The 144,179-nt window shown below is 34.6% G+C and overlaps 1 protein-coding gene across 1 annotated transcript; it reads left to right on the top strand.

Moving 5' to 3' along the window:
- The first annotated feature begins 82,383 nt into the window (after positions 1-82,383).
- On the top strand, positions 82,384-142,189 carry LOC149559686 (pentatricopeptide repeat-containing protein At2g03380, mitochondrial-like). Its single transcript, XM_089827461.1, has 11 exons — positions 82,384-84,840; positions 84,966-85,084; positions 87,484-87,552; positions 87,724-87,862; positions 87,976-88,002; positions 88,530-88,631; positions 88,732-88,817; positions 91,454-91,552; positions 95,171-95,468; positions 123,712-123,825; positions 142,064-142,189. Exons 1-11 carry the CDS (start codon positions 82,384-82,386, stop codon positions 142,187-142,189), a joined length of 3,636 nt encoding a protein of 1,211 aa, XP_089683587.1.
- The last annotated feature ends 1,990 nt before the right edge of the window (positions 142,190-144,179 follow it).

The raw sequence follows: 144,179 nt of genomic DNA, 5'->3' as shown, positions 1-144,179 counted from the left end.
ATATTGCCTTGTCATTTGGGAGTGACTTAATTCTTTGATGAGTCTAGATTCTCCTTTTGGACATTTTCTTTGGCGCATCTCCATATTCTTTTCTCTCTTGAGAAAGTAAGCTAGCTTGGATATGCCACTAGCTTAGTTAGTGTTGGATAAGTATGCTAATGGTTGGTGGAATTGTGAGTTCACTAAAATGTCTTGGGCTGATTTACTGCAGAGGTTGAGAGAGACTCTCTCTCCATCCTAATACTCTGTAGTTTCTTTCTCCCTAAGCTTGTTTCTTCAAGAGGATTATTTCAATCAAGTTTTCTCATTTACCTTTGAGTTTAGGCTTGAGATTGAGTTTAGTGGTAAGTTGGGTGCATTATTCCTATCATGGTGTTGGAATGACATTGTATCGTTGGACACATTTACCATCTTATGAGTTGGTATGCACATATTACATGATTTTGTTCATTAGTGAAATTCCTAGTAACTTTGTGGAAAGGTGATATCTTGTTTGGTTGGGTTGTGTAACTTGAGTTCCCAATGATAGTTGAGCTTTTATACCTTAGAGAGAGACTAAGTGCTCCTATGCTTGGTGGTGAGTATCATTTTTGGAGTGCATAATTTTGTTAGTAAATCATCATTCTCTATTTTCTAAGGGTGAGTTTACATGGATTCAAGGACAGTCATGTGTGACATGATGGTATTCTTGGGAATTTGGGATGGTTATTCCCCATGATTCCAACTTTGGTTGGAAGTGTGTAGTGTTATGACCTTGTTTTGTGGTCATGTGGTGGGTGCATGTCATAGTTGGGCACCTGTGGACAAGTTAGAGTGACTTTTTCATTAACTTGTATTGTTGAATTTATGGCTAGATGGGTTTTCGTAGCACATAGGAGGTTCCTTGTTGGAGGACCTTATGTTTGTGTTACACCTATTCTCTTGTAGTTGACCTATTTGGGGGTTGATGTGATGGTTTGAGAATGTTGGAGTGATCTGGATGGACTTGTGAAGAAGTTAGTGAGTCATTCCTACTACTCGGTTTTTTTTTTTTTCTCTTGGTGTGTTTTGGTTTCTATTCTTGGATTGCAAGCTTCCAAGAGTAAGCCTATTCTTTGGGGGGGATGATGTAGTACCTCTCCCATTTGATTTTTGTAAGTCATCTTGATGGATGCAACCTTGTTGATTTTTTGTTGAGATGGGATCATGATTGTGACCATGAGTGGTCTACACTATTGAGGTGATTGGATTTATGTTCTATATCAATTGCTTTGTTTATGCTTTGACTGATTTATGAGATTATGATGTGATTTATGGTTCACTGAGGTTTGTGCCAATGGTTACCAAGATCAATGTGGTATCATGATGTGGTTCTATGATTACCCTAAGAGGTGTGCAAAGATTGCATTGTGTGCTATTACTAGCTTCATTGGACTAGATTCCTATAGCAATCATTAGTCATGTTTATGATTGTGTTTTCTTATGTGTTTTAAGTTCCTCCTTGTTTTTGTTTAAACTACCATTATTAATGGTTAAATAATTAGGAATGGATTGTCCATGTTGGATTTATTTGTTATGTGTTGTGGATATTTACCTTGTTATGTCTTGATCCGAGAGATACTTATTGCTCATCTTGTGTTTTACATTTGAGATGACCTGAGGATCAAATGTAATACTTTGATTTTAGTATCATAAATGTTTGACTACTATGCTACTCAGTTGATCATATCACATGATGATGCCATTTTGAGATGACAATGTGTTTTATGATGATATCTAGTTATTCAGTATTTGGACATATCTCTGATTATGTTAGGTGATGGATTTAATGCTATGGTTATTTACTTCATTCTTGCATTGTTATGGTTTATGCAAATGTGAGAAATGTAAATAGATTATTTCAATATAAATAAATAAATGGTTAAATTAGGTGATTTAATGCATTTATTTCTTTGACTATGTTATTATATGCAATTGCACTTGATTATGTTGCTTAGTGTGTAGGATTTATATCCTTGGCAGTGCCACATGGAGTTAGTGATTCAACTATTCATATTTTACCAATGTCATCCCTATATGGTCAATGTATCCTTATTTTAATTATTTAATTAATCTTTTCATTGATTATTAAATCTAAACTCATTTCAACTATGTGATTAGACTAGTGAGTGTGTCTATGCATTTAAAAGTTTGCATCATCACGAAAGTTGTTAAGGAAATTTTTGTGTTTTTAGGTTTCTAGGCTTTTAATTTATTTATTTTAAGTTCTAACAACTTTTCCATAGATGAATTCCTATTTCTTATAATAGCCTATTTTCATTTGGATCAATTCGGGGTTTAACTAGGTTGGTTGGTTAATTGCCCTAATCGATTATTCAGTCAAAAAGTGAATAAGTATTTAAAAAGGAAATTAATTCCTCACTTCTCAGTTTTGAATTAGAAAGTTTGATAGTAAAACCCAAAATCTTCTTCATGAGGATTTACTGTTTTGTTTGTTGTGGGAGCTATAGGTGTGGGATCATCATGAAGTTGAGCTCATTGGATCCAACTCAGGGAGACCTTGTATTGCTGTGATTTTTTACCACTTCTGTGAACTTTTTATTTTCTAGTTCAGTTTTGTATTTTGCCCTTTTGGTTGTGAGGTACAACTCTCATGTTTTATTATTTTTGCGCCATTTTTTCTTTTTTTTTGGGTAGCTATTTTTCTAAAGGTTGAGAACTAGTGTTCCCCTCCATTTCTGTTTATTAGTTCTATCTGGTTGGTCGAGTATGAGCATTTCCATGTTTTTCAAGATGAGGGTTTGGGGTTTTGCACTGTTATGGTGGCCATTTTTGCATACAGTGTCCAAACTTAATTATTTTTGAATTTTAGGGTTTTTGTACCCAAAGGACAAATGGGTTTTAATTTTGAAGTTTTCCAAAATTTGGGGTTTTTTTACCTCATTTTGTGTGTCACCCTGTTTTCTCGAGTTTTCTTGGCATGAGTTGGGTCATGGACCTAGATTATCTATTTGGATATTAGTCAAACCTTTGTTGCACTTTTTTGTTTGCATTGGGATGTATGTCACATCTGTACTCCCAATGTTGTGTTCGGTTGAGTGATTTTATACTTGGTTTATTGTTTCTTTTAGACCTTTGTTATTGTTTCATGGACACTAGGATTCATGTAGAAAACATGCTCCTAGATTGAGGCCGGTTGAGTGAGTTCATGATGTTTGGTCTTGTTGCATCATTTGGATTTCATGTAGAATCCATACTCTTGGATTGAGGCTAGTTGAGCGATTTTATGATGTATGGTTTTATTAGCTTTGGGATTCCTGTACAATCCATCCTCTTGAGTTGTTTTTTAGTTGAGTGATATTTTGCATTGTGTTCTCATCCAGTCCTTATGTTATGATCTTCATGATGGTGGTATGCCACACACAAGTATGTGCATATAAATTTGTCAGAGGACTTGTGGGTCTCAATCTTCTATGGTACTTCTAGAAGTTATGATCATTGGGGTTGGGTTGGGAATATGCATGCTCATACACACTTTTCATAGGATGAGTATGGCTAGGGTAGGGTAGCATTTGAAGGGGGATTTTATCTTGTAGCTCAGTGATCATGGCACTAGAGGTTGTCAGAGGAAGCTTTATATAAGTGATAACTAAATAAAATGTGTGAGTGTTCATAAAACTTAAGATAATAAAATGTATGTGTGAGATCCTTTCCATTGAGGGATGTTGTATCCGCATGATCCAAGCTTGGGCTTGTTGATGCCAAGTGACTGTCTAGGATGTTAACCCCTACTTAGTAACCTATTGAGTGTTTGACTAGGACTTGTACTCCTTGCACTATCTTAGGTCCTTGGTTACAACCATCATACTATCTGGCATGAGTGTTAGCCATGGATGTTTTTGTGTGTTTTTGGTTGGATCATTATCTCCATCAGTACGATGGGTGTGGACCTATGGGTGCCCCATAGTTGAGAGGAGTAGCTACCTTCACCACTGCTAGGGGTTGGTGTACAAAGATGGTCTTTTATCCTAGTGTGACCATTGCTAGATGCTTTCACTTGGTACTTTGGGTTCTAGAGTATGTTTTATTGCGATTTATGCTTTCATTGGAATGCTTGTATATCATGTTTAGATGATATTAGTTACTATCAGATTCCCTTATTATGATGATTACCATGTGATAAGTGATGTTATCTACTTGTAGGATTATCTTATGCTTTACTACTAGCATGTTAGATTTCACTATGCTTATATCGTAGCATGTTTTAGTAGTGATGTCCCTATGATGATAGTACCAACAATTTGATCAGTGGCTTGGGATGTCACACACGGAGGATGGCTAGGATGCATGATGGTCTTATGATGCTATTGATGGTTGGGAGAAACCATGTACTTAGTTAGTTGTTTTGTTCATTGCAATGTTATTTTTGTACATTGTGATGTTACTTCTGTTCACCGTGATGTTTCTTTTAGTACGTTCATTACTGCTATGGTTTAGATGGATAGATGATCCTCTTTCTTGTTTTTTTAGCACTCAAGTGATCTTTCCTTAATTTATGTGGATCTGGTACTCCCCAATGTGGAGCAAATTTATTTCCTATCTTTTTACCTTTATGTTTTCTGGTTTGTTGATTTGTATCCTTGCACAAAATTGTGCTTTCTTGTGCGAGAATGCAATTATTTGTGTGGTGTGTTGGGTTTCTTCGCATAGCTTGGTGAATCCTCATGCAAAATCCACACCAATTTGGGTGTTTTGGTTGTTGAACCAAGCATGTCCTCATGCAAGATGTTGTTTCCTCACATGGCTTAGTGTACTTTCTCGTGCGAAGAGGTGCTTCCTCACATGAGATTGTTAGTTGTTATTCTCTCACACAAAAAATAAGGGGCCTTTTCGCTATTCTTTGGGGAATGTAACTTGGACTTTTGAGTATCCTTTTAGGATTCCTTGTGGTTTCATGCTTTGATAGTTCAAATATTTTGTGTTCTGATGTCATCTTTGGTTTTTGTTCTTGAGTTTGTGTGTGTCAGTTTGGTAGTGGCGTTTGAAGATTCATTGGTTGTCGAGTTTTTTGGTGAAGTCTTTGTTACGATCTTTGTGATCCTTGTATGATGCTTTCATGTGCATTCATACTTGTAAAAAAAAATATCTTGGCTTTTGAATCCTTCTTCCAAGGATCTCTAGGTAGGGCATTACATATATTCATTTCACCATCAATGTTATAAAAGGTATAATGTTCAAACTATCACTCTTTGCAAATCCTATGGCTACAGAAGGGAATCTACCCAAAACATATCATGGATAAGGAAACATTTACCAGCATGTAACATTCCTTCATTATACCATAGAATTCTATAGATTCAAGAAAATATAGAATATTTGTATTATTCATACTTCTACTTCATGTCTTAACATATACATAATATATTCAGAAAAACATAAGTTCATTTTCTTAAAACTATAGAGTCATGACTCTTTCTGCAAGATAATTGTCCAAAAACAAGATAAAAGGATCTCAAAATAATGGCCTTTTGGAGGCCCATCAAATGTGATCAGAAAAATATTGAGAACCCTATTGCCTATCTATTCTATTAGAGTCTCTACTATAAAAGAATTGAGGTGTACCCCTGGTAGCAATCTAACCCTTGAAGAACTGGTTGGTAGACTCACTACTTTTGAACTTTCAAATTTTGATAATTTCAAATTTGAGAATGTTGAATCTACTTTTAAATCTAAGCTAACACTAAAAAAGCCTAAAGATAAGAAAAAGAAAAAATTCAAACTTGTTGCTAGTGAAAGTGATACAGATGATGAAGAGCTAAAATAACTGGAAGCATTGCTGGCTAGGAAATTCCACATAGGAAAAGAAAATACAAAGGTAAGTTACCCATCATATGCTTTAATTTTCATGAGGTTGTTCATATTGTAGCAAGATGTCCTAACAAGTCAAACAGAAAGAATTAAGACAAATTTGGAGGTAGACAAGATGATATTAACAAAGGCTACAAGGACAAAGGAAAGAAGGCTTGTTACATTGTTGAAGAAGAATCCAATGATGAATCTAAAGATCATGATGATGAAGTTGTCTATGTTTCTGTGAAGGATGATTTTGATGTAGATGAGGCAACTACATTAATATCTTATGTGAAGAAATAAATGATAGATGTATCATTGATAATGGATGTTCACATCACATGACTGGAGACAAAAGTAAGTTCCTAACCATTGAGTATTGCAATGAAAATAGTGTTAGATTTGGTAATGATGCACCCTATCTCATTAAAGGAAAGGGATCAATAATATTGGTAGATATGATCATGTGTAACAATGCTTACTATGTGGAAGGACTTAATTATAATATGTTGAGTGTGTTACAATTGAATAGTTAAGGTTGTAAAGTTGAATTTGATAATTGAAAGGCTAAGATCTATGACATTGATGGAAAACTAATTGGAAGTAGAGATTAGACTAAAGGTAATCTATTTTATCTTGATATGAATAATGCTACTTGTCTTGTTGTACAATTTAATGATGTATGGTAATGATACAAAAGGTTATGTCATGTGAATTTTTACAATTTGGCCAGTATTAGTAAGATGACAAGAGTAAGAGGTTTGCCAAAACTAAAGAAACTTGATAATGTGATTTGCAAACAATATTAGTTAGGCAAGATGACATAGTCTAGTTTTAAAAGTAAGACTCATACTTCAAATAAAATTCAAGAATTAGTTCATGTTAACTTATGTGTACTGATTGATTTGCAAAGCTATAAAGGTGGAAAGTGTTAGAGTAATAAGATATTACCTTATTAATTAAATAACTTTGATTTAATTAATAAGTCACTTATTATCTTTACTTTACTTAAGCTAAACTTTAGGAATATAATAATTAATTATTTTGTTAATTATTATTGATGAGGCTAAAATTTGCCTTTATTTTGTGATGTTTAAGATACTTTATTGATACTCTATTTGTCTTTGTTAAAACACTTATGGACCCATGTTTACCAAACCTTTGATGAACCTATGGGGTAGAAACTATGTCATCTTTTTCTCATATTATATCTCGTATGCAGTATTTCATATAGTTATCAAAATGTGTGTTCTTATGTTTGAATTTAATTTGATAAATGTTTATTTACAAACATTATTTGTGTCATAACTAACCTATTAATGAAGACTGAAAGATGATTGTGTTGGAATTATGATATATTTGTCATTAGTGCAAATACTTACTCAATTTTGAATGCTCATTTAGCTCATCACTTAGTCTACAGTGTATATCGAGCATTCAGTGGTTACCTTATAAGTTCAGCAGGTAAATAGTTCTCACCAAGCATTTCAAAGGATACCTCGTGAATGAGAATTTCAGCAATGTTCACCGAGCAAAGCAAGGTAAATGAACTCAGTGTTCACCAAGAAAAGCAAGGTAAATGAACAACTCAGTGTTCACCGAGCAAAGCAAGGTAAACAAAGAAGTTAGTTTCTACCGAGTGGCACTATATCTATCGAGTCACCAATAGTTACTGAGTTCCAAGCAGTGTTGTGTGGCTAGTATGAACCAAGCCTCTACTTCTATCGAGTGCATGACAATGCCAAGTAATGTAGTGGATACCGAGTATCAGAAGGTCACTGAGACAGCTTGAGGAACCCAAGTTTTCTACTATATGGCTGACTTAGTAATATTTTGTTCACTTATGTTTTGGTCGACCTTGCAGTTGTAAATAATGAAATGGTATATATGTAATAAATGATATCATTTGTAGTATGATATATATGATGGGTGTGAAAAAGATTTAAAAAAAAGGAAGAGATTGATGTTCACATGAAAAGAAGGAATTGCAAATCAGCAGCAAAATAAGAGGGATTCAGCAAGGTCAACATAGGAGCAAAAAAGTTATATCTATCACATCAGGTGATCAATGCAAAAAGGATCTTATCAGCAAACAGTTGTAAGTAGATCCACTGCTTCATCCTAACAGGTGAATCAATTTATAAATCCTTTAATAGGGTAGACTTAATAGTCTTTCTTTAAATCTTCTAACAGAGTGCATACTTTACTGTATGTTTGTAAATCCTCTAACAATGTGGGTCTAGCAATCCTACTTGCTCCTAACAGGCCAGATCACTAGAAGTGATCATTGTAAGCCTTAATAGGCCAACTTTATACTGCAGTATTGAAGTTTTGTGGGCATCATCCCCACCCCAGTTTTACTTTCTATTTGGAAGGTTTTTGGGTCACCAAATCTTGGTGTACATGTGCAATGAATGTTTGTTCTTTCAGTTATGCAGTAGATTAGATAATGAATGGTGAATGGCTAAAAATGCTAAATTGTTTGAAAGTTTTATAAGTTACTGATTCACCCCTCCCCTCTTAGTAACCTATCTTATCCTAAATATTTCCAACAATTGGTATCAGAGCTTTGTGGTTCTTAGGATAAAGTTTGACAGCTTGAGAAAAGATCAAGGACAATGGAGATATTGAGACTTGACAAATCTATTGAAAATGAAAAGCTAGATCTGGAAATGGCCATGGCTCAACTCAAAGAAGTAAAGTAGCATCTTTCTCAATCTCTAAAAAGAAGGAAGGAACTTACAAGAAAAATGAATGATCATTAGTATGTTGAAGAAAATATTGAAGACCTTTTACCATCAAGCAGTTCAAATGAAGCTAATGAACCAATCAAGGAACTCCTAGCAAAGAATGGTTCTCTGCAGGAAGAAGTAAGGAAGCTTAAAAGAGAACAAGAAATCCAATCAATCAGGCTATGTGAAGCTTTGGAATAGAGAAACAAAGAAAATGAAGACTTAGAGGTAAGAAATAATCAATTCTTTCAGCATGAAAATCTTGTAAGTCAACTATCTAATGCAAATGAAGAAATTTTGAATCTAAGATCTGAGAATGAAAGTTTGAGAAATGATTTAATCACTGAAAGACAAATCAATGCAAGCTTACAAAGTGATCTGAGATATGAGAGACAAATCAATGAAAGTTTGGAAAATGACTTGATCGCTGAAAGGCAAGTCAATGAAAGAATGATGAAATCTCAAACAAACATGAACCAATTGAATCAACAAAATGAGCAGAATCTTCATAGACAAAAGGGTAAAATTGGTCTTGGATACAAGCAAGAAGGAGAATCCTCCAAACAAGGTGCCCAAGGGAATCAAAAACCCACTTGCAATCACTATGGCAAGGTAGGTCATACATCAATCAAATGTTGGAGTAATGGAAAAGGAAAATTCAATGGAAAATGCTTCAACTACAATCAACATGGTCACAAAGCTAATAAATGCAAAGAGAAACCAAAATTTGAAGGCAAATGTCACAAATGCAAGAAACAAGGTCACAAGACATCTGAATGTAAATAAAAAACATTCAATCTAGCAGAACAAATTATCAAAGCAATATTTGTTTGGGACTACAATACTTGGTGTAGGTGTCACTATTGTGGAGAATATGGACACAATGGATTAAACTGCGCAAGATATCACCTAAGAAAGAAGGATACAACTGTAAGATGTTACACATGTACTGAACTTGGTCATATAGCCAAGAACTACATGAATACTAGAAGAATTGAAGATGAAAAGAAAGATAAAGTTGATAACATTTGAAAGAAGATGAGACAATAATGGATTCCTAAATCTATTGAGCAAGACAGTTCAAATGATGGTCATATCACTCAAGAAATGGGTGACTCCACCATTTCCAATTAGATTTAAGAAGAATCAAGAACTGCATCCTCTAGCCATGTCTTAAGCAATTTTAGGGTAAAAGAGTACAAATGGTTGAAATTAGTATTTCAGATACAAGGACCAAAGAAAAGTTATCATTCACCATGTTGCATCTACTGAGCAAGGTTGGTTAAAGACCTTACTGAGCTAGGTCAAGAGTATCAAAGATTTTTGGACACTGAGTTGCAAGGTTTTATCGATTAAATCAATGACAGACTAGTAAGCACTATGTCATCTCATCTACCTTCGTACCGAGCACTAATGATAGTATTTCCATCAAAAGGGTAGAATTCAATTTCATTTTTCACTGCGACTTAAGAATACTAAGAGCTAAAAGATCTCCGGTGAATCCAGAGCAAATTCCAGGCAATTTCAAGCAATTTTCAAGGGGAGAATTTTTTCAAGATTTTCTTATACTTACCGAGCAGCTATGGCATCTACAAGCACCAGTAGCACCAAGGCAAAAAGAGGTTCAGAAATATTGATAAAGGGCACAGAATAGAAAGCACCCAACTTCAAGATTTTTTTGGCCGTTGCAAAATCACTCGACCCAACTAGAGCTCAATCACAAATACCTCCTAAGGTACTTCTTATCAATGATATTCATACTCATTTCAAATGCTCTATTCAAGAAATTGAAAACCTAGAGATGGATAGTGCCCTAGGTGAAATGAGTGTAGATGGCTCTCTAAAACCTGAGTTCAAGCATCTTGAAACCAAAGGCTTGACTCATATCTTGCATATGCCTAAACACTTCCAAACCAAATGGATTAGGTATATCTTGAGTCAGGTGCATAATAGAAAATTATGGTTAGAGTAGCCAGTGCTAATCACAAAGAATATGATTCATAAAGTCATGGGTCTCCCTATGCTCAATAAAGCAAAAGCCACCAAAACCCTAGGTCATGAGGAGCTACAGAAGCAAACCCTAACCGAGTGGGATGGTAGAGGTTTGAAGGTAAACACTGTATCTGATGTCAAACTAAGATTTGGCATTCATATAATTGCATATAAATTATACAGCTCCAGTAGATTGAATAGTGTACCTTGTGAAGCTATGGATTTGGCCCTCAAGATTGTAAAGAAAAACCTTGAATTTGATCTGTCTGAGGTATTGCTGAAACAATTGAATAAAAATATGGATAGTATAAGGACTTCCAAGAATAACTCTTGTAAATTTGGTTCTCTATTGATTTGTTTATTTTTCTACATTCAAAAATTTTTCCCATCTAAAGGAACTATCATATGGAGAAAAGACATTCCAATTTTGTATCAGATAAATGAGTTCGTAGCAGAGATGGGTGAAAATTTTGATAGCATTATGGACAATTATTTTGAAGACTTCAAGGAGAGGATGAATAACAGGCTCAGGATTCCTCCTAAGCTTGTTGAGGATTACAGAGATGATGTATGTTTCATGGTTGACTGTGACAAGGTGTACATCTAGGCAATCAGACCTCGAGTTGCATGGGTAAAACCTCTTCCCTATGAGGTAAATATTGATGAAGCCAGAGACATCATAGAAGCACTAGTAAATGAGCTAGTAGACCCAAGGCAACCTATTTTTGGAACCTATGATAAAGCAAAGGCCAGAATTAAGATTGAAATCAAGCTACCACAGGCCATAAGCAAAGGCAAGAGGAAGATTACAAAATTGAAAACTGCATCTGGTCCTCTTATGCTAACAAAAGGTAAAGGTGAGGATGAAGGAGATGATGAAGAATAAGGAGGAGGAGAAGAAACTAAAGAAGAACCTTCGAAGAAGAAAGGTAAGGTAATAATTACCAAACCTAAGAAGAAGCCTACTGCAGTATTCACAAGAAGAACCAGAAAAGGTAAGCAGGAACCTATACTAGTCAGGCCTGTACCCCACATTCGAGCAAAGGCTTAAACAATTGGAAGAAGGAGCAGGCATCACAAATTTCAAGGCATTGAAATTTGAAACTAGAACAGATGCTGAGAAAATGTAGATAGAGGAACTGGTACTTAGCAAGATGGGAAAATGGAAATACTCCCCGGACCAGCTTGCCTCCCAAATCTCAAAAGAACTATTGGAGAGATTGCAACCAAGATGGGAAGTAGCCACCCAAATGGTAAAAGACATCTATGAGCAATCCCTAAAGAATCTTCAACCAAGTCTCACTAGAGAAGAAGTAAAAACTATGAAGGTAAGATGATGATAAGATTTCACACATGTTTAATTTTGATCAAAGACATTGAGCATGTTGTAAATGATGCTACAAACATGTGGAAAAACATCTATCATCTGCATAATCCCAGTGAAGATCCAGTGGAAATAAAGGATGATGACAGTAGTGACAGTGATGATATTGATGGCACTCCATCCATCACAGTCTCACCAGGAGAGTTGCATACATTAATGGAAGAAGATAAGGAGGAAGAAGAAATGAAGGAAGAAGTTGAAGAGGAAGATAAGGAGGAAGATGATCCAGTAAAAATTGCAGTAGTAGTGATTGTATCCCTTCCTCACTCTCCACCAAAAACTATTTCATCCACTAAGGAGATAACTTCTACAAGTGAGATTGTGAGCACAATTGCCACATCAATTGCTCAATCTTCACCGACCTCGTCCCAGCTCCAAGTATCTGAGATAGATGTGCCAAGCACTTCATCTACTGAGCTGACTATTACTTCTTCAACCACCAAACCAGTCTCCTCAGCTCCATCATCACCAATCAGTGTAACAATAAGTTCTACAATTTTTATTCTAGCTTGTTCTACAATTTTGTTAGCATTATCTGCATCTACTTCAAATCTAGTTAGTTCAAATACTACATTACTGAGTGTATCATCATTTTTGGGAAGTATTCTAGTTTTTGATCCGGTAAATACTCCTATTGGCACTCAATCCTCAAGTCCTATCCTAGTCTTCACTACTAGTCCTTCCATCTCCACTATTGTGTCTATTTCTAAGGTCAAACCAGTCATCACATAAGTCAAAAAAAAGCAACCATTAAGACTTCTGATCACTGGAAAGGAAATTCTTGAAGATATTGACTTAGACACAGAGATAGTGATTCCAAAAATTGACTATGAAAATGCTACCATTGAACAAATGAGGTATACTAGTCAACTAATAGAGATGAAGGCTACGTAGAAGTAGTTAAGGTCTGAAAGGGATAAGGAGTACAGAATAATTGAGGATTCCAAGAATATAATTATAGAAGCTATAGGTGTTGAAATAGATTCTACTCAACACATTTTGATTCAATTAGAAGAGGCTGTAAATAAATTCAATGAGGACACCTCTGGTCAAGAAAAATTGATTGAAAAGGCTAAAAGAAAAATTGATAATAAGCTGCTTGAGCACATTGAAATAAAATAGGTAGAATTGTCCACAATTTTGGTCAATCTTGAAAATTCTTTTAATAATGTAACTTCACTTTTTGCCAAACTTTGTGATGTTACCGAGTATACCAAGGAGATCAAAGAAAAATTAAGTAAAATTGATGAGGATATGAAGGTCAATGCCCAAATGCTGCAACTTGACCCCAATTCAAGTTCATCCCATCATCTTTGAATCATATTTTTGTCAGAAAAGTAGGCAAAATTGTTGAGAGAGGAAGCAAGGATCAGATCTACCTTGATTGACATTCAGAATATGATCCTTCCTATCATGGACACAATGAAAAAACACATTGTATACTCTAAAACATTGATCCATGACAACAATTTTTTAGTTGCAGTTCATGTGATTGAACTTTTAGCTAAAGTTCAGATAGCACTCTCCACCAAAAAAATTTTGGAAGAAAATTGGGATAAGACTTTGGCTCTTATTCTCGAGGTACATTCTGAGTTTATCTTTCATTTTGGTGTTTCTGTGTAAATACATATTGTTTATTTTGGCATTATTGTCAAAAAGAGAGAGATAGAGTACCAAAGAAGAGATAGAGAAAAGAGATAAGAGGTAAAGATAAACATATTTGTAAATACTCTGTGCATATTGTATGGGGGAGATATACGTAAATCAATACGTCAAATTTTGCACATAAGTTTTGGCTCATAAGTGTTTTTGTCACTAATGCCAAAGGGGGAGATTGTTGGAATTATGATATATTTGTCATTAGTGCAAACACTTATTCAATTCTGAATCCTCATCTAGCTCATCACTTAGTCTATAGTGTATATCGAGCATTCAGTGGTTACCTTATAAGTTCAGTAGGTAAACAATTCTCATCGAGAATTTCATAGGATACCTAGTGAATGAGAAGTTCAACAATGTTCACTGAGCAAAGAAAGGTAAATGAAGAACTCAATGTTCATGAGAAAAGAAAGGTAAATGAAGAACTCAGTGTTCACTAAGCAAAGCAAGGTAAATGAAGAACTCAATGTTCACCGAGAAAAGCAAGGTAAATGAAGAACTCAGTGTTCATCAAGCAAAGCAAGGTAAATGAAGAACTCAATGTTCATCGAGCAAAGCAAGGTAAACAAAGAAGTTATTTTCTACTGAGTGGCACTATATCTACCAAGTCACCAATGTTTACGAAGTTCCAAGCAGTGTTATATGGCTATTATGAACTGAGCCTCTACTTCTACCAGGTACATGATGATGTTGAGTAATGTAGTGGATGTCGAGTATCAGAAGGTCACTGAGTTAGCTTGATGAACCTGAGTTTTCTACTATTTGGCCAACTCAATAAGGTTTTGTTCACTTATGTTTTGGCCAACCTTGTAGTTGTAAATAATGAAATGGTATATATGTAATATATGATATCATTTGTAGTATGATATATATGAGGGGTGTGAAAAAGATTAAAGAAAAGGAAGAGATTGATGTTCGCATGAAAAGAAGGAATTGCAAATCAGCAGCAAAATAAAAGGGATTTAGCAAGGTCAACATAGGAGCAAAAAATTTATATCTATCACATTAGGTGATCAATGCAAAAAGGATCTTATCAGCAAATAGTTGTAAGCAAATCCACTGCTTCATCCTAACAAGTGAATCAATTTATAAATCCTTTAACAGGGTAGACTTAATAGTCTTTCTATAAATCTCCTAATAGAGTGCATACTTTACTGTATGTTTGTAAATCCTCTAACAAGGTGAATCTAGCAATCCTACTTGCTCCTAACAGGGCAGGTCACCAGAAGTGATCATTGTAAGCCTTAACAGGCCAACTTTATACTACAGTATTGAATTTTTGTGGGAATCATCCCCACCCCAGTTTTACTTTCTATTTGGAAGGTTTCTGGGTTACCAAATCTCTGTGTACACATGTGCAATGAATGTTTATTCTTTCAGTTATGCAATAGATTAGATGAATGAATGGTGAATGGTTAAAAATGTTGAATTGTTTGAAAGTTTTATAAGTTACTAATTCACCCCTCCCCTCTTAGTAACCTGTCTTATCCTGAATATTTCCAACAGATTGGAGGGATTCAAAAGTTAGGTGTCAACAAAATTCAAGGAGAAGCAAGTGCTAAGGAGCAACCATGATGGAGAAAGTTGTAATGGTTCCAGAAAACATGATAGTGAGTAAGGAGGAGCTATGAAGATTCATTGTCTTCTTTGCATTTACTCTGTGGTGAGCTAATGTTAAGACTTTATTATTCCCATCTTAAGTTGTTATTTCTTCTTCTCACCTTTAGTTGTTCTTCCTATTTTCTCTTCTATAGATTTAAAGCTAGGACATTTACTTTTCTATTATGGAATAAAGTGTTGATCTCTTATATATGTAGGAATCAACCCCAGTGTGTTAAGTTTTTTTTAGCAAGTAAGAAGAAAAGTTTTGAGAGTAGACTATTAACTTTTACAGTTGTGTTTTATAGTTATGTGTTAAGTAATGAATATCTAAATGGAATCAAATAGTTTTCTTTGGCTTCTATCTTGTGTTAATAGTTTAGAGAAGCATTAGTAGTATCTTAAGTAGAAGTAGTAAGTTCCTTCTTGTAGCATTGCACTCTGTGAATGTTCCTGCAGCATATGTGAGAGCAATTTTAGTGGATGAGCCAAGTTGGAATATTTTTTATCTTTTCCATTGTATTTATAGTATTCATAAAGTTAAGTGTTTTATCTTCTTGTAGTAGTAGTGTAAGTTATTTTCCTTTCATTTTTACTTTCCTGTAGCATAAGCTTAGTGACTTATTAAGAGACCTAGTGCACATACTATGTCGACCATTTCAAGTATATGTCCCTGGGTTGATAAGATTAAATGCACCTCATGGTGGGGAAAATAGTCCTTAGTTTGAATATATTATTCCTAAGCAAGGCCTAGTGCATGACTATGATACACCTATTGTGAGGCAGTTCAATTATCATGCAACCTAGGTTTTACCTGTTAGGGTTTTGATTTGATTTTATATGGATTAATCTCTTTGTAAGTTTATGCATTCACTTTTGATAATAGCGATTTCCTATTTTTTTGCTCATCAAGATTGTCTCATTTCTTGATCTTGGAATTCTAGCATCCATAGCTTTTGCTTCTATCTTTATGTGATAGGTGTTTGCATACAAGTGATTCTTTGGAGTTCTGGGGTTGATCTTACATAAACTTCAACACCAGATCTTGATGCCCCTATTCTATTTTTGAGAGATTTGGCATCAATTTTCATATATGTGGCTTTTAGAGGATTTTTGTATTGAATCTAGGGGGTCACTGATTTTTGGTGTACTTTGAGCCCAAATGGACATCACTATTGAGCTTTGAGAGCCCAAAATCCCCTATTTTCATATAAAATTTGTCAAATTTGGACACAATTGGAATCTGAGGCAAAAACATTTGCTCCATTACTAGGCATGTTTCCTGAGGCCACAATTTTCTTGAGTTTTTTAACATGTTTCTTGATGTGACAATTTTCATATTTTTGGTACGTAAATCATGATTTTTTGCTTTGAAATTTTGAGATTTTTTTGCACCCAGATATAGAATTTTGGTTGTGAAAATTGAGATTTATTGACACGTAAATTGAGATTTCTTTGGGCACACAAATTGAGATAGTTTTGGTACTAGTGGACAAGCTTTTCCAAGCATTCTAGCATGGATCCTAAGGCAACAATTTTTTTTCTTTACCAACACTTTCTTTTGGACCTACATGTGGTTGTTTTCCCATAACTTGCTCATGCGAACTTCATTTATGGCAAATAAGATATCGTCGAAAAGATGATCTTGAGTCCATCATGATGGTTTAGTTTATTTGGAACTTTAAATTTGTTTGGTTGTTGGTTTATGTAGTCAAATTCAGAGGTTCTATTTTGCACTCTGGGATACATATCTTGAGACATTCTATTTTCTAGATTCTACTCCAAACACATCCCATTAATTTTTTTGTTCTTTTGCATTCTAATGGATATCTTGGTTGTTTTAGCTCTAGGGATTAATTATGTTTCTTTAGATGATTTTTTATGGGTTGTACTATATTTTTTATTAGCATTATGTCTCTTTTGATCTTTTTTGTCATCCTTTTGTAGTATTTTTGAAAATGCACTGAGATAAAATGTCACTTTATTGCATTTTAGGATCATGCACATCTTTGTGTTTTGTTGTACTTGCACTACATTATAAAGTTCCTTGGGGTGTTTCATGTTGGCCATATTTTTCATCTTTCTTTTTTAAGTGAGTGTTCCTTGCATGACATTAACCTCATGATGTGCCCATGACACATGCCATTATAGGTGGGTATACTTCTTTTGTGCTCTTGATGTTCTCGATTCTTGTTTTTACAGAAAATATTGCATTTAGTTTTAGTGTTTATGTCATACATGTCAACATTATAGTGGGGTTATGTTGGTTCTACTACTTTCTTGGTTTGATAGAATGAGTTATGTATTTAGTATTTGATCCTATGTACTAGGTGATTGTAGTGGTTGGATAACTATCCTTTTCAGTGAGATGGATCATTTACAATATAGACATTCTTTCATTCCTTTTTTTGGCAGCCATGGGGATACCTTCCATCTCTGATTGATCAACTCTTTAGACTTATTCTTCTCTACCTAGTCATGTTCTATATAGTGGAGGTTCTTCAAATTAACAATTTTGTAGTGTTTGCAGCTTTATTCTTTAGTGGTGTTCTTCATGATCATCTTTTGTTCCTATATTTAGGAACATTCTTTTGATCTCTTTTTGAAATAGGGTTTTTCCATGAAGTTTTCTCTATTTCTCCTCTTTATAGAGATTTGGTTGTACTTAGGTATCTCATTATACCTTATTCTCAAGACCCAAATTTTCTTTCAACAGTAGTTTCTAAGTTTTAGCTACTCCCTAAGTTTATCTTAAGGGGGGATGTTAGAGTAATAAGATATTGTCTTATTAATTAAATCATTTTGATTTAATTATTAAGTCACTTATTATCTACAGTTTACTTTAGCTAAAATTTAGGCATATAATAATTAATTATTTTATTAATTATTATCATGCAACCTAGGTTTTATATATTAGGGTTTTGATTTCTTTTTATAAGGATTGATCTCTTTGTAATTTTATTCATTCACATTTGATAATAGAAAATTCTCTTTTTTCTCATCAAGGATGTCTCATCTATGGATCTAGAAATTCCAACCTCCATAGCTTTTTCTTCTATCTTTTTTTAATAGGTGTTTGCATGTAGGTGACTCTTGGGAGCTATGGAATTGATCTTTCATCAATTTCAACAACAAGTAAATTATCCTATTTGTTGATGATTACTCAAGAATGATGGTATTAATGTTCTTAAAAGAAAAATATGATACTTTTCAAATCTTTAAGTGGTATTTGGCAAGAGTTGAAAAGGAAACTAGAAAAGGTTTGAAATGTCTGAGATCTAACAGAGGTGAAGATTTTACATCAAATGAGTTTGAAAACTTCTATAATGATAGAGGAATCAATAGAAAAACTTTTACACCTAGGACCCCTCCACAAAATGGGACTATTGAAAGGAGAAATAGATCTATAATGGATTATGCTGGAACATTGATGATGAAAAAGAATGTTGCCTTAAAATACTAGAGAGAAGCTATTAGTACAACTCTCTATACTTTAAACCAAGTACAAGTAAAGAAAGGTACAAATTCCACACCTTTTGAATTATGGTATGGATACTCATCCAATGTCAAATATTTTAAGGTATTTGGAAGCAAGTGTTACATTCTTAAGGACAATAGAAATGGTAAACTTAATGCTAAAAGTGAAGAGGGTATATTCCTAGGCTATTCCACAAGAAGTAAAGCTTATAAGTGTTTAAATACTAACACTAACAAAGTTGTGGAAAGTGCAAATGTAAAGTTTGATGAATATATAGAAGTAAAGAAGATGAACCAAAGAAGAAACCTAAATATGTAATACTATGAAAATATGTCTGTTCATGATGATAACTCTACAAACCAAGTTGTTAATCAACAAGAATCAAAGATTGTTGATTCACATACAATGGATGTCAAGTTGCATTTAGGAGCAGAGTTGCAGTTAGAAGATGAGGTACATTTTGATAATGAGATAATTTTACATGAAATGAATGTTGAGTTACCTGATAGAGAAGTGCATAGTGAATCTAAAATTGAAAGACCCATTTTGGAAAGAAGAGTTGAACCAAGGTTGTCAAAGTATGTCAGAAGACATCACCCTGCTGAACAAATTATTAGAGATAAAGAAGATAGACCAATGACAAGGAATAGGTTGAGAAATGGCACATGTTTGTTAAGCATGCATAAGCCTAAGTCAATGAAGGATGCATTATAAAATGAATACTAGAGTAAAGCTATAAAAGAAGAGATTGATCAAATTAGAAAGAACAAAACATGGACTCTAGTACCCAGACCAGAGAACAAGAATGTAATTGGAACCAAGTGGATGTACAAAAACAAACTGGATGAGAATGGTGATGTCACAAGGAATAAGGCTAGATTAGTTTGTAAGGGATATGCACAAGAAGGAATTTACATGGAGAGACATTTGACCCAGTTGGAAGATTGGGAGTAAGAACTCCAAACTAGATGAGAATGGTGAAGTCACAAGGAATAAGGAAAGATTAGTTTGCAAGGGATATGCATAGGAAGGAATTTACATGGAGAGACATTTGCCCCAATTGGAAGATTGGAAGGAGTAAGAACTTTGCATGGTTACTCTAAATAGAAAGGATTTAAAATTTATCAAATGGATGTTAAGTCAACATTTCTAAATGGTATATTGGAACATGATATTTACAGAGAACAATTTGAAGGATTTTTTTTATCCAAACAACAAAAACATGGTATGTAGATTATACAAAGTTTTATATGGTTTAAAGCAAGCTCCTAGAGCATGGTATGAAAGCCTTCACAATTATCATGTGAAGATTGGTTTTGAGAAGACTGATGAGGATAACAATCTATACTTGAAGGCAAAAGGAGGTTAAGGAATTTTAGTAGCTGAAATATTTGTTGATGATATCTTATTTGGAGGACAAAATGCATTGTGTAAGACATTTGCAAATGAAATGAAGAAAGAGTTTGAAATGTCTATCTTTGGAGAGATAAAGTTCTTTGTTAGATCACACATATATTAGATGAAATATGGTATTTACATCACTTAGTCCAAGCATGTGAAGGAAATCTTGAAAAAAATTGGTATGGAGGATTGAAAACTTGTTAGTACTCCTATGCTGATAAGACAAAAACTATCCAAAATTGATGATTCTATTGAAGTAAATCAAAGATTGTATAGGTCTATGATTGGAAAATTTTAATGTGTAGCTCATAGAAGACCTAAAATTACATTAGTTGTTGGGACTGTTGCAAGGTTTTCTGCAAATCCTATGGAGAATCATTTAATGGTTTTTAAAATGATCATGAGATAATTGAAAGGAATAGAAGACTATGGTCTATGCTACAAGAAAAATGACAAGTTTAAATTGAGAGCCTATACAAATGTTGATTGGATTGGAAACATTGATAACATAAAGAGTCAAGTGGTGGAGCATTTTTCTTAGGAAAAAGATTGGTCACTTCGACCAGCAAGAAAAAAATTTGTATATCACAATCTACTACTAAAGTTGAATATGTGATTGTCATAGTGAATTGCACAAATGTGGTATGGATCAAATAGTTACTCAAAGGAATGAAGGAGGAAGTTAATGAACCCATGGTACTCTATTGGGACAATACAAGTTCTATAAACATATCAAAGAACCCTGTGATGCATACAAAGACAAAGCATATTGCAATCAAGTATTATTACTTGAGAGAATTGGCTCAAGACAAAGAAGTGAGAATGGAATATGTGAATACAAAAGAATAGATAGCAAATATATTCACAAAGGCTTTATCTAAGGATGTAGATGAATATCTTAGAGGTAAATTAGGAGTGATACCCCTATCCAAAGCTAATTAAGAAGAAAGAGTAGTACCCTACATCAACTAAGTTGGGTGACATATTTTACAATTTGATTTCATGGATCTTACTTTATGACCCATCTAAAGTAAGGAAGGAGCTGAAAATAGAAGATTTACAATCATATGCAAGGTGATAGAGGGAGAACCTTGTTGGTGTAAATAAGTATTCACTTATTACACTTTACTTAAGTTTACTTAGGTCAATGCATTATTTTATTATTTATTAGGTTGACATTTAGGAGTTTGTGTACTCTTATGAGTTGTCATGTTGACAACACTGCAATAAGAAACTCTAATTCAGCACATGGTGTCTACAACACTAGAGTTTTCTTAATTAAATGAGTTGTCATGTTGACAACATAGTTATTCATACTCCTAATTTAGCAATTGGTGTCTATAACATAATTTTACATGCTACACCTTTATAGGCTTATCCTCTCATTATCTCACTTACTCCTATGCTTAATTGAGGATAATCCACTTCTAGTGGACATGTGCCTTGTTGTAAAACTTATTAGTGTGCTGACTCCTAGACATTCTAGAAGCATTCTACAGGTCTTTATATTCAGGCACTCTTACTGAACATTGAATGAGAATAAATCAATTTTGGATATTGATATTCTAATCATAACTTGTTGGTCTACTATTGTGTGTGTGCTTGTGCTTGAGTTCCTTGATCTTGGGTGAATTTTTCCCTAAGGCAAATTCTTACATGGTATCAAAGCTTAGGGAGATTCTCTTCACATAGCCATTTGAGACCATTCTTTCTTTAGCACCTTAACCAAGATCTAGAGTATCACAGTCATTGGGATCATCTAGAGCCCAAATAGACCTTTCCATTACATCCAGAGTATCGATTCGATGAAAATTGACTATAAATTTTCCTATGTTGGGCAATAGTCAAAATTGAGGAAATTTTTTTTGCAAATTAGCACCCAAAGGCCTGATTTGTGAATTTGGTATGATCATTTCAGATCTTTGAATTTAATTTTCAGATATGCAAATTTTATTATTTTAGTCTCTACAATTTCTCTATATTATTTTTTAGATCTACATTATTTTTAAGAAAAAAATTGTGCCATTAGGCTAGTAGGAGAGATTTTTTGCAAGTGAAGATTGGAGCTTGCTAGTGCCAATTAGATATTGGCATCATATTTACATAGTCAAAAAAACCCCAAATTAACTTTTGTTTCACCAAAATCGTATATTTGAGGTGAAACTTGGAGTCATTTGATTTTTGGACGTGCAACGGCAGTGATTTAGGAAAAATAATTACAAAGGTGATTTTCAAACAGTGATATCTCCATCATACAGACTCATTTTTTTGAGCAATTTTTTAAATTTTTGGGTAGAATTTCATAATCTACACATTGGTACAGGATGTTTGAGCTCTTAGTTCCTAAATTTTCCTGCAAGTTGCAAATCCCAATTTTTGCAACCTCAAATGCTTAGTATGAGCTCATCTGGACATATAAACAAGTTCCATTTTTTTTTAAAGTTTGTTATTTTTGTTTACTTTCTAGATCTAGAATTAGATTATAGGATTGTGTGGATAGAAATATCACTTTCAGAATTAAGACCTTTACTGAATTGTATTGCTTTGATTGCTTTTCAAAATTGTTGTATATCTGAGCTACAGTGTTTAGTGAAAGATTTGAGTCTCAAAAGGTAGTTGTAAATAGAAAAATTAGAAGTCCACCTTGTACATTTTAACAAGTGGCCTATTGTACATGCACTATCTATAAAGCACCAAATCATACATTAAGGGGGGGGAGGAGGGTGAGGGGGGTAGCAGTGGGGTTTGATTGATTTTTTTTTGCATTTTGGGGAGTACATTGATTAGTACATCATGGATGAGGAAGATTTAATTATCTTGACAACACAAAACTATAAGCAGTAGAGTCAATTGGTTCTCACTTATCTTAGTCAGCATAATGCATTGCCATATGCAAAAGGACTTTCATATAATGGTTTCATCATTTTTTGTGCCCTCTTTCTACATATGGATATGGAGGTTATGGATTCACTTGATGACATGAAGTCAACTGATTTATATGATATTTGGATCTATCTTTGGGAGATGTATAGAGATCCACACATTCCTTCATTCCCAAAAGATCTTTTACCTCTAGTTGTAGTTGCATCCTCTCGAGATAAGATCACACCTCCTGATGTTCATGTTGGTACTATTGATCTAGTTCCAACCATAGATGCTTCTAAATTTAGTGCAATAGGAACCTCTATGTCTTCCTACTTTAGCTTCATGGAATGACTTCATTCCAAATATTCCAAGTATATTTGTGGAGTGTCACCTTGAAGATGTGGGAGACATCATCGATGATATTTGTCTTCTCTTTGTTGAGGTGAATGCTTCATGCATTTCCATAGTGATAGGTTCATGTACTTCAGCATAGTAGGATACACCTTATCTTCCTGCTCCAACATCAGTGGATGACTTCTTGATAGATATTTCAAGTTTTTTTGTGGAGTCATACGTAATAGATTTGGGAGACATCATTGATGATATATATCTTCTCTTTTCTAAAGAAGATCCTTCTCTAGTTGTTGTGAGGGCTCACTCTAACCCTCCTATCCATTCTCTACATGATTAGTGTTCATAGGTTGATATTATTGTGGATCCTTATATATTGCAGTTGCAAGAGGTCTCTTTATCATTTTAGGAGGCACTTGGTTCTTTGGGACACTTTCTACATTTATCCGTGCTAGATCTATACTCATTATTTTCCATAGTATTGGAAGGGGTGACTATCAGCATCAACATAGGCAAAATTGAGCAGGTTTTAGAGGCACCATTCATCTTCAAGATTCTTTCTACACATAGGGAAAGCATCTCACCTATACCTTTGGCATTGTTTCTTCCAAAGGGGAGGAACATTATTCAGCAATCATGGATCAGCATCTACATTGGAGTAGCTCTCACTGATCAGCACTCTACATTTAGGGGGGGGACTACCTTATCTCCTTCTTCTTCTATTTTATGGTGGGGATATTTTCCTCTTATGGGGTTTTGTCCTTCTCATAATTCTCTTTTGTATATACTTGATGTATGTCATAATGGGGGGGTCTTGATTACTCCATCCATCCATGCATCTTTTCTTTTCATCTATCTTTTTGGGGGAGGATTTTTGCCACAAGCCTTTCCCTCTTTCTCTACTTTATGATAGATTGCATTTTATTTTGTACATGGGTACCTAACGTGGCCTAGTAGCTAGGACCCATCTTGCATTTGTCATCCTAGCTTTCATAAGCTTAAGTGCATTCTCCTAAGTTTCACTTAAGGGGGAGTGTTGGTATAAATAAGTATTCACTTATTACACTTTACTTAAGTTTACTTAGGTCAATCCATTATTTTATTATTTATTAGATTGACACTTAGGAGTTTGCATACTCTTATGAGTTGTCATGTTGACAACACTAGAGTTTTCTTAATTAACTGAGTTGTCATATTGACAACACAGTTATTTGCACTCCTAATTTAGCACATGGTGTCTACAACATAATTTTATTTGCTACACCTTTGTAGGCTTATCCTCTCATTATCGCACTTACTCCTATTCTTAATAGAGGATAATCCACTTCTAGTGGACATGTGCCTTGTTGTAAGACTTATTAGTATGCTGACTCCTAACATTCTAGAGGCATTCCAAAGGCCTTTATATTTAGGCACTCCTAGTGTGTATGTACATGACTAAACATTTAATGAAAATAAATGAATTTTGGATATTGTTATTTTGATCATACCTTGTTGGTTTACTGTTGTTCTTGTACTTGAGTTCCTTAATCTTGGGTGAATTTTTTCCTAAGGAAAATTTTTACAAACCTAAATCGATTATATCTACATATATAGATTAGAAGTCTTTGGCATTGTTGTCAAAGAAGAAGAATATACAAGTAATAGGGAGATATAAGAGAAAATGGAGATATTAGAGAGATTGGATCAAAGAAGGAGAAAGATTTTTAAAGAGGGACAAGATCATATGACAGAGAAATCTTAGATCAGAATATATAGAGGAAGGCACAAATATTGATAGAGGGAGATATTTTAATAAAAGGTAGGAACTTTCTTTCTGGTATTGTTGTTGGTATTGGTTTTCCATCAATGCCAAAGAGGGAGATTGTTCAAAGGAGATTATTGAGGTGAAGAAGATTGATCAAACCTATCATGGAACAATCATTATTTTGTCACTGATGTTAGACCTACTACTTGTTGGTGATATAATTTCTTACTTTGGTATAAACATTATCATTTGTTTGATTGATGAGAAGGATTTGAAAAGAAAGGATAACAAGAGGACCTAGGGAAAGTTTGAGTTATATGATGTATAAAAGGAGCACTAAGACCAAGCAAGACATTGATGATATAGTGTATTTTTTATCTACTTAAGGCTATAATGAAAGGATACTTGCACAAAGACTAGAAGAAAGCTACATAAAGAAATGTGTCAACCAAGCTTGACTGAGAAAATAGTGTAAGCCAAGAAAAGTTAGTGTAGGTTGAGCATAAAATAGTGGAAGCCAAGCACTAAGTTCAATATATGCTGAGCAAGAGAAATCTAGTTGAGACTAAGTGAATAAAGTCACTATGTGTCGAGCAGTAGTAGAGACTTAGTGGATGTTGAGAAACCTAGTATTGTTCGAGCATCATATAATAGTGTTTGCCAAAAAAATAGAGTGTTATTACCAAGTGCTAGTAAAATGAGTTAGATTGAATATTTAATGAATATAAGCTAACAAATTTGAATTCTTGAGTTGTGTGAAGTGTGTGGAAGATAAATATGATGAGTTGGTGGTACAGAATTCAAGATAAACTATTTTGAAGAAAATTCAAAGAGGGTTATAAAGGAAGTTTCTAGAAATGGATAAAATGTTAAAGTGGGTAGATTCATTAAATCCTACCTAACCCTAGTATGGAAGATTGTGGTTAAGTGACCAAAGACCTAAATTCTCTATTTATAGAGATAGAAGGCTAGAAGAAATAGTTTTCATGTGTGAAAACCTAAGGAAAACAAGAATTCTAGGGTGTTGCTTCATATGGTGGTTGAATAGAAGAGTTTTCAATTGGCATACATAGAAAAAAGGCTTAAGGTGATGAAGTCTTGAAGGGTGAACAAGTTGTCAGAGATGAAGATGATAAATGCCAAGTAGACTGGAGAACTGAATGTGAGATCTGCAATCTACAAGTGATTTATTGTTATCAAATCAATTCCTACTATTACTCTATAGTAATTGTATCAGTCTAGATAAAACCTTTGGATTAAAGTTGGCCTAACAATCATTCATAAATCCTTTAATAGGGTGACATTCTAATTGAATGTTTTAAAGTCCTCTAACAAGGCTCACTCCTAACAGGGTGATTAAAACCCTTTAACCAAGTCACATTTAATAGTGTGCATTGTAACCTTTAATAGAGTTGGCTCTATTAGAAACAATAGCCCACCAAGATAACTAAGAGGAAGGGGGGTAAATTAGTTATCCAACAATTAAAACATTTATCTTCATTAAAAAAAAAAAACTATTCAACCAAAGTAAAAAAAAACCATAATAAAGTTCACATAGACAATTACACTAGATATGTTGACTAGGGAAACCCTTGATTAGAGGGAAAACCCTGGTGGGAATGATGACCACAAGATGATGTACTAATATAAATATTCCTTATTAGAGGATGGACCCTATTAGGAGTCTATTATAACATTTAGTACAATGAGTCCCTATTAGGAGACTTTGAATCCCTATTAGGAGATTCCAACCCTATTAGGAGTTGTGGTATAATGTATGCAAGAAGAGCCCACAGCCATAACATGCAATTTCAACTACAAGAAGAGCTCACTACTCAAACAAGTAATTTATTGTTATCTTCTTCTTTCCTCTATCCTTTCCTCTATCCTATCAATTAGACCAATCATTGTTAGACCTTGTAGACTAGGTCATGAACCTTAGATCCAAATACCAAACCTTAGATCACTCAGCAAACCCTTGAAAATGAAGTTTCCTTCACTTCCACACTGCTTTGCTCAAATTCACATTCTGCACTGTCTATTGCTTATCATCAATCATAAAGTCATATCATCGCATGCCATGATAAAGGAAAATATCCTCCCTTTATATCAAACCCATAAAATAATTCCTTGAGATAATTATTATAGGACCACATTAAGAACATGTTACACTTAGTGATAACCTTAATCATTTGCCTTGCAACTTGAACAACTTTCAATACATGCAATATTATGATGATAAAGCTTAGCAACACCATCTACAACATTTCTTCTTCATGTCCTCAACCTCAATCCTCAAGATATTGACATAGCTAAGAGATATAACAAGTTTACTAGAACATGCCTAAACTCTATCTCAGAAAAAACATCACCAAAACTTACATAACTTCTTCTAGGCTTGTCCTTTCTACTTCCAACATTAATTGCATATAGTAGATACTCAAAAGTATCTCCCATAACCTTGGGTGCTTGCCATGCTCAACTAGCCATCCATACTAACTTGATTTTTCTATTTTTCTTCTATCAAATACCATACAAGACATCAAACATGCTATGTTGACATTAATGACAAACTTAGTCATGAATATAACATATCATCAGCATTCATGCTTCCAACCAATCTTTCAACAATCTCCCTAATCTTCCAACAACCTCGCACTTTGGCATTGATGGCAACATAAATGAAAAACATCTAGTTCCAAGAATACCAACAAAAGATTGTCCATCTTCAAATCCTCTTTATCAATCATACTCCCCCATTGATATACCTCAATGTGCTATATACCAAACTATTATTACAAATTCATGCTAAACTTCTTCCCTTTAGCATAATGCTTTTCATAAAATACTTCACCCCCATTAACATCAATGTTAAAGGTTTTAGCAATGAACATCTCTGTATCAAACTCAGCAACAATTTACTAGCTCCAGTGTCAAAAGACACTATTCAAAACAACATCAGTAAGAGTCCTAGATGACTCTTTCCATCATAGATACTCCCCCATACAGGAAACATCAACATCTAGTCTAGACAAACAATAATGCTCTATTATCCTAGACCAATGCACTCTTGCGTCTTCTACTCTGATGTAGGAAGGGGTATAACCCTAATCGTACCTCACAAATACTCAAAAGTCTCTTTGGGAAGAGTCTTGGTGAATATATCTAAAATCTTCTCTTTAGTACTCACATACTCCAATCTAATTTTCTTTTCCACAACTTTTTCTCTCAACATATGATACTTAATAGATATATGCTTAGTCCTCAAATGCTCTACTAGATTATTAGACATATTTACCATGCTCGTGTTGCCACAATGTATAACAATAGGTTTACTAATTTCTATCTTTATATTAGGTTCAACATCTACTTCATCCAAATGACTTGATTGCAATTATTTGCTGCTACAACATACTCTAATTCTGATATACTTTGAGATGTACAATCCTTCTTCTTTCTTAACCAAGAAACCAATCTTCCTCCAAGAAAGAAATATCCTCCACAAGTGCTCTCTCTATCATCCATATTGCCTGCCCAATCCACATTAGTATAAGAACTTAGACTAAAATCACTAGATTTTTCATACCATAACCCAAACTTAGATGTTCCCTTTAGATATCTAACTATCCATTTCACTACTGCATAATGTGCTTCTCTAGGATCATCCTAGAAACTTGCAACAATTCCAACTACATTTTCTATATCTGGCCTTGTGTGAGTCAAATATTACAATCCTCCAATCATAGATCTATACTTATATTCAATAGTAGGTGTTTCATCCTTCATAGATAACGTGTGTGCAGTTACCATGGGTGTTCCAATAGGTTTACATGTTTCCTAACCAAACCTTTTTAGTAAATCCTTCAAGTACTTAGTTTGAGAAATAAACATTCCTTCTTTATTCTATACAATTTGCAATCCTAGAAAATATTTCATCTCTCCTATCATACTCATTCAAATTCTTTCTTCATCTTTTTTGCAAACTTCTTACTTTCTTCATCATTTCCTCCAAATATAATATCATCAACAAATATTACCAAAATCATCAAACCATCATCAGTTTCTTTCCAATATAGATTACTATCTGCCATACCTTTTCTATATCCAAGCTTTGTCAAATGCTTGTCCAACCTCATATACTAGGTTCTAGGTGCTTGCTTCAATCCATAAAATGCATTCCTTAGTCTGCATACTATGTCCTTGTCATCTATCAAAGGACATCCTTCAGGTTGCTCAATGTATACCTCTTCTTCAAGTTCTCCATTTAGAAATGCTGACTTGACATTCATCTGATATACTTTGAATTTATTTTGTGCTGCATAGGCCAAGAATAATCTTACTTCTATTCTAGACACTAGAGCATAAGCCTCCTCATAATCTATTCCTTCTTGTTGTGAGTAACCTTTACATATCAATTTTTCTTTATTTCTTGCAACTTCTCCTTGCTCATTCATCTTGTTCCTAAATACCCATTTAGTTCCTATCACATTCTTTTCTACTGGTCTAGGGACCAATTCCCATGTCTTGTTCTTTTCTATCTGATCTAAATCCTCTTTCATAGCTTGCTTCTAATAGTCATCTTTACATGCTTCATTTTAATTCTTAGGCTCAACTTGAGATATTAAGCAAAGTTCTTCATTACTCTACTTCTTTCTATTACACCTTTGTCTTTGTTTTCAATGATCTATTTAGATGGGTGATTCTTTATCATGTTCTTACCTAAAGTGGGAATTTTTATCTCAACTCTTGGTTCTACTGAAGGTTTTGAGATTTGTTCCTACCTTTGCTCTCCTTCATTCTACACATCATTGTTAGTCTCAATAAATACCTCATCATTACTTGGCTTAGTGACAACATCATCATCTAAATTATAATCAACTGTTCTTTCTTGTATTCTGAATTTCTCATCAATTCTCACATTTGGACTTTCCATAATTGTCTTAGTTCTCTTATTATAACATCTATAAGCCTTGTTTTTCAATGAATAACCAAGAATCATACCTTCATCACTTTTAACATCAAACTTACCAATGTCATCATATCTCTTTATGTAATATTTAATTCCAAATATTCTAAAATACTTAACTGTAGGTGAGTGAGCAAACCATAATTCATAAGGTGTCTTGTTTGTGTCCTTCCTAACTTGTACTCTATTCATATTGTACATTGTTGTATTCACTGGTTCTCTCTAAAATGTCTTGGATACATCATTCTCTACTAACATAGCTCTTGTAGCTTCTGTAACAGACTTATTCCTTCTTTCTACAATGTTATTTTGTCCTAGGGTTCTCGGAGCTGATAGCTATCTTTTAATTCCATTTTCTTCACAAAACATATTAAACTCATTCAAAGTAAATTCTCCTCCTCTATTTGATCTTAAACATTTATTCTTCATACCAAATTCATTCTCAACTCTATTCTTGAATACATTAAGCTTGTCAAATGCCTCAGATTTCTCTTTAAGAAATGCAACCCACATCATTCTAGAAAAATCATCAACTATAATCATAAAATACCTTTCACCATAGAATCCTCTAGTTTTTGTAGGACCATTGAGATATGTGTGTACTATCTCCAACTTTGTTGTAGTGGTAAACTTCTTGCTGGGAAAAGAAGTTCTGTTATGCTTTGCCAAAACACATTCCTTGCAAATTGTGTTAGTAGACTTTACAATCTTCAAAAAATCTCTTAGAGCAAACATTCTACCAATTCTTACAATACTATCAAAGTTGATATGATAGAATCTCTTATGCCATAACCAACTGTCATCTACCTTTGCAATCAAACATTTCATTTTACTAGGATTCAATTGAAATACATTACGTCTAGATCTAGTTCCTATTCCAATTACCTTTCTATCTTTATCTTTGATCATGCACATATTTTCTGTGAACTATAACTAACAACCTTTGTCTACTAGTTGTCCAACACTCAAAAAATTGTTCTTTGAACCATCAACAAAGTATACAGCCTTAGTATTGGTTTTACCATCAAGATTTATAAATCCACTACCTTTTACTTGGCATATTGCATTGTTTCTAACTTTTGCAATTCCTCCATCCTGACTTTTGAAGTCAAAAAACATGCTCATATCACCAGCCATATGATGTGAACAACCACTGTTAATTATCCAATTAAATTTCTTCTCAACCTGTGATAAAAAAACTACCATCTCTATAATTTCTTCTTTACTTGCCACAAATCTAATTTCATCATCACTAGCACTTAAAGCTTGATCATCATAATCATTATCTTCATTTACATACAATCAATCTCTATCTTTTCTAGGCTTATGATTTCCCTTATACTTTTTCTCCCTTATAGGACACTTAGATGCATAATGACCATATTTATCACAAGTCCAACATTTAAAGATTTTCTTGCCTCCATTCTCTCTTCTTACCAAAAGGGATACTACCTTGTCAATCTTTCTGCCTTCCTCAATTTTTTTGCTACTAGAAAAATCTCCTCTAGCACTTGTGCTTCTTGATAAGTTAGATCAAATATTTAAGGCACTAAAAGTTGTCTTTTTTTTGGTCAATTCTTTGGACTATCTAAGTTCATTCTCAACCGCTTCAAGTCTTCCAAGCAATGTCTCCTTTGTGAAATCTTTGGTACATGACTATTGACATATCAGTCAATTTTTTTATTAGTGACACACAACTATTCAAATTCTATATAGCTACCAAGCTCATTGAATAGTTTATAGTGTTTCTCATTAAATTTAGTAGCCACCGAGTTCTACAATTACTACCAAATTTTTTGGACTAATCCCAGTGGTTACCAAGCAGATTCAATTAGTGTGATGTACAATAGTTTAAACTGAGTATTTTAGTGTATACCAAATTTATCAGTGGTTACTAAGTTCACAGTTCATGTGATACAAAGCCTATTTTTACCAAGCATTGTAGTATCTACCAAGTTAGTAGTTTAGGTGATGCGAAACTAGTGTTAACCAAGCTACTTCATGGTAACCCAATGATTTAGTGTTTGCAGAGTTGCTCAATATCTACCGAGTCACCAATGTAGACTAAGTTCAAGACTACTTAAAAGTGATTAGTATGGACTGAGCTTCTATGTCTACCAATAACATGATGATGCCAAGTAGTGATAGTGGATGCCATGTATCAAAACCTCACCAAGTCAATCTTCAAAACCCAAGTATCTTCAAGTGGGTTGACTTTGTAATATTTGTGTTAACTTGTGTCATGGCCAACTTTGTAATTTTTTAATTTGGATTGGTATATATATATATATATATATATATATATATATATATATATATATATATATATATATATATATATATATATATATATATATATATATATATATATATATAATGTATTGTATCATATCCAATGTATGTGGAAGCAAAGAATGAGAATGCAAATGTAAGAAAATGTAATGTGGATGAGAAAAATTCAAGTCATGATATCATCAGATAAAGAATTATAAAGGCCATAATAGTACAAGGAGTAGCAGTAACAAATCTATCATAGAAAGGTGATCAATACACTAAGGAATCTCTATCAACAAACTCAGTTGCAAATCAAAGATTGACTACTTCATCCTACCAGGTGAATCAGTCAAAATCCTCTAACAAGGTAGACCTAATAGTCTTTTCTAAATCTGTTTACTAAGTGCATACTTCATTGTACGTTTGTAAATCCTCTCATAAGGTGGACCTAGTAGTCATATTTTCTCCTAATAGGGAAGATCATAAGAAGTGATCAATGTAAGCCTTAACAAGCCAACTTTATGCTACAGTACTAAAATTTGTGGGTATCATCCCCACCCCAATTTTACTTTCTATTTGAAAAGTTTTTGGGTCACCAAATCTTTGTGTTCAAGTGTTATGGATGGTTTCATGTTTTCAGTTTCTCATGCATGCAATTAGATCAGATGTGATGAATTAATTGCTAATTGATTTATTGGATTAAGAATTGAAATTTGTTAAAATTTTAAAAGTTATTGATTCACCCCTCCCCTCTCAATAACTTAGCATAGTCTTGAATATCAGAGCTTTGTGGTTCTTAGGAGATAGTTTAATAGCTTGAGCAAAGATCAAGGATATGGAGATATTCAAAATTGACAAAGCTATTCACAATGAAAAGTTGGATCTAGAAATGGCCATTGCCCAACTCAAGAAAGATAAGGAGCAACTTTCCCAATCCTTGAAAAGAAGAAAGGAACTTACAAATCAAATGAATGATCATCTTTACATTGAAGAAAGAATTGAAGATTTTCACCCTTCAAGTAGCTTAGATGAAGCAAGTGATGCAATCAATGAACTCCTAGAGAAGAATGGATCCCTACAAGAAGAAGTAAGAAAGATGAAAACAGAACAAGAAATTAGGTCAGTAAGGTTATGTGAAATCTTAGAACAAAGAAACAAGATAAAAGAAGAGATGGATGGAAGAAATAATGAAATCCAAAATAAATCCCTTAAGCAAGAAGACCTTATTGATCATCTCTCCAATGCAAATGAGGAAATCATGAGCCTAAGACTTGAAAATGAAAGAATAAAGAATGATCTAAATTTTGAAAGACAAATCAATGAAAGAATAAAAAATGAGCTAAGATCTGAAAAACAAATCAGTGATAGATTGAGAAATGACCTAAACACTAAGAAGTGAATCAATGAAAGAATAATGAAATCTCAAACAAACATGGATCAACTGAATGAGAAAAACCTCTATAAGCAAAAAGGAAAAGTAGGAATTGGATAGAAAGAAGAAGGTGAATCCTCCAAACAATGTGCTCAAAAGAATCAAAGACCTACTTGCAATCAATGTGTTAAAATAGGTCATACATCAAACAAATAGCATGGTCACAAGGCTAATGAATGTAAAGAGAAACCAAGATTTGAAGCCTACTATCATAAATGTAAGAAACATGGACACAAGGCATCAGAATGCAAAACAAAGACATTGAATCCTATAGAACAAATTATGAAAGCAATATTTGTTTGGGACTACAATACTTGGTGTAGATTTCATTACTGAGGATAATTTGGATACATTGGTATGAATTGTGTTAAACACCATATGAGGAAAAGAGGTACCACTAAAAGATGTTTCATTTGTACAAAACTTGGTCATCTTGCCAAGAACTGTATGAATATTGGCAAAATTGAAGATGAGAAAAAGGAAAAGGCTAATAACATTCGAAAGAAAATGAGATAGCAATGGATTCCTAAGTCTACCAAGGATGTTGGTCTGAGAAATGATGGTCAAATCACTCAAAAAATGGGTGACTCTACCATTCTTAATTAAGTTCTCAAGGAAGAATTAGAACCAGGCTATCAAAGAAGACATCTAAATCAGTTCTAGTTGAAAGGTGACAAAGATCTAAATCTATATGCAAGAACAAAGGGATCATTGAGCAAGATCAGTGTCAGTTATTACTAAGTTACCTTCTCTACCGAGTAAGGTCAAGTCATAGACTCTACCGAACAAGGTTAGGAGTAACAAAGGCACTTATGGTTACTGAGTTGCGAAGACTTCACTAATTGATCAATGGCAAGTAGTGGATGACAATATTTCAAGCATAATGTCAACTTATCTACCTCTCTATGAAGCATTAATGGTGAAATTTTAACAAAAAGCATGGAATTGAATTCATTTCTTGCCATGAATTTTCAAGTGCTATTGCAAGGAGCTATTTTCTATGCGATCAAGTGACTTAAGTTAATTTCTTGCAAAAGTTTTCAAAGTTTTCTCAAGCTACTAAGAAAAAATGGCATCCAATAGCAGCAAGGTCAAGAAAGGGTCTGACATGTTGTTTCCAGGTGTTGAATGGAAAGTGTCAGATTTCAAGCTTGTGCTCGTAGCTTCTGAAACCCTAGACCTAAGCAGAGATCAATATCAAATCCCTCCCAAGGTACTTCTTGTTAATGACATTCAAACTTATTTTAAATGTGCAATTTAAGAAACTTTTACTTTAGAGATGGATGATTCCCTAGGTCAATTATGTATTGATGGAACTAGAAACTTGAATATCAACATTTGGAAGCAAAAGGATTAACACATATTCCCCATATGCCCCAAGAATTTCAAATTAAATGGATTAGGTATATCCTTAGCTGGGTGCATAATGGTCAACTGTAGTTAGAGTAGCCAATTCTAATAACCAAGAAAATGATTCATCAAATCACTAGCCTTCCCATGCTTGCCAAAGCCAAAACAACTAAAACCCTCAGTCAAGAAAAGTTGGAGAAGAAAACTCTAGCAGTGTGGGTTGGCAGAGGTATGAAAACAAGTAGTGTTATTGATGTAGAGTTGAAGTTTAGTATTCATGTTATTACTCATAAGATATATAGTTCAAGCCGTCTTAATAGCATGTCATGTGAAGTGGTGGATTTGGCATATAAATGGGTGAAGAACAACTTATCTTATTACATTGCCAAGTTATTATTAAGGCAATCCAATAAGAATATAGAAAGTATTAGAACTTCAAAGAATAACCTATGAAAATTTGGTTCTCTGTTAACTTGTCTATTCTTTTATGTCTAAAAGTTCTTCCCTTACAAAGGCACTATGGTGTGGAGAAAAGATGTGCTTGTACTCTACTAAATAAATGAATATATTACAGAAATGGGAGAGAACTATGGTAGCATCATGGACAACTACTTTAATGTTTTCAAAGATAAAATGAACAATAGGTTCAGAATTCCTAAGAAGTTAGTTGAAGACTACAAGGATGATATGTGTTTCATGGTGGACTATGATAAGGTGTATATCTAGGCAATTTATCTTAGAGTTGTGTGGGTCAAACCTCTTGGCTATGAGGTGAATATTGATGAAATCAAGGATATTATCAAAGCCCTATCAAGGAACCTATTGATCCCAAGGTCCCTTACTTTGGTACTTATGATGAAGCTAAGGCCAAAATTGAGCTATAAATAAATCTCCCATAGGTAGTTAACAAAGGGAAGAGGAGGATAGCCAAACTGAAATCTAGTGCACCTCTCTTGTTAACTAAGGGAAAAGGTGAGGATGAGGAATAGGTAGAGGATGAAGAAGAATCTAAGAAAGAAGAAGAACCTTTGAAGAAAAAAGGCAAGGTGATCATCACCAAGCCTACAAAGGCATCCACTATAGTCTTCACAAAGAGGTCATAGAAGAAAGGAAGTGACATTGTATTCAAAAAACCTCCGCCAACCTTCCAAGAAAAATTGAATCAAATGGAAGAATTTAAAATCTTTAAAACATGAAATCAGGACAAAGGCAGAGCAGAAACAAGTAGAAGAACTAGTGCTGAGAAAAATGGGTAAATGGAAGTACTCACCAGACTAGATCGCCTCTCAAGTCTCTAGTGAATTACTAGAAAAGATCAAGCCAAGATGGGATTTTGCTATGCAAATAGTCAAAGACATGTATGCAAAAAACCTAAGGCAGTTACTATGGAGCATATCATATGCTAAGGTGAAAGAGTCTCTAAAGAAAAATGAAGAAAAACTAACTCTAAGGTTTAATACTTGTTTAGTTTTGATTAAGGATACAGAGCATGTTGTTATGAATGCTACAAACACTTGGAAGAACATTTATCATCTTCATAAACCAAGTGAATTTCCAATTGAAGTAAATGATGTTGATGAAGAAGAAGATAAGGAGAAAGATGAGGAGGAAAATGTTGAGGTGACTCATTTTGATAATGAAGAAGATGATGAGGATCAAGGTGAAGAAGCTACCAAGGAAGATAAGCAAGATGGTGAGGAGACTAACCTAGTCAAGATAGCTACTATAGTTATTGCCTCACTTCCTCACTCCTCAAGCAAACCACTAACTACATCAAGTATGGAAACAATTTTAGCAAGTTTGGTTGTGATTACTACTAATACATCAAATGTCCAATCACTCTTTGCCCCAACTTAGCTCAGCATATCATTGACAAAAGTGACTTCCACTTTATCAACCAAGCTACAGACTCCTTCTTCATCTATCGAGTTGAGTTCTTTAGTCTTCACTCCTCTAGTTTTGACTTCTTTAGTTTTGAGTACATCCATGGTAAGCTCTCTAGTTTTGTCTACTTCAGTTTTGGATTATACAATTTTGACTTCATAAATTTTGGATTCTTTAAGCATTTCTATAAGTATTCCATCACTCAATACTATATCAATTTTTACTGCAAGCTCAAGTATGTCCATTATTGTTTCCATTCTAGGCATAAAAGCAATAAGTGTAAGGAAAGTTGAACCTAAGGTTCAACCGAGTAAAAAAAATTTTGAAAGGAAAGGAGATAGAAGAAGATATAGATTTGGATGAGGAAATAGAAAATACCCAAATGGGATATCTATAATCTTTCAGTAGATCAAATGTACATGTTTGATGAACTCCTCTAGAAAAAGGAAAAACAACAAAGATTGAGAGAGGAAAGAGATAGAGAGTATAAGATTATAGATGATGCCAAGAATATATTGATCAAGGCTATTGGAATTGAGGTTGATTCTTCTCAACTTATTTTTTTTTTAGCTTGGAGAGGCAGTCCAAAAGTTCAATGATGACATTGAAGGTCAAGAAAAGTTGGTTGAAAAGGTTGAAAAGAAATTCAACAATAAAGTGCTAGAGCACATTGCTTAGCAACTAGCCATTCATCAAGTTGAGCTTTCAACAATTTTGGCTAATCTTGAGGCATCTTGTTCAAATGTGTCATCACTTTTTGCAAAACTATGTGATGTCACTAAATATACTAAGGAAGTAAAGGAAAAATTGTCCAAAATTGATATAGATCTTAAACCAAGTGCTCAGCAACTGCAACTTGACCCTAGTTCAAGCTCTGTACATTTCAAGAAGATCAGATTTTTGTCAAACTTGCAAGCTAAATTGTTAAGAGAAGAAGCAAGGATCCATTCAACTTTGGTTGATATACAAAATATGATCCTTCCACTCATGGATGCTATGTAGAAACACATTGTATATTCAAAGACCATGATCCATGATAACAACTTCTCTATTGCTGACCACATGATTGAATTATCAGTAGAAGTACAAATTGTCATTCATACATGTAAGGTACTACAAAAAAAATGGGATAAATCCATGGAAATTACCCTCGAGGTACACTCTAAATTATTATCTCATTTTTGTGTCTCCATGTAAATATGTTAGAATAAATCTTTGGCATTACTATCAAAAAGGGGGAGATGAGATATAAGAGAAAAGTTACATGTACATAGTGGAACACATTCTATGGGAGAGAAATATGCTATGGTGAAGAAATACTTTTTATTTACCTTACAAAGATTAATCTTGAAAAATCTCAAAAATAGACCAAGCTAGTATCATATTGTGGTTGATACAAGGTATTCAGTTTTGGGAAAATAAGTGTTTCTATCAGTAATGCCAAAGGAGGAGATTGTTGACATATCAGTCAAGTTTTTTATTAGTGACACACACTTATTTAGATTCTTTATAGCTACTAAGCTCATTGAATAGTTTATAGTGTTTTCCATGTAATTTAGTAGCCACTAAGTTCTACAGTTGCTACCAAGTCTTTTGGACTAATCCTAGTGGTTACTAAGAAGATTCAGTTAGTGTGAAGTCTAGCAGTTCAAATAGAGTATTTTAGTGTATACCAAGTTTATCAATGGTTACCAAGTTCATAGTTCATGTGATGTGAAGCCTATGTTTACCGAGCATTGTAGTATCTATCAAGTTAGTAGTTTACATGATGTGAAGCTAGTATTAACTGAGCTACTTCATGGTAACCAAGTGATTATATATGTGTCAAGTCACTGAATATCTACCAAGTCACTAGTGCAAACCGACTTCAAGACTACTTGAAAGTGATCAATATGGACCAAGCTTCTACATCTACCAAGAGCATGATGATGCCAAGTAGTGACAGTGGATGTCATGTATTAGAACCTCACTAAGTCAGTCTTTAGAACCCAAGTATCTTCATGTAGGCCGACTTTGTAATATTTGTGTTAACTTCTGTCATGGCCAACTTTGTAATTTTGTAATTTGGATTAGTACATATATGTAATGTATTGTGTCATATCTAATGTATGTGGAAGAAAAGAATGAGAATGTGAATGTAACAAAATGTAATGTGGATGCAAAAAATTCAAGTCATGATAGCAGCAGATAAAGAATTATAAAGGCCATAATAGTACAAGGAGCAATAGTGAAAAATCTATCACAGAAAGGTGATCAGTACACTAAGGAATCTCTATCAACAAACTCAGTTGCAAACCAAAGATTTAATGCTTCATCCTAAGAGGTGAACTAGTAAAAATATTAACAATCTTTTCTAAATCTCTTTATTGAGTGCATACTTCATTGTATGTTTGTAAATCCTCTCACAAGGTGGACCCAGCAGTCCTATTTGCTCCTAATAGGGTAGATCATTAGAAGTAATCAATGTAAGCCTTAACAAACCAACTTTATGCTATAGTACTAAAGTTTTTGGGTATCATCCCCACCCCAATTTTAGTTTCTATTTGGAAGGTTTCTGGGTCACCAAATCTTTGTGTTCAAGTGTTATGGATGGTTTCATATTTTTAGTTTCTCATGCATGCAATTAGATCAGATGTGATGAATTAAGTGCTAATTGATTTATTGGATTAAGAATTGAAAATTGTTAAAGTTTTAGAAGTTACTCATTCACCCCTTCCCTCTTAGTAACTTAGCATAGTCTTGAATATTTCCAACACATGATATTAAAAATTGTATCATCTAAACTACTGACTTAAATGGTGGTGTTAGAGTCTTCAATATCTTCCATATAACCTTATCATCTTCTTTGGTTCCTCCTTGAGCTTTAATACCTATAGTAATTTCTCATATCCTACCTATATATGTTCTTATAGATTCATCTTCCATCATTTTACCATCTTGAAATGCACAAATCCAACTTTGTAGCTTCAACTTCTTAGAATGTGCATCACCTTCATGAAATGTGAAGTAGCAAGTGATTTTATCTGATTGTACTCAATTTCAAGAAGTGCAGCCAATAGTGCTTCTCTAGGTCTCATGTCACACATGAAAAGATCTCTTTCTACCTCAATGCAAATGATTGTCTTCATTGATTTTCTCAAGATCCAATATCCCAGACCTATACACAAAAAAAGTGTCTTCAGCTTTTCCTTCTAGCTTTCATAATTTGTTCTATCAAACTTTGAACTTTTTTTCCTAAACATGTTCACCTTGGATCTTCCCAAGTTGTTAAACTTTTTCTTCAAGGACCTGATGCAATAGTCCACCAAGATAACTAAGACAGGGGGTGAATCAATTATCCAACAATTAAAACATTTATCTTCATTAAAAAAACTCAATCATTCAACCAAAATAAACAACAACCATAATAAAGTGCACATAGACAATTACACTAGATATTTTGACTAGGAAAACCCTTGATCAGAGGGAAAACATTGATGGGAATGATGCCCACAAGATGATGTACTAATATAAATATTCTTTGTTAAAGGATGGACCCTGTTAGGAGTCTATTACAAGATTTAGTACAATGAGTCCCTTTTAGGAGATTTTGAATCCCTATTAGGAGATTCCAACCCTATTAGGAGTTGTGCCAACCTTGTTAGGAGTTGTGGCATAATGTATGCAAGAAGAGCCCACTACCCAAACATGCAATTTCAACTACAAGAAGAGCTCACTACTCAAAAAAGTAATTTACTCTTATCTTCTTCTTTCCTGTATCCTATCAACTGAACCAATCACCATTAGACCTTATAGACTAGGTCATTAACCTTAGATCCTAATACCAAACCTCATATCACTCACCAAAACCTTGACAATTAAGTTCCCTTCACTTCCACACTACTCTGCTCAACTTCACATTCCACACTTTCTACTACTTATTATCGATCATAAAGTCATCTCAACACATGCCACAATAAAGGAAAATATCCCCCCTTTATATCAAGTCCATAAAAAAATTCCCTGAGTTGGTTGTAAGTCATTCTCAAATAATTATTATAGGATCACATTAAGAACATGTTACACTTAGCAATAACCTTAATCTTTTGCCTTGCAACTTGAATAAATTTTTGTTCATGCAATATTATGATGAGTGAGCTTAGCCATCTCATCATGAACATTTCATCTTCATGTCCTCAACCTCAATCCTCAAGATATTAACACAGCTAAGAGATATAACAAGTTTACTAGAACATACCTCTCTAAACTCTATCTCAGAACAAACATAACCAAAACTTACATAAATTTTTCTAGGATTTTCCTTTCTACTTCCAATGTTAACTACATATACCAAATACTCAAAAGTATCTCGCATAACCTTGGGTGGTTATCATGCTCAACTAGTCATCTGTACCAACTTGATCTTCCCCTATTCTTCTGTCAAATACCATAGAAGACATCAAACATGCTATGTTGACATCAATGAAAAACTTAGTCATGAATGTAACATATCATCAGCATTCATGCTTCCAACCAATCTCCCCAATCTTCTAATAGGATCCTCATAGAGCTCACTTCATAAGAGTGAAAATTGGTAGCATGTTACTGGTGGTTTTTCCCAAATTAAGTTTCCACATAAAATCCTTGTGCCAAAATTTGTGATTGATTTTGTGATATTGCATATTTACATTTCTACAAAATTATTTTGGCATAGGATAGCAATATGCATATTTTTAAGATATTGAATGGTCAATGCATGCATAAGAATAAGTTGTAGTACTAAAAAGTTTTATTTGTACATTTAGACCTCGAATAACTGATTCACCCTGAATATTATAATTTAAGTTATTAAATGAAACTACATGTATTTTTTTTCCTAGATTTGAAAACCAATTAATATGCACATACATATAATACTTTTGTATCTAATCTAGAGAAGTAGAGGAACCAAAGATGAGGTTGAGAGAGAGAGAGAGAGAGAGAGAGAGAGAGAGAGAGAGAGAGAGAGAGAGAGAGAGAGAGAGAGAGAGAGAGAGAGAGAGAGAGAGAGAGAGTAATGAAAAGATGAAACAAAGTACACCTTACAAACATAAAAGCTACCATATTTTGAGCAAATCAATTTTAACTTACAAATATTGGCATCACCTAGATCCAATGAGTGCTAAGTGTTCCATTTATTCTCATGAGAGATGGATTCATGTAAATCACTACTCATGAAACATGGGTCAATGAGTTTGACTCAAAATCACACAATTAAATCCTGATAGCAATATCACAATTTGACTTGTTGTGGAAATTATCTCCTACTTATCAATTGATGAGCTTAAGTGGCTTTCTAATGAATGGTTCATAAGGCACAACACTTGGTGAAGGGTTTGCAAATGGGGTTGCAAGCTTTGGGTTTAACCTGGGAGGAAACTTCGTAGTTAAGCGTGCTCAGGCTAGAGTAGTACTGGGATGGGTGACCTCCCAGGAAGTCCTAGTGCTTCACCCCTATGAGCATCGCCTAGATCTAATGAGTGCTAAGTGTTCCATTTATTCTCATGAGAGATGGATTCATGTTGAATCACTACTCATGAAACATGGTTCAATGAGCTTGACTCAAAATCACACAGTTAAATCTTGATAGCAACATTGCAATTTGACTTGCTATGGAAATTATCTCCTACTTATCAATTGATGAGCTTAAGGGGATTTCTACTGAATGGTTCATAAGTCACAACACTTGGTGAAGGTTTTGCAAATGGGGTTGCAAGCTTAGGGTTTAACCATGGAGGAAACTGTATAGTTAAGCGCGCTCAGGCTGGAGTAGTACTAGGATGGGTGACCTCCCAAGAAGTCCTTGTGCTTCACCCCTGTGAGCATCACCTAGATCTAATGAGTGCTAAGTGTTCCATTTATTCTCATGAGATATGGATTCATGTTGAATCACTACTCATGAAACATGGGTCAATGAGTTTGACTCAAAATCACATAGTTAAATCCCGATAGCAATATCACAAGTAAAACTCTTTATCATTTCTTTCTAGAATTTATTTATCCTAAGATTTATGAAATTATTGAGGTGAAAAATAAGAAACAAGAAGCCATTAGTACAAGATTACACTTACCAATTGAGAGGAGAAGTCTCTGGCCACGAACTTGTAAAATGAAGCTCCATAAGAACTCTAAACTAAAGATGAATAAATACAGAGACATTTGTGCATGTAGTATTAACATACATGTGCATTCATGCATTTGATACTATGTTCAAGGGAGATTCACTAATTGGCAATTCCGTCAATGAGTACTATTGGAGCATCTTCTCAAGAGAAAAGACATTTTTGTCAATACTGCTAAATTCCAAACTATAGTACCACTGGGATAAATACTGAAGTTTATAGCTTAAGTTCTTGTAGACACTATGTATAAAATATTGTCAATGCTACAATAAGTTTTTGGAGGTGGAGATTCTTTGTTTACTAATTCTACATGTACTGTGGTTAAGTTTTATTATTCATATATTATCATTAAGTGTTTATATAAACATTTTCCTATCTTTTAGATATGTACTATGGAATAAATTGACATTTCCATTTAATTTTCAACTTTTTAAAATGCATATAGATTGATATAGAAGAATTGTCGAGTGAGTTTTTATTAGTTGACATTATTGCAATCGCTTCTATACTAAAACATGTTGATAATATTAGGAGCCATGTATTGGATTGGGAGCCGTATTTTTTGTATTTTTACCACTTTTGTTTGGTTGTGCAATTTTTTTTAATATTGGTATGAACATTGAAGACTAGTATTTCACTATAATAAAGTTTGTAGTTTTTTTTCTTTTTTAAAAGATGAGGTGTATTTTTTCTTGAGTGATAGAGTTATTAAGGTTAAGAGAAGCAAAACTAGTGGGTCAATAGTTAGTCCTTTTTATAATATTATATAGCTCTATATGTGATAATTCAAAGTAGTGATCTTGAGTCTATATCAATATTCACAATGAAAATTCTAATATTGATGGTGCAGGTTCATTGTACTATGTTGGTATGAATCTTTGAGAAAAAATATTTTTCTTTTTTTTAGATCATATTTCTTCTTATATAATTAAAGAGAGTGGAGGTGGTGGGGGGTTAGAAGAGAGATAGAGAGATGAAGATATAGGGATTAGGAGCTAATAGAGATAGGAACCTTAAGGGTTAGGAACTAGAGAGATTGATAAGAGTTAGGGGAACTTAGATGTTAGAGAGAGGTTACAAAATTTAGGAGCTAGTCTAGTGAGAGAGAGAGAGAGAGATAGGGGTTAGTGGTTTAGGGTTAAAGAGAAGTGATTGAATAAATAGGGGGTGGGAGCAAAGTATTGTCCTTCTATCTTCTATCTAATTGGTTCCTTTTAAGGATTAAATTTAATTCAACAAATTTATTCTATAGGATCGATTCATCTATATTAACAAGATTGGATAATTGATGATACTAGTCATTCTCTTTCATGGTATTGTCTTTTAGAGAGGAATATAAAGAATTCAGAATAAGTGACCACACAATTGGATAAGGGATTGATTTGTTGGTATTGAAAGGGGTAAGGAAGTATTCAAAATTGATTAAGAAAATTTATTTCTTTTCAAATAGGGAGAATAGTAGTTAAATAGTTTTCATAAGATCATAGGAAGTTCTTGTTCTTGTACTTTAGGATTTTCTACCCTAAGTGTTCAGAACTTTATAGTTCTTCATCCAATTATGCTATTAGAAATTGTACAACTTGAGAAAGAGTTAGAGAGTGGGTACACTTGTCTAGGTCCTACGGAGCCTAAAGAAGTAAGGAACTAGAACCATACTATGATTAAATTCTATTAGTTGTCCATATCAAGTTGGTGTTAGATAACTAAGAAGGGGCATGAATCAATTATAACCAGTTATTGTATAGGCCTTAAAAATACTCTCCACCTACTTAAACTTCTTAAACTTTCAAATCATTAACTTGGTAACAAAATCTTACATGATAATTCAAACTAATAAAAAAATTCATCAAACTTCCAACTTATTGTTCCTTAATTATATATTGATTATTAGATTAAACATTCATCTTATACTGAATACCAAGTTACAACATTAAATAGTAATCATGAAATAAACATGCAACATAATAAGGATTCACATGTTTGACACAAGTGTTTAATGTGGAAACCCTATAAAGGGAAAAGCCACCTGGGAACTCAAAACCCAAATATTTTCACTATTCTTAAGTAAGCTTTGTTAGGAGCCAACCTTGTTAAAGGATTTACACCAAAAATCATCTAGACCTTTTCACTTCTTGAGATTTCTAAAGAGTGGCATGTTCTAAAGGACTTAAAAACTACCTTTCTTGTATAGATCTTTTCTTCACTCTATCTCTATCTTTTGCCCCTTTCTATTTAAATCTGACACTTCACACATCAACTTAGCACTACTTTGTTTGAAATTTAAAATATTGTTCTACTTAGTTCACCTTCTGACTATCTTATTCTTCAACAATCAACAAGCATCTACATTAGCACAATTAGCAACAAGAAACATCTTTTTCATCCCTTTAAATAGAAAACTTTTGTCATTCTAGAATCTTCCCAAAAAAATTCTTAATCATGATTGTCAAATCTTCATTAGGTTCATATTCATTGAATTTAGACCTCAAAAAATATAATTCCACCTTAAACTTTGTGCTCTATTTCAAATTAATAAATCTCCTTCATTAGATATGTTGGAATTATAGATGGAGTGACTGGGGGGAGGGTGAATCAGTTACCACAAAAACAAATCCACAGATCCCTTAGATGTCTTAAATACCTATTTACTGTTGATACTCGGTAAACAATGTAAGAATGTTGTAACTTGGTAGATTAACTGGTTACTGATCATCTAGCATTCATAATTATTAATATGCATACAAAAGTTAAATAAAATGAACACCAGAGACACTAGGTTTAACGTGGAAACCCAATATGGGAAAAACCACCAAGTAACTAGCTACCAATTTTCACTCTTTTGAAGTGAGCCCTGTTAGGAGCCAACCCTATTAAAGGTTGCAGTACACACTATTAGGTGTGACCTTGTTAGAGGATTTAATCACCCTATTAGAAGTGGTCATGCTAGAGGTCTTTAGAATAATTCAACTAAACTATCACCTTGTTAGAGGATTTACAAAATGGCTATTAAACCAACTCTGTTAAGAGATTTAAAATCACTGCTACAATGATTAGAAAGTAACAATGAATTGACCTAAATATGATGCAACTAAATTTTCTGATTACAGGTCTCTATTATGCACCACTAGATCCTCCTTAATCAAATATAGCTTTTTTGCTTCTCAATGATCTCTAATAATCCTTCAAAATTTGCTCTCACAATAATTAGTCCTCCTTCACATTCTCATTACATCAAATCCATCACTTACCTAGAATTCACAACTTGACTTCTCATATATACCATTCAGACTATCAAGTCAGCTCATTCATAAGTTACATTTACCAATAAATCATACATTAGTCAACTGCAAATATTACTTTAAACAAATAAATGTTATTTCATAAATTAATGAAATCCTTCATTGGCTTACCTTCCTCGATAACTACTACTTTCATAAATAATTTCCTGAGTTAACCATCTTGACTTGTTTAACATTGGAATATCTGCAAAATCCTTTGGCTGTTGAGTTAACTTGATAAGAACTAAATTCTTTTGTTGTCCATGAGAGCTTAGAAAGAATTGCTTTTTCCATATTTCCCATTAATTACTGAGTGAGCTTTATAATGATTGAATTTCTTTGTTTAACCTTGAAAGCTTGGTAGGCTTTGTCTTTTTCCTTGCTAATCATCTGAGCTTGATAGACTCTATCTTTTGCCTTGCTGACCAACTAAGCTCAGTAGACTCTATCTTTTGCCTTGTTGACCAACTGAGCTCAGTAGACTCTATCTTTTGACTAATATGACATTTGTGTAACATCAAAGACAACACACAATTGAACAATTGTATCCAACAAGATTTTTTTTGACTTCCTCCATTCATTGATCTCATAACTAACTTCGTCCTTATCTTTGAAAATTATCAAACATTCTTAATTTTCAACAAATGTTGGCCTCATAATTAATATTTTCTAAACTTGTTCTTTTTGTTCATACTCGATATACATTAGAACTTGCTCAATAAATACTAGAGTAGGTTAACACCATGATTACTCGATTAACACTAAACTTATTCACTTCTTTATAAGGAGCTTGATGACAATTGTAGTAGGTCAGTTAATACTATGTTCCTTCATTCACCAGCCAAATTGTCTTTTATTTATAAAAGAGCTTCAATACTTAATCAAAGCATGTAAGAAAATCAAACCAATATTATACTATCAGAATCTAACTCATTCAAGTGCCCATTGAATATCATACACTTTTCAGTATACTTTCTTCAAAACCTCTTCATCAATCAAATCCTCTTTATCAATCCAATGATATGGCACTTTACTGAATCAACATAATATTCATCCAATTAAGGCTTGACATCAATGACAACATAACAACTCATATGACTCTTAAACATACATTAACAACATTATTAGTTGGGACTAATAGTTGGAAGGTATTGACAATAAAATCTACCAAATTGTATTTCCTTCTAATCTTTTGATTTATGATCCAACAACCATGTTAAGAGTAACCTTGTAAAAGGATTTAAAATATAAATTAATGAGCCACCTAGATAAAGGAATTAACTTGAAATCTATTATGATCCTTCTCACCTTATCAAGAGTGAACTAGTTAAAAGAATTATCAATGCTTCCATGAATCCTAGAAATTTGATCACCACAAGTGATGCAAGGCCATATCAAATCATTAAACATGATTCTTACACATCACTAAAACACCTTGATTATATAAAGATTCATTACTACTAAAAAAATCATCATCTCTTAGGATCTTGAATTAACTAATTTTAATTGCTTTGGGTTAAGTGCACCAAGATGGTGTGCAAAAAGGAGGTATAAGTCAAATAATTTTTTTCTAAAGTTAGGTAAACCTAAACTTGGAAGAGAAATTTGATAGTTATATACTAAAATTTAAAAGGTTTGAACATAAAAATAATTGTAGCATTTTGAATCTAGTTTATAAACTACTAATTTTTTATTTTTTTTATTTATTATGCATTAAAATTAGTTTCCAAAAGAAACATAACATAGTGTTTGTCATGTACATAAAATAAGATATTACTTGATTTAGTATTTTGAAAAGCCCTTCATAGAAACTTAGGTGGGAGTGAGAGCTCAATGTTGTGTATTATTTTTTTACTTTTTTTTTGAGTCCCTTAACTTTACGACTTTTTGAAGTGGATACATCCTAAAAATTAGGTGTATGTTTGAGTGTTAGAAATAACTTACATCAAAATAATTGATAAGGAAAAAAATCATTTTTAAAAATGCATAGAATTAAGTGTGGTAATAAAATATAATTTATTTTAAATTTGGCCAAGTCAATCAAAAGTTATAAATAAAATAGTAGATGTGTCTCAGAGAATTGTGGAAATACTAGTAAAGAAAACGTAAGTATGTTAATTTTTTGTCCATAAATAGAACACTTTTTATTGTTAGAAAGCTTAGGAGACATGTGAAATTATGGTGGTAATTTTTAAAAAACTCACTTAGTGATGTGTAAACTTGATGATGAAGAAGTTGACAAGCCTATTTTGAAGAGAAAAACACGTGAAAAGGGTGGAAATTGAGGTAAATGAAACTCTTAGTCTCAACCTTGTTATCCAATTCCATTAACTAGATTTCTACTTATCGTATTCATGTACCAAACCTAATTCTAATTGGTTTATTTTAATTTATAGTAAGTCAATCATGTTGTGGGTAATTTGGTACTTTTTTTGTGGGTGGACACTTTTTTGCATACTATCTTGGTCCCCTTATCCATTGTTATTTATTTACCTAAAATTCCTCAATCCATTTAAACTATATCCTATAGCACACCAATCATCATGTGGTTGCAAAAAACCCACATATCTTTGTCTAGACATTGTAGATTCAACTATAACACCTAAATCCATAGAGATTTGATAAATCAATCAAATCATTCTTCATCTATCACAAAGTGTTCTTCTCAATTTCTCTTTCAATATTTAATGAACCTTAACTCTTTCTAAACTTGTGTCTAGCCTATGCAATTCAAAAAATAAGATCTAGAGGTGCCTCAAAGTATCTCATTCAAGTCACATACTCCAATTTAATCTGCAACACTATCACAACACTAAAAATACCTATTCTACACATTATTAGTTTTCCCAATAAATTGTCAACCAATACAAACAAAGTTGGCATCAATGACAACACAATAAATCATCTATTAGGCACAAAACTTGCACTACAACCTTTCTCAATATAATTTTCATATATTTTTCCAATAGAGATATGAGAACTTTCCAACTATATTTGGCTTATGGTTCAATAAATTAATGCCTTAGTGTAGGGAATGTCTAATAATGATGATAATGTTATGAAGAGATGGAATAGTGAGTATAATATTTTCATCCTTTGAACATGTGAAGTGATTTTTATATTAAAGGAATTTTGGGGATCTTGTAGATCCCCATAGAGGGAGAGTAAGTGATTTATAACATTGGTCTTGAAAAGGAGGTCTTTATTATAGGGTTTTTTGAACATATGATTCATTCATCTCCCACCATGATTTAGATACATCAGAGGTAAAGTAAGGTTTGATATTCTACTATTTCTACTAGGTAGATTAAATATAACATTACTTCTCCAAGATCAATGATCAAGAGGTTACTTTATTGGATGTTGATGGTCAAACTATGATGCAGGAGTATCCTAGGTGCAAGGGCAATCTTGCATCACCCAAAATAGAAATTATTTTTAGTCTTTTATATTTTAATAAGGACTAGTAGACAGGGTGATTACTATTATGGAAACTTACTATTTTTAGTAAGTTTTTCATACAAGCTCGGAATGTTCTCATTTTCTATAGGAAGGTTCATTTGAGAGTTGTAATCATACCATAAAATTCGCATTGCTCAAGCATTAGTATCAGAGAAGTTATTGCAGATTTTCAGTGGAAAAATATAGTAGAAAAATCTTTAGGCTCACCATTGGAGGCCTTGGATTTCTTGGATGAGGTTCAAAAACTTGATAGAAGGGTGCTAGCGCAATTTCAAGCCTGTAGATTAGGAGTTGGCATTTCCACAAAGTGTTTACAATAGCCAATCAGAGAAATGGTTCATGATTTATGACCTTCAGGAGTTGGGCTACCAAAATTTCTAAAATAATTTGTCAAAATTTATTTGGCCAACTCTATGTGTATTGTTAGGGTATTTTATCCCTGGGTATTAAGTTTGAGCATCTAGAACCTTCCCAAGTGGCATAAAATTGCCTATTTAAGAAAGGCCCAAAAATTGTGTTAGAAATGCTTTACAATAACTGTGAGTGGGGGGGGGGGGGGGGTGAATTAGTTATTCAAGGTCCAAATTTCCTATTCAAATTTTTTGCTAAGTATAGTGAGCCCATTCAACTATTCATTCATCCAAGATTTAACTTTTCTAACTAGCAAGTTACTGTAAATCAACATGCAAGCATAACACATAAGAAATCAACACATAAAACAATGATTTATGTGGAAACCCAATTTGGGGAAAACCACCAGTAACATGCTACTCAATTATCACTCTTCTGAAGTGATGCCCTATGAAAAGCCTCCCCTATTAAAGGCTTACAACACACTGTCAAATGTGACCTTGTTAGAGGATTTAACCACCCTATTAGAAGTGGGCCTGGTTAGAGCACTTTAGAACATTCACTTGGAATGCCACCTTATTAAAGGATTTAAAAATCACTGTTAGGCCAACCTAAGTCCATAGGATTTTCCAGATCTAATACAATTGCTAGAAACTATTAGAAAATCTTGATTTGACTACAACATACAACTTATCCTGCAGATCTTAGATCACTTCTCAACTCATATCATTACCTAGCCTTCAATCTTTGCAACTCATGACAACTTGCCCTCCTTTCAAGCTTAGTCTCCTTGAGTCACCATACTCAATGTACCAGTGCAATCATCTCTATATGACCACTTATAGAAGTAGAGCCTTTGTGCTCTTCCTTCTCCTAGATGTCTTCTCCTTGACACCCTTTTGACCACTTCGCACTTTGGCTCTTCAGTAGCAATAGTATCAGTAGCTCTTTGCTTCTTTTTTTATGACTTCTTAAATAAAAGGCTTGGAGTTCCTTATTTCCACTCTATTATTCCATTCTTTAATTTCAATTTGTATGGATTAGGTAGGATTCATTACATCTAACCAATATTTTGTTTCCTCTAGAAACTTCTTGAATAATCCTTTAGAAATTGCTCAAAAATAGTTTAGATAGAATTTTGTGCCACTAGTTCATCATCCTTATCTTCCAAATCATTCACAAAATACAAGGTAACCACTTTTTTGGTTTAGATTTTGTGAATATTTGTCATTTGAAATAATGTAGTAGCTCAGCACTATTGAAATATTGGTGCTCGACACATACTATGTTACTCGGCATCAAGTGTGTTTTTCCTAATGCTCGGCACCTAAAGATAACTTGGAACCAACTAAGAATTTTCTAATGCTCGACACCTGATCTTCACTTGGCACTTGAAGCTCACTCAGCACACACTATAATTTCTTATTACTCAGCTCCAACTAAGAATTTTCTTAGCTTCAACTGACTTGCTCGACACCCACTAATGATCTTAGTTTAAGCTTTGCAGTCAACCTTGTTACAACTTCTTTCTCCAATATTTCTAAGTGTGACCAACCTCTGTATCTTCGAGTATGCTATCAATACATCATTTAAGCATTGTCTTAACTAATCCTTGTACTTCATTTCAACATCATAACTCAACCTTTCCCTTAGGTTCTCTTGTTACATCTTGTTGATCAAATCCTCTTCATCAATCAACTAAGTGATAGTACTTGGATCTTATAAGCAAATATCATTCCTATAAATAGCAGGGTTGACATCAATGACAAAACAATGATTGAAAACATTATTTTACAACAATCTTCCTTCTTTGCAACAATCTCTTTCTTTGATCTTCAACAATGAACTTTTCGATCAAATTTTCAACAATCTCCCTCTTTGGCATTGATGGCAAACCAAACTAATCAATCATCAAACTAAACTATTCAATTATAAGCTAACTAGGTTAGAACAGTAAGTCAAATACTAAAAAGTAAATTGTAGCTTCACATCTCCTTCTACTATTCTAATTGCTTCATTTTTCCTTCTCCCTCTTTGTTGTTGTATCCTTGTTCTTTTTTTTTCTCCCTTTGTATTGCTTCATTTCTGTTGTTCTATTCAACTTCTGATTACTTCAGTCAACTTCTTCTTTATATCTTCTTTGATCACAACTCCTCTTGTCTGATTATTTTTCTACTATTTCTCCCTCTTTAACAACAATGCCAAAGACATATTAGCATCTTAATATGTAAATATAGCTTTTGTAGGTTCATTCTATTTGTCCCTCTGTCACCTTGCTTGTGACTGATTTGGAACTTCAGCACTTCTACTACTTTAGTCATGAATCCTAAAGTAAACATCCTCTGAATCAATGTGTAAAATCTTCAACAATTAGCTCATTTGATGCAGGGCATTCTTGCTTTTGCTTCAAGTATCCTTAGCTATGCATATCACCCCTATTTTACCTCTAAGATACTCAAAAGCATCTTTAGGTAGTGCTTTTGTGAAGATGTCAACAATTTGTTCCTTCGAGCTAACATATTCCATCTTCACTTGTTTGTCTTCCACCAACTCTCTTACATAGTGATATTTGATTGTAATGTGCTCGGTTTTAGCATGCATTATAGGATTCTTTGATATGTTGATAGCACTTGTATTATCATAGTAAATTATCATAGGCTCAGTTACCTCTTCTTTCATACCTTGCAACAAATGTTTGATCCATACAATATTGGTGCACTTTATAGCAGCTACAACATAGTTAGCTTCAGCAGTGGATTGTGAGGTGCAGCTTTGCTTTTTAGTAGTCCATGTAATCAACCTTTTTCCTAAGAAAAGTGCTCCTCCAAGGGTTCTTTTTCTATCATCAATGTTACCTCCCCAATCTGCATCAGTGTAGGCTTTTAGTTCAATTTTTTCACTCCTCTTGTGGTACAAACCAAAGTCATTAATTCCTTTCAAGTACCTTAGTATTCTCTTTACTACCATTAAGTGATTTTCTCTTGGGTTTACAAAAAATCTAGCCACTATTCAAACAGCTAATGCAATGTCTAGTCTACTATGTAAAATATATTGCAGCTTTCCAATCATTGATCTATACAATGTCTGATTCACTTTAGCAGATTTTTCATTCTTAGATAACTTATGTCTAGTTGCCATTGGTGTGCTAACTAGTTTTGAGTCTTCTAATCCAAATGTTTTGAGTATCTCTTTGATGTATTTTGATTGGGTCACAAATATTTCATGCGTCAATTGATGTACTTGTAATCCAAAAAAGAATTTGATTTCTCCAAACATTGACATCTCAAATTCATGCTTCATTTGATCATAAAAATCTTTGCAAAGAACATCTTTTCCTCCAAATATTATATCATGGAAAAAGATTTCTTATATCAAAATGTCTTTACCTTCTTTAGCTTTGATATACAACTTGTTTTTGTCATCTATTCTCTCAAATCCTACCTTCACAAGATATTTGTGTAACCTCTCATACCATGCTCTAGGTGCTTGCTTTAATCCATAAAGTGTTTTGTATAGTTTGCAAACCATGTCCTTGTTCTTCTCATCAACAAATCCCTTTGTTTTTTTTTATATAGACTTCTTCTTCTAGTATACCATTCAGAAAAGCAGACTTCAAATCTGTTTGGCAGACTTTGAAACCTTTGTATGTAGCATATGCAAGTAATTTTCTTACTCCTTTTGTCCTTGCAATAGGGGCAAATGTTTCCCCATAATCCAATCCTTCTTCTTGTGCATAACCTTTGCAAACTAGTCTAGCTTTGTTTCTTGTTATCTCACCATTCTCATCAAATTTGTTTCTAAACACCCATTTGATATCAATCACATTCTTATCAACTGGTCTAGGAACTAGAGACCATGTTTTGTTCTTCTCATTCTGATCTATCTCCTCTTCCATGGCTTTATACTAGTCATCATCTCATAGTGCATCTTTCACTAATTTAGGTTTAACCTTGCTCAATAGACATGATTCATTCCTAAGTCTATTCCTTATCATTGGTCTGGCATCCTTGTCACCAATGATTTGATCTACAAGGTGATGTCTTCTCACATACTTAGCTAACCTTGGTTCTGTTCTTCTTTCCATGTTTGATCCTTCAGCTTCAGAATCATTTTGTTCTTCTTCATCTGACACTTCATCATTTCTTTCATGTATACTATTTTCAAAACCAGAATGTGCATTTTCTACATTCTATAACTTAACTTCTGAATGCAACTCTACATTCACTGGTTGAGACTCAGTAGATACTAAAATTTGTTGTTAATTCTCAACTTGATTTGCAGCATTGTCTTCAATAGTCATTCCTTCATAAAAGTATATAGAGGATCTATAATCCTCTGATTGCTTGGACTCATCAACTTGAACTTTTGCATGCTCATCAAAATTTACATTTGCACTCTCCACAATCTTGTTAGTATTAATGTTCAAACACGTATATGGTTTACTTCTAGTGGAGTATCCAAGGAATATGCCTTCATCACTTTTTGCATCAAACCTGCCATTTCTAGTATCTTTAAGAATATAGCATTTGCAACCAAATACTTTAAAATTTTTTACATTAGGTGAGTGACCATACCAAAATTCAAAAGGTGTTGCATTTGTACCTTTCTTGACTTGAACTCTATTAAGTGTGTAGACTGCAGTACTTATAGCTTCTCTCCAGTACTTTAGTGCAACATTTTTCTCCATCATCAAGGTTCTAGCACAGTCAATTACTAATCTATTCCTTCTTTTAGCAATACCATTATGGGTGGAGTTTTTGGTGTTGATGTTTTCCTTTTGATACCTTTGTAATTGCAAAATATTTCAAACTCTTTTGATGTGAACTCACCTCCTCTGTCTGACCATAGGCATTTTAGGTTCTTTCATGTTTCCTTTTCAACTCTAGCCAAATACCACTTAAACATTTGAAATACATTAGATTTTTTATTTAAAAATATAGCAGATATCATCTTGGAATAATCATCTACAAATAGCAGAATGTATATTTCTCCTAGGCAGCTTTGTACTTCTATTGGACCACATAAGTCTATATGGACTAACTCTAGTACTTCTTTAGAAGTGTATGTTTTTCTTTTGAAACTAGACTTGGTCATCTTCCCTAGTTGACATTGTTTGCACATAATATTTTTAGGTTTGTTCAACTTGGGCAACCCCCTAACCTTCTTTTTCTTGCTAATGCTAATCAAATTATCAAAATTAACATGACACGGCCTTTTATGCCACAACCACACATCATCAAGTCTAATAACAAGACATGTTGCATCTTTTATATCTAGGTAAAATAGATTACTCTTAGTTTTTTCACCTTTTCCTATCAGCTTTCCATCAGTGTCATAGATCTTAGAAATTTTGTTTCCAAATTCAACTTTGCAACCTACATTTCCTAACTGTGATACACTCAACAAGTTGTAGGTCAATCCTTCAACATAGTATGCATTATCACATGAAATTTTATCTTTGAGCTTAATAGACCCTTTTCCTTTGATTTATCATGGAGCATCATTACCAAATCTAATACTATTTCCATCATATTGAGTAAAGTTAATGAACTTACTTTTATCTCATGTCATGTGACATGAGCACCCACTGTCAATGATGCACTTGTCATTCTTGTTCACATAGGTAACCAATGTTTTTGCTTCATCTTCTTCTTTGTCTAATTCATCCTTCATTGCCACATAGACTACTTCATCATCATTCTCATCATAATCTTCTTCAACAATGTAGCATCTTTTACCTTTCTCCTTGTAATCTTTTCTATCATCTTCCCTCTTGTTCCTATTCGTGTTTCCTTCTTTGTAGTTCTTCTTCTGTGTACATCTTGCAGCAATATGACCTACTTTATTGTAATTAAAACATATGATAGGGAGATCACCTTTGAATTTACCTTTGCCTCTATGGAATCTCCTAGCTAGTAGTGCTTCTAACTATTCCATATCTTCCTCATCTGTGCTGCTATAACTAGATGCATGTTTTCCTTTTCTTCTCTTTTTCCTTGATGTCTCCTCCTCAGTGTCTTTTATTGTCATATTGGCCTTGAAAGTAGATTCAAGGTTCACAAGTCTATAGTTATCAAAATTGGATAGCTCAAACGTTGTAAGTCTTCCCACTATTCCTTCAAAGGTTAGTGTGTTTCCTTGTACATACCTCAACTATTGGATGGCTGAAACTCTAATAGCATAGATAGGGAGTAGAGTTCTTAAGTATTTTTTGATGATAGTTTCTTCTTCAAATTGACCACTTATACTTCTTATTACACTTACCACTTCTTTCATTCTTGCAGCATACTAAGAAGCATTTTCACCTTCCTCCATTTTCGTGTCATCAAACTTTCCTCTTAGAATTTCTCTTTTTGCTCTTTGGACATTCTGATCTCCTCCATACATATTTGATAGGGCTTTCCACATATTGAATGTAGTATCACAATCTTTGATGTCATTATATTCTTCATAGTTAAGTGTAGAGGCAATCTCCAGCATTGCTTGATTATGCTCCTTCTTTTTATTCAAATCGTCTATAGTAAGAGGTCCTACTAGATTTACATGCTCTATCCTAGTTGAGGTTTGTGCATAGTCACCTATTGATCCTAGGTGCAATTTCATCAGACTCTGCCATGCATAAAAGTTTTCTTTGTTGAGCTTGGGAATTTCTCTCTTGGACATCTTGATCTTCCTACTTCTAGTACCTTGAAACTAAATCAGCAGATGGCTCTGATAGCAATTGTTAGAAATGCTTTAGAATAACTAAGTGGTCAGGTGGTGAATCAATTATTCAAGGTCCAAATGTCCTATTCAAACTTTTCACTAAGTATAGTGATCCCATTCAACTATTGATTCATCCAAACTTTAACTTTTCTAACCAACAAGTTACTATAAATCAACATGCAAGCATAACACATAACACAGTGATTTACATGGAAACCTAATTTGGGAAAAACCACCAGTAACATGCTACTCAATTCTCACTCTTCTAAAGTGATGCCTTGTGAAAGGCCTACCCTATTAAAGGCTTACAACACACTGTCAAATGTGACCTTATTAGAGGATTTAACCACCCTGTTAGAAGTGGGCATAGTTAGAGGACTTTAGAATGTTCACTTGGAATGCCACCCTATTAAAGGATTTACAAATGGTTGTTAGGCCAACCTAAGTCCATAGGATTTTCTAGATCTAATACAATTTCTAGAGAGTATTAGAAAATCTTGACCTAACTACAACATACAACTTATCTTGCAGATCTCATATCACTTTTTAGCTCATACCATTGCCTGGCCTTTAATCTCTACAACTCATGATAGCTTGCCCTCCTTTCAAGATTAGTCTTCTTGAGTCACCATACTCAATGTACCAGTGCAATCATCTCTTCATGACCACTTATAGAAGCGGAGCCTCTATGCTCTTCCTTCTCCTAGATGTCTTCTCCTTGACACCCTTTTGACCACTTCGCAGTTTGGCTCTTCAGCAGCAATAGTATCAGTAGTTCTTTACTTCTTGGTCCATGACTTCTTAAATAGAAGTTTTCAAGTTCCTTTTCCCACTCAATTCTTCCATTCTTTAATTTCAATTTGCATGGATTAGGTAGGATTCATTGCATCTAACCCATATTTTGTTTCCTTTAGAAACTTCTTGAATAATCCTTTTAGAATTTGCCCAAAAAAGGTTTAGATAGAATTTTGTGCCATTAGCTCATCATCCTTATCTTCCAACTCATTCACAAAATTCAAGGTAACCACTTTGTCAGCTCAGATTTGGCAAATCTTCATCATTTGAAATAATGCAATAGCTTAGTACTATTGAAATATTGGTCCTTGGCACATATTGTGTTACTCAACATCAACTTTTTTTTTCCTGATGCTCAGCATCAACTAAGAATTTTTTGATGCTCGGCACCTAATCTTCACTTGGCACTTGAAGATCACTCGGCACACACTAGAATTTCCTATAACTTGACTCCAACTGAGAATTTTCTTGGCTTTAACTATCTTTCTCAACACCCACTAATGATCTTAGTTTAAGCTTTGCAATCAACCTTGTTAGAACTTCTTTCTCCAATATTTCTAAGTGTGACCAATTTTTGTATCTTTGAGTATGATATCAATACATTATTTAACCATTTTCTTAACTGATCTTTGCACTTATTTACAACACCATAACTCAACCTTTCCCTTAGGTTCTTTTGTTACATTTTGTTGATCAAATCCTCTTCATCAATCAACTAAGTGATAGTACTTGGATCTTATAAGAAAATATCATTCCTACAAATAGTAGGTTTGACATCAATGACAAAACAATGATTGAAAACATTCTTTTACAACAATCTTCCTTCTTTGCAACAATCTCTTTCTTTTATCTTCAACAATGAGCTTTTTAATCAGATTTCCAACAAATTGTCTAAGATAGCTCTGGGTGATAGTTTGCAGCTTGTCTTGCAAATTATCGTACTGAAGGAACCCATGTGGGTTAGCATATTGTATTTATGAATTCTTTAATTCTGCATTTTCAATGCAAATAAGAAGTTCATATTTTGTTCTCACATTTTCTATTATTTCTATGTTTCTATTATGATTTTATGGTATTAAGGGGAGCACCCTATATCAAGTGGTATTAGAGCTGGAGTTCTTGAGTGTGTGGACAGATCATCGACTGTGAGGCAGTTCACACTAGGACCATGGTTTGGGCTGAGCGTGTTGACAAATTTCTAATTGTGAGGCAGTTTGCACTAGGGTTTCAATGGAAGTACAAAAATGCCTCCATAAAGAGAGTGTAGTAGAAGAGTTGTAGGTGTTACACCTGAAGGTTTCTAAGCCCACCAAAGAAAATGCAAGCATTAGAAGAAAAAATGCATAGAGGAATGAATATTCCCATAAGAGATAAAAGTGAGGATGAGGATGAAGTAGAAGAAAATTATGAAGCAGAGGCAGTTCTAGATCCAGAGGAAGAGAGAATTTTTAGGTCCATCTCTAAGATTGGAAAAAGACCTAAGTTTTAGGTTCCCACATTTTCAGGAAATCTTAATTTGGAGGAGCCAATTGATTGGATCAATGAACTAGAGGAGTACTTTGAGTATGAAGATATTGATGTTCCTGATAGGGTCAAATTTGTGAAGGCAAAATTGAAGGGACATGCAAAGATCTAATGGTAGGAAGTGCAGTTGGAGCCAAATAGAAAGGGAAAGAAAAAAATCACCAAATGGGATTAGATGAAAGATAAACTGAAGTGACAATTCATTCCTATGGATTATGAGCTTGACCTATTGAAGAAGATTCAAGGGTTGAAGAAAGTAGGAAAATCTATTCAAGAGTATACAAAAGAGTTCTACTGAGTTCTCATTAGAACCAAACATGCAGAAGCTGATAAGGAGAAAGTTGCCTATTATCTTAATGGGTTAAGGCCTAGCATTTAGGATGAGCTAAGTCTGGTTTGAATGATCAGTACTAAGGAGGCATATTAGTTTTCCCTAAGAGTTGAGGAGAAATTGAGCAAGAAGTTTGACAATAAGAATAGTAAAAGAGGTCATAGTGGAAGATCTATGGATGATCTTATAGTGGTCATAATGATGATCAAAAGAAAAAGGATGAGGCTAGAAGTAGTAGTTGGAACTAGAGGGGAAACAATTTCAATCATTTCCATGATCATAATAATAGAGATCATACATGAAGACGTAGAGGACAAGGATATGAAAGAGGAGGCTTCCATGGAAAATGTTTTGAATATGGAGAAGAAGGGCATTGAGCATTTGAATGTACCCAACACCAAGGAAGGATAGATCAAAGAATAGAAGGTCAGGCGAGAGTTGCATATGTGGATGAAGATGCCAAATCCTCACATTCTGAAGATGCTGAAAGAGGAGAAGTCCTAGTTAATTGAAGAGTCCTATTGAGTGGTGAGAATGAACCTAAGCAAAGAAGAAGCTTGTTTCACACAAGGTGTAGATGTGAAGATAAGTGTTGTGATGTGACCATTAATGGTGGAAGTACTAACAATCTAGTGTCAAAAATGATAGTCTCCAAGTTGAAGTTAAAGAGGCAGAAACACCCATGTCCATACCATATTGCTTGGGTGCAAGATGACCATAAGGTCATGGTCAATGAGCAGTGCTCATTGTAGTTCAAGATTGGAAGCTATCAGGATGAGGTATTATGCGATATCATACCTATGGACATATGTCATAATTTTGACAGGTATGTCGTACAAGATGGGCGAGCAAATACCTACACTTTAACTAAAGATGTAGTGAAACATAAGTTGAAGTCATTGAAGGATAAAGAAGAAAAGGTATGTAGTGCTGCTAGAATATCTTTTGTTGATGGAAAAGAGTTTCTTCAAGGTATGAAACATGAGCATATGTGTTTTGCTATAATTCCTAAAGATAATAAAGAAAAAGTAGAGGAGGTACCTATAGAAGTTGCAAATATGTTGGAAGAGTTTCCTAATATTGTATTAGATAATGTACCTGATGGATTGCCCCCAATGAGGAAGATCATTCACCAGATGGATTTGGTTCTAGGAGCTAGTTTTCCAAACAAGGTAGTGCACAGAATGACACCAGCAAAAAGTGAAGAGTTGAACATGCAAGTTCATGACTTGTTGCAGAAGGGGTTGATTCGAGAGAGTCTAAGTCTATGTGTTGTACTAGCAGTATTAACACTAAAGAAGAATAGAGAATGTAGGATGTGCATAGATTTTTGTGCTATCAACAAGATCATAATAAAGTATAGATTTGTATTGCCAAGGATGGATGAAATTATAGGCTATTTGAGTGGAGCTAAGTATTTCACAAAGATAGATCTAAAGAGTAGGTACCATCAGATTTGTATTAGAGAAGGTGATGAGTGGAAGATTGCTTTCAATACAAGGGAAGGACTATATGAGTGGTTAGTCGTGCCTTTTTGGCTAACCAATGCACCAAGCACTTTCATGATGCTCATGAATGAGGTACTGAAGGAGTTTCTTTGTAAAGTATTTCATTGTTTACCTAGATGATATATTGATCTTTAGTAAGACATTGGAGGAGCATTTGATTCATATTCACAAGCTATTTGATAAGTTGAGCAAAGAAAAGTTGCTGATAAACCTGAAGAAGTGCAATTTTGTAAAGAAAGAGTTGGTGTACCTAGGATTTGTAGTCTTAGGAGAAGGTCTAAAAATGGACCCAAAGAAAGTGAAGGCTATCCTTGAATGGCCTACTCCAAGTAGTGTGACAGAGGTAAGATCTTTTCATGGACTAGTTACATTTTACAGAAAGTTCATAAGAAGTTTTAGCAATATTTTTGGACCCTTGATTGAAATAATGAGAAGGGATAGGAAAGAGTTTAAGTGGACTGTAGGAGTAGATAATAGTTTTAATCTTTTGAAATAGAAAGTTATTGAGAAAACTATTTTAGCACTACCCGACTTTATCAAGGTGTTTCAAGTAGATTGTGATGCTAATGGTATTGTAATAGGAGTTGTTTTGAGCCAAGAAGGTAGACTTGTTGCTTATTTCAGTGAGAAGTTAGATGATGCAAAAAGAAAATATTTTGTTTATGATTTGGAATTTTATGCTATAGTTCAAGAATTAAAGAAATGGAGACACTATCTTCTTCCTAAGGAGTTTGTTTTTTATACTAATCATCAAGCTTTGCAATATTTGAATAGTCAAGGAAAATTGAACCAAAGGCATTTAAAGTGGGTTGAGTTTTTGCAAAGTTATACATTTTTTTTGAAACACAGGAGTGGAAAGTCTAAGAAAGTTGCAAATTCTCTTAGTAGAGGACAAATTTTGCTAATAGAAATGCAGATAGAAGTGGTTGGGTTCAAGGCACTCAGTACATTGTATATAGATGATCCTAATTTTGGTGAAGCATGGAAGGCTTGTATGGAACTTGTTACACTTGACCGAACAAAGTAGTTGGATTTCATGATCCAAGATAATATGTTGTTCAAAGGAAGCTAGTTGTGCATTCCCTAAAGTTCAATGAGAGTGAATCTCATCAAGGAGAAGCATAGTGGAGGATTGGCTAGACATTTTGGCAGAGATAAAACTATAACGTTGGTTGCTGAAAATTACTACTGACCATAGTTGCTGGAAGATGCAATGAAGTCTGTACAAAGTTGCAGAGTATGTTAAATGGAAAAAAGAGTGAAGAAGAATACAGGGTATTATCAGTCATTACCTATACCAGAGAAGTTGTGGGAGGATATTAGCACAGAGTTTATTCTTGGATTATCAAGGAAACAATGCAGGCATGATTCTATTTTTGTTGTGGTTGACAAATTTTCAAAGATGGCATATTTTATTCCTTGCAAGAAGACTAGTGATGATGTTCATGTGGTAGAGTTTCTTTTTAGAGAAGTGGTGAGATTACATGGTTTTCCAAAGAGTATAGTTTCAGATCAAGATACCAAATTTATTGGGTATTTCTAGTGTACATTGTGGAAGAAGTTGAAGACAGATTTAAAGTTTAGTTTATGACATCATCCACAAACTAATGGATAGACAAAAGCTGTGAATAGTAGTTTGAGAAATTTGTTGAGATGCTTGGTTGGAGATAAACCAAAAGGATGGGATATGATTTTACCATAGGCAGAATTTGCATATAATAATTCTATCTATAGGAGTACTAGTAAATTACCATTCTAGATTGTATATGGGAGTAGCCCTAAAAATGTTTCTGAACTAAGGTAGTTGGATAAAGGAGAGATAAGTAGTGCTGAAGTAGAAGATTTTGCTAAACACTTGAAGAACATCCATGAGGAGGTGAGGAAGCACATCATAAAGATGAATACGCAATATAAGACTAAGGTAGATGTGAAAAGGAGATATAAGGAATTTTAGATTGGAGATGAAGTCATGGTTCATTTGAAAAAGGAACATTTTCTAGTGGGTACATATAATAAGTTGAAGATGAAGAAATTAGACCATGCAAGATAGTGAAGAGACATTATTCTAGCAATGTGTATGAAGTGGAGTTGCCTGCTAAATTGAATATCTCACTAGCATTTAATATTTTAGATTTGACAAAATACTATGAAGGAGGTGGTGGAGATGAAGTTGTAGAAGCATAGTGGAGCATTCTTGTAGCTAGTTCAGCTACAAAGGAGATTGAGGAGATACTAGACAATCGTGTTGGAAAAAGTACCAAAAACAAAACTTATGAGGAATATATGGTCAAATGGAAAGGGAGACCAGTTGAGGATTCATCATGGCTAGAAAAGGAAGAATTAACCATCTTGGTTTTCCTCTAAACACTTGAGACATGACATGGTCACTTCTAAAATTGCCCTAGTTGTCTGATGTAGAAGCATCCTAGGTGCAAGGGCAATCTTGCATCACCCAAAAAATATATATATATTTTTAGTCTTTTCTATTTTAATAAGGACTAGTAGACAGGGCTGTTACTATTTATTGGAACTTACTATTTTTAGTAAGTTTGTCACACGAGCTCGAAATGTTCTTATTTTCTATAAGAAGGTTCATTTTAGAGTTGTAAGCCTACCTAAAATTCTCATTGCTTGACCATTAGTCTCATAGAAGTTATTGAAGATTTTTGGTGGAAAATTTTGTAGAAAAATCTTTAGGCTCACCGTTAGAGGCCTTAGAGTTGGCATTTTCAAAAAGTGGTTATAGTAGCCAATTGGAGCAATAGTTTGTGAGTTATGGCCTTCAAAACTTGGGCTACCAAAATTTCTAAAATAATTTGTCAAAGATGTATTTGACTGACTCTATGTGTATTGTTAGGGTCTGTCAGCCCTAGGCATTAAGTTTGAGCATCTAGAACCTTCCCGGGCAACATAAAACTGCCTATTTAAGAGAGGCCCAATTATTGTCTAGGATAGCTCTAGATGATAGTTTGTAGCTTGTCTTGCAAATTATTGTACTGAAGGCACCATGTTGGTTAGCATATTGTATTTATGAATTTTGTAATTCTGCATTTGTGGTGCAAATAAGAAGTCCATATTTTATTCTCACATTTTTTTGTTGTTTCTATGTTTCTATTATGAGTTTATGGTATTAAGAGGAGCAACTTGTATCAAACTATAATTAATGTCCCAGATCAATGATCAATATGTTTCTTTATTGCATGGGGTCAACCATAGTAGAGATCATACAAAACTTGATTACCTATGCATTTAGACCATATCTCCTAGCCCATCTATACCACAACATGCATGTACCATACAGAGAGAGGGAGTTATGATTTCATGTAGGGTGACTTGCCTATACACATGGGAGTGGAAGAACATAGATATTGCATGAGATATCATGACAAGGGATGGAAGAGATGGCTTCCTTGTGCGTATTTATGTGATGTCACTAGGAAATTATCAAAACTAGGTGACATGCTTTACTAGAGATGAGAGATAGTTGACGTAGAATTCTTTATCTAGAGGCCTTGGAGGGAGAGTGAGGTGTGGATATAGGATGTAGTGTATTTTAGGCATTTGAGATAGTTAATGATTTAAACAAAGAATCTTGTAGAGAGATATTTTCTTGAGAGGATACATAGATAGTGTGGCCAAAGAGTATACTTTTAGTTGTGACAATATAATATTAGGATATAATGTGATATTAGGGTATATAATTCTATGGTATATTTTGAGCAAGTGCCACCTTTTCTAAGGGGCCCATGTGTTAATATAGAAAACCTAGAAACTAATTAGTAAAATAATAAATGGTGGTTGAGACACAAGCTATTGAGATTAAATGTGATGTATTTAAGGGTACAAAGACTAATAATGCATCAATTAGTACATTAGAGGAGAGTCTACAAGGAAAAATATGTAAGAATAGTGACCAATATATCAAGGATGGGCAAGTTTATGTATGAATTATAATATGTACCAATTGTATAAAAGGGATCAGATATACCCACCAAACATGTTAGAAATTACAATGATTATATACTAGACATATAGGCAGTAGAGAACTCGGATGGGGATAATTGAATTCCTAGGAAAGATAGGGAAAGATTATTGGACATGTTCAAAAGGGTAGAGTTAATAGCGATGAAGATGCAAATATTGCTAAATATGGTTTGAAAAGTATATATTATGAGTATGTACATATCACTAGACAAACTTGGTAGGAGGGGAGATGATAAGGATGGGTAGTTAGTGAGGGCTATAATAGAGATATAGAATTTTTAGCTTCAAAGGGATTAGCTATAGATACAAATATTTGAGGACAAAGGCAAAGCTAGATTGGGTTTTTTGACAAAGGGACAAGTCTAGGAGTGAATTATTTTAGGTGAGGATTAGAGGGATGAAATTGTTGAAATAGTGTTGAGAGAAGATGTACAAGTAGTATATACAGTGCCACATTAGGTATATTAGGATGAATACATATATAGAGGAGGGTAAACACTACAAGAGATATGAGTAGAAAATATCCCATGAAAGATCCAAAATTATAGTCTATGACTCATATGAAAACTAATGAGGGAATGACAATTTTAATAGGAGTCAGCACACTAGCTAAGAGTCATTAAGGAGGACACAATCTAGTAGGGGCAATAATATCCCACTAATCATCCACATCATAAGGGTGGGCATTGACACCTTTGGAGGGTATGAATTCATCATGAAATGGTGAACTTGCAAAAAAGTGACTAGCATTTTTCATGTTTGTGAACATTATACATGTCTATATGTAAAATGACAAAAGATACAATCTATATGATGGTGTAGGAAAATGTATGACCCATCTAGATTTATACAAAATTATGGGATGTTATTTTGGTGATACACACATATGAACCCAAGAGACATGTTTTAGTGACACATGTGTGATTTGGTATGGTGCACATATTTGCATGATGAACTAGTTCCATGACATTTTGTGGATGGTAGAAGATCCTAAAAATTCTGGAATTACAATAGGAAAGGTAAACTTTTGAGAGTGGGGTGGGGGGGGAGGGGTGAATTAGTAGTTTAAACTTAGACCCATAAAACTTTCACCACATATCCATCTCATACATTTAATGAGTAAACTAAAATAACATGTAAAGCATATACATCTAAATCATGAAAAAATGTAAGAATTCACACACATCACACCAGATATAATTACTCATAAACCCTCCAAGTGAGAAGGTAAAACTGGGGTGGGGATGACACCCAAAAATCTTCACTACTGTAGCAATAAAGTGTATCCAATGAAGGTTACAATGTTTTTACCATGAAACATGATCTACCTTGTGAAAGGTATGCCCTATTAAAGGCTTACAAAGACTATTAGGTCTCATCTTGTTAGAGGATTTCAACACTCTATTAAAAGTCTGCCTTGTTAGAGGACTTTAATTTACAACTAAGTAAGAACCCTGTTAAAGGATTTCATACAGCCTATTAAGACTACTCCATTAAGAGATTTGACTAAAATCACCTATTAAAATGTCTTAGCATAGATCTTGTGGTTAGAACTTGCTTTCCTGATAACAGATCACCTCTATACAATTTCTTCTTGATCCTTATTCATCATATGTCTCAATGTTGTATCATTTTCTCTATCTTCTGTTCTACTCTAACTAATTCTATAATTCACTCTCTCTTCTCAAGTTCTAAGTCACCTTGAATGTTCTATCTGTGAACTATCTTCTTTGCTCATCTAATTCCTTACATGCTCATAATGAAGAGTTTAGGATTTCATCCTCCTTAAGAAGACTTTGGTGGCTTAGGGTTAGGTATGAATCTATGGCTGAGATTCATCCATTTTGTTTCTTAATCCTTCCCTTTTTTTGAATAGTTGCATGTAATTGCATAGGAAATTCAATTAGAGATTCATCCTTATCTCCAAAATATCATAGTTTACCTTTAAGTCAGCTAAAAAATGGTTTACATGGTTGTTTGTTCCATTACAAACAAATATGTCAAAACTATTTCACTCAGCATCTGAACTCTCTGACACTCGGCATGCACTACTCTTTATACTATGACTCAGCACCTGCATTGCTCAACATCCACCATTTACTTGGCTCATGAATCACTCGACACAGTCTATCTAATTGGCACTTGAGTGACTTAGTACTCATTGTATCTCAGCATGGTCTAATATTTACATGTTTTTCTCGACATGTATTACTAGTTTGGTATGAACTAAGTAAATGGGTTAAGTGTGTTGACACTCACTTGTCAAAACCAATCTGAGATCAACAATCTCCCCTTTGACATGAGTGTCAAAAACACTTGAACATACATTAATATCCTTGATTTATCAAGAAGAACATATCCATGACTTGGCTTATATAAAAAACTTAAAATTTTCAAAACTTTCAATAACTTGTATAACTTAAAATTTGATAACTCCCCTGAGTTGATATGTCTATCCTGTAAGCAAAATTATGTGCTCCTTTTGAGTAAATGTGTCTCTGCTGATACACTTTGACTTCAATGCCCTATTTTATTGATACTATTTCATCTTATATGCTCTCCCTTAACTGATATCTTCCATTTTTCTCTTTCTTTGCTTTATTTCTCCCCCAAAAATTTATATCTCCCCAATGATATATCTTCCCCTTTTTTCTTATTCTCCTCAAAAATATTTCTTTCCCTACTACTATGGTCCTCAAAAATATTTCTTTCCCTGCTACTATGCTTCCCCTTTCTTATTTCTCCCCCTTTTGACACTTATGTCAAATGGGCTATATACTTATTGTGTGTTTATCCAAAAAGAATTTATGGACATCTAATTTGATCTTGAGGGTAGCATTCCAATTATCGCATGCAACATCCAATGAATTGAGTTGGATTGCAAGCTTGGTAGCAAGGTGGACTAAATCATATAAAGTAGAAAGATTGGGGTCTTTCTTTAGTAGAGTTTCAGCATAGCCTAGCTCCTTGTATAGTATTTCCTTGTGTGGGGTGAGGGTTGTTTGTAAGCTTGTTAGTTTGGCTCTTATATTAGCCTCATTTGTTGTCAATACAGCTAACTAGCTCTATGTTTGAAGCATTGTCCTAAAATGCTTCTCACTCTGAGCTACATTTGTTGGTAGTCTTGTACCTAATGCAGATATTTGACTTTGTAGACTTAGAATGTGACTCTTGTTCTCTTGAGTGAAGAATTTTGGATTGCATATTTTTGTGTCAAATGAGAATATGTTCTCAAGTACCTTCTTCACATCCTCAACCTTAGTTGCTAATGCAACTTGTTATAGTGGTATCTCACTAGATATTTTCTCATTGACCTTGCTTTGAAATTTCTTTTCTGGCCATTCTAAAAGTTTGGCATTTGTGTCAAGGTCTTCATTATTGACCTTTTCCACTATATTTGTCAATTTTTCTATTAATGGCTTGATCTCTTCAGGATTTGGTAGACTAAATGCATCTAGAAAGATGTCCTTAATGTCTTGAAGTGCTTGCTTCTTCCTATGTTCTCTCCTAAGCATTTCTTGATGCTTTTTCCTCTCTAAGGCCTGTTATAGTATGCCTATTTGTTTTGATGTCATTATATCATAATCATATTTTGGTATAATAATTTCTTCATCAAGGGTTATGTCTCCATAATTAATTACCTTTTCAACCTTTGATGAACTTGGGCTTGGCACTAAGATCTGCAATGGAATAACTCCTATGCTCAACTTCTGAAGAGTTTGTGTAGAAGAAGTGTCAAATGTTGGTAAGGCTACTAGTGCTTGAATGACCACTTGTTCCTTCACCTTAGGTGTCTTCTCACTCTCTTTAGGCTTTCCCTAGTCTACCACTATGACTTGACTAGCACCTTGTCCTTGTGTTGTAGGTGTAGATAGGTCTATCTGACATGTTTCTTTCTATCCTCTAGTGATGTCTTTCTCTTCTACTTTCTTCTCAATTGTATCAATCATGAGAATTGTATCAACCTTGGTAGATGTAACTTCAAGAATTTGGACCAAAGGTTATACATTAGTAATAAAAGGGATGATGGAAGGTGGTTCTTGTGGATTCACCATTTCCCTTGTAACATTAGTTACTGAATTTTGTAGTTCTTCTACACTAACCAAAACAAGATTGCCACAAAGTTTGGCCTGTAATGTAGATTGATCTAGTATTTTCTTCAAGTCTTCTGTAGTAAGAGGATTGATGTTCTCAGCTGATAGATTGGACACATCCTTCATATTTATAGTTTCTATTGTCTTGGTTATGTCACGTGGAGGATTGACACTCAACAATTGTGTGTCATGTACACTCTATTCTTCTTGCTGCTCAAGCTGAGATGTTGCCTTGTCATCTTCTTTAATTTTTGTCTCTTCTCCAACTATGTTGTCTTTGTCATCATCTTCTTTATCATCATCTTCTTCATCATCATCTTTAACCTCTAAAGGTTTAGCTTCTCCTTTCTTATCTATGGTTAACCCATAAATGAGTTTCTATATCTTTGTTGACTTCTTTACAACATCTTCAATATTATTTTGTAGAATGCTAAATGCTCTATATTTAGGTGTAAACCTGACTGCATATTTCTTTACAACCTTAGAAAATTTTCCCTTAGTTAACTCAAGAATAACATGGGTCAATGTGGTCTCCCTAATTTATCTTTCCAAATTTAAACAATATTGTCATTTTTTCTCAAATATGTCATATAGATTTTTAGGTACTAAGTTGGCAAATTCTAAGGGTGTTGTCTTGAATTTTGACATCATATCATATAGGGCCTCTTCCACTTGGGTTTTCTCCTCTTTACCCAATTTTTCAAAATCAACATGACTAAAAATTGATGGATTTGCATTGTTCTTAATATTTTCACATAAATTCTCAAGATCTGAGAGAGGATTATGACTCACCACCTTGAATTGGTTGTTGTCATCTGATTCTATTTTCTCTTCTTCAGAATTTGGTAATGCCACATATTTCCTTCTACATCTTTTCTTCTCCTAACCTCCTTGCTTTGTTTGCTTTGTCTTTTCCTTGGCCTTTTTTGTTGTAGCATGTGTGCTGGCTCTTTTTTTAGGTGTAGTGGGCTTTGGTTGACTTGGCTTGAAAAGTTTCTTGATCCTTTCCATAGGTTGTGCCTTGGCCTTCCTTTTCTTTTGTTTGGCAGGAGTAGGTGTTTCCTTGGCTTCTTCTTCCTTGGCACCTTTAGTCTCCTCCTCTTCTTTATCTTCTCCCATGCCCTGTGTCAGTGCTAGAGGTTCTTGAGCTTGCGTTCCTTCTTCCTCTTCATCCTCTTCTTCTTCCTCCTCTTCCTCCTCCTCCTCAGTAACCTCTCCAAATTTGGCTTTCAATGACCAACTTGTCCTTCTTGATTATAGAAACAATCCTAAATTCCATGGCAATCTTTGATTTTACCATTTCATAGTTTCCAAAGACTTTTGTAGTCTTATCTACTTCTTCTACTAGTACAGTTTTGATGGTTGTAGAGGCTTCATCTACATTTACCTCATACCCTAAGGGTCTCAACCATGTTACCCTAGTGTGGCAACTTGTACAAATGTGTATTCAGCATCAACAAGAAAACACACATCATTGTAATGCTTTACAACCAATGATACTAGTATCCTTAGTCTTTGCTTCATTGACTTTTTGAAATCTTCAAAGTAACTAGTCATTAAGGATTCAAAATTTTCTCCTAGCTGCACAATGTACTCACCAATCTATACTACGAGTGATATGTTTGTCTTCCATCCAATAATACCAAATGAGGGAAAAAAATTTGTACATAAAAGAATATACAAATCTATATTGAACCAAATTTTCATTATGCATTCTTAGTTTTCCTAATTGCTCCAAGGTTCTCCATCAGTTGTTGCAATTGTAGTTCTGCTAGATCATATGTATGATCTTTCTTAACAATCTTGTAACCAACATCCATAGCTATACAAGGTACACTATTCAATCTACTAGATTGATAGAACTTGTGTGAAATTACCCTTACAACAAAGTTAATAAGAGGGTCTATGATTTTATCTATAGTCATACCTCTTTTGTTCCAAACAACTCCAATATTCTTCTTAATCACTTCCTTGGAATCACTTCTTAATGTCTTAGGTTGATCTACGGTTGGGTAGCTAATAACCCTATGGATTATTCTCTTGGTAATTTTGATAGGTCTTCCCTCCAACCATAAGGAACCATCATGAACTTGGCTCAACACTATTTGTATCCACTCTATTTTGAATACATTTGTAAAATCTAGGGCTCGTGTTAAACCTTTTTCTCAACAATTTTGTACTCTTCTTACAAAACACCATTTTCACATAACCTATTGTATGCACCTCTAATTTCCATGTCGCCAATAATTCTTATCTTGAAATTATAACATTTTCTCACATCTTATGCCATTATTACATTTGGTAGGATCATTGACAATGCGTCAAAGGGGTCTTATTTATATGCGATGTTAGGAATGGCTTTAAACATAGGCTATATAACTTCAATAGTCATGAATTGAACATTTAAAACTTCCTTCCCTTCAACATTTTTTGAACTCGATGCCATTGCGTGAAACTAGGGTTTTCAAAAATTAAAACTACATAGCTCGGCTCTTAATAAATACCTTAGGAGATTGACGAATTAGTGTGAGATCGCTACTAGAATCTTTTGCAAATGCTTTGAATGGATTTCAAGATTGCCTTCTTCTCTACTCACTCTTTCTCGAGTTTGAAATGATGAAGAATGAGCTAAAATTGATCAAATACCCTTTAAAACCCTTGCATTTAATGCTAAGTGCTTACACAACTATAAGCTCGACATCAACCAATTTTAGGCTCACTTGGCATCCATTGATATTTTCATCACTCGACAACCACTATGTGTTTGGCATCAACTAGCTAGATTTCTAGCTTGACATCTTCTGGCATTGCACTCGGCATACATAGGAAATTTTTCATGCTCGACAAAAACATAAAAAAATTAAAGATTTATCTTGAATTTCTAATAACATCTTGCATCTTTATTCATGCTAATGTAGTATTTTTAGTACTACCTCCTTTTGGAACTAATGTATGATATAGCCTTTAAATATCAATCTCACATACCTCTTGATTGTTTAGTTTGATGAGGCGTGCTCACCTGACCCATTGGATGAAATGATCCCTTCTCTATTTGATGTGTTGCACTCATCCTTTCTCTTCCATGTCTTGTTCCTTGCATCTCTAATGTGTTCAACATCTACCTTGCCTTTGCCTTTACCAAATTCATAACTTGGTGCCTTTGACCTAGTTCGACAATATATATTAATACGACCAATCTTCAAATAGCTGAAACCTATAGTTTGACTTAACCACCTTTGGTAGTTACCTCTGAAGTGTGTCCTAATACAATTCTCAGAAATATGTCCATATTTTTGACAATAATGATAGCTATATCTTGTATTATAATCCCAGTTGTAAGAGTTGCCATTGTTCCTAACCTTTGTTTTCTTGTTAGATGACCACATGGGTTTGGATCTGCATTCAAAAGCTCTATGTCCATACTTCTAGCAGTTGTAACAGTATCCTTCAAAACTTTGTGTATGCATGGTCCTAGTTTTACATTCATGTGTGTGATGACCTTGCTTGTTGAACTTATGACAATGAATCATGTTCTTAGGCTTGACATTTTGATTTGTAGTCTTGCTCCTACGTATATTAGCAGTATGTCCTTTCTCACTACAATTATGACAAGTAGGTTTGGAATTCTTACCTTTGTTAATTCTTTCTTTTGCACTTTTGGATGACTCTCCTTCTTCAATGCTTGTATATCCCAGTCTAGATGTATCATTCTTGGATTTAGGAGATCTCAACTATTGCTCAAAGTATTTGACACCTTCAGTTTGTTGAAACTTTCAACAAATTCTTTTTCTCTCTTTAGGTCACTCTGCAATTGTTCATTTTGAAACTTCAATGTAGTTATCTCAATGTCCTTGACATTTAACTCATAGTTAGCATTCATCATTTGACTTCGAGTATCCAATTTCATGATGGAAATCTTGGTCAGCTATGTTGACTTCTCTTCTAGTCTGTTGGCCAGAATTCTTTTTTCTTCTTCAATCATGGCTTTGTCTTCCATAGCTTTCTTCTTTTGTTCACTTACCTCACATAGTAATATGGCTTGCGATTCTTGCTCTAAAACTATTCCATCAAATTCATTGGAGTTTCCATTTGCAAATAGCTTGGTAGTGTCTATCTCTCTGTATTGTGTGTCATTCTCTACACTAGCAATTTCTTTCCTTCTTTTCAAGGATTTTTTAGTTCCTCTCTTGCTTCATTCAGTTAATGTTGTACAAGATGTATTTCAATTTTCTAGTTCTCAGTGGTTTTTCCCAACTTGTAGACTTCCATTTCAAGATTGTTCCTCAAAGCTGCAAAGCTTCTTTTTTAGAGAACTAGGCCCTAATACCAATTGTTGGAATTACAATAGGAAAGGTAAACTTCCGGGGGGGGCTAAATGAGTAGTTTAAACTTGGACCCATAAAACTTTCACCACATATCCATCTCATGAATTCAATGAGTAAACTGAAATAGCATGTAAATCATATACATATAAATCATAAAAATATGTAAGCATTCATGTCATTTGATTTCCACAATCCATTAGCAATACATCAAAAAATTTCTAGAATTTGATTATGTCTGAATTTATTAGCATCAATATTTACGATCACACACAATGATCCATCATCAAGATGAAGAGTGCAAGAGAATAGAGAAATTAAGTAGCAGACTAGAGAAAACACAAAGATATAAATAGAAGAAGAGAGGAAGGGGGCGGGGGGCGGGGGGGCGCGGTTTGAAGATCGAGACGGGAGATCACAAGGTAAAAAAGAAATGAGTTTAAAATAAATTAAAGAAAGGAAATCAAGAAATGAAATGAAATGAAACTAAACAAACTAAAGCCTTTTCATTTCTTGATTTCCTTTTTTTGATTTAGTTTAAATTCTTCTTTTTTTTACCTTGTGATCTCCCCTCTTGATCTTTGTGCCTCCCCCCCCCCTCCCTCCTTTTTCCTCTCTTCCTCTAGTTATATCTTTGTGCGTTCTCAAGTTTGCTACTTAATTTCTCTATTCTCTTGTACTCTTCATCTTGATGATGGATCACTGTGTGTGATCCAAAATGTTGATGCAAAAAAATTCAAACACAATCAAATTCCAATTTTTTTTATGTATTGCTAATGGATTGTGGAAATTAAATGACATGAATGCTTACATGTTTTCATCATTTAGGTGTATATGTTTTACATGACTTGGCACCTCGATTGCTCAACATCCATTATTTACTCAGCTCCTGAGTCACTCGGCATGGTCTATCTACTCAGCACGTGAGTGACTCGATACATTTGATGCAGGAGCATCCTGGGTTGCCTTGTTATCCTACTCATTTTTGTTCATTCTGCAAGTTAGTACCTAGCAATCCCTTCATGTGCCTAGCAATTCCTTCATGTACCTAGTTACTATAGCAATCCTTCATGTGCCTAGCAAATCCTTCATCTGCCTAGAAATTCTTTCATGTGCCTAGAAAATCCTTCATGTGCCTAGCAATTTCTTCATGTGTAGAGTTACTTTAGCAATTCCTTCATGTGTTGAGTTACCCAGTGTATGTCGAGTGACTCCTCATGTGACGAATGTCGAGTGTCAACATCATTTGGACATGATTTCTGCGAGCCGACTTGCAGGATTTATTTTGATCACAACATTTATGTTAAGATCTTTACTTGGGATGTGTCTAGACCATTGTTGGGTCAGCCTTCCCCTTATGTAATATTCTAGAATGATCTATAAGCCATTTTGGAAAGTATATATAGAGTGTTTAAGCTTAGAGTTAGGCAAGTTTTGGAAGAAGTTTGGAGAGCAGAATTCAAAAATATGAATTTGTAGTTGGATCTTTGAATGTGAATGTATTTGTAATTGGCCATAACCTAGAAGGCCTTATAGTTGAGCATGTATGAAGATGTTTTGATGAATCAATAAAAGTATTTCACTCTTCTTCCTCCTTTGGTTGTTGTTCCTTCTATTTTCTTCTATTGTGTTAATTCTTGTAGGGTGGTTTGGATAGATGGTGAACCTTTGGCCCTAGTTATCCATCCTCTACCAGCATCAGTTGGTATCAAAGCTTGAGGTTCATCCTTGTGGAGATTGGATCATGTAGAACCTTGATTCAGATTTGGTCGTAGGGTTGCATATTTGTGGATTTGACCTATAACTTGCAGAGGTTTATGATCTTGCAGGAACCTAATTTGTAAAGATAGTTCGTAGTAGAGGAAATAAAGTTGATAATGCTATATTGGATCAATTGAGAAAAATTGCAGCCAGATTAGATGTTGTGGAGACAACCCAGATTTGAGGAGTGCATCTTGAGGATATAAGTGATGATGAAGTAGCAACCCCAAACCATAATCCAGAACTTGAAGAAGATCAAGACGAGGAAAGATTGTTAAGAGTGTTGTCTAGGGTAAATTTGAAGCCTATTGTAGAAGTTGTTCCTTATGATAGAAAATTGAATACCAATGCTATGTTGGATTGGATCTCTGATATGGAGAAGTTTTTTGAGTATGAAAACACTCCTGATAATAGAAAGGTGAAGATTGCAGTTGCTAGGTTGAAAGGTCATGCATCACTATGGTGGGAGCATTTGCAAACTAATAGACAAAGGAAAGAAAAGGAGAAGATCAGAACTTGGCCAAAGATGATGAACAAGGTAAAGAACAAATTCCTTCCTACTGACTACCAAGTTAGCTTGTTGAGAAAGATGCAAAATTTGAAACAAAAGGACATGACTGTGAAAGAACATACTGAGGAATTCTATAGATTGGACATCATATCTGGACATGTGGATGATGATGTTGAGAAAATTGAAAGGTACATTAATGGATTGAGATTTGGAATACAAGATGAAATAAGTTTTGTGAAGTTGGAAATTGTAGAAGAAGCATATCAATATGCCTTGAAAGTTGAGGAGATCTTGACAAAGAAGCATGAACAAAGAAAAAGAGGTAGAGGTGGTAGATTCCCGAGAGGTAGAGGTAGATCTTATGGTAAAGGTGGCAGATCTAACAATTTTGTGCAGGATAAAAGTAAATTTGAATGGCAGAATGATGAAAAAGGCAAGACCAAATGGAAAAGTGGTAATTCATACCAAGGAGGCACTAATTCTTACCTAGGAAGAGGTAACTCTTATTCTAGAGGTGGATTTCATGGTAATTGTTTCAAATGTGGTACAGAGAGACATAGATCTTTTGAATGTAGATCTTCTAAAAGTGGGCAGAATTATAGAAATGTTGTGATTCAAGAAGACATTGAGAGTTTTCCAAGTGGACCTAAGATTGGAGAAAATTTGATAGTGAGAATAACCTTATGTAATAAGGGAAGTGATGAGGAACCTGTTTTAAGGAGAAGTCTTTTCTTGACAAGATGTAAGATGGCTGAAAAATGTTGCAAAGTGATCATTGACAGTGGAAGTTCTACAAATTTGGCATCAAAGGAGTTGGTTACCAAGTTACAGTTGCAGATGCTGAAAAATCTCAAACCTTATCATGTTTCATGGATCAAAGATAAGCATAAGATATTGGTAAGTGAGCAATGCCTTGTGAAATTCAAGATTGGACATTACTTTGATGAAGTTTTGTATGATATTATGCCCATGGATTGTAGTCATATTTTTTTGGATAGACCGTGGCAATATGATAGATATGTTGTACATGATGGGAGATTGAATCAATATACTCTTTGGGTAAATGGGAAGAAACAAACATTGTTTCCTATAATTGAAATTCCAAATGAGGTTAATTGTACTACTATAAAAATTTGCATGGTTAATGGGAAACAATTTGAAAAGGAAATGAAAAAGAATCAAGTTTGTTTTACCATAGTTCCCAGAGGACCAAGTGTTGGTAGTAATGATCGAGCAACAAAAGCTAGTAATGACTAAGTGATAGCAGATAGTGATAGCTGAGTACTAGTAGAAATTATAGAATTATTGAATGAGTATAAATACATTATTGTTGATGATATTCTTGATGGTTTACCTTCAGTAAGAAGTATAAGTCATTGTATGGATCTGATTCCTGAAGCTAGTTTGCCAAACAAAGCACCATATAGATTGACACCTATAGAGAATGAAGAACTTAATAGACAAGTGCATGAGTTGTTGCAAAAAGGTTTGATTAGAGAAAGCTTGAGTCCATGTGTTGTATCTATTGTATTAGTATCTAAAAATAATGGAGAATGGAGGATGTGTACTGATTCTAGAGCCATTAACAAGATAATAGTGAAATATAGGTTTCTTGTGCTAAGGATGGATGACATAATGGATTGTTTGAGTGGAGCAAAGTATTTTACCAAGATTGATTCGAAGAATGGATATCATCATACCAGAATCAAAGAAGGTGACAAATGGAAGACTACTTTCAAGAAAAAAGATGGTTTGTATGAATAGTTGGTTATGCCTTTTGGTTTGACTAATGCACCTAGTACTTTCATAAGGTTGATGAATAAAGTTCTGAAAAGATTTTTGGGTAAGTTTGTGATTATTTATTTGGATGATATTCTGATATTTAGTAAGACCAAGGAAGAACATCTTGAGCATATTAGATAAGTATTGCAGAGGTTGAAAGAGGAAAAGTTGCTAATTAATTTGAAAAGTGTTCTTTTATGCAAGAGGAGATTGTGTATTTGGAATTTGTGATTTCAACTAATGGATTGAAGATGTATCTTGAGAAGGTTAAAGCAATTTTGGAATGGTTTACACCTGAGAATGTGGGTGAGGTAAGATCATTTCATGGTTTGGCTAGTTTTTATAGAAACTTTATAAAGAATTTCAATGCTGTTTGTAATGCTGTGACTGAGACAATGAAGGGAGATAAAAAAGAATTCAAGTGGACACATGGAGTTGATAAGAGTTTTGAGACTTTGAAACAAAAGGTTGTTGAATTACCTATATTGGCTTTGCTTGATTTCAACAAGGTATTTCAAGTTGAATGTGATGCAAGTGGTAATGTAATAGGAGTTGTATTAAGTCAAGAAGGTAAACATGTTGCTTTCTTTAGTGAAAAGCTGAATGATGCTAAAAGGAAATATTCTGTGTATGATCAAGAATTTTATGCTATTATTCAAGCATTGAAGAAGTGGAGACGTTATTTGATTCCTAAGGAGTTTGTGTTATATACTAATCATAAAGCTTTACAATACTTGGGAAGTCAACATAAATTAAATCAAAGACATATGAAGTGGAGTACTTCCAGAGTTATATGAAGTGGAGTACTTGTAGAGTTTCACATTTTTTATTAAGCATAAGAGTGGATTTACTAACAAAGTTGCTGATGCATTGAGTAGAAAGACGTTCTTTGTTGACTAAAATGAAGGTTGAAGTTCTTGGTTTTGATGAAATGAAAGAGTTGTATGATGCTGATCCTAATTTTTCTGAGGCATGGAGAGAGTGGAGAGCACCAAATCTAATAGACCACATAAGTAATTATGATCAATATTTCATTCAAGAAGGTATGTTGTTCAAAGGTATTTAGTTGTGTATTCCTAGAAGTTCTATGAGGTTGAATTTGATTAAGGAAAAGCATAATGGTGGATTGGTTGGACATTTTGGAATTGATAAGACATTGAGTTTGTTGAAAGATAAGTATTATTGGCCACAAATGTATAATGATGTTTAGAAATTTGTAAAGAGTTGTGGAGTTTGTCAAGTTGCAAAAGGAGTAAGTCAAAATACTAGTTTGTATACATCTATTACTATTCTAGAGAAACCTTGGAGTGACATCAATATGGATTTTGTTTCTTGGATTACCTAAGACAGTGAAGGGGTATGATTCCATATTTGTTGTAGTGGATGAATTTTCTAAGATGGCTCATTTTATACCATGTAAGAAGACATCAGATGCTGAACATGTTGCTGAACTTTTCTTTAAAGAGATTGTGAGATTGCATGGATTACCAAGAAACATTATTTCTGATAGGGATAGTATGTTTGTTGATTACTTTTGGAAGACTTTGTGGAAGAAGATGGGTACTGAATTGAAGTTTAGTTCTACATTCCATCCACAAACAGATGGACAGACTGAGGTTGTGAATAGAAGCTTAGGTAATTTGTTGAGGTGTTTAGTTGGGAATAAGCCAAATAATTGGGAGATGGTATTGGCACAAGCTGAATTTGCATATAATAATTTTGTGAATAGGAGTACAGGGAAGACACCTTTTGAGATTGTTACTAGAATGCATCCTAGAGGTATATCAGATTTGAGAGATGTTGCTAGTGAAGAAAAGAGAAGCATTGCAGGAGAAGAATTTGCTAATTTTATGGAGTCTTTGCATAAGGAGGCGAAGTTGAAGTTGGAACAAAGTAATCAAAAGTATAAGGAGAATGCTGATCAATCTAGAAGACACCATGATTTTCAAGTTGGTGATGAGGTGATGACTCGTCTGAAGAAAGGAAGATTCCTAGTTGGAACATACAGTAAGCTGAAGATGAAGAAATTTGGGCTTTGTAAGATCTTGAAGAAGTTTGACAGTGGTAATGCTTATGAAGTTGAGTTACCTGATGACATGGATATGTCTCCTATATTCAATATTTCTGATTTGTATAAGTACAATGAGTTAGATGATGAAGTTGTTGTATCAAATGATTATCCTAAGAAGCAGATTGAAGAAGTTGAATAGATATTGGATCAGAGAGTTGGCAAGAACACAAGAGGAAAATATTACAATGAATGTTTGGTGAAGTGGAAGAACATACCTATTGAAGATGCTTCATGGATTTCTCAATTTGAGTTGGATTCAGCTCAGGTTGTGACATCTCGATGATTCAGGAGAATCATTTCTTTCAACCTCGGTTGTCTAATGTAGGAGCATCCTAGGTTGTCTTGTTATCCTACTCATTTTTGTTTATTATGAAAGTTGGTGCCTAGCAATCCCTTCATGTGCCTAGCAAATCCTTCATGTGCCTAGCAATTCCTTCATGTGTCGAGTTATTGTAGCAATTCCTTCATGTGCCGAGTTACCCAGTGTATGCCGAGTGACTCTTCATGTGCTGAGTTACCCAATGTATGCCGAATGTCAGCATCATTTGGATGTGATTTCTATGAGCCGACTTGCAAGATTTATTTTGATCGCGACATTTATGTTAAGATCTTTTCTTGGAATGTGTCCAGACCATTGTCGCGTTGGCCTTCCTCTTATGTAATGTTTTAGAATGATTTGTAAGCTATTTTGGCAAGTATGTATAGAGTGTTTAAGCTTAGAGTTAGGAAAGTTTGGGAAGAAGTTTGGAGAGCAAAACTAGAAAGTGTGAATTTGCAGTTGGATCTTTGAATGTGAATGTATGCGTAATTGGCTGTAACCTAGAAGGCCTTACAACTGGGCATGTATGAAGATGTTTTGATGAATCAATAAAAGTATTTCACTCTTCTTCCTCCTTTGGTTGTTGTTCCTTGTGTTTGCTTCCATTGTGTTAACTCTTGCAGGGTTATTTGGATAGCAGGGTGAACCTTTGGCCCTAGTTATCCATCCTTTTCCTACATCAACATGAGTGACTCGACACTCATTGTAACTTGACATGATCTAATATTTACATGTTGTGCTTAGCATGTATTGCTAGTTGGGCATGAACTAAATAAATGACTTAAGTGTGTTGACACTCATTTGTCAAAACCAATTTGAGATCAACAAAATATATTTCCAAAGAATCTAGTAGCATAGTATTCAAATCAATTAAAAAAAAATATTGGGAAAATGGGTTATCATTTTGTTAAGGGTTTGTTGAGAAACCGTAGCAAGCTTCCCCATCAATGTAACAATTTTTCATAGAATATCTTCCCTCCAAAACTCTAAAGGAAGCCACAACAGGTGGACCCAAATTAGAACCCTCAAGGGAAATTCATCCAATGTGTTAAAACTGTACATGTCAAGGTATAACAAACATGTGCACAAGATCGTAAAATAAGGGCCTTATTCAAAAACATGATTTCAATCAAACATGGAAGAAAAGAAAACCATCAAATATTTGTTTGCGTCCTACATTATGTTGTATCTCCTTTAAGTTACCATTTTTAGCAGATCTAGGCTGCTAATGTTGATAACTAAAGTTCAAATCTTGAGAAAATTACAAATCAAAGGATGCTTGCTCCAATAAGCTACATCTTCCATAATTGATTCAAGTGGAATAACTAGAACTAATTGATCATTACTTTGAGGAAGACATTATTTGACTTTGTTCACCTTGGAACTTGCACCAACATAAAAAGAATTTGGTGGTTGTGCATGCACACCAAAGTAGGAGTCGTGAGATGGTCGAACACCAACAGCTACTATGGTATTAGAAACCCCAAGTTTCCCATCTAAACAAATGACAAAACAAACAAACTCCTCCCAATAGTCAGGGCAAAAATGCTAAACAAACTCTCCAAAAACTAAAGCAAATCTCCAAAAAAATCAAAGAGAGAAACTATAGAAACCCCACCCAAAAGCCACTACACACCACCAAACACTTGTTGCTAACACCCAAACACCTGCTGACAAACACTAGTACAATCTTACAGAAAACACAAAATAAATTGCATCAAATTAATGACTAGAACATGTGCCCATGTTAAGAACAACATAATCGCTACCCATCCGCTTCCAACCTAATACCGTTATTCACGTGTCATTTATCTGACTATTTACAAAGTATATGATTTTGTTTTAATAAAGATCATCCACAAAACCTATCAGCAAACACAATTAAAGAAAAATATTAAAGATTGTAGAATATATAGCTAATATAAATCTTTTTTTTTTTTTTTTTTTTTAAATTTAAGTACCACATAATTTATTTTACCTAATTTTTTTCAAATATACAAAGACAAATTAACACAAACTACTTAAAGAGTGGTATGAACTGAACGGCTATGTTCCCTGTAAAATTTTAACGTTTGTTATTCGTGACATGTATTCTCTGTAGTCTTGGCCAAACTGATAGTCCTGGCCAAACTGAAAACAAAATAGCCGACATTTTGTAAGGAGTAAAACTATGAATTAGTCTGAAAAGATCCCATGTGAATCAGTAGTATACTGCTGACAAGAAGATTTTAATTGTTTATCCTACATTCTTAGCTCTCTCACTATCATCTGATGATGGATTATTGAGTGTGATTCCAGACGTGAATGCCAATAAAAATCTCACACAATCTCATCTGATGATGGATTATTGAGTGTGATCCCAAACGTGAATGCCAATAAAAATCTCACACAATCTCACCCAGAAGCTTCAACATAACCTGTAATATTGTTAAATTTCCGGTTGAACGCAGCTTCAGAAACCCACTGTGTAAGTTACACCATGAAACACGCTTCGTACTTTCAATGGGTATTCCTGCTTTAACATGGGTTTCAATGACGCTTCAACGATTCACTACGGAAAGTCGACAGCAATTTTTTTTTTTCCGACATCGGAATAACAGAAGCGCTTTTAGTGCTAGCGTATCCACGACTGAAAAGCAACAGAAAACTACTAATGCACAACACTTCAGTAAAAGAAATGTAATTGAGGATGCAGATTTTGGGGTGTGTCGCAGTTACTTGGCGTGTGCTCTGAAGAATTGCAGTGATTCCAAATCCCTGGATGATGGGACGAAAATTCATACCCAGGTTTTAAAATATAGATTCAATAGAGAAAGGGTTCTAGCTAATAAACTAATAAATTTGTATTCAAAATGCGGTTGTATGAAGGATGCGTGCCAAGTGTTTAACGAAATGTCTGAACGAAATGTTGCTGCTTGGACCTCTCTGATTGTAGGTTATGTGCAACAGGATCAAGGAAAGAGCGCTTTACAAATATTTGGCCAAATGCATTGGGTTGGCATTGATCTGGATGCTTATGTTTTTACCAGTGTTTTCAGAGCTTGCGGTATCATAGGCAGACTGGAGGAAGGCAAACAAGCTCATAGTCTGTTAACTAAAATTGGGCTGGAAGAGGATGTTTATGTTGGAAGTGCTCTTGTTGACATGTACGTTAAATGCAGTGAGTTGGCTGATGCACGGCACGTGTTTGATAAAATGCCTGAACGTAATGTCGTTTCATGGACTACAATGATTGCAGGTTATGGTGGCAAAGAAGCCTTGAGACTGTTTTACCAGATGCTAAGGGACGATGTGAGGCCAGACGAGTTTATTCTTGCCCGCGTTTTCAGTGCTTGTTCAGAAGCAATGCATTCTGGGAAGCAGGTTCATAGTTTTGCGGTTAAAATTGGTGTTGAGTCTTTCGTGTGTGTTGTTAATTCTCTTGTTAATATGTATGCTAAATGTGGATGCTTAGAGGATGCATTTCAATTGTTTGAAAGACAACCTGATCGGAATCTGGTGTCGTATACTAGTATGATTTGTGGTTATGCTCAGGAAGGCTGCAATAATGAAGCTTTGATGCTTTTTCATCGAATGCAAGGGGTTGGGGTAAGGCCAGATGAGCTAGTTTTTGTTAGTGTTCTGCGGGCATGCATAAATCCAGGGGCACTGGAACATGGCAAGCAGCTGCATGGGTTCCTCATTCGAAGTGGATTTGATCAAAATTTCTCTGTCAGGACTGCTCTAGTTACAATGTATATCAAATGTGGACGTCTACAATATGCACGGCTAGTGTTTGATAATACCCACAAGCCAGATGTGACTTCCTGGAGTGCAATAATTGCTAGATATTTGCAGGATGGACACTGTGAAGAGGCACTGAAACTTTTTTCTGAAATGCAAGGGATGTGCATTGAGCGAGATGAGCTGACTTTTGCAAGTGCACTGTGGGTTTGTGCTATCCTTGGATATGAGCGGCAAGGGAAGGAGATCCATGCTCAAGCTGTGAAATTCGGATTGGAGATTCATTCTGCTGTGGGTAATGCTCTTGTTAGCATGTATTCCAAGTGCGTAAGCATAAAGCATGCTCGCCTGACATTTGATAAAATGCCAGAGTCAGAACGAAATCTTGTTTCATGGAGTGTAATGACTGCAGAAGAGGTACATTGTGGGAATTGGGAGGAGGCTTTGAGATGCTTTTACCAAATGTTACGGGCTGGGATAAAACCAGATCAGTTTGTTTTTACTTGCGTTTTCAGGGCATGTACCGGCATGCCGAGCCTAGGTCAGGGGAAAAAAATTCATGCTCATATTATGAAATTGGGATTTGAGTCAGCCATATGCGTAGGAAGTGCCATTGTTGAGATGTATGCTAGATGTGGAAACCTAGACGATGCGCGCCAAGCATTCAACCAAATGTCTGAACAAAACTTGATCTCGTGGACAACGATGATTTGTGGCTATGCACAAAATGGGCAAGGCATCCAAGCTCTTAAACTCTTTGAGGAAATGTCACAGAAAGGTCCAAAGCCAGACCATATAACCTTTGTAGGTATTCTCTCCGCATGTAGTCATGCAGGTCTCGTTGAGGAAGGTCTTAACTACTTCGAGTCCATGAGCCGGGATTATCACATTACTCCGACGATAGAGCATTATGCCTGCATCGTTGACCTTCTTGGGCGTGCTGGATGGCTAGATCAAGCAGAGGACTTCATCAATAAAATGCCATTGGAGCCTGATGCTGTTGTATGGGGAGCATTCTTAAACGCTTGCATAATCCATTGGAATTTCAAACTGGCAAAACATGCAGCAGAATGCCTTCTTTATCTGGAACCACAATGTGCAGGAACACATGTATTATTGGCAAACATGTATGTACAAGCTGGAATGTGGGATGATGCAGCGCATGTTAGAAAATTAATTAAAGATAAAGGGTTATTAAGACAACCAGGATGCAGCTGGATTCCGGTCAAGGATGATGTACATATGTTTCTTGCAGATGACAGTTTATAACCACAAGCAGATAAAATATATAGATTATGGGGGTGTTGACTGGGCAGATGATTCAATTGAGTTACTCACATGACATGAATTCAATTTTGCAGGATGCGGACGATGGGCAGAAGGAGAATATTGATTCCCTTCATGGTGAGAGGCTTGTTGTTGCTTATGGTCTTATTGAAATGCCTGCTGGAATGTCCATATATCAACCAAGAAAGTTCTTGTATGTGGTGACTGCCAGGCTGTGACAAAGCTCATCTTAACCATTGCTGGACCAAAAACTATTGTGAGCGATTCAAAATGGTTTCATCATTTTTGAGATGGACGTTCTTGTGGGGGTTATTGTTAATGAGCGCTGAAAATTTGGAGGAAAGTATACATATTGTCATTCATCTTGTTTAAAACTTGGCTTGTGAAAAATTGACCACAGCCATTCGTATTTCAACAAGATACATTTCATCCCTCAGCACTGTTTTGTTATACAGTGTGAACCTTGCTAGAAACACATCAAGAGAGTGTATTGCCATCATAGAACAGGAATTCGGACAACTTGGACAGATAAGATTTTGGGTTTCTCATACATCTGGGCATATAGACGGGTTGAGTTATGTCAGTGGTCATTAAGCATGCTGATGCAACAGCTGAGTTATCCCCTTAGCAAACACGTGCAATGCGCTTCAAACACACAAGCAGTCTCTTTTACAACACCAATTAAATAAATTCAAACATCAACATTAACATCAACTCATTGGAATTCTTATTGATGCTTATTTCGATTTACAAAACAGTGACCAAAGATTGGCTTCTTAATACAAAACTGATTTTATGGTCTCATCTCAGACTTTAGAAAACTCAAGAACTTTCCCAAATCCTATCTTGTCTTCTTCCTCTGGATTCTTGTTCACAGAAGTATGAATCATCATTGCTTCAATGTTTATTGCTACCATAGTCTTCATTCTTCTGACTTTTCAGATGAGTCTTCATCCCAATCTCCATATGACTTCCCCTCTTTCTTTTCATCTTGGCCTCTTCTCTTTTGTGTACAGTCTTCATCTTTTCTTCAAATTCTAGAGCAAATAATGCATCCTCCATCATATAAATTCTTATTGCATCCAACTCTTCTTGAATGCTTGGTCTTAACCCATTGATGTAATGAGCTATTTTCTCCTTGCCTGCTTCTGAATGGCCTGTTCTGATTAGAACTTCGTGAATTTCCTCCATCTATCTTACTTCCTTGTTTTAGGCTTTGAATTTTCTTTAACAAATCCAATTCATAATGAATAGGAATAAACTGTCTCTTCATCATTTTCACCATTCTCTCCCATTTGCAAAACTTGCTTTCTCCTTTTCTTTCTTTTCCAATGTGTACCCCCTTCCACCAGATTTTAACATGTCCCTTTGTTTTTAGCAAACCTCACTTTGTCTGGATCCTCTATTTCTTCAAATTTGAAATACCCTTCCATATCATGTATCCAATCTATTAATTATTCTGGATCAAGTTTCCTACTGTAGAAGGCAACTTCCACCTTTCTTTTTCCTGATCCTCATCAATGCTTGAACAAGGGGATTGTTTAGATTTGTTCTTTCTGCTTCAGCTTCAGCATTTTCTTCTTCTTCTGAAGTTTTTTTAGTCTCAACATCTTCACTTACAAGTGCTCTCCTACGAAAAAACCCTCTTCTGACTTCTTATTATGGCCAACCTGCCTACTTGTCGCTCTAAAGTCATCAGTTTGGACAAATTTGGAGGATTTCTTTCTCCACTTTGGACTCCAGCTCTACCCAACCACATGGAGCTCCTCTTGCATACATTTTCACCACACAAGTTTTATCATGGTACAAACTGCCTCCCTCTCGTTAATTTGTTTGCACACTCAGAATCTTCTAGCTCTAATACAATCTTCTAGCTCTAATACCACTAATGCAATAGCTGAAATTAACGCCTTAGCAACACCTGAACACACCTGCAATCTGATGTACAATAGTAATTAAATAAATTTAAACATCAATGTATACAAGCAAACTCATTAGAATTCTTATTCTTAAAACCTTCTTTTCCAAATCCTCTCTGTCTACACACAGCCACAACCCCAGAAAAGGAAATTAACAGCTCTCCACAGTTACTACACAGCCTCCCTTCCTCGGCTCCCCACCTTTTAAAAGGTAACCTGCAACAAAACTCTCCACCCTCTTCCATGTGTTACTAATCAGCAGTATTACTTGCTTATTAATTTTAGAATATTCTTGTAACGTGGTTATTCAATTGTTATGACAAAAGAAAGGGAGTTCTAATTTTTTATTTCTTCTGCCCACGTGGATGCGTTGCATCACATGCGTAGGGGGAAACCATCGAGATACACAAATGATTGGGCTCATATGCTTGTGTGTGTGCTGTTGGATGTTCATTTCTTCTTTCCTAATTGCTCATTTCTTGTTTGACTCTTCGTCTTTCCTTGAAAAGTATTGTATAAATTTGAGGTCAAGGCCCTATGTGTGCAAGCTGCAATGACTGAATAACTATTTATGCTTTGCTTTCTGGTGGACATAGCCGAATTGGTGAACCACATTAATACTTGTGTCTTTGTTGTGTGTTTCCAATTTGTCTGCTAATTGTTATTGTATCAGAGCAGTGTTTGATCTAAGAGAGCAGACGCAGAGAAGAAGTTTGTTGGAAAATAAGGGCACGGAGCAAAAGTGTGAGCAGCTTGAAGTACGACAGAATAAAAGTTTGATTTCTTTTGAAAATGAATAAAAAAGATAAACTCAGAGGAATTCGCAAGCTAGGTGATTAAGGACATGCGTCCTCTTCCTAGCCTGCTTGATTGATTGAATACGGTGTTTTTTCTGTCATTCACATCTGTGAAGACTTGGCTTTCGATTTGGAGGAACTAAAAGTGAATATTCAGAGCCTTTGAGGTCAGAAAAGTGCAGCACAGATGACAGTTGTGCCAAAGCAGAGAAGAAGCCTGTTGAAAAGAAGGGACGAAGAATAAGTGCTCTTTCTGTTAATTTTTCTCTCTGTGAAAGCTCTCTCTACAACGAAGAGAGGAGGCCCAGTGCATGAGCATGAAACTACCAAAGTTCAGAGCTAGAGACTTTCCGTTTGTCTGCTGGCAGGTTCGAAACCCCTCAATGATTTCAGCAGTTTGTGGTTTTGAATCCCATAAATTCTGACATAATAGAATCACAAATGAAATTGGAAGTGAATGGGCTCATAAATGGGCGTAATTCTTCTAATAACAAGTCCAATTATTGAAAGTTGGAATGGACTTGAGTGATCCTCCAGACTTTAAAGTGCTTCCTATCGCCAATAAGGATGATATTATCTTTTGACACAAGAATGCGTATAAACACCAACTTTCACATGGATTACATATCGCCCATTACTCTTAGTTGGACCAGAGGGGGATTCGATTAGGCACCATGGTAGTTAAAACATTAATTTTGCATTTCATCTTCTCAAGGATTTACCGTAGACAAGATGCAAGAATAGGAAGCCTATGCAAGGTCCATTGGAGGAACATTCAGGCAAGAGAGGCTGGGGAAATTAAGTTTTTGCTGGAGTTGTTGCAGAGGAAGGTTGAGGCAGTAGAGAGGCTAGGATTTGGGCATCTGAACAAGTAGTACAAGAGGGGAGTATTTTCTATTCTCTAGTTATGCTTTTGTGTCAGAAGGGTCCTCTTCTAGTTTCACTTGTAGCAAGGGAAGCTGCTATCGAGTTTAAGTGCACTCCTCCAACTGATGTTGTGAGTGCATCCTTGAAATTCTGTGTGGTAGTGATCCAACCAAGCCCGAAGATTGGGATAAGGAGATTCCAATGGAAATCGAAGATTGTTGGAGTTAGTTCTGGTGCATGGGGCAATGAGTTTGTAGCCCTCTCCAATGAAAAATAGCAGGTCAGGACAAGCCTGGGGGCTAGGCGGACAGTGGATCAAGCCACAACAGAGCAGTTGTTTGAGGTAATCAACTCTCAGGAAGATGTCCTACAATACCTCATTAGGTGTTGTGCATACGTCAAATATGTTGAAATTAGGTTTGGCGATAGTGTTTTGTATTCATATGAGATTATGAAGGATAGACTTGTGGTGGAGAATAACCAGAAAGAGAGCTAGGGAAATAGGAGATATATGTAACAGAGGAAGGAAGTGTTCGAACATAAAGAGATCCTCAAAGTTTATTGGGAGCTGTTGGTTTTGGCCCTCTTTTGCAGATTATGGAGCAATTAAAGCTTCAGTTTTTGTCATGACATGGGTCCCTCCATGTAAATGGAGATGTTTGTTATTGTGCTATGGTTGTCTCTTGATTCTAAATTAGAGTGTTGGTATGAGACAAGTTCTCTTGATAAGTAGGAGATAATTTCCACAGCAAGTCAAATTGTGATATTGCTATCAGGATTTAACTGTGTGATTTTGAAACTCATTGATCCATATTTCATGATAGTGATTCAACATGAATCCATCTCTCATGAGAATAAATGGAACACTTTGAACTCATTGGATCTAGGTGATGCTCACAGGGGTGAAGCATTGGGATGTAGTGCCTGCCCCTAAGTTGCATTTCTGATATCATTGCCAAACTATTTTAGGCCAATTTATGTTTGATGATTAGTATTATTATTTTAGAGATTATCAGATGTTGATTTACACTCAGTTTATTATATGATGAGATTACTTGGTACTCTATATTTCATGCATGTATGATGATTATTCAATATTTTCAGTTATCGATGATGATTAGTTAGATGGTTTATTATTCCATGTGCTTCTTATGGATACTTACCCCATACTGCATGTGTATGGTGTGCGTGTTTGTTTTATTTATGTATAGTGTTTCTGATGTGGTTAAGGAAGGGAGTCGTAGTCACCTGCTAGTCGGGATCTACACGATGCACCACTTCCTGCCATTGTCTGTTTAGCTTAGAATATTGTATTTGTACATGCGTGAATTTTATGCAGGTTGCAGGTACCGGGTATCGACTTCCCTGAATTTGAGCGTACCCTATCGCATTGTCTCAATGGTAAGAGAGGGGAGATAAACTCTTAAGTCCAAATCCTAAACCCTTTAGCCAATTGTCCTAATTGATAATTAGGACAAGTATCTGAGTTAAGTACCCTCTGAATGCATCAAAGAATGTAATTTCGTGATTATAACCCTTTTTGTTTGATTTAGTATGTGTTTTCCTATGATGGGTTTTCGTATGTTGTTATATGAGTCCTTGATGTGTTTTCTATTAATTAAGTCTAATTAAAAGATTAATTACTAATTTAATTTAATGGAGAATTAATATGATGTCTTTAATATTTAATTAATTGAGAAATTAATTAAATAAAAGAATTAAATTTAGAGATAAAAGTTCAAAGATAAATTTAGAACAATATAATATTTATTTAATTTAATAATAATATATTTGGAGTTCATTTTTAAATAAATGCTAAATATTATTATTATTTAAATTAATTAAATATGTTATCAATTAAGTTCTAAAATAAATTTAAAAGTTGAAAGATATTAAATTATTAAGAATTCTAGATTGCATGATCTAAGCATGAGTTTAAATATGAGAATTAAATTAAAAGATTAAATAATAGAAATTAATAATGTTATTTTAATTTCATGAAGTGCACATGAGATTAAAGTAATAAATTAATTTAAAATAGAAGTCAAGTGGAATATTAAATAAAGTTATTTAATAAATCAACTTAATGTGCATAAAAGATGAATGCAAATTAAAAGAAAAGATAAGAAAGGTTAATTCGAGAGTTAACTGAGTTATGCAATGAGTCTTCTCGGGTGAACGGACAATTAGTGCCCCGATTTGAGGAGAATTTTCTTATCACAACTTTGGGGGTTCATTTTTGAGGGACACGATTTGGGACACGAATTTGGACGGAAATTTTTGGGAGACAATTTTTGGAAGCGAATTTTAGAAGGCTGATACAAAAAAAGTTTTCCAGAGGAAGGTTATTGAGAGGAGCGAATTCTCTTACAGTTCCTGGAGATTGCATAATAGCATCAGGATCAGGTAGGGTCTTGTGTTTTTTTATTATCGATTAAAATACACAATTATCCTTTCCTGTCTTCTTCGTGTCTGCGGTTTGTAAATCTGAATTCTTTATGATGAATGTTTAAACATTACAATATTGGGATTTATCAGATGCTTGTCAATAAACCTCTGTATACATAAGATTTAAACGGGAAGGGTTGAATCTAAGACTAAAATTCTAAATTAGAAGTTTGGATGGTTGACTATATTTTCTATATCAATATTAAGAAAGAATCAATTTTTCAATACATATATATCAAAGAAATTAGTTTAATATCTTTATAAATAAATAAATAAATAAATAAATAAATAAATATATATATATATATATATATATATATATATATATATATATATATATATATATATATATCTTTAATTAATTGGTTTATCAATAAAAATTTTATTATAAACAAATTGTATTAAAAAAAAATAAAGTAATAAAAAAACATAATTTATAAAATAAATTATATATATATATTATAGTGGGGGGAGGGAATTACCCCGTACCCACCCCCACTGTCGGCAGAGCCGACAGTACCTGTGTCGCAGGTACTGCGACGACAGGTATAGGGTACCTGCCGCCGTAGGCCCTGCGACCGCAGGACTGCGGCGGACCGCAGGTGGTCTTGAAGCCAACGGGCTTAAAACGTATGAAAATAATATATTATGTTTTAATTTCGTTTTTTCATAATTTTTTTTATTTATAAATTTTTTATTATTATTTAAAATTTTAATTAATAAATTTTTATATATTTTTTTTAATTAATAATATTTTAATCTTTATTAATATTTAATAATTAAATATTAATGTATTTAACATAGTTTTTTTTTAAAATATTAATTTATTAATAATTTTGGTTAAATATTAATAAATTAACGATTAGTGAATGGATTAAAATAAGTAATTAGAACAAGTAATTTTTGATTAATTTAATTAAAATTTAGTTTAATTAAAGTTAATTAATAATGAATATTATTTGATTAAATTGTAGATTCGGATTATTGACTTAATGGAAGTTATTATAGAAATGGGTTAATCGTATGGGGTAGTTGTGAAAACTTAGTTACTTGAATTCGACATTAAACTGAAACATAAACCTTACCTTAACTCAATAATATACTTTCAAATCCAATCTCTAAGACTTTGATGTTTTCTTTGTGTTCTCTGTATTTTGGGGTTGTTCTAGTATTAACCAGTTTAGGTTGTTCCCAGAGGCTCGGGGTTGTGAATGTGATGTCATGATGATTTGGTCTCGATCTTTCTTAAGCCGACCATGGTAATGTGATGAAGTGCTCTATGACATGATTGTGTTTACTATTTGTTATTGCTTTTCAGTTTCCTTGTGTGAAGCTGAGATGTATGTATTTGAGATACCTAACTTAACCATTTTTGAGTCTCGATCAGTTATATTTGATAACCATTTTTGAGTCTCGATCAGTTATACTTGGATTGCTTTTCGGTCGCTTGAGAGGACTGAAGTGTTTGTTATGTTCTTGATGATGTCATGTTTTGACTTGACCATTTTGGAGTCTTCGATCAGTATTGTAATTTACTATTGAGATACTTTCTGGTTGCTCATTGGAGAACCATTGGATTTTGTGATTTATCATTGATGCCTTCAGTTGCTGATAGAGAACTGTCGTGATCATATGATTATTATTTGATATTATCTGTTGCTCATGAAGAACTGATGTAATTTTGTGGCTTATCTTTTATGATATTTTTTCAGTTGCTTGTATAGGACTGAGGTGGTTTTATTATGATTCTTTGATTTATGATTTCATGAGCCTAGGGTAGGTTATCTATGTGTAGTGTCGGGAAGTGGCTTGCAATGGGGATCGGGGCCCTAAGAGGCTGCCTGGAGTAACCCATTGTAAGTTGTTTTAATAAGTGAAAACATTTACACTAAATAAGGGAAAATGAACCTAACAAGATAATTGTATGTTCTCTCCCATGCCTTGAGTGCTAGTACAGACTAGGATGGGGTAGAGAGAACGCTTGGTTACGACCTTGCATTCCATAGTATGCCTTGTCAGTACGAGAGGATACTAGTGGCCGCAGGGATCAGTAGGGACCCGAGATTCCTAAGGGATTGCTCGGGTAACTTCTACGTGACTTTTGTGATGACACTTTCCTAATTGCATATTAGGTTTCCTACGTGTCTTGTGGTACCTCTGGGATTTAGATGTCGATCTTTTTAGGAACCCTTGAGTTAGCATACTTTTAGGATTTCCCAGACTTAGAGAGTACTTGTGTTTTGTGTTTTGATACCTTGTTTGGGACTTGAGACTATCTCCTCAGCGCGGTGGGAGTAGATCATTTAGGTTCCACGTGGTCGGGTGGTAGTGCTTTTTACTCTTACCATTGAGATCCGTTCCGTGGTCACCGTGGCTGGAGTGTTCGTGATTGGCATTTACCTTCACTATGTTCTTGGATTATTATGATGGATAGTTAGATTTTAGGATAGATGTTTTATCATTATGGATGTATGGATGTATCATATATAGTGAATAGTTTCATATATTTTTACTGTACTTTGTATCAGGGATTTGAGGATGTTGTATCTTTATCTTTACATATGTATATTCTTTTAAGCCTTTCATACCCTATGACTTGTACAGTGGATGATTGAGCATTCCGAATTAATTTGCCAAGAGGCATTCGGAACAAATGTATTATATGGACATGGGACTTCTGATTATTCTTTCATATGTATGTGATAATTGTTAGACTTAGAATTAATTAAATTTAAACGTGACTCAACGTCTTGGGATCCTTAAGAAATGTAACTTGCTATGTATGGTTATCGATGATTACATGTTATTGCTTCCACTACTATGTGTTTGATGTGTATGTTATACATTCTTACTTTAAAAAAAAAAGTGTAGCAAACTTAGTGAAACTTTAGGTTAATTCTTTTGGATCCCTTGGCAGGGCGTTACATCTGGTATCAGAGCCCGAGTTTCTACATTGGGAGCTCTGGGTATATTGGAACGCCACTAGTGTTAACTAGTTGAACAAAAATGCAAACCTTAAACTGAAACTTGAAACTAGTTGAACTGAAACATTATGTAAACTATTAGTTATATATATATATATATATATATATATATATATATATATATATATATATATATATATATATATATATATATATATATATTTTACTTCAACACTTAGACTTCAAAACTGAAATTATACTTAAACTAAAAATATAGGTAAACTGAAAATTGAAACTATCTTGTTTGCAAAACATGTGTCTTTTATCTATGTGTTTCAGTAGTATGTTTCATGGTTATTTTAGCATCTTGTGTCTTGGATATTATTGTAGGATGGTATCTGGGACGAGATCTTCCATTAGAGGCCGTAGCCTTGGCCGTGGCAGAGGTCGTGGACGAGGCAGAGGTATTAGTGTTCATGAGTCTATCCACGAGAGCCCCATTCAGGAAGAGAATAGGGAAGAGCATGTCAGTGAGCATCAGGAAGAGAACCATAGAGAGGAGCATGCTGACTCGGAGGAGGTTGACATGAGGCAAGATGCGAACCATCATTGATCGCCTACCTCCTGTTCATGATCAGGATAGAGCACATCGGGCAGGACATGAGCATAGACCTAGGTCTATGAGCCCTCTAAGGGATCGACATAGATCCATTGTATCTTCACAGATGAAGGACCTTCAGAGGTCCAAGGTCAAGCCCTTTAATGGGCAGGGTTCTGGATATGTAGCTGAGCAGTGGCTTATTGCTCTTGACAGGATTTTTGCTATGCAGGACTTTGACAGTAATGTCAAAGCGAGGTTTGCTATCACCAACCTAGAGTTCTTTGGGGCCACTTGGTGGACAATCGAGGAAAAGAAGTTGGGCATTAATATGGGTAGTGTCACTTGGGAGATTTTCTTGGAGAGTTTTCATGAGCGATTCCTACCAGAGGAATGGAAGCAACATAGAGCAGATGAGTTCCATAACCTGAGACAGTTCACTATGACCGTTGTAGAGTATGAGCGCAAGTTCTATGAGCTCATGCCTTTTTCAGGATTCAGTGACAACTCAACACAGTTGGCACAATATTTCATTAGAGGTTTGAACAACCGTTTAATTAGGGGTGTTAAGGTGTTTGAACCTAAAACCCTCAAGGATGTGGTACATCGAGCCATCCTTGTAGAACAGAGTGTGAACTTAGGACATGGGGGTTTTGTAGGAGCACCTTCAGCATCAGGATCGAAGGGTGGTCAGGGAGCAGGTGGCAATAGGAAACCTCCTTCTAGGGGTAATCAACGGCAGGAAGGTACTTATCCTCCAGCACAGAGTGGTGGCGGTGGTTCCAATACTAGGAACTATCATAACGCTCAGCGCAACAAGCACATCCAGTATGACCAACCATCTCAGAGTGTTCATTCTTATCCTAGTGGGGTAGTTTCCAGCAGTCTAGTGCACCTAGAGTTCAGAGGAGCTTCAATGGAGAGTGCTTCTCATGTGGACAACGCGGACACAAGTCATCTTGTCACCCTCAAGGGAAACCACAGTTCTCAGGCCAGAGACCCGCAGCTTCAGAACCTACAGTTGGTGGCATGGATAGAGCCCAGAGAGTGTACTCAGTGGAGTCTTATCCTCCTACGGGGGGGAAGGGTCCAATGGGACCCGCACAGTGAGTCCTTAGCTTTTCTTTGTTGTAGGCTTCCAAGAGTAAGCCTAAGTCTAGGGGGCGTGGATGTAATACTTACCCCTAAGTTGCATTTCTGATATCATTGCCAAACTCTTTTAGGCCAATTAATGTTTGATGATTAGTATTATTATTTTAGAGATTATCAGATGTTGATTTACACTCAGTTTATTATATGATGAGATTACTTGGTACTCTATATTTCATGCATGTATGATGATTATTCAATATTTTCAGTTATCGATGATGATTAGTTAGATGGTTTATTATTCCATGTGCTTCTTATGGATACTTACCCCATACTGCATGTGTATGGTGTGTGTGTTTGTTTTATTTATGTATGGTGTTTCTGATGTGGTTAAGGAAGGGAGTCGTAGTCAGCTGCTACTCGGGATCTACACGATGCACCACTTCCTGCCATTGTCTGTTTAGCTTAGAATATTGTGTTTGTACATGCGTGAATTTTATGCAGGTTGCAGGTACCGGGTATCGACTTCCCTGAATTGCCAGGATGAGCGTACCCTATCGCATTGTCTCAATGGTAAGAGAGGGGAGATAAACTCTTAAGTCCAAATCCTAAACCCTTTAGCCAATTGTCCTAATTGATAATTAGGACAAGTATCTGAGTTAAGTACCCTCTGAATGCATTAAAGGATGTAATTTCGTGATTATAACCCTTTTTGTTTGATTTAGTATGTGTTTTTCTATGATGGGTTTTCGTATGTTGTTATATGAGTCCTTGATGTGTTTTCTATTAATTAAGTCTAATTAAAAGATTAATTAATGATTTAATTTAATGGAGAATTAATATGATGTCTTTAATATTTAATTAATTGAGAAATTAATTAAATAAAAGAATTAAATTTAGAGATAAAAGTTCAAAGATAAATTTAGAACAGTATAATATTTATTTAATTTAATAATAATATATTTGGAGTTCATTTTTAAATAAATGCTAAATATTATTATTATTTAAATTAATTAAATATGTTATCAATTAAGTTCTAAAATAAATTTAAAAGTTGAAAGATATTAAATTATTAAGAATTCTAGATCGCATGATCTAAGCATGAGTTTAAATATGAGAATTAAATTAAAAGATTAAATAATAGAAATTAATAATGTTATTTTAATTTCATGAAGTGCACATGAGATTAAAGTAATAAATTAATTTAAAATAGAAGTCAAGTGGAATATTAAATAAAGTTATTTAATAAATCAACTTAATGTGCATAAAAGATGAATGCAAATTAAAAGAAAAGATAAGAAAGGTTAATTTGGGAGTTAACTGAGTTATGCAATGAGTCTTCTTGGGTGAACGGACAATTAGTGCTCCGATTTGAGGAGAATTTGCTTGTCACAACTTTGGGGGTTCATTTTTGAGGGACATGATTTGGGACACGAATTTGGACAGAAATTTTTGGGAGACAATTTTTGGAAGCGAATTTCAGAAGGCTGATACCAAGAAAGTTTTCCAGAGGAAGGTTATTGAGAGGAGCAAATTCTCTTACAGTTCCTGGGGATTGCATAATAGCATCAACATCAGGTAGGGTCTTGTGTTTTTTGATTATCGATTAAAATATGCAATTATCCTTTCCTGTCTTCTTCGTGTCTGGGGTTTGTAAATCTGAATTCTTTATGATGAATGTTTAAACATTACAATATTGGGATTTATCAGATGCTTGTCAATAAACCTCTGTATACATAAGATTTAAACGGAAAGGGTTGAATCTAAGACTGAAATTCTAAATTAGAAGTTCGGATGGTTGACTATATTTTCTATATCAATATTAAGAAGGAATCAATTTTTCAATACATATATTTATATATATATATATATATATATATATATATATATATATATATATATATATATAAGAAATTATTTTAATATCTTTATAACTATATATATATATATCTTTAATTAATTGGTTTATCAATAAATTTTTTATTATAAACAAATTGTATTAAAAAAAAAATAAAGTAGTAAAAAAACTTAATTTATAAAATAAATTATATATATATATATTATAGTGGGGGGGAGGGAATTACCCCGTACCCACCCCCACTATCGGTAGAGCCGACAGTACCTGCGTCGTAGGTACTATGACGATAGGTACAGGGTACCTGCCGCCATAGGCCCTACGACCGCAGGACTGCGGCAGACCGTAGGTGGTCTTGAAGCCGACGGGCTTAAAACGTATGAAAATAATATATTATGTTTTAATTTCGTTTTTTCATAATTTTTTTTATTTATAAAATTTTTATTATTATTTAAAATTTTAATTAATAAATTTATATATATTTTTTTTAATTAATAATATTTTAATCTTTATTAATATTTAATAATTAAATATTAATGTATTTAACATAGTTTTTTTATAAAATATAAATTTATTAATAATTTTTGTTAAATATTAATAAATTAACGATTAGTGAATGGATTAAAATAAGTAATTAGAACAAGTAATTTTTGATTAATTTAATTAAAATTTAGTTTAATTAAAGTTAATTAATAATGAATATTATTTGATTAAATTGTAGATTCGGATTATTGACTTAATGGAAGTTATTATAGAAATGGGTTAATCGTAAGGGGTAGTTGTGAAAACTTAGTTACTTGAATTCGACATTAAACTGAAACATAAACCTTACCTTAACTCAATAATATACTTTCAAATCCAATCTCTGAGACTTTGATGTTTTCTTTGTGTTCTCTGTATTTTGGGGTTGTTCTAGTATTAACCAGTTTAGGTTGTTACCAGAGGCTCGGGGTTGTGAATGTGATGTCACGATGATTTGGTCTCGATCTTTCTTAAGCCGACCATGGTAATGTGATGAAGTTCTCTATGACATGATTGTGTTTACTATTTGTTATTGCTTTTCAGTTTCCTTGTGTGAAGCTGAGATGTATGTATTTGAGATACCTGACTTAACCATTTTTGAGTCTCGATCAGTTATATTTGATAACCATTTTTGAGTCTCGATCAGTTATACTTGGATTGCTTTTCGGTCGCTTGAGAGGACTGAAGTGTTTGTTATGTTCTTGATGATGTCATGTTTTGACTTGACCATTTTGGAGTCTTCGATCAGTATTATAATTTACTATTGAGATACTTTCTGGTTTCTCATTGGAGAACCATTGGATTTTGTGATTTATCATTGATGCCTTCAATTGCTGATAGAGAACTGTCGTGATCATATGATTATTATTTGATATTATCTGTTGCTCATGAAGAACTGATGTAATTTTTTGGCTTATCTTTTATGATGTGTTTTCAGTTGCTTGTATAGGACTGAGGTGGTTTTATTATGATTCTTTGATTTATGATTTCATGAGCCTAGGGTAGGTTATCTATGTGTAGTGTCGGGAAGTGGCTTGCAATGGGGATCGGGGCCCTAAGAGGCTGCCTGGAGTAGCCCATTGTAAGTTGTTTTAATAAGTGAAAACATTTACACTGAATAAGGGAAAATGAACCTAACAAGATAATTGTATGTTCTCTCCCATGCCTTGAGTGCTAGTACAGACTAGGATGGGGTAGAGAGAATGCTTGGTTACGACCTTGCATTCCATAGTATGCCTTGTCAGTACGAGAGGATACTAGTGGACGCAGGGATCAGTAGGGACCCGGGATTCCTAAGGGATTTCTCGGGTAACTTCTACGTGACTTTTGTGATGACACTTTCCCGCTTGCATATTAGGTTTCTTACGTGTCTTGTGGTACCTCTGGGATTTAGATGTCGATCTTTTTAGGAACCCTTGAGTTAGCATACTTTTAGGATTTCCCAGACTTAGAGAGTACTTGTGTTTTGTGTTTTGATACCTTGTTTGGGACTTGAGACTATCTCCTCAGTGCGGTGGGAGTGGACCATTTAGGTTCCACATGGTCAGGTGGTAGTGCTTTTTACTCTTACCATTGAGATCCGTTCCGTGGTCACCGTGGCTGGAGTGTTCGTGATCGACATTTACCTTCACTATGTTCTTGGATTATTATGATGGATAGTTAGATTTTAGGATAGATGTTTTATCATTATGGATGTATGGATGTATCATATATAGTGAATAGTTTCATATATTTTTACTGTACTTTGTATCAGGGATTTGAGGATGTTGTATCTTTATCTTTACATATGTATATTCTTTTAAGCCTTTCATACCCTGTGACTTGTACAGTGGATGATTGAGCATTCCGAATTAATTTGCCAAGAGGCATTCGGAACAAATGTATTATATGGACATGGGACTTCTGATTATTCTTTCATATGTATGTGATAATTGTTGGACTTAGAATTAATTAAATTTAAACGTGACTCAACGTCTTGGGATCCTTAAGAAATGTAACTTGCTATGTATGGTTATCGATGATTACATGTTATTGCTTCCACTACTATGTGTTTGATGTGTATGTTATACATTCTTACTTTTAAAAAAAATGTGTAGCAAACTTAGTGAAACTTTAGGTTAATTCTTTTGGATCCCTTGGCGGGGCGTTACATGGGACTTCCCAGGAGGTCACCCATCCTAGTACTACTCTAACCTGAGCACGCTTAAATATGGAGTTTCCTCCATGGTTAAACCCAAAGCTTGCAACCCCATTTGCAAAACCTTCACCAAGTGTTGTGCCTTATCAACCTTTCATTAGAAAGCCCCTTAAGCTCATCAATTGGTAAGTAGGAGATAATTTCTACATCAAGTCAAATTGTGATATTTCTTTCAGGATTTAACAGTGTGATTTTGAGTCAAACTCATTGACCCATATTTCATGAGTAGTGATTCAACATGAATCCATCTTTCATGAGAATAAATGGAACACTTGGAACTCATTGGATCTAGGTGATGCTCATAGTGGTGAAGCACTGGGACTTCCCAGGAGGTCACCCATCCCATTACTACTCTAGCCTGAGCGCGCTTGACTCAAAATCACACAGTTAAATCCTCATAGCAATATCGCAACAAGTTCTCTTGATAGGTTATGCTCTCTGGAATATGAGGTTTTGATTTGTGGAGATCAAGTTGTCATGTTGTGCTCCTAGGTAATGGAGGCGTGTGTGGGAGTTTCGAAAATGAGTCTTGTTAGTGCTTTTGGTATCGAGTACATTGACAGATTGACTATGAAGGTGCTAGTGAAAACTAGGAGGCTTGGGTTCTCGTGGCTTTAGAGAACATATTTTGAGAAAAATTCTCTTTGGAGATTTTAGCATGAAGATTGAGGAGACTACAATTGTGGATGGACGTGAGGTCATTGTGGAACTAGAGGAGATTGTTTTTGGAGAATAGTCATTGTGACTTGGTATATTCTAGAGGAGCATTTTCACTCCTCACTCTTGGTCTAGTCAGAAGATTTATCTCCTTGTATGTTTGAGTTCAGAAGATGGTTGAACTTGTTCTTAGTTTTTTAATTCTTTTTTGAGTTGATCTTCTTGTTTATAGGGGCTATCATCCATGGTTTTTGGGTGTCATAAATGCTCTCTAATGGGGAGGTAAGGGAGATCATACTTTACATAGATGAGCACTTGGTGGTGATGGTAGAAGGGTGAGTTATGCATTGCATGGGTGTCCCTTCCAAGGGATATTTTTTAGGTCATCTATTGTGGTTGAACTTTATTTTTTTTAATAACAATATTTTTTTTTGTTAGTCAACCACCTTCGATGTGTTGATTGCTAGATGTTGATGTGAGTTTTGTATCACTTACATAACATATTAGTAATTGAATATTTGATACGAAGTATCAAATATACAATTCCTCTCTTGAAAAGTTATTGCTCATGGGATATGAGAATAACTCCAATGTTCCTTACTCTTGTTGATACTTGCTCAGTTTATCGATGTGATTTGCTGGCAATTGCGTAGGTGGCCTTACGTTGTTCATTCAAGGATGACTTGGACTTTGGTGGAATGATGGTGATGGTAATGGGTTTGCGAAATATGCGGGTGGCAGATAATGTTGATGGTGGTGATGATGGAGGATGTGTCTGCCAATGATGATGTTGGTGGGAAAGCGATGGTGGTGGAGGGTGAATGGGTGTGTTCTGATACTTGACTTACTTCTCTACGTTACTTCTCTAAACGTCGACTACCTAGCTACTCACTATTCTTCTCGTACTCCTATGAATGGAAGGTTAGCAAATGGACGGGGATCGAATCTAATGAAGGCTAACCAGCAGCCCTACCTCCATAGATGCAATGATTCAAAGGAAAATAAACTAGTTTACCACACAAGGCTTCCCAACCAGCTGCTAGGATGCTAGTGGTCTAGTATTGATCCCTATCAAACATTTACCAACATCACCATACAATTAGCCATCTACTTCTACTCTAGCAACATAAAATAAAATCCTACCTTAATTTGAGCGATGAGAAGAAACATGCAATACACCAAAATGATCATGTATATCCACCATGCAAGTCACAACAATGAATAGAGAGCAATTTTGATAGTATCTTGGCAACAATTCTCCAACATAACTCCCTTTATAAATGAGAGCAAATGGCCTTATATAGGGGCCAAAAATACAATGAATGGTGGAGATCAAAACAAGATCAACGATCCAGATTGGATCCTAAAAACCCTAATTGGGGTTGCCACCCCATTGGCCAATGAGAAGATGCCACCTCATCAATGGACCAATGAAAAAAGTGCAAAAAGTGGCAACCAATGACAAGGCACCAAAATGGTGGCCAATCAGAATTAGACTCTTGTCTTAGTCTAGAAGAAAGAGAAATTGCCACTTGGGCTTACATCAAATGATCTTTTAATATAACTCTCTTTTTTTCTTTCATTTTTTTAGCTAAGGCAATGGACCTAGCTAGCCTTTCATTGACTTCTTCCATGGGAGGACAAGGTGTGTGCTTCGTCCTGAGTTCCGTTGATTTCACCATGCTGCTTGCTACTTGTAGTATCTTTCCATGGTCCTCATATTCTTTCGCAAATCCAATAAAAGCATTTAGGGAGGAAATTGTATTTAGATGTTTCCTTTTGATAGAAACCTTTCCTAGCTCATCCAATCTCGATCTAAGATCCGTCTCATTGATATTCTCTTCTCTGATGTCTTCAAAATCAAGTGTAGCCCCAACATCGCTCATCATGGTTAAAATAGAAGTGTCGACGCTTGGGCTATGATGTACCACCATCTTCTATATCTTCTTTGCCAAGAGAGGTTGTCATTCCTTTAGTTTTTCCTTTATTTGTAGCATATCTACTGTATCGACATAGGTATCAGTTATTCGCCTCATTTTTGAGAAAAAAGTTGTTTTGGGCATCATATCCTCTTTGTCTTTCTTAGTGTTTGTTCCTTTTAGAGTTTTTGCTTGCACTAACATCTACCAACTCATCGCCCTATTACGGAATGGTAAAGTGGTGGACGATGAATGCAAGAAGAACCAAAGGAGACAATCCTTAGACTAGAACGAAAGAAGGAAGTCAACTTAAGGACCCCTTTCAAGTCTAAATGATTTGAAGTTACCTTTAGCTATATCATGTCTATTGTACCGACATTGGTATTGGTTATTTGCCTCATTTTCGAGAAGAAAGTTGTTTTGGACATCGTATCCTCTTTGTCTTTCTTAGTGTTTGTCCCTTTAGGATTCATGCTTGTACTAACATCCTTCATCTCATCGCCCTATTACAAGATCATAAAGAGGTGGACGATAGACAAGTAGAACCAAGGAAGACAATCCTTAGACTAGAACTAAAGAAGGATGTCATCTTAAGGACCCCTTTCAATTCTAAATGATTAAAAGTCACCTCTACTAATAGTTGGACCTTGACTCTTTGGATTCAAGATCAGACCTTGAGAATTTCAAATCTCTTGCAAATAAATTTTTTATCATGTATCTCTTCTTCAAATAAAATTGTCCAACCTAGGGCAAAAATTGCAGCTCATTGCAAAAAATTAGAATTTGCAAAACATTGCCAACACCATAAAAAATCTGCCCTCCAATAAAAAATTGCCCAAAAGCAAGGGCCAAATCTGCCCAAGGAAGAAATCGCCAATGGAAGAGAAATCTGTCCTCAAGAAAAAATTGCCAAAAATGGAGAAAAATCTGTACTTGCAAGGAAAATCGCCCAATAATGGAGAGCTACTCCAAGAAGAAACTCACCCAAAAAGAAGAAAATTTTCCTTGAAACAAATTCGCCAAACACCAAATCCGCTCTTCACAAGAAAACTCGCCCAAGCATGGAAAATAATGAATGAGGAATGAGGGAGAAAGGGGGAAGGATCTCCTCTTATACCCAACTCCACATGTCTTCCCAGCTGGCCGACTTGGACCTGGAGGGGAAAAAAAACAAAAATTAATTCAAAATTATGGCCCACAATTTAATACTTAGCTAAAATATAATTTTTCCAAAATGAAGATTGTCTTTTAAAATTGTCAATTAGTTCCAAATTGCAAAAGGAATTAAATAGTGCCTTGGGGCGTTAAATATTTTCATTTAATGAGGATTTAATAATTAATACGTCATTAAAATTGGATTTTGGCTAACCAAAAGCCGTTTTTCAATATTAAATTACCAATTTCATTAAAAGCAAAAAGTTTTCAAGGCAATTTTAATCTATTAAAGACAATTTTTGCAATTTATTATCCAAATCAATTTTGCTATGCCATTAAATTTTTTTTTGACAAAAATAAAATAGCCTCTAGAGTCTAAAATCGATTTTGCAATTTGGCTTCATTTCTACAAAATTAAAGTTTTCACCAATGGAAAAATATTTAAGATTTTCCAAAACTCAAGTCTAACAAAATTTTCTTTTTGAAAATTATTCAAATTTACACAGTTATATTTGGATTTTCAAAAGAAAATGTCTAAGTACAAATTTACAATTTTATCCTGCCAAGCGTTGCCGGTTAAATTTTGTCTAGCCTAAGGATGAAATTGGTTGCTTTGGAAAATCAAGCGAAACTGGGTGTGTCTCTCCCACTTGCCCTAAAGGCATCCAAGGCTCAAAATTCTCAAAAAAATGTTGGACAATCCAAAAATTTGCCAAAGTGATTAGAAAAAAAAGGGGGTCCCCAAAAATTTTGGGGTGATGGTGTGAGAAGCTCAAAACAGTAGATTGAGTCAACTTTTGGTTGAGATTGCCTACACAACATGTGGGTTGCTCTATATTGGGCTTCTAGTCTTTTGCATATCAATAGTTTTTTGGTGTGTTTTATTGGAAGATAGTATTTCTTACATCGTGAGTTGGTTGTATAAACTGGATATTTCATCATAAATCTACTGATATTGTATGGTTAGTAGGATGTGATTGGCAACTAGTTGTGGTTGTTATTCCAGCTATGATGACTGTCTCCTAGCAATTGACTACTATAGGTGGTAAGCAAAAGTAGAGTTTAAGTGGGAGTTTGTCCAGATGTGAAGTAGCAACATGAGTTGAATGTCAAGTGAGAGATTGTTTGATGTGAAGTCCAACTATTTATTTCTTCTTCCCTGACTGTTCACTTCTTGACTGACTTTTTTGTCTTCTGTTGAAGACTGTTGTGTAAATATGAGAACAAAGTCCTATGTATGCAAGCTGCAATGAATGGATAACAATTTATGCTCTTCTTTCTGGTGGATGTAGCCAAATTGGTGAGCCATATTAAAACTTGTATCTTTGTTGTGTGTTCACAATTTGTTTATTAAGTTTTACAATCCTTTTGTGGGATCCAAAAGGAGATAAAAGTTCCCATTCTTGTGAATCCGTGAGTAATGAAAACTTATTCTTAAGCATTTTATCCCCTAAAATCATATGTAAATAATATTTGTGGGATCTGGTGTTCCAAATAAATTGGGCTCTTATAAGAAATGTGTTTCAGATTCTTACTTTGAAACTTTGAAACTTTTGGGTAGTTGCTAATTCTAGCAGAAATTTCTTTCTCCTGGACTTTTGGATCAGTGGGATAATGTTGAATTCAAAGTGCAGATCAACAATTAAGAAAATAAAAAATAAGAATGTTTAGGACTGTTGATTTCAAAGTGCCGATAAACAATTAATAAAATTTGAATTAAAGATGCAAGATTAAAACAGATAGAAAATAGAGAATATAGAAGAACACCAATTGATTGATTAATGTATTGAATTCATTTAAACGACAGGACGTATTGCCTCCCAGTTTATCTTCAAATTATATATGTGAGGAAAATCTTGATTGAAGCGTAAAATATTTTTATACAAATCAGACAATTTATCTCCACAATCTTTCACAATGTTTGACATTGCAAAATTAAATTCAATCTTTCAATATTAATGGATAAAGAAATAATGATGGGTTCTCTTACTTTTTATCCAATTTCTTGGATTTGCCTTTCAAGATTGAAAGGTCTCTTTGAATGAAGAAGTCTATAGCATCTTCCACATTCGAAAATTCTGTCCTGAGATTTTAAAAAAAAAAATTCTCCATTCATTGGCCTCTTCCATCACTCTGACTTGTTTCTTTAATAGGCTTAGACCCCTATTCAATTCAAGTGAAGATAAATAACTAAAACACTAAAAATTAAAGATGCAAGTCAAAAATGAATTAGAACACTAGATTTTTTATGCCGTTCACCAAATTGATAACAAGGATGAAGCCAGACCCCTAATGATGCTATTGATGGTTGGACTATTTGCAGCTTGCTTGCCAATCCTAGGGATAATTGAGGATTTAATGATTGGGATGAACCACCACCCTAGGCTGGTACTGCTTTCACAACTTGAGGGTTGTTTCTTATAAGTTTTTCTTGATGAATAGTTGTTGATTTTGGCTGTGGCCATGTGAACTTTCGTGGGGTGATCTTGTATCCCCAACCCCTTTTTTGTGAATTGTAACTAAGTATATTATTTATTAATAGAAAATGACTATGCATAAAAAATATATAATATAATATATTTATATAATGACTATTCATCAAAAAATATAATATAATATATTTATATATTTATTACATTTTTCAATTGTAAAATGGTTATCTAAGAGATATCATTAGAGAATATTATATTAAAACAAAAAAAAAAAATTAAAATTTAACTTAACTATTATAAGTGACTCCTTAGAAAAGATTAAGTGTTTAGTACCTTATTGTTGCCCCACTTTTGACCTTGTATCCATTTTGCAAAAGCGGAGAAGTTTGTTTTAGTTTGGTCTAGGTATGTCTAGGTCTAGTCTTTTCCTCTTAGGTGAAGAGATTCTCCATCAGATTTCCCATCTTTTCCTTCTCTCATATTTCATGGCCAGGTGGGCTTTATCCTTTATGTCATGTGGGTAGCTTAGTACCGAATTCGATGGAAATTCTCGCATTTCATGAAGTTGTTCACAAACTTGGAAATGTTCACTACTTGTCTTACTTTTTTCCATGATAGAATGACAGTTGTGGAAAATTGGATATGGCCTTCTCCTCAACAAGTTTTCAATCCATGAAGGCGATTTCCTATAGTGGTTAACAAATGAAGATCGTGGATCAAAATAAGAAGATAACAAGTTGTTTCATGAAAGATCTTTGTTTTTATTGGAGTATTGTACTTTGAGAAACACTTGGGATTCATCATGATGCTCGAAATCAATTTAAGAAAAAAACCTGAAAATGACTTCTCTTCGATGGGTTTGCGACCCATGAAGTTCGCTTTCCACTGGAAGCAATTGTGAAGGAAAGAAGAGAAGTGGGCCCCCTTTCGACTTACGCAATCCTTTTGTGATTTTCCAAATCTAGAGAAAAGGTTAACTCAAGAGTTAGAAGGAAAATAAAGCTAAAGCAAAAAACTGAAGATCGCCATCTCCTCGACATGTTTTCAACCCATGAGGGCGATTTTCTACATTCACAGAGAAATCAACTTTAAAAAAAAACTAGGTTCACAAATTACACATAAGACACCTTAAGATGATAATGGAAACAAGTTAGTCACAGTTGGAAAAGTGTAGCGAGTAGAATCTGGCTGGGCAAATATTTCCTTACAGAGTACTCCATTCTTAATTCTCTGGAACTAGGTGAAAAATAGGAAGGTAAGAATGAAATAAAGAGAAGTTACCGTTAGGCCAACAAAAATAGTGAAAAGATATGGAAATGTCTGTTAGAAACTCCCGCATTTACTAATCTAACAGATTTATCCTTTAATTCATTCATGTAGCACAGATCCTGAAAATTAACAGATGGATTGGAATTCCTATATAGAGGGAAACATATTGGTTTTACAAATCACCACTTTTTCTTGAATTGTTATGCTGTTAAAATTGTTCAACATTTTCAAATCTCTTATGTTGAAAATTCAATTCCTTGTGCCTAATCCAAATAAGAATTTTCAATTTATCTTATACTCTGATAGAATGAAAATTAGATTCGCTAGGTTCGATGGGCAAAATGGAATCAAGTCTACATTGTAGGGTTTCATAGACACCTCGCTCTGTTTCTATGACATGCAAGATTTTCAAAAGAGGCTGAGGTCGGAGCCAATTCATCCTATAACTGAGAAGCTTTGAGGGAGTGGGCTAGTAGAGGAAATTGGGTTTCTAGTGGCATTTCAAGCTCCCGAGTTGATTGTTGAATGCATAAACCACTACAATCCGGATACTAGACAAATTCTGCTGCTTGATCATACAGTTTTAATCTCTATTGATAGGAAAATTGTAGTAAATTGCCTCTGAGTTCCAAAACAAGAAGAGTTCTCTGAGTTGATAGTAGGAGGAGCAATGTCTGAGTTCTCCTTGAAGAAAATGGTGTGGAGAAAAGAAATTATGAGATCCTAGTTTCAAAAGCTGCGGGGTGCCAAGAGTAAGGTTCCTAAAACTTTATTCGGCACTGATCTCAAGCCCAAGATCATATATATTCTGGTTCTCTTGCATAGATTGAAAGGGTAGGTAGAAGCACTTAATTTTGTTGAACAATATTTCTTTTTGGTACAAATTATCTGTTCGGATACACAGTATGTTAATTTGGCCCATGAGGTAAGTGAGCATCTGTCAAGAGCCCTTAGCACCACAAAATTTTGCAACACCTTTTACATGTCTTCTTTCTTAATTTATATGCTAGCTTCTCTACAATTATGGCCAGCCCTTCCTCGAATAGAGAACTTTCTTGATGATGTGAAAAGCTATGAGTTCTATCCATGTTTAGAATTGTTGAATAGTTATGCAGAATATGTCAAGGTTAATGATGCATTTATGATGAGGATTTGCAGGGAACTCCAAGGATTCCCAGAGAGGAGGTTCAGCCCAGAGGAAATGGCGCACTATTAGTTAGTTTGGTAGCTACTTTATCCAGTTCTCATCATTCTCATATTTGTGTCTTGCAGCTTTCAATGAATTTCCTTTGAAGCTACCTAGGTATCCGAGTGATATGATTGTGTTGATAGAGATCGTGAGGCAAGCGATCCAAGTGAACATGCTAAGTGCAAGCTTGAAGAAGAAAGGGTAAGAATTCCTTATGAAGGTTGGAGCTTATAGTTGTGAGTCTCGTTCTGATGCGAAAAATATGCTCAAAGCATTTGAGGCTAAGTATAAGTTGGAAGAGTATGAGGTTGTGAGACCTATGTTCGACCTGAATGGGTATGCAAGAGAGATGTTGCAGATTGGGAGTGTGATCAAACATGTTACCACTATCGAAGACTATTGGGAAGACTGTAGAGATGAGCTCGAAAGCAGAGATCATGCTTTTGCTAGACTCATAGTGGAGCAAATTACAACATTAGGTATCAACTTTGATGTAGAAGGCTTGGAGGATGATGGACAAAATATGTATAGAAATACATATTTAACTAAGTTAAGGGGCATTCTTATCAGTTTAGAGCCTTATGTAAATGTTGAGGAGAATTTTGATATCATGATGGCCAAGATCATCAAGAGAATAGGGAAATGGGTTGAATGGAAAACCAAAAGAAACCAGAGTAAAGGTGCAACCACTCAAGCTTCTCTAGTAGCTGCAATGCCTACTTCATCTCAAAGTGCTACACCAGGCATGACCATAGCTCCCACTCAAGGGCTAGCTCAACCTTTAGGTGGAGGTGATCAACACCGGGATAAGAATGTTCCCATAGCCAAGACCTATCATAATGGTTCCCTCCTAGTCATTGGAACCTTGACTGGTGCTGAGGAAAAGAAGATGGAGGAACCAAAGGATAGCATGACTTCCTCAATTCCATCTCCCCATGTGACACTAGTTCCATCACCTCATGTTTCTCCAATTCCTTCTCCCCATACTACTCCAATTCCCTCTCCTCATCATAGTCCTGTTCCACCAGCAAGTGCTACAGTTCTACAACCAAATGGCTCTTCAATATAGATAGTAGACTTAGGAGATGGAAAGAGTAGCAGTAGTGAGTCTACTGAGTTAGATGAGGTAGCAAAGAAAACTTCAGAAGTAGAAAAGGGCCAGACTTCTTCTAACTCTCGAGATCCAAAGAATCCCTTCTCTTCAACTGTTATGAAATTAACTCCAATTAAGAAGAAGATGTTTAGTATAGAATCACTTGGAATAGCCTCCAAGGTGATAGGTACAGACTCCTGGTTGGAAGATACTCTAGAAAAGAAGAGGAAAAGAAAGGATGAAAGTACTTTTGCCAAAGATATTGTATCTCTTGCGATTTGTTTCGAATCTGCATTGGCAAAAGTAAAGAAGCAGAAAACCTTGTCTATACTTGGGCAAGATCTAGAAATAGGCCACCTGACAATGGAGATAGGCAAGCCTAACAAAGGAAGAAGGATTGAAGACATGATTGCTGATGATTTTACTCTGCACTCTGTGGACCTTGGAGAAGCTAGGCATGACACCAAAGTTGGCTTGTGGAAGTCAACCAACGAGGTGATTGAGGGACAATTAGAAAGTGTAAAGTTGTCCAAAACCAATATGAAGGTTGAGATAAAAGAATTGAATAGGTTCATCAAACAATTAGTCACTCCATTGGCAGCTATCTTTGGAGTATCAGTGACCCAAAATGCTACTATTGCCAAGGTTCATGCCCTAATCTCTCAACTCCAGGAAGATAGACATTTGGTTAGATTGGTAAAGAATGGATTGAGAAGCTCAAATTAGAAGGAGCCACTATTGTAGAGAAAATTGGTAATGTTATCTTAAGGATGGAAACATAAAAAGATAACATCATATCAAATAGCAATGCTTTAGCTGGAGAAAGGGTGAAGTGTGATGATTGCATCTCCCTCTTGAAGATGATCATCTAGATGAAGGCCAAGGAAGCGGTTGAAGCAAAAATCTTGCTAAAGGGAGATGAACCTCTGCTCGAGTGGCTTCAAAGCATGTAGTTTAACACTGAGATGATCCAGTCCACAAAGAAAGGGCTTAGAGAAATAGAGGATAAGGTGAAGAAGATACAAGACAAAGAATTTGAACTTATGAGGGGATTACATACAAACTCACAGACTAGTGGCTAGAGAAAAGTACTCAATTGGATCAATGTCATGAAGGAGAACTTTTCCAAGTTTTTGAATAGTCAATTTGATGTATCTTCTAGTAGTCAAAATAGGGTTACTAAACTCTAGGCACTCAGTGGATACATACATGTGGCCATAGAAGAACTACCAAATCAATTGAATGCTATGAAGGAGTTGGCTAGAGAGCATTCCAAATGGCTCTTAACATATACCAACATACACGTGCCTAGGGATGAAGAGATCATCCCAATCATAGTTGTTGCCAAGGCCTATAGAGAAAAAGCAGAAAAGGGGAAGAAGTCGAAGTGATTCACATTTTTCCTCCTTTTTTTGTTTTATTATGTAATTATTGTAAAATGACAAATGCGTGCCTCGCCATTTGTCATTTTTTTGGAGATGAACCGATTAAACTTCTATTGTAACTGTCATCTCAAAATGGTATATGTATGAGATTGAAAGATTAATGAAAGGTTGGATTTTTTTTGGTGTCAAGTACTTTTTTTTGTAGAGACAATTGAATGGTATTTGATATCAATTATTTTCTGTTCCAGTTTCTGTTAGATTTAGTCTTATGTTTTCTCTTTTGTTTGAGTTGAAATGAGGAAAGAACATAGTTTCACTCCCTTGTTCTGAAGCAACGAATGAATCTGATAGGTAGTGTCATTATTCGTTCAAAGAGAAATACCTTCAGCATTTTCCATTTGTTAATCATAGTTCAGATTCAGATTAATTTAGCTCCATACTAGTTATCACTTAGTTAAGCTTTGTGAATTTGTAAGATGTGTGGATTCATAAACTTGTTTAAATATTCAAAATTTTTTATTTGCCTAAGTTAGATTCTATGTAGGTCTAGCTTAGTTTTACTTCTTCTATTCTCAGGTTAAGAACATACCTCAAATTAGTTTAGGAGGAAAACATAATTCATTGCAAACCTATTTTAGGGAGCTGTACCTACCAATTTAGAGAAAAGCCAATTCATTTATAAGTGGTTTTTCAACTGTTTGTAACCATATATTGTTCCAAATTTGGGCATTTGAGAGTTAAAATTAAAAAGAGAAAATCTGTTTACCAATAGATTTTTGGCAGCTCTGCTAGGGAAACAAATAGTCATTTGATGAAAAAGGCTATGTCATGAGGAAAAATGTACTACCTCATGAAAACATTATTCTAGTGCTCCAACCTAACCTTGGTTTTCAAGACGATCAAGAAGACATAATTTTGTCCCTTAACACATTTGTTTGGAGACATAGGAGGAACGCTGAACATTACAAGAACGCTAGTCGAGTTGAAGCTTTGGAAAGAGTTGTTCAAAAGAGGGACATCCAAAGAGTAGAAAGACAATTGAGACAAGTAGTTCAAAGACAAAATTGACTTAGCACCCTAGAACAAACAAGGTTCCTTAGAAGTACCAAGGAACATGGTAGGCAAGACCCTATTTTTGATAAACTTACAAAGCTTGGTTTTCCCATCTTAGATGTTCCCAAGCAGAAAGGTAAAAAGAAGAGTTGGAGTAGACCACCATCCTTTGTTAGGAATCAAGACACTAGTACTTCACATACTACTTGTTAGGTATTGGCCTTGGATGGAATTACTGCTCTTCTAGTTATTAATTTCCTGCCATACACTACCAGAACAATCATGGCTGCTCCATGGGTCAAATCAATAAGACCATTAGCACTAACGGCTTGTCATCCCCTCCTGACTAGTTCAAGAAAGAATTTTCCAAAAATTTTAGGAGATGGGAAGGTTACTATAGATGAACATATTAAAGCCTTCTTCATAGCTACTCACATTTTAGGAGTTGGACATGAAGATGTTGCTATAAGATTATTTGTGGAAACCTTAATAGAAGGTGCAATAGACTGATTCTATCATTTAGATGATGGCTCAATTACTAATTGGGATACAATGAGAACAAAATTTGAGACAAGGTTTAAAACTGCAGAAGATGAACATGCCTTGTTAACACAGTTAACTTAAATTAAAAAGAAATCCACCATGAGTATGAGAGATTTTGTTGCCAAGTTCAATAAGATCATTAGTAGAATTCCAACTGCTAATAGACCTACGACCGGTAATTTGAAAACCTTCTTTATAAGTGTGATGCCCCTAGATGTTAATTATGACTTGAGAAGAGCACATCTCACATATTTAGCAGACACACAAAAGAAGGCAATTGAATTTGAAGATGATTTGATTTCGATGAGAAAATGGAACCGAGAGCTTCAAACTAAAGGAAGTTCTAGTAATACCACATCATCTGATGAAATGATCCAAAAATTGTCAAATGAATTGATAGCAGTAAAAAGACAATTACTTGGATTCAATAATTCTTATCAGTGGAATTATCAAAACTTTCCAGGAAGGAATAATGATGGAAAATATCCGTAGCTTACAAGCTCACAACCCAGGTTACAAATTGAAGCAACACCAAAGAAAGGAAATATGCGTGTCTTTCATTTGACAACAAATCATGATACTGAGAGTTGTCCGAAAACTGCCTGTATGATGCAGTTATTATCCACCAATGAGTTGAACATTGCAACCCCTAGCCTAGAATCAAATTCATACTCAAATGGCAACTCTGGAAATTTATTTTTAGAATATGAGTCATATTTTGAATGAAAAGGTGAATTCTATGCGACTATTGAGTGGACTTCTTACACAGTGTTGACTCGAGGTCAAAGGAAAAAGAAACACCCCCAATCATGCCCACAAGAATGATCCTACCACTTCAGCAAGTAATGTTCATATTGATCAAGGAGTATTCACTTCACAAACGGGTAAGGACAAAATGTCTTTTGATTTCATCCAATTCTGTGAAGAATCAAAGATTCAAATTTCCCCTATAGACTATTTAAAGTCTCATCCCTCTGAATTAAAAAGATTAGTAGATAGATGTAAAGGGAATACCTTAGATTTGAATCTGTTAGCCTAAAGAATAAATTTGACAACTGAGTGTCAATACACTTAACCAAGATCAAGAGTAGGTGCCGAGTGCAATAGGTGCCGAGTGATAACAAGTGCCGAGTGTAACAGGTGCCGAGTGTTAACAAGTGGCAAGTACAAAAGGTTCCGAGTGTTAACAAGTGTTGAGTACAACATGTACTGAGTAATACAGTTTTGTTCATGTGCTGAGCTATCCAAGAAACAACATGTGCCAAGTATCAGAAATACTTCAGGAGCCGAGTAACTCAGTAAGATCAGCATAAAAGTTTGAAATTGCACAAACTATGATGCAAACAGTTTTTGCAGCCGACAGAAGGTAAACTTCGAAGGATTTAATGATATAATTGAATCTTTTATTTTTCCCATGCAATTTGCATGCAGCCAATAAGAAAAATCATAAAGGCATGCAACCAATCAGTAAAAGATAAGTATTGAGTGAGAAATTGAGAATCAATATGGATCATAGATCCAAAACAAACCCTAAATCTTTGAAGTCTTTATAAGGAAGATGAAATTTCATTGTAAAAACACATATGGAAGGACATACAAGGGTGCATAAGCAAATCTGCTTTCAGAAGCAAAAGTTATCAGATCGCAAAGGATCAAGATCAGGAGAAGGCAGAAAAGGAGCTTGTATTTAGATATCAAGGATTGTAATCTATCAAGTTTATTGTATCTAATACTCTCTAGCAATTGTATTAGAATGAAAATCCTGTGGTGATAGGTTAGCTTTACAACTATTTTGTAAGAACCTTTTGATTAGGTGATTAAAATCCTTTAACCAGGTGACACTTCATGTTAAGTGTTTGAAAATCCTCTAACTAGGTCACTATTGACATAGTGTAAAGCCTTTAACAGGGCAAACCATCAGAAGTGGTTGAACAATATTGCTGCAGTAATTTTTGTGGGTATCATCCCCACCCCAGTTTTACCTTCTTATTCCTGGAGCGTTTCTGGGTTACCAAATTCCAGTGTTAAGTGTTATTGATGCATGAGTTTTGTTACATGTTTATTTGATGTATTTACATGCATGCAACTCACTTTTAGTTAAAAGTTTTATTGGCTAAAGTATGATACTTATGATTCACCCCCCCCCCCCCCCCCTCATAAGTACTCTTTCCATATTTGAATATTCCAACAATTGGTATCAGAGCTTAATCTAGGTTATCACAAGGAAAAGCCTAACAACTTGGAGGAAAAGATCTAAAGATGGAAGCTTTCAAACTTGGAAAGATCATTGAAAATCAGGTGATAGATGTGCAACTTGCTCTGCATAGCTTGGAGGAATTCAGAAACAAATTGAGAAACTCATTAAAAAAGAGGAAGGATCTAGCCATAGCTGAAAATGATATACACTATAAGGAGATTGATACCACCAACATATTTTCTAGTGGAGACACTAAAGAGTTTGATGCAGCAATAGCAAAATTGATGGTGAAAAATAAAATTCAAGCAGATGAGATAAGAACTCTCAAGATGGAACATGAATCAAAGGCTATAATGTTATGTGAAATTACTGAACAAAAGAAAAGAGTAGTTTATGATAAGGTCATGATGGAAAATGACAAGAGGAATCTTGCAAATAGACTTGAAGAAAAATGTACTGAATTGACAAGGATCTCAAACATGCAGATGGATACACTTGCCCAAATGATGAACCTTCATCATGAACTCAATGTAAATGATATTGATATCTCTACCTTGAAGATGCAAAATGAACAAATGCAAAATGAATTGAACAGAGAAAAAGAGATAGCAAAGAATCTCAACAAATCAAGTGAAGCAATCAAGTATTTTGAACAGTTGCTAAAATCACCAAAATCTACCCATGATACATTAGGACTAGGATACAATAGCACTGAAGTTGGAGAATCATCAAAGAGTGCTGAAAAAAGAAGTGATAAAGGTAAGAATTCAAAACTCACTTGTCATTTCTGTAATAAGAAGGGACATATAGCTAATGTGTGCAGGAGTAGGAGATTCAATCAATCAAATATACCCAAAAGTTTCTGTCACAAGTGCAACATGCAAGGACATATGACACAAAATTGTAGATCCAATGTCACAAGGACTCAAAGATTTGATGGACACTGTTATAATTGCAAAAAGTATGGACATAGAGCTTTTGAATGTAGATCAAAGTCTATGTGGATAGTAAATCAACCATCAAAGACATCAAACCATGAATTTTGGGATTACAACACCAGGTATAGCTTTCACTATTGTCAAGAATATGGACATATCCCACAGAACTGCATAAGAACACATTTTAGAGGGAACTAAAAAAGATGGTTGAGTCAAACCACATGTTTCAGTTGCTTAAAAACTGGTCATGTCAGCAAAAATTGCCCAACAAGGTTAAAGGCATCAAGTTTTGAGTTCAGCAATGGAAAGGCAAAGATAGATGTTGGACATATCAGAAGTGAAATGAACAAGACATGGAGGAAGAAAGATGAGTCTAGCACATCAAGTACAAAGATCACTTCACCTAATAGGTCAAGTGATCACACTTCATCAAATTAAGCAAAGAATGAGTGTGTGGGATTGATAAACCTAGTTACATCATAAATCAGTCCCAAGACATATAAGAACTGCAAAAATGAAATCAGCATAAACAGAGATGCTAAGCCAAAATTGAGAATATTTGTGAAAATCTGACAAAATTGCCTTTAGGAGCCAAGTTGCAAACAACGACTGAGTTGATAGTTGATGCCGAGCTATGAAATATCAATAGGAGCTGAGTAAAGTGAAACATAATGGAAGCCGAGTTAGGTCAAAATTTCTTTAGTACCGAGTAGACAGTTGGCAGTGTACTAAGCATTTATTACTCTGTTATGAAGGGTACATAAATCTGATTTTTGATCATTTTCCCACCATTCGAACAAGAAGCAAAGCCAAAAAAAAGCAGAGAAGATCGAGATCAGCTCAGAAGCCATTTGTGAAGATTTCAACAACAATTCAAGACAAGTTTCATCGATTTAAGGTATTTTACTTAAGTGCCGAGCTACGTAGGATTTATAAACTTGTTTAAATTATAAACCCTAGTTTGGAAAACAATGGCATTTGGGTCAAGAATCACTAAGGGTATGGAGAGTCATGAAGTTCAGTTGGTTAGAAACAAAGTTAAACAACCTAAATTTAAGCCCATTCCAGAAGTAGCGTACAAGAATGATCCTGCAGGTGCATTATCAGTTATTTCGAATAAAGCTGTTATGGTCCAAGATGTTCGCAGATGCTATAATTGAAAAATTCATGCCATAGGAGACTTAGAAATTCATAATGCATATGATAAACTATGTGAAAAAAAAGTACTGAAAAATGAGTTTTCAATAATTGAAAGAAAAGGGTTAACCAAAACCCTAGCATTTCTGACTGTTTTCAAAACTGAATGGGTACAGATAGTTTTGAGCCAAATACATGATGGAGCCTTTTGGTTAGAGTCAGGGCCAGTAAAGTTCACCAAGAAAACTGTTCATAGGATTACTGGTATTCCAACCCTAGATCGGCCAAGGACCCTGCGAAGTGGCAAAAGGGAAGTTATAGAGAAAAATACAGGTGCCAAATGGAATAATAGAGGAATGACTATCGACACAGTCATAGATCCCCTACTAAATTTTGCTGTGAGAATCATTTCACACAAATTCTATCAATCAAGTAGGTTGAACAATGTACCTTGTATAGCAGTTGATGTTGCATACAAGATAATCAAAAGGGATCACACTTATGATTTGGTAGAGCTCATGTTTCAATAGATTAATGAAAATTTGGGAGCCATAAGGAAGAGCAAGGGAGCTCAATGCAAATTTGGATCAGTTTTGATGTGTATGTTTTTCTATTTGATGAAAGAATTTCTTACTAAGGGTAAAGTAAAGTGGAATCCAGATAAAACAATTGTTGAACAAATTAATGGATACATTGAACAGATGGGTGAAAATTTTGATGCCCAAATGACTGGTTATTTTGAGGACTTCAAAAAGTCCATGAAATAAAGAATGAGAATTCCAGTCTCATTGACTGAGAAATATGAAAAAGGTATTTGTTTTCTTGTAGATATAGATTATACCTAGATACAAGCAGTTGTACCTAGAGTAAGATGGCTTAGGTCACTAGGTTATGAACTTGATGTTGATCAAGCCTCTGTAGCAATAACAGCTCTACTTGTAGAAGAACCTGATAAAAATGCAAAATTTTTTGGAACTTATGATGTTGTCAAATCAAAGGTAATAACAAATTTGAAGACTGCTTCAATAGTAAAGAAGAAAGAGAAAATGGTGAGACAAATCAAAAGGAAATTTGGCGTGGAAGAAGAAGGAACAACAGAAGAAGAGGGAGAAGACATTGAAGAAGAAGAATATAAAATTCAAGGTCAGACTCAAGAGTCAGGAGAAGATAAAGAGGAAAGTGCTGAGGTAGAAGAAGCCAAGGAAGTACCAGTTAAGAAAAAGACCAGAACTCCTTTTGCTCCTAAATCCAAGGGGAGGAAAGTAGCTGCCCTTGCACCAAAGAGACCTACCACAAGGGCTGCAACACAAAAGGCCCAAGAGGAGGCAAAAGGAAAGAAGAAAGACTCAAAGAAGACTACTGCTGAGTCAAAAAAAAGGAAATTTATTCTCCAGCCTGAAATAGATGAGGAGAAAATAGAGTCAGAGGACAATAGTCAATTTCAAGTGGTAAGACACAAACCCTAGATTGCTGTTGATAAATTATGTTCAAAAATTAGAAATAATGATTTAAAAGGTTTAAAGAACCTGAATTTTTCTAAACTCACCAAAGAAGACCAAAATAAATTAGAGGAATCTGTGTATGCTATGATGGCTGAGTATAAGCACACACCTCTAGAATTAGATGAATCTATGCCAAGAGAATTGTATAAAATTATAGAGGATAAATGGCATTTTTGTTTACAAATGGAAAAAGAAATAAGGGAGTCAACATTAGCCATATTGTTGCCTGATTTGACTAAAGATCAAATAATAAATGTAGTAAAAAGGCATACTAACAAATTCACTCTCAAGTATAGAGAATTCAACATATTGCAGAATAAAATTGAAGAGGTAGTTACTAAATCCACAAGATTGTGGAAAATAGTTTACAAGAAAATAGAAGATGTATATAATGAAGAATATAAGGTAGAGGCAAGTGCCAAGACAAAGGAAAGAAAAGTATCAGAAACCAAAGAGAAGAAACTAGTGGAGGAGAAGAGTAAAGAAAAGGAAGAAGAGGCACATAATGAGGAGAAAGAGGAAGAGAAAGATACAGCTGAACCACAAGATTAAAGTATGCAAGACATACAGGTGTCTCCTCCTAGTCCTCCTCATGCCACCATCACACCTATAGATTTCATAAAAATAAAGGATGTTACAGACACTTCAAATCTAAACATCAATCCATTAACTGTAGAGGATTTGGAAATCCTTGACCAATCGTCACTAGTAACAAAATTAAGTTTAGATCCTGTATTGGTCAGTGTTGATGAATTACAGAATCCAGAAGCTAAAATAGAGATAGTCAAGGTAAAAGCACAAGTGCCATCCTTGACCATACAAACTACTGGTATTCTATTTCTTCCACCACTACCTCCACCAAGTATAGTCACTCATACACTCCAAATGTTGAGTACAATAGTAGGGGAAATAAAAGAAACATCTGAACTACCAACAAGTTCAATCCCACCTAGCATTCATAAAAAGGATATTCAAGTTGAAGAAAAAGAGACAAAGAAAAAGGAGGAGACTGCAATACAAACATTGGTTGCATTACCAAAATCTGGTACTCCAACACAAACTCTTCAGTAGCCGAGCACAGCTGGAGTACAGCTGAAAATCAGAACACCAGGCTCGAGCTCATCAAAGACAGTCAGGAGACTTCACTATGGAGTTCCTGAGCTTGATGAAGAAATTAAGATTCCATATTATTAATCTAGCACTCTTACTGAAGAGAAGATTAATGAAATTCAGAGTGCATTGGACAAAAGAAGGAGACAAGAAGCACTAAGAAAGGAATATAAGCATAAGCTTACATTGAATGAAATTAAAGACATATTTACAGAAGCTTCTTGCTTACAAATTCCAGATGAGTCAAGATCAATTATAGAACAACTATCTGATATAGTTGACTAGGTGACTAATGAAGACCAGGAAATAAATGCTAGATTGCTTGAATGGTCAGAAAAGAAGTTCCAAGGCAAAGTAAATAGTAAAATATTCGGTGATATAGCACTATCACAAGAAGAACTGGCAAAGAAAGTTATAACAGTTAAAATTGTACTAGGAAACATCTTTTCCCTGTACAACAAGTGTGATTTTTCCACATTCACACAGGACACTAGCCAGAAAATACTGAGCTTGGAAAACAATTTGAAAATATCTAGCATGCAACTCCCCATAGATCCAACTCAGAGTGAGAAGCATTTTGTCCAATCGCTTCACACACAAAGAGAGTTAGCTATCTTAGTAGAAAAGGAGGCAACCACAAAAGCCAAATTGATACAAATGCAATCGTCAATCACTCCTCATTTGGAATTACTTCACAAGGAGAAAATAAATGCAGAGACAGTCCTCAAGAAAGACCCCAACCTTTCTTCATCTGATGGACTTGTACACCTAGTAGCAGAGATTGCCATCTAACATAAGACATTGGATGTCGCATTAGCAAATTGGGATGCAGCTCTGAAGGTACTCCTTGAAGTAAATAGCACATTTTTGGCTAAGTATGGCATTTCATTGTAAAGACCTTTGACATAAGTGTCAAAAAGGGGGAGAATAAGTAGTAAGAGTAATAAGAAGTGATTAAGTAAGGGGGAGTTAAGTACATAAATGAAATGATAAGTATGATAAAAGGAGGAGATAGCAAATTTTGAATGTATGATAAATTACTGAGTCACATGGATCTTAATTAAGTGTTTTTGCCACTCATGTCAAAGGGGGAGATTGTTAGCCTAAAGAATAAATTTGACAACTAAGTGTCAATACACTTAACCAAGATCAAGAGTAGGTGCCGAGTAATAACAAGTGCCGAGTGCAATAGGTGCCGAGTGATAACAAGTGTCGAGTGTAACAGGTGCCGAGTGATAACAAGTGCTGAGTAATAACAGGTGCCAAGTGTTAATAAGTGCTGAGTACAACAAGTGCCAAGTGTTAAAAAGTGCTGAGTACAACATGTACCGAGTAATACAGTTTTGTTCATGTGCCGAGCTATCCAGGAAACAACATGTGCCGAGTATTAGAAATACTTTAGGAGCCGAGTAACTCAGTAAGATTAGCATTGAAATTGCACAAACTATGATGCAAATAGTTTTTGCAACTGACAGAAGGTAAACTTCGAAGGATTTAATGATATAATCGAATCTTTTATTTTTCCCATGCAATTCGCATGCAGCCAATAAGAAAAATCATGAAGGCATGCAACCAATCAGTAAAAGATAAGTATTGATTGAGAAATTGAGATTCAATATGGATCATAGATCCAAAAAAAACCCTAAATCTTTGAAGTCTTTATAAGGAAGACAAAATTTCATTGTAAAAACACATATGGAAGGACATACAAGGGTGCATAAGCAAATCTATTTTCAGAAGCAAAAGTTATCAGACCGCAAAGGATCAAGATCAGGAGAAGGTGGAAAAGGAGCCTATATTTAGCAATCAAGGATTGTAATCTATCAGGTTTATTGTATCTAATACTCTCTAGCAATTGTATTAGAATGAAAATCCTATGGTGATAGGTTAGCTTTACAGCTATTTTGTAAGAACCTTTTGATTAGGTGATTAAAATCCTTTAACCGGGTGACACTTCATGTTAAGTGTTTGAAAATCCTCTAACCAGGTCACTATTGACACAGTGTAAAGCCTTTAACAGGGCAAACCATCAGAAGTGGTTGAACAATATTGCTGTAGTAATTTTTGTGGGTATCATCCCCACCCCAGTTTTACCTTCTTATTCCTGGAGGCTTTCTGGGTTACCAAATTCCAGTGTTAAGTGTTATTGATGCATGAGTTTTGTTACATGTTTATTTGATGTATTTACATGCATGCAACTCACTTTCAGTTAAAATTTTCATTGGCTAAAGTATGATACTTATGATTCACCCCCCCCTCTCATAAGTACTCTTTCCATATTTGAATATTCCAACAGAATCATAATGTAACTATTGAAAAAGAGGATGAAACCTTGACATCTAATCTATTTAGCCAAGAGGATTTTACTATTTTAGCAACCTCCTTTAGGCAAAAACCTGACAGTATATATCAATGTGCGTAAATTAAGCAATTGCATAATAGATTTGGTTGCATCAAATAATGTTATGCCATATTTCATAGCAAAAAGCCCTGGGTCTCAATCTTACTAAAGTGCACAGGAGGTGTTATTCTATGGATGCAAAACAAGTCCCTTTGCTTGAGAAAATCAAAGATGCTCAAGTAGCCTTGGCCTCACATCCAAAGAAGAAACTCTTATTGACTATCCTAGTAGTAGATATTCCAACGAGCTATGGACTTCTTTTAAGTAGGATTTTTTCCAAGACTTAGGAGGAGAAATTAAGCTGGATTGGTCTGAAGTAGTCATACCTATCTGGAATAAGAAAGTTAAGTTAAAACTCAAAGAAAAGGAAAAATTCACGATTCCAAAATTAGATGATCCTAAAGCCCAGATCCTCTATCGAGAGCTAGAATTTGGCAACTACATGTTATTTATTGAAGAGGCTCTAGATGAACAAAGAGATGAAGATCAAAGCAAAGGAATTCTAAATGGGGACAAAGATGTAATAGGCATATGGACACTTGAATTTGATGGAATTTGTGCCTCCTCAGGGTCTAGCACAGGTGTAATGTTGATACCCCCTAAGGGAGGACTTGAGCCCTTGGCTTTCAAATTAGAATTTAGAAATACAAATAATAGTACAAAATATAAGGCTTTGTTATTGGGGATAATATCAGCAAAAGAAAGAGGAGTAAAGATCCTGAGAGCTCGGGGTGATGCAAAACTCATAGTCAGACAAATTAAAGGATAATATTCTATGAAAAATCACAAGTTAAAGAACTATAGAAATAGAGTTTGGGATGAAATAGAAGGTCTAGATGCCTTTTCTATTGAAGCGGTGCCAAGGGAGATGAACACAAAAGCTGATTCTTTAGCAGTTTCTGCTTCTTTGCTACTACCTCATCCAAAATTCAAGGATAAGAAATGCCAGATTGAAATTGTGTATCAAGCTTTTGTTCCAGATAATGTGGAATCCTAGCAAGTTTTCAAAGATGACAAGAGCTTACAGCTGTTCCTAGAGAATGGCAAATCCAATTTTGCACACGAACCCAAAAATGATAATCATGAAAGTTCTGATATCGAGAAGAATCAAAAGATAAAGTTCAATTGCAAGGTAATATCGTTTCCCCCATACTTTGTAGCCTTAGAAAAAAAAATTAATAGACATGATGCCTACATAAAGAAGAAGAGGGCAAAAAGGGAACCTACCACCAGAGAGTATGAGTGGGTAAATATTGGAGACACCCATGATCCTAAAATGATCAACATTGGAAAATGTTGTTCACCTGAAGAAAAAGAAGTTGCGAAACAACTCTTCATGGAATATAGGGATGTTTTTGCTTGGAGTTACGAAGATCTAAAAAGCTATCGAGGTGGGGATGTAAAACATCAAATTCCACTCAAACTTGATGTTGTTCCTTTTTGGCCAAAACAAAGGAATTATAATCCTAAGGTCTTAGATGCCATTTTTTGGGAGGTAGATAAAATGTTGAAAGCAAGAATCATTTACCCCATCCATCACTCTACCTAGGTAGCTAACATAGTATCAGTCGGAAAGAAGAATAGAGAAATAAGGATCTGCGTTGATTTTTGTAATTTCAAACAGGTGTCCTTGAAGGATAATTTCACTCTCCCCAATATGGATTACTTGCTGCAAATAGTGGGTGGATCTGAAATGATGTCCATGCTTGATGGGTTTTCAGGTTACAATCAAGTTGAGGTAGATGAGAAAGACCAACATAAGATAGCATTTACCACTCCTTGGGTTATGTTTGCGTATCACAAAATGTCCTTTGGGCTTATCAATGTTGGTGCCACATTCTAGAGATGTATGAGCAAGATGTTTTCTAATTTGAAGGATTGGATTATAGTTATATACCTAGATGACCTCATCGTGTTTTCAAAAAAGAGAAAAGACCACATGGAAGATTTAAGGAAAGTCTTACAAAGATACTGGGAACATGGAATCTCACTCAATCTGAAGAAATCAATTTTTTGTGTGAATGAAGGAAAGCTCCTTGGTCATATAGTGTCTCAGGAAGGCATCAGAATTGATCCCGAATGAGTGGAGGCCATCCGAAGGCTAAGTTTTCCTTCAAATAAAATAGGGGTTAAGTCATTCTTTGGGCAAGTGAATTTCCTTAGAAGGTTTGTACCAGATTTCGTAGAAACCACTAAACATATTGTGGATATGATGAAGGGAAATTCAAATTTCAAATGGAATGAGGTGGGAAAGCAAGTCTTTTAGAATATAAAAACAACTATTGCTAATGCCCTAGTTTTGAGTCACTCAAGTTATAAGTGAGATTTCTTCATTTACTTTTATGCTTCTAAACATACTTTATCGACAATACTTATGCAAGACAATGATGAAGGGGTACAAGCCCCAATAGCTCTCATGAGCATACCCCTGAAAAATCACAAATTGAAATACTCACAAATTGAGAAGCATGCTTTTGCAGTAGTCAAAGTACTTAATTTTTTTTGGTTCTATATCTTGCATTCGAATTTTGTTGTTTTTTTTCTAGATGTAGTAGTGAAAAGTGTGTTCACATAGTAGGATGTAGGTTGTAATGCTAGAGGAGCATGGATAGAAAAGACACAAAAATATGATATAGAAATCGAGCCTACCAAGCTAGTTAGGGGCAATTCTTTGTGTAAAGAAATTGTAGAAAACAAGAACACTGGAGAATTAGAAGAATTAAGTGAAAAGAAACTAGTATTAGTAGTAGGTCTTAATGATTCATGGTTCAAAAATATTTCTTAGCTGTTAACATATGGAGAATGTCCAAAGGGCCTAAATGTAAAACAAAGAAGGGATTTAAAATTGAAAGTAGCTAAGTATGTAATTTGGGATGGAAAATTGTTTAAAAATGCCATTGATGGAAATTTTCTTAGATGTGCGGAAAAACAACAACAAGAAAAACTATTGAAAATTTTTCATAATGAAGCTTGTGGAGGGCATTTTTCATCCTTGGTCACAGCTTTCAAAATATTGAGACAATGCTATTAATGGCCTAAAATGTTCAAAGATGCCTATTCCTGGGTGCAAAAGTGTGCAAAATGCAAGATGTTCACTAGGCATCCTCAATTAGCTGCTCTACCATTAAGGCCCGTTATCATTGAATGACCTTTTCAACAACGGGGTCTTGATTTTATTGGTCCAATTAGTCCAACATCCAGTGTAGGTCATCAGTATGTGGTAACTGCAACTGATTATTTCACTAAGTGGGTGGAAGCCAAATCAACCAAGAAAACTACTTCCAAAGTAGTATGTGAATCCATCAAGGAGAATATACTGGTCAGGTTTGGCATTCCTATCAAATTAGTGATGGATAATGCAACCTACTTTTCTTCAATTGAGATTACTAATTTTTTCTTTGAGTATGGAATTACTATTAGTGACTCATTTGATTATTTTCCACAAGGAAATGGTGAAGCTAAGTCTAGTAACAAGAATTTGATAAATATTGTGAAGAAGCTTGTCTAAGACAATCAAAAGACTTGGCACAAGAAAATTCATGAGGCACTATGGGTAGATAGGATGAAACCTAAAAGAGAAATCAACATATCTCCATTTGAATTAGTATATGGAAATGAATCTAACCTTCGATTACCTTTGGAATTAGCCAAAAGAAAACTCAGAACAATGATTGAAGATGATATTTATAAAGACAGTTTAGAGAAGTGAATCCTATATTTAAGCAAGCTAGATGAGGAAAGAGAAGAAATCATGGACCACATCACACAACATCAGATGTGAGTTAAAGATCTATTTGATAAGAAGGCAAGACCACAAAAATTCATGGTAGGAGATAGTGTGTTACTCTAGGATAAGTGAAGTGCTCCAAAAGGTATGCATAAAAGGTTTGACACCTTGTGGAAAGGTCCATTTAGAATTCATCAAGTATTTGAGAATAATTCATTCAAATTGTCTTATCAAGATGGTGAAGTGCTACCCTTGACTTATAATGGTCAGGATCTAAAGCTTTATCAAATTGCAAATTGAAAATAGGTAACCCCTATATTGTATTATAGTTAGGTTTAGTTTCTTTCCATGTTTTCCTAGTTAAGCCTCCTTTCCTTGCTTTGTTTTCCTATTTTTCTCCTATTTTTTTGTGTTGTGTTGCCACCTTTTATTTTCTTTGTAAAACTAGAGATTGTGAGTTCCTTGCTTGGGTATGCTCTACCCAAGTCCCCAGTCAGACCCAGATGTTGTCCCACTTTTGACCTTGTACCCATTTTGCAAAAGCGGAGAAGTTTATGTATTAGTTTGGTCTAGGTATGTCTAGTTGGGATTTCTCCTTGATCTCATGTGGGTAGCTTAATACCTAATTCGATGGAGATTATTGCATTTCATGAAGTTGTTCACAAACTTGGACTTGTTCATGACTTGTATTACTTTTTCCCATGAATGAACGACACTTGCAAAAAATTGGATATGGCCTTCTCCTTGGTGGGTTTTCAACCCATGAAGGTGATTTCCCATAGCGGTTAACAAATCAAGATCATGGATCAAAATAAGAAGATAACAAGTTGTTTCATGAAAGATCTATATTTTCATTGCAGTATTGTACTTTGGGAAACACTTGGGATTCATCATGATGCTCAAAATTACTTTAAGCGAAAAACTTGAAAATGACTTCTCCTCGGCAGGTTTGTGACCTATGAAGTCTGTTTTCTGTTGGAAGCAATTGTGAAGGAAAGAAGTGAAGAAGTGGGCCCCCTTTCAACTTATGTAATCCTTTTGTGATTTTCCAAATCTAGAGGAAAGGTTAACTCAAGAGTTAGAAGGAAAATAAAGCTAAAGTAGAAAATTGAAGATCTCCTTCTCTTTGGCAGGTTTTCAACCCATGAGGGTGATTTTTCCCATTCATAGAGAAATAGACTTTTTAAACAGATTGGGTTCACAAATTGCACATAAGATGCCTTAAGATGATAGTGGAAATAAGATAGTCACAATTGGAAAAGTGTAGTGAGTAGAATCTAGCTGGACAGATATTTCCTTACATAGTACTCCATTCTTAATTCTCCAGAACTAGGTGAAACATGGGAAGGTAAGAATGAAATAAAGAGAAGTTACCTTTAGGCCAATGAAAATAGTGAAAAGACATGGAAATGTTTGTTAGAAACTCTCACATTTGCTAATCTAATGGATTTATCCTTTAATTCGTTCATGTGGCGCTGATTCTAAAAATTAACGGATGGATTGGAATTCCTATATAGAGGGAAACATAATGGTTTTACAAATCACCGCTTTTTCTTGACTTGTTATGCTATTAAAATTTTGCAACATTTTCAAATCTTCTATGTTGAAAATTCAATTCCTTGTGCTTAATCTAGATTTGAATTTTCAATTTATCTTATACTTCGATAGAATGGCAACGAGATTTTTTGGGTTCGATGTGCTAAATGGAATCAAGTCTACATTGTAGAGTTTCACAGACACCTCGCTTTGTTTCTATGACATTCAAGATTTCCAAAGGAGGCTGAGGTTGGAGCCAATTCATTCTATAACTAAGAAGCTCTGAGGGATTGGGCTAGTAGAGGCTGCTAGGTTTTCAATGGTAGTTCAAGCTCCCGAGTTGATTGTTGAATGCATAAATAACTACAATCTAGATACCAAAAAAATTCTGTTGCATGATCATATAGTTTTAATCTCTATTGATACACAAATTATAGTAAATTTCCTCCAAGCTCTAGAATGGGAAGAGTTCTCTGAGGTTATAGTAGGAGGAGCAATGTCTGAGTTCTCTTTGAAGAAAATGGTGTGGAGAAAAGAAATTATGAGATCCTAGTTTCAAAAGCCATCGGGTACCAAGAGTAAGGTTCCCAAAACTCTATTTGGCACTGATCTCAAGCCCAAGATTGTAGATATTTTGGTTCTCTTGCATAGATTGAAAGGTGATGTAGAAGCACTTAATTTTGTTGAATAATATTTCTTTCCAGTACAACTTATCTATTTAGATACACAGTATGTTGATTGGGACCATCAGGTAAGTGAGCATCTGTCTAGAGCCCTTAGCACCTCAAAATTTTACAACACCATTTACATGTCTTCTTTCCTAATTTATATGCTATCTTCTCTAAAATTGTGGCTAGGCCTTCCCAAAATAGAGAACTTTCTTGATGATGTGAAAATCTATGAGTTATATCAATGTTTACAATTATAGAATAGTTATGCAGAAAATGTCAAGGTTAATGACGCATTTATGATGAGAATTTGCAGGGAACTCCAAGGATGCAAAGAGGAGGTTGAGCTCAGAGGAAAAAATAGCTATTAGTTAGTTTTGTAGCTACTTTATTTAGTTCTCATCCTTCTCATATTTGCATCTTGTAGCTTTCCATGGATTTCCTTTGAAGTTGCCTAGGTATCCAAGTGATATGATCATGTTGATAGAGATCGTGAGGCAAGCAATCTAGGTGAATGTGCTGAGCACAAGCTTGAAGAAGAAAGGGTATGAATTCCCTATGAATGTTGGAGCTTACAGTTGTGAGTCTTGTTCTGATGCAAAAAATATGCTCAAAGCATTTGAGACTAAATACAAGTCGGAAGAGTATGAGGTCATGAGACCTATGTTCAACCCAAATGGGTATGCAAGAGAGGTGCTATAGATCGAGAGTGTGATCAAACATGTTACCACTATCGAAGACTATTGGGAGAACTATAGAGATGAGCTTGAAAGTAGAGATCGTTATTTCGCTAGACTCACAGTGGAGAAAATTAAAACATATGGTATCAACTTTGATGTAGAAGGCTTGGAGGATGATGGACATAATATGTATAACAATACATATTTAAGTAAGTTAATGGACATTCCTCTCAGTTTAGAGCCTAATGTACATGTTCAAGAGAATTTTGATATCATGATGGCCAAGATCATCAAGAGAATAGGGAAATGGGTTGAATGGACAACCAAAAGAAGATGAAGTAAAGGTGTAGCCACTCAATCTTCTCCAACAACTGCAACACCTACTTCATCTTAGAGTGCTACACTAGGCGTGACGATAGCTCCCACTCAAGGGCTAGGTCAACCTTCACATGGAGGTGATCAAACTCTAGATAAGAATGTTCCCATAGCCAAGACCTATCATAATGGTTCCCTCCTAGTCACTGGAACCCAAACTAGTGCTGAGGGAAAGAAGATGGAGGAACCAAAGGATAACACAACCACCTCAATTCCATCTCCCCATGTCACACCAATTCCATCACCTCATGTTTCTCCAATTCCTTCTCCCCATACTACTCTAGTTCCCTCTCCTCATCATAGTCCTATTCCACCAGCAAGTGCTACACTTCTACAACCAAGTGGCTCTCCAATATAGATAGTAGACTTATGAGATGGAAAGAGTAGCAGTAGTGAGTCTATTGTGTTAGATGAGGCAATGAAGAAAACTTCAAAAGTAGAAAAGGGCCAGACTTCTTCTAAGGTCATCTCTCAAGATCTGAAGAATCCCTTCTCTTCAAATACTATGAAAATAACTCTAGTTAAGAAGAAGATGTTCAGTATAGAATCACTTGGAAAAAGGTCCAAGGTGATAGGTACAGACTCCTGGTTGGAAGATACACTAGAAAAGAAGAGGAAAAGAAAGGATGAAAGTACTTCCACCAAAGATACAATATCTCTTGCAATTCATTCCAGATCCACACTGGCAAAAGTAAAGAAGTAGAAAACCTTGTCTATACTTAGGCAAGTTCTAGAAACAAGGCACCTGACAATGGAGATAATGAAGCCTAACAAAGGAGGAAGGATTGAAGACATGACTATTGATGATTTTACTTTACACTCTATGGACCTTAGAGAAGCTAGGCATAACACCAAAGTTGTCTTGTGGAAGTCGACCAACAAGGTTATTGAGGGACGATTGGAAAGTTTGAAGTTGTCCAAAACCAAGATGAAGGCTGAGATAGAAGTATTGAATAGGTTCATGAAACAATTAGTCACCTAATTGGCAGCTATCTCTAGAGTATCAGTGACCCAAAATCCTACTATTGCTAAGGTTCAAGCCCTCATCTCTCAACTCCAAGAAGATAGATAGACATTTTGGTTAGATTGGTAAAGAATGGATTAATAAGCTTGTCAGAAGCAGACACTATTGTAGAGAAAATTGGTAATGTTATCTTAAGGCTAGAAATAGAAAAAGATAATGTCATATCAAATAGCAATACTCTAGATGGAGAAAGGGTGAAGTGTGATGAATGCATCTCCCTCTTGAAGATGATCATCCAGATAAAGGCCAAGGAAGCGATTAAAAAAAAAATATTGCCAAAGGGAGATGAACCTCTATTCAAGTGGCTTCAAATCATGTAGTTTAAGACTGAGATGATCTAGTCCACAAAGAAAGGGCTGAGAGAAATAGAGGATAAGATGGAGAAGATACAAGACAACGGATTTGAACTGATGAGGGGAATACATATAGGCTCATAGACTAGTGGCCAAGGAAAAGCACCCATTGGGATCAATGCCATGAAGGAGAACTTTTCCAAGTTTCTAAATAGTCTGTCTGATGTATCTTCTAGTAGTCAAAATAGGGTTACTGAACTCCACGAACTCAATAGATACATATACATGGCCACAAAAGAACTACCAAATCAACTGAATGCTATGAAGGAGTTGGCTAGAGAGAATTCCAAATGGCTCTTAAGGTATACCAACATACATATGCCTAGGCATGAAGAGCTCATCCTGATCATAGTTGTTGCCAAGGCCTATAGAGAAAATGCTGACAAGGGGAAGAAGTTTAAGTGATTCACATTTTGCCTCCTTTTTTTTTTTTATTATGTAATTATTGTAAAATGGCAAATTGGTGCCTTACCATTTGTCATTTTTGAGGAGATGAACTGATTAAACTTCCATTGTAATAGTCATCTCAAAATGGTATATGTATGAGATTGAAAGATTAATGAAAGGTCAATTTTTTTTTGGTGTAAAGTACTTATTGTTGTAGAGACAATTGAATGGTATTTGATATCAATTATTTTCTGTTCCAATTTCTGTTAGATTCAGTCTTATGTTTTCTTTTTTGTTTGAGTTGAAATGAGGAAAGAACATAGTATCACTCCCCTGTTTTGAAGCAATGAATGAATGTGATAGGTAGTGTCATTTTTCATTCAAAGAGAAATACCTTCAGCATTTTCTATTTGTTAATCATAGTTCAGATTTAGACTTATTTAGCTCCATACTAGTTATCACTTAGTTAAGCTTTGTGAATTTGTAAGATGTGTGGATTCATAAACTTGTTTAAATATTTTGAAATTTTTATTTGCCTGAGTTAGAATCTATTTAGGTCTAGCTTGGTTTTACCTCTTCTATTCTTAGGTTAAGAACATACCTTGAATTAGCTTAGGAGAAAAAAAAATTCATTGCAAACCTATTTTAGGGAGTTATACCTACCAATTCAAAGAAAAGCGAATTCATTCATAAGTGGTTTTCCAACTGTTTGTAACCAGATATTGTTCCAAGTTTGGGCATTTGAGAGTTATAATTAAAAAGAACAAATCTATTTACCAACAATTATCTTATTTTAGAAATTGTGAATTTATTTTAGTTTCTATCTATTATCAAATTTTAATTCAATGCAATTAATTTTGTAAAAATAGTTGTAGTCTTAATTGAACCCATTTGTAAAGAATTCAATTTACTAAAAAGAAGAGAATTTTACTAGAGTTAAACTTGGATCTTATTAGATTATACTCACAATTCTTTTAATTAAATTGTACATAGTTATTAGTTTTTTAATGATTAAAATTCTCAATTGTCATATATAATTAATTATTAATTATTATTCTAATACTTTTTACATAAATAAAATTAGTTTTATAAATAAGTTTAGGCTTTAAAATTTTTAATTTATTTTGTATACATTTATTTTTTATAAAATTAATATGTATTTGTAAAATTATGTAAGGATTAAATTATTTTAAAAGTCTATTATATTACTTCTAGAAATAAAATAAAAAATGTGTATTGTGTTTGTAAAAAAACTCAAGAGCATAGATTTAATTTTATGTGTATGAAAAAGTGGGGCATTTTAGTAAGTGGGTAGAGTAGATGGATGGGAAATAGATAAAGCACTCACATAAATAGGTATTATAGGAATTTCACCATGACTGAAATGAGTAGGATTGATGTATGTGTAGATGTAGTTATGAAAAATGGACTATAAGTACACATAGTAGGTAATGATGTTGATATAGAAATATGATTTTCAACATGATTAGTAGGATTATAGATATTAATAGCTTTAACACAACTTTCATAGGCATAATATTATTAGTCACACAATGAGGAACGTCACATAATAGATCCACATAATGTTTATCCTTTTGAATCATCCTCCTCAACCCTTCATTCAAGGGGATTGCCTCACTATTTGAGTGTTCTTGAACCACTCATTGTTCAAACTTTTCCAAATCATTAAAAAGAGTTCTTAATCGATTACGAAATACTTTCATTAAATAGTCATCCTTATCATGAAAAGTGTAAAAAGAATGAATCGTAAGAGAGTTACTATTTCATGTGATGGGTGTGCATTTGTGATTCTTTTTATATATTTACTGTGCATATTTCCATCACATTTTATGCCTTCTCATCCCCTTTCATTCCATTTATCATAAGAGAAATGTACTATCTTTGATAAAATGTAAAGTAGAAAATAACTTTTGTAAAACTCCACCAAGTGTACAAATTTACAATAATTTGATTAGTTTCTAGTACAAGAACTAAGCGTGGGTGACTAGGTAGTTACATTAGATTCTTGCACGATTGAATCAATTGTGTACATATCATAGCTCTATTTTTCTATCTTATTTTATCTAGATATTTTGTTTCATAGTTTAAGGCCTTGGATGATCTTCAAAAAAAAAATTATGCTATTGTTTTCATGTTTGTTACATAGTTGAAAACTTGTGGCCTGTGGCTAAGATAACATTTATATAATTTAGAACAATGTCCTGTAACCATAACAACTCAATTCAACCTTATTTTGAGTATTTTGGAAACTATATAAGTATGTGTATGTTCATAAGAAAGGGACTAGAAATATATCCATAAAAACACCATTATAAACCAATCTTTTGTATTATTGCTTTATTGAATTGGATTGACTTTAGCAACTAAATATTAATCTTTTGCTCGCCAAGTGAATTGGAGGAAGGGCCCCCTCTTGGAAATCTTGGTGAGATCATTTCAGTTTGCATTGTGAATCTATGTGTTAGTTATTTCATTTATTTTCCATTACAAATTAAATGTAGAAATGGAAATCAATTAGGTGTGTGTGTGTGTGTGTGTAAGATAAATGCCTATTGCCAAAGGAAATAGAACTCGTATGATTGATGTTATGTATCCAATCAAGTTTTGGTTGTTTAAAGAAGTAATTCTCTATTGGATTATTGAATTGCAGCCACTTTTGCCTTTTTCATTGACTATTCATCCAATGCTTGATTATCCATCTCTTCTAAAATATACTTACTACTGCCTTCTGTTATTTTCCACAAACTTAATGTTGCCTCCTATGTTCGTGTCACATATTATTATCTTAACCCCTAATTATTATCATAGACTGTTGTGATATGGAGCTTGATAGGACTCAGAGGTTTATTTGGTGTGGTTACTCCCCAGATTATTTCTATGGGGGTTTGGGATATTTTAGAAAAAAAAGGAACTGGTAAGTATTCAATTGTTCTTGGCACCATCAGTGACATTTAACATTACAAAAGCAAAGATGATGAAAGAGTTGATGCAAACCCTAGAAAAACTGTATGAAAAGTGCTCTGCTTCAAACAAGATATTTCTCATGAAGTGTTTGGTTAATATGAAGATGGTAGAAGATGGATCTATTGCAGATCATTTAAATAAGTTTAATATTGTGACTTGCCAGTTGTCTTCTACGAATGTCAATTTTGATGAAGAGATTAAGACTCTCTTGATTTTGTGTTCTTTTCCTGAAAGCTGGAATATCTTGGTAATGGCTATGACTAATTATGTTTCTGGATCTAATACCCTAAAATTTGATGATGTGATTGGTGTTATTTTGAGTGAGGACACTCGTAGGAAAACCTTAGGTGGATCTACATCAGGAAGTGCTTTGAATGCACAAAGCAGAGGCAAAACAATTGAGAGAGGAAATAATTTTGGAAATTGTGGGAAATTAAGGGGAAAGTCAAAGGGAAAGAGGTCTCAATCCAAAGGATCGAGAGATTGTTGGTACTGTGGAAAACTTGGGCATAAGAAGAAAGATTGTTGGACTTGAAAGAATAATGAAGGAGATAAACTAGAAGGGAACAATGAGGAAGATGTGGTAAATAAAAACTCTGTAGAGGATGCTTTTCTTCCTTCTTTAGAAAGTGTCAATGATTTATGGGTTTTAGATTTTGGTGCTCATTTCATGCTACACCCCATAGAGGTTATTTTATTGATTATGTCCAAAGGGATTTTGGGCTTGTTTATTTGGGGGATAATGAACCCTGTCATATTGTTGGAAAGGGAAAAGGTTAAGATTAAGTTGAAAAATGAGAATCACTGGCTACTACATGAGGTAAGACATGTTCCAAGGCTAAGTAGGAATTTAATTTCATCAGGGCAACTTGGTGATGAGGGTTGTGTAGTTACTTTTAATGATAAAAATTGGATGGTTTCAAAAGGTTCCCTTGTAGTAGAAAAAGGTGTGAAAGTAGGCACCTTATATCTTTATACAAGTCATACTATTCCTTCTACTTTGATTGTTTAAGAGAAAAATGAATGTTCAGGAACAATTGCTGCAGTTGTGTAGGGAGAACAAACAATTGCTATAGATTCTAATACAATGCTATGGCACAATAGACTTGGGCACATGAGTGAGAAACGTATGAAATTTATTCATTCAAAGAAATTTTTACCAAGTCTAAAATGTGCTAATATGGATTTCTATGAAAGTTGTGTGTATGGAAAATAAAAGAGAGTGAGCTTTGTGAAGAGTGGGAAGGAAAAGAAGAATCATAAATTAGAGCTTGTGCATACAGATGTATGGGGACTAGCTGAAGTATCTTCCCTTGGTGGCTCTCATTATTATGCTACATTTATTGATGATGCAACTAGAAAAGTATGGGTTTATTTCCTTAGAAAGAAATCTGATGTATTTGCAACTTTTAAGAAATGGAAATACTTGGTTGAGAATGAGACTGGTAAAAAGATAAAATATCTTAGATCTGATAATGGTGGTAAGTATTGCAGTCATGAATTTGAAGATTATTGCTCCACTAATGGTATTCATAGACATAAAACTATTCCAAGGACTCCATAGGAAAATGGAGTGGTTGAACACATGAACAAGACAATAATGGAGTGTGCACGAAGCATGAGGTTGCATGTTGAGCTGCCATTAAACATGTGGGTAGAGGTTGGCAATAGTATTGTATGTTTCATTAATAGAGGTCCTTCTACTCCTTTGGGCTATGGTACTCTAAAAGAAGCATGGACTGGTAAGAAGGTGAATTATTCTTTTCTCAAAACTTTTTTTTGTGAAGCATTTGCACATATAGATTATGAAAATAGAACCAAGATAGAAACTAAGTAAAAGAAATGTGTATTTGTTGGATATGACATTGATGAATTTGGTTATAGGCTTTGGGATTTTGAAAATTGTAAAATTGTAAGAAGAAGGGATGTCATATTGAATGAAAAATTATTATACAAAGATCTATTGCAGCAACATGAGAAGAAAGAAAATGATTATGTAGTGTTGGATGATAATCCAAAAGATGACGTTCCAACAATTCCTCATGATCTCTAAGAACCAAAACAAAAAATACCACACACCCTAGTGAATGCTAGACAATCAAACAAGGCTAAGTAGATGTTCAAAAATATTTTCTCCTTCTTTGTATTCTATTTTACTTATTGATCCTGATGAACTTGAATGTCATGATGAAGTTGTGTAGGTGGATACAAAGATTCAGTGGGAGTCTACAATGAAAGAAGAAATGGACTCTTTGCTGAAAAATAAGGCATGGGATTTATGCAAGTTGCCTACAGGTAAAAGGGCTTTACAAAATAAATGGGTTTATAGGTTGAAAGAAGAGGATGGAGGTAAGAAAATATTTAAAGCTAGGTTAGTTGTAAAAGGATTTGAATAGAAAAAGACATTGATTTTGATGAGACATTTTCTCCTATTGTTAAAATGACTTCTATTCATACTATTTTGAGTATTGTGGCTACTAGAGATTTCCATCTAGAATACCTTGATGTTAAAACAACATTTCCTCAGGATGATTTGGATGAAGAGATATATATGACACAACCACAGGGGTTTGAGGTCCAAGGTAAAGAGAATCTAGTGTGTAGATTGAAGAAAAGTTTATATGGCTTAAAGCAAGCACCTCGGTAATGATATCTGAAATTTGATAGTTTTATGCATGAGCATGGATATAGTAGGTGTCATTTAGATCATTGTGTTTATTTTAAGAGGTTAAATGATGATAATTATATTATTTTATATTTATATGTTGATGATATGCTTGTAGCTAGGTCTAACATGGATCACATTAAGGGGCTAAAATACCAGTTAGCACATGCATTTGCTATGAAGGATTTGGGGGAAACAAAAAAAATCCTCGGTATGAAAATTTGGAGAGATAGGAAAAAAGAAAAATTAACATTATCTTAGGCTGATTATATTGTGAAGGTGTTGCAACATTTCTCTATGGAGAATGCTAAAGCTGTCAGCACACCTTTACCTAGTCATTTGAAATTGACTAAGGAGATGTGTCCAAAGATACAAGAAGATGAGGTGAAGATGTCCAAGGTACCTTATGCTTCATATGTTGGAAGCTTGGTGCATGCTATGGTATGTACAAGGCTAGATATTACAAATGTAGTGGGAGTCGTTAGCAAGTATATGAGTCATCTAGGAATTGAACATTGGAATGTAGTTAAATGGATTCTTAGATATTTGAGAGGAACATCTAGTAAGTGTTGACATTTTGTGGGCTGTATTACTAATTTGCAGGGCTATGTTGACTCAGATTTGGTAGGGGATATTGATACTAGGTAGAGTACTACAAGTCATGTATTTACTATTGGTGGGGCAACAGTGATATGGGTTTTTTGGTTATAGAAGTTTAATGTTTTATCCACTATAGAGATAGAGTATGTTGCTACTATAGAGGCATCGAAGGAGATGATATAGCTTCAATTCTTCATGGAAGAATTGGGATACCCACAAATGAATATTTATTTATTCATATATATAGCTAGAGAGTCATTCATCTTGGGAAGAATTTTGCTCTACATTCAAAGATAAAACACATATAGTTGTGGTGGCATTTAATTCAATCAGTTTTGGATGATGTATAGTTAAAGATGGAGAAGCTACATACATATGATAATCTCACAGATACGTTTACCAAGGCAATAACAAGGGAGAAGGTGAACTCCCCTTCAACTTTAGTTGGTCTTCTAGACTAAACAAAAATAAGGAACAATAGAGTCTAGGGTGGTTTGATGTTCCAGTGGAAGCTACAAGTTTAGCAATGCTATGACTAGTCTCCAAGTGAGAGGTTATTGTTGTGGATTCTAATCAATCTCCAAGTGGGAGATTGTTGTGATGTTGAGCCTAATTAGACTTGGGGGTTTATTTGGTTTGATTACTACCCAAATTATTTATATGGGGGTTTAGAGGTAGTGCCCCCAAGACGGGGTCAAGGGGCAACACTCCCTGTTGCAATATAGTGTGGGGTTGAGGGGAAACCCCCTCATGGGGGTTTTCAAGGGTAATGCCCTCGAAGACAAAAATGAACTTATATTGTAAGAGGTGTCAGCTACTATTCTTCTATTGGATGACTTGTTCTAGTCCTAATTTGGTAAGTGGCAAAAGCTTGTATAAAATGGCTTAGGGTTAGGGATTTCATAATGTATGGTGATATTGTAGCTTCTTGGGGTGGTATTGAGCTCTAAGGGATCATATATTGTAATCACTGGATAATAATAATATTAGATTTGTTGTTGATGGATGTAGCCTAGGGATTGGGTAAACCAGATTAAATCATTGTGCCTTGTGTTCTCTTCTGTGTGATCTATAATTTTCCAGATATTGGTTATACAGATTTCATCTAGATCTTTGTTACATCAAAGTACTTAAAGATTGATTTGCAACATTGATATATAAATTGATTAGATAGATCCATGAATTGTAATGTTTAATAATCAATTAGGTAGTGTGGTTATTATTAAATGTGATAGTTAATCTCAGTAATCAACTAATGTGATGATATATTACATTAATTGATTGGTTCCAAGTATGAAGGTAGCTTTGATTTTGTAAATTTGGATTCTATAGTTCCTATAAGTGTGCATTTCAATTCATTAATTAAAAGCCTCTTAATTTGACTCCCTAGCATGTGAATTAGGTTGCATCCATAACACTTGGCCTACTATCTTCATCCCTTGAGAAAATAGCAGCTATATCTCTCACTAGTTTATGAATTTTGAATTGACACTCGTAGGGCATTTTAGTTCAAAGTATGTCCAAAATTAATCCATTAAGATAGACCCAAAATTTTTCCTAAATTTTTTATATCATTATCGAGCAGAGATATTAAAAGCATAAAATCATAATAAGTCAAGTTAGGAACAATGTGTCTTTGGGAGTGTCTGAACAAGTATCGACCTTGGTTAGTCTGATACCTTAAGTTTGTGTTGCAAAAAATCATTTAGGTGCATGAATAGGCCTAGGGATAGCCAAGGAAGCTTTTTTAAGAAAGAGTTCATAGGTAGTCCAGAAACTCAAAAACCACAAAAAGGGCCATTGAACATCGAACCCAAACCAAAAGAAATTGGCTTAAGGCCAGCTTCCCAACTAGATTCACTTGCTATACCTCCTAAAATCTTCCAACAATTCATAGACTCATACAAAGCTAGGTGTAGTAAATCTTCAAAACCACCAGAGAAGCCTTTTAAAGTGTAATACACACCTTGGGTAACAAAAGTCTTTGAAAAAGTTATGGTTGATAGCATAGGAAATGTAGTGGGAGGGTAAAGGCACAGATCTATGTTAGCTTCAAAATTGATGTAGGAGCATCCTGGGTTGACATGTTATCCTGCTAATTTGTGTTCATTCCACTATGTGTTGCTAAGTTTTAGACATTGTTGAGTTGCAGCAATTGCTGAGTGCTAGTTGTTGGGACTCAAAATTGAAGCCCAAATTTTGAGTACCATGCTAAAAATCAAGCCTTATAAGCACTTTTTGATACATGTGCACCTAACTATTTGTTTGAGACCTAAGAGGTGTTTAATATTTCTAACACCTTGCATTCAGTATATCCACTTGTCCCATGAAGATAAATTTCCATTCCAAGTCATTTTGTGAAGTCTAATTTTGAGCAATGTCCAAATTTGCATTTTCCCCCAAGTGTCAAATAGTGATAGGAAGCCGTGTTTGCAATTGAATATCTTGCACCTAGTAATGTTTCATGACTCACCACTTTTGGAGTGTTTACTACCCACACTAGAGAGCCTATGTTTTAGATTTTGGGTCATTTTGATATGTTTTGACTAGGTTTTGAATCCCTCAAATTTGGTCATTTACTGTTGTCATGCTGATGCTAATTATTTAGAATTTTGGGAGGCCCTATTTGACTTGTAATAATTTTGACCCAGTTGACCAAAATAAGAAAATTCCTTTTGTAGTACATTCTAGAGGTCAAAAACTTACTATGTTTCAACTTTGAGGCTATGACGAATTTGTTTGATCAGTTTTCGAATGCAATTCCAAATGCAATTTGTAACTTTTTACTGGTGTCAAGAAAGACAAATTAGTTAGTACCCCTATTTGTGATCTCATATCTCCAAATCCATGATACATGAGGTTGAATGGATTATACCACTATGCTCTACTCAAAAAATATTTCATGTGTGCCAGTTTGTAAACCTTGATGAATCTGTCTACACACTTTCCTAAGTCTATTCCATTTGTCAAAACTACTTTTTTGCCACTATTTCTAGTTTGCAAATTCTGAGTAGCTCACTTTGACCGCTTGCCATTTTTGCCCTATTATTCATCATGAGCCCTAATAATAGACTCATATTGTTCTCATGATAGTGAACCAATGCCCCAATTTTCTTTTCCCCAAGTATCAATTTGACCTATTTTCGAAGCCAATTCCAAACATGATTTATTACTTTGTGACATGTTTGCATGCAAGTAGTTCTCAGAGGGTAACTTTGAAAATCAATATCTTTTGACTAAGAACTTTTCATGAGATGAGATTTGGTAGGGTAAGAGAATACAAAGAAAAGAATCAACATATTTGATTTCAAAGCTCGATCAAGTGTTTTTGTTAGTTTTAAAGGCTAGTCAAAGGACCTCTTGGCACTAAGTAGACAATTTGTAGAAAGAGGTGAAAATGAGTGTTAAAAGTTACAGAATGATGCAAATTGTTTCAAGTCAGAATCAGATGTTCATCAGATCAGTATGGAATATCAGTCATTCAAAAACAATTTTTTTTTTTAGTTGGACCCACTTTGGGGCTCGATTAATCGCATTAGATTGATAAGATATGGGGAAATGAAGATGTTTTTAAAAGATGTAATAATTATTTCCATGTTGATGTTTCTGTATATGAACATAATCATTAAAAGGTCAAGGCGATTATTTTTATATGTCATCACAGTTTGGAATAAAGAAGAGGTTGTGGGAGAGCATTAATATTGGTATGGATAGTCAAAGGGCAAATTGACAAGAAAAGGTTAGTGCATCAAATTTCTTATATATGTGATTGGAAAAGGATGGAAGCTCTTCATAAAGATTGAGCACAAACTACATGTAGTTGGAAATAGCAATTTGGATAGTATAAAAACAACCTCAAGTTTAGAAAGCTTCTTGATAAATTAAATGTGGAGATGAGACCACATGTTTTGGAGGTGGTGAGACTTTGTGGTTTTGAAGGAAGAAATGCAAAGTCAATAGACATGAGCCGAGTCATTGCAATGAAATCTTTAAAAAGAGGATGAGTTACTACCGGATTTAGTATCTTATAATCTTCCCACTTTTGTAGTGATTCCCGACTTAATAAGAGTAGTAGATATTTTATATCCTCAGAGGAAGAATATGCATAAAAAATCTACCAAGGAAGTGGAGGGGTATTGATCCATAGCCCAATGGGTGAATCACCTCAGCAGGTAGAATGAAATCAAGTCGTCCCTTCTACTAGTGGACCGACCCAAATGTTGTGAGATAGAGGAATCATTGCAAGGAGTATTGGAAACATTTTCATTATGACATTTATAAGGCCAAAGTGAGTAAAGTAGGCATTACAAACACATCCAAAGAATCTCATAGCAATTTAGGGTTCTCCTAAGTTGTCAAGATTGATTCCTGATCTAAATGTAGGCCTAGGAATAGTTGATTTACACATAAGGAGGAGTTTTAACACTAGTTTATCTCTGTTCATCATCTGGATCAAAGATGGCACACTTCATGGCAGCCCAAGCTCAACATATTTTGCATTCAAAAACCTAAAAGTAGATTTATTTGAAACTAGAGACTATTTATCATGATCCTACACTTATATTGACCTATCTTCTTCGACATGCTCTTCATGTCAAAATTGTATTCATTTCTCAAAGGATTTTGAACAACAATAAGGAACTTCAACTTTTGAACAAGTTGATTGATTTGAAGGAAGAGTTTGTAAAAACAAAAAAAATCTTGTCATGAAGTAGTTTAAAGGAAGCAAGATGCCTCAATTGTGTTCCTTACCAAATTATGTCATAAAGAAATTAACTTTTGGAGGCTAATGGTATTAGTATTCACTATAGACAAGGACATGCCAAATTTTATTTGAGTTGAAACATGGAAGAACAACAATTCTAATAGGTAGAGCTATATAGGTTCAAGGTGGAGGTTCTAAAAGACAACCTTCAACAGATTTTAGGTGGACACAAATTCATGATTCTGATGCTATTATAGAGATTGTCTTATAGGATGCATCAATGGATGACAGGACTGATCCTTCAAGAGTGCCTAAAGGTTGTAATGATGCAAATGAAAAAGAGGAAGATTCATGGAGGAGAGATAACTTGTCAAAGGATGGTGTTTTACAGAATTAGGACAAGTGACAAAGTATTGAAAGAGATGAAATTGTTGTTCAATGATTTCTCCATGAATGGCAATGCCATGATGCTTTGCTTTGTTAGAAACTCTACTCATTCTTCACAAGTGCAAATTCAATCAATTTAGTATCCTAGTCATGCTAATATAACATCAATGTTTGTTAGAGAGGGTCAATAGGAAGTGATAGGCGTCTTCACGTGACGATGTACATGGCTCACTGCAAGTCTTGAGATTAGCCTCTTTGCATTTGTGATTTCGGGTGCAATCTAAAAGGAGGGATCAGATGACTTACAATATGCATGGACGTTTTCTCCAAAATCGATGTTTAAAGGAATGAGCATTTTCTTTCACTTTGAAGCTAATGTTACTATCCACCATAGCCTAGTTGCAGATCTAGCCTTAGCACCATTAGAATGGATACAAAGGCATTGGAAATGATTAAAAGCCAAGTCGATGCAAATAGAACCAGTATAAGCCCCTAAGTTTTGTCCCACATGCATTGTAGAGGCATTCTTTCCAATCTTTAAATATGCTAGCACACTATATCATAGTGTCTAACAAGACATGGGCCTTTTCAAAGGCAAAGAAAATGTGTGGTGGACCCCAGCTAGCTGGATCAAGAAAGAAGATAAAATTTGATGCAAAACAGTGTCATCAACATGATGTGGACCTACGAGTGAATCTTAGACTGACATGTGGCAATTAGATGGATCAAGATGGGCACTCCAAATTTTTCCACATAGTGAGATCTAATAGCTGGTGCTTCCCTCCATTACAAAGATGCGTAGAAGTTAAGCAATGTGGGGAAACACCTAGCTACCACATGGCAGAAGACCCCAATCTATGGTGACATCACATGTGATGACAAGGTAGTAACAGAATAGTCGAGTGGCCAATGAGAAGCTATTAAGTGGTGATAACTGGTAGACCAATCAGAAGGTGCCACATGGCACCTAGGTGGATAGTGATGTGGTAGATGCTAAACAATGGCATGCTACAATGTGGTAAAAAGGAAGTCAAATAGGGTTGACCCAAAATGCATGGGTAAGGCAGAAAATTGAAAATGTTAAAAAAGTGTTTTAAATTATTTTGTCCAAAAGTCACGTATAGGCTTTTAAATTTTTTAAAAAGGTTATAACCTAAAGTTTGGACTTTAGGAAATATGATTTTTTTGGATAGAAATTTAAAAGATGATTTGCAAACCAGAGACCATTGTTAGGGGTATATTTTTAAAAATGAGTTTCTGGTTGTTTCTGATGGGCTAATATAGTGATATTGTATATCGCCAAAATTGCGATAAGATGAACTTTTCACTTCTAGAATTTCTTTTTCACATAGGAAGCCATCTATTCAGGTTATATGAAGTTTGTTCCTAGATTCTCAAATTGCAACCACATTCAGGTATTGAGGTATAAATGTGTTTTCTAGCAAGATGATGAGCTGAATGTGTGTAAAAGATAGTAAAATGTAGTTATGGGTGAGTTTTGGTCACCTTCAAGTCAGTTAAACCCAATTTTTATTAGTATTCCACGATACATTTCAAATATTTTGGTGACACAAGGGCTTTCATTATTCATATGAGATATTTCCAAATTGGTTATAGAATAATGATGAAAACTAAATTAGATCAAAGGGGTAGAAAACTAAGAGATGTTTTACAACAAAAAAGGATGGAAACTCAAGTGGACATATGTCATCTTTAGATCAGATCCGAGATTCCATTCCTTGTCTATATCTTCTTCTTTCTTATCCATTGTAAGGGTTGGCTCCAGTTTGTGTGTGAGACCACATTGATGGATCTGGAACTGTGATTCCACCAAATTCTTTAGCAGATTTCTCTTGTATGAACAACAATAGTAAAGATAATATAGCTAGTTATGATATGTTAGGCATTTCTATGTTTTAATTTCATGCATCTAAATGCATAGTTTTAGGGAAATGAATACAACTGAGTAAGAATTTCTTTAGTTTCATTCTGATTCTTGT

This window comes from Cupressus sempervirens, chromosome 4 (genome assembly GCF_028749045.1).
Source record: "Cupressus sempervirens isolate cs-2001-9-10 chromosome 4, ASM2874904v1, whole genome shotgun sequence".
NCBI lineage: Eukaryota > Viridiplantae > Streptophyta > Pinopsida > Cupressales > Cupressaceae > Cupressus > Cupressus sempervirens.
This window is presented reverse-complemented; position numbering and strand designations above follow the sequence as displayed.

Bases quoted from the DNA above. Each gene is read 5' to 3' on its own strand.
- LOC149559686 (XM_089827461.1), top strand. From the start codon at position 82,384: ATGGGTATTCCTGCTTTAACATGGGTTTCAATGACGCTTCAACGATTC. The intron at 88,632-88,731 runs GTAGTGATCCAA...ATGAGTTTGTAG, and splicing joins CATCCTTGAAATTCTGTGTG to CCCTCTCCAATGAAAAATAG. The intron at 91,553-95,170 runs GTATGAAAATAA...ACCTCCTTCTAG, and splicing joins GAAGCCAACGGGCTTAAAAC to GGGTAATCAACGGCAGGAAG.